The sequence below is a fragment of the Aquila chrysaetos genome, chromosome 2 (assembly GCF_900496995.4).
Source record: "Aquila chrysaetos chrysaetos chromosome 2, bAquChr1.4, whole genome shotgun sequence".
NCBI lineage: Eukaryota > Metazoa > Chordata > Aves > Accipitriformes > Accipitridae > Aquila > Aquila chrysaetos.
The window spans coordinates 62,324,227-62,468,405 of NC_044005.1; the positions used below are offsets into that span (position 1 = coordinate 62,324,227).

General features: G+C 40.4%; 1 protein-coding gene across 2 annotated transcripts; it reads left to right on the plus strand.

The window, feature by feature from the left end:
- Positions 1-4,744: 4,744 nt before the first annotated feature.
- On the plus strand, positions 4,745-121,557 carry LOC115353038 (prolyl endopeptidase). 2 transcript variants are annotated; one of them, XM_030041975.2, is made up of 15 exons: positions 4,745-4,963; positions 6,359-6,433; positions 14,166-14,299; positions 17,329-17,459; positions 20,250-20,459; positions 21,694-21,815; positions 34,243-34,348; positions 63,201-63,392; positions 71,493-71,690; positions 75,340-75,443; positions 104,243-104,379; positions 110,289-110,383; positions 113,304-113,435; positions 118,223-118,379; positions 120,748-121,557. In XM_030041975.2, exons 1-15 carry the CDS (start codon positions 4,766-4,768, stop codon positions 121,040-121,042), a joined length of 2,286 nt encoding a protein of 761 aa, XP_029897835.1. In that variant the 5' UTR covers positions 4,745-4,765; the 3' UTR covers positions 121,043-121,557. The 2 variants fall into 2 exon arrangements, with proteins under 2 accessions (XP_029897835.1, XP_040974157.1); XM_041118223.1 differs by lacking the exon at positions 4,745-4,963 and adding an exon at positions 5,295-5,511.
- Positions 121,558-144,179: the final 22,622 nt, after the last annotated feature.

Consider the following 144,179-nt stretch of genomic DNA (forward strand, 5'->3'; position numbering starts at 1 on the left):
AAAAATAAGCACTTCTCTTTCCATTTTATTAATAGACATTTGCTATCTTTCCACACAAAAGAATGAGTATCATTTCATTAGACAGAAAATGATGCTTATAAAGATAGTTCTTTTTCCAGAATGATGTTTGGTGGGAGGAGATGGAGGAAGGGTTGATTCAAAGATCAGTGAAATAGGAGGGGAAAAAAGTAGATAGAAAAACTTCCATTGACTGTGTTGGGCTTTATGTCACACCCTTCTCCCCTGTTAAATACCGTGTAGCAAAGAAAGTTCAAACCCTTTTAACTTTTCTGCAAGAGACTTCTTAAGAAGAACAGCAAAATACACAAGCCATGGAGTCCCAGCTGAACTGTATAAGATTAAGATACATTTTCAGAAATGCTGAAGGAAGTGTAATGTAGGTGTCAGGAATACATAGTGATCTGGTGCGTAAGTAGACAGTACCTAACCTTGCAAACACTGGAGGTCTCCCTAATAACTTATTAAAAGACCCAAACACACCGAATTCAGTGAAAGGTGAGTATTGACTATCTCCCCAGGCACACAAGGGCCCAGATTTTCCTATGTGATCTCTGGTATTTGGCAAATCCTTCTTTTAAGGGCCAATTGTTATCAGTTAAAAATTGAAGAATAAAAACAAAGTGTAAATTAAACAAATTTGGTCATCAGCCTCTTCTAGGATTAGAATTTTGTTCATTCTTCACAAAGAAGGTCACTGCAGAAGGAAAAGGTGAGCCTAAACCACCTTAACTTTCATCTATCTGAAAAAAATCCTTCAAAGAAAAGTTATTTTTAATTGGGTGTAGTTACACTGTGATCTGCATGTTGATACTCATATGTCAGTTTAGATACATTTATCATACCATAATCATGGTTTAGATTGCCTACCTGATGAAATAGTTTGAAATACTACTTTGTAATTGCTGTTCCTTACTAACTCCCCATGTGGACATTCCTACATCGCTTAATTGACTTCACAGCACCAGGAGTGTAAGCACACCAATGCACAACCCCAGGGCAAGCTAGAGTATGATTCTGCAGCATGCCACTGACTTCAACACACCCATCCTGTCCCACGGTGCACAGAGCAGTTTACCGCAATGAAATATTGCTTTCCTTGATTGTACTTTCAAATATCGACCAGACCTACATCATGTAGAAGTTTCTGTAACTAATAAAATCATATTTTGTTACGTAAGATACTTCATCATTCAGCTCAAAAAACAAGCAACCTTCAATTATCCATAAACAATACACAATTTTCATAATTAATATGTACAGTAGATTAATATAATGTAGGAATCAAAGATTCACTGAAAATCAACAGGACTTAGGCTCTTGAGTCACTGCTTCCAAAAGAGAAATCCAGCAGGGCAGACACTTTCAGTCACATACCTCTGAAACTCGAGGTATTTGTACACCTCAGCAACGCTCATGATAGTGAAAGACTGAGGTTCTGCTGACACCTGTCGATAAATGTCTGAACAGCAGAAGTGCTGTCATAATTAGGTAGGTGAAATAAAAAATATATGTAAGAAAACAGGAGTAAAGGTACAGATCTACCTTCTTTCTATAGCAGAAAAGTTTCCAAGTCATTGCTAAGTTCTAATGGTGGAGTAAGGTTGGAGAAAGAACAAAAAGGAAAGGTAAAAACAAAATTTGCTGCTAGATTTTTTGTCAGATCTTCTCTGACAAGGATAATGAGGTCACTTCCTACTGAGTCAATACACTACTTGCAGTGAGTCATTGTGGAGATGCTGACTAAGCTGAAAGAAATTTGCTAATGACTGGATGATCAGCAGAAGTATAATTAATATCAGCAGAGACCGGTATCTGTCTTTCAAATGATCAGATTCATGCTAACATGGGAGTGCAGCAAGATGACAAAGACTGCTGAGAGATTTTCAAACTTTTTTTTCAAATATAGGAAGATAATTTTTTGCTTACTCAGCAGCTTATCCTCAAAACTCTGCAAATACCATACCTGAACTCTGCTGGGGTTGGTTAGGCCCAAGAAAAGGTAAAATTTTAAGACAAATTTACTTGTTGCTGCAACACTGAACAATTAAGGTAAGCTTCAAATTTTCAGTTATGGTACAGTCCTAACACTAATCACTTTTAACTTTGTGTTAAGCAAACATACTGAAAAAGGCAGAAGAATGCTACACCTTTTGTAAGTATTTCTGTTAACAGACTGCACACTGCACTCCCTTTCATCTGTACAGGGGGTACACGGTCCGTGGTAAGAAAAACATGTTTTGGGCAGTATTTTAGACACCATGTAACCTGTGTTAACTGCTTCTCAGACAAGAAAAGATCAGACAATGTAGATTTATTTGCTCCTTTTGCTGTTGTTCAGCTGTGATCTTCCCCCCCCCCCAAAAAAAAAAAAAAAAAAAAACCAAAAAAAAAACACCAAAGGAGAAATTTACAGTAAGGAGAAAATTCACTTTCTGTCCCAGGTGCTCACCTTTGAAAGAAAATTACTGCTTGTACAATACAGGCCGAAAGATCTTATCTTGGACAACCATGTACTTGGGTTTCCTTGTATATTCCCGCCTTCTCTGTATCCAGGATGAATTGGAAGGTATTGTAATGGATAATTACTGTGATTACTGGATGCTTGCCAGCCCATTCAGGAATTACCGTGCCCTGGATTGAAAGGGTTGCTGAAGCCTGAAAAAATACGGGCGCTGCTCTCTGTCAGCTGCACGGTGGTGTGCAGTCAGGCTGCCCTCTCCCGGCACATCAGATCTTCTCAAGTGCATAAAGCACATCTGTCCAAAACTTCCAGTACACCTCAGCTTGGCTACTTTTACACCACGAAGCTGATCTGCGGAGACGTTGTGGAAATGCCCAGCATATTTGGATGTGCAGCCGCTCAGTCAGAGCTACTTGCAAGTCTGACCGAGCTGCTAAACATCCAGAAATTCCAGACAAATGTAAAATAGATTCATCCCACACAACACCTTCAGGCTGAAAAAGATGTTTTCTTCAGGCAAACGGCAGCTCTGAATCAGATGCTAGGCCTTTGCTGTGTATGAAGTGAATTTGCAGTCAAGACTGCTCAAAACGCTCAGACATACCGTGCACGTACAGCTTGTTGGTATAGCACACAGGCAAGCTGAATGCTTTACAGAGGTATTGAGCTAATAATTCTCCCTATGATGCAAATTTGTGTGCATATATAATTCTGTCCGGGAAGCTCTAGACAGAAACGTGGCAGCCTTTGCCTGCCAGTATTTACCCGAGCAAGTTGCTCAGACAATTAGCAAGCTTTTATCAGCATTGGGCATGTCAAGGCATTGCCATTAACCACCTTGCTGGTTGCATGTTCTCGAGCTCCAGAACAAAAGGTGCAGTCGGCAGCTGTGCTCCTGCCTTGCAAGGGGAGAAGATTAACAGAGAAACAGGGTAAGAAGGAAAAATGACCAAAAGAGAAGGGACGAGAGACAAGAAGCCATGTAGGCGTTGTTTAGGATGTAAATGAGGCTGATGAACACAGTTATGTCACTTAGTAATAGCGATCATCACGGGGCCGGCTTATTTCCTCATATGCACACAACCTTCAACCTCCCCACAGGATGCCCAATTAGAGATGATAACTCTTTTCATTAAGAGTAAGCAATCAAGACACAGTTCTGAGCTGGCAACCATAAACGTTTGATGCCATTTCTGAAATGTTTTAGATCATTGTCATTCCAGGCAGTTACTTTATTCACAACTGTGAACGCTCTTTGGGCTGATCGAACCTTTAAACACCGCCGCGTGCAAACCTCCTTGTCTGCAGCTGGTGCCACGCACCACACGTGCACACGGGTTTACCCCGGATAAGCTGCGGTGAAGTCCTCCCCAGGCTCACACGACGACTTGGTGCTGGCAGCAACTCTGAAACAACAACCGTTTGGAAGAAAAGCGGTTCAGCCGTGTTGCTATCCAAACAACAACCCGTGCTCTGCATATTTCCAGTGTACGGGGATACACTGGGTCACTATCCAGAAGGAAAAATGTTTGCAAGTTTTCTAACTCAGGAAACCCTATTGTAAAATAAACGCCTGGTGGGTGAGCCCACCCAAAACACCTTTAGTGGGTGCACTTTCATCCAGACCAGCTGTACAGGCCAGAGCCCGCTCCGGTGCGGGCCCGGAGCCCCTGACACCAGGGGTGAGCGGGACAACCACCGGCCAGCGCGCTGGGGTGGCCGGCCTCACTCGGACTCACTGGCCCACTTGGGCTTCGCTTTTAGGGTGAAGGGGAGTCTCCGGCAGCCTGCGGAGAGGCGTGTTTGATGGAAACGCGCTAAAGGTTTGGGTGGATCCGGCCTGGAGCCGCCCGAGCCCCCACCCGTGAAACGGCTGCTGTTTTCCAGGCGGCGGCACAGAGGGGAGCTCTCCGGGTCGGGGCTGAGCCTCCCCCCGACAACCTGTGTGGAGGTTGGGGAGCTGAGAGGAAGGAAAAAAGAATACTACAAGGAGGATGAAACCCGTTGGGCCGGGAGGCGAGGGGAAAACAAGCCCACCGCCGCAGCAGGCTGCGCCCGCAGGGCCGAGGAGGGAGCAAAGCCGGCCCCGAGGAGGGAGCAAGGCCGGCCCCGACGGGCGCCCGCCCGCCCGCCCGCCGCCTGCCCCGCCCCGCCCCGCCCCCTGCGGCCAGCCGGCGCCTGTGCGGCGGCTCCCTGCAGGGGGCGCTGTGCCACCCGGCGCGCCGGCGGCGGCCCTCTCTTGGCTGGGGCGGGCGGTGTCTCGTTGCCGGGAGGGCGGGTCGTATGGCGGCGCCGCTCCGCCTGGGCCGCGCTGCACGCCTGCTGCTGGCTGCCGCTGCGGCCCGAGTCCCCGCTTCAGACCCGCGGCCGCCTCCGCGCCTCCCTTCATCCTCCTCTTCCTCCTCTTCTTCTTCCCGCTTCTCTCCGCCGCCCGCCATGCAGGCCTTCCAGTACCCCGAGGTGTACCGCGACGAGACCGCCGTGAGTACGGCGCTCGCCGGGGCAGCCCGCCGGCGTGTGGCGGCCGCCGGGCCCGGCCGCGGGGGCAGCCTCTCTCGCCTCGGTGCTGCGGGGGGCCGCCTCGGTGGGGAGCGGGGGGGGGGGGGGGTGTTAGCGCTTTCTCGGCTTTCGGGGCTTTGTTGGGCTGCGGCCGTTAGCAGTCCAGCGTGCCCCGTTTCAAGGCCCCCGGGTTTTTAACGTCTGTGGGCCGTGGCGGCGGCGGGGGGCTGGCTGAAAGCGGGGTTTGTGGCCGGTGCGCCCGCGGGCACGTCCGGCGGGTGTGGGGCCCGGGCCGCCGCCCGAGGCGGGCTGCCGAGCCGGGGGGGCGGCCGGGGGGAACTGGTCTGCCGGCCGTGGCGAGTCGGGAGAGGAGATCCCGGAGCTGTGTGTTTCTGGGAAAGCCAGGCCTGCAGCTGGGCTGGAGTAGCATGCAGAGGAACAAGCGGTCTGTCTCTGTAGGGCGGCACATCTGTAAAATAGTCCGTTTCCTTGCGTTCCGGCCGTAACCTGATAACGCAAGGATAGGCTTTGTAAGTTTGTAAAAAACGGGTAAGTTTGGCTAAAACGGGTTCAGTTTTCTTCTCCTTCCACAAAGGACTGTGCTTTAGGCACCAGCCCAGGAGTTATTTACGGGACTAACATCACTTTTAAACCGAAATGTTTGCCCACATGTGCCAGCGCTGGAAAAACTTCAGTATTTGCTTTCATAGTTGAGCGAAAGGCTGAACTATGCCACTCCTAACCGCACGTATCTAGTCTTATTTTGTGTACCGGAGGAAGGAAGCAGATAAATTCAACCACGTGGGTTAGTCTTTTGTGTTGGATTTTGGGTTTTTGGTTTTTTGTTTTTTTGTTTTCATTTTTATATGTAGTTCACTCACGTGTTTGTCATCATCAATAGTAGGGAGGGCTAAACCAGAGACAGTTGTGTAACCGGAAACTACATTTTGGGTGCATCCAGTCGTTGGGTTTTGTGATTTGACTTGAACACCTGGATTTGGAGGAGGTTTTGGTGGTTTGGTTTTTTAGGGGGTTTGGGTTTTTGTTCGGGGTTTTTTTGGTTGGTTTTTTTTTTTAATATTATTATTATTTTATTGATCTATCTTGTGGAAGGAATTTGTCCTCATGTTCTGCATTTCTCTGGTGCTCTGTGTTTTTTCTGAGGACAACTTTGCTGCCTTGGTGCCATCACCAAAGAATGGTAGTATTAGCAACTCACCTGGGAGCAAGGTGTTGCTTTTCTCTTCCTTTGCTTCTTAGCACTGTATGCTTTTGTGAAATTCTAAATAACCTTCATCTTGATGAGTGTCATTCCTTGATGAAGAGAGTTTGCTTGTGTGCATGTCTTTAAAAAAGTATTGTCTTTTATAAATTTAGGTGTTGGATTACCATGGGTGTAAAATAAGCGACCCATACTGCTGGCTTGAAGATCCCGATAGTGAACAGACGAAGGTAACCTTTCTTTGCATGGGAATCGCTGTTTTGACATGGTTCTCTTTTATAGACTAGGTGCATGGGTACTCTGTTTTTGCAGGGCCTGCCAATACTTTTTGAAAACTTACATAGTGAATGCAGGTGTAGTTCATGTGGTATCAACAGCAATGCCATTATTTTGTACCTTTGTGTTAATGGGGGAAGGACTGGAACACTTGGTATAAGCTAGATCGCAGAATTTGGAAAACTAAGGCCTTGTTTATCTTGCACCCATTTTTCTTAGACAATTCAAATGCTCAAGGTGGTGGTGTCACACTGAAGAGAAACACTGTTTTTAGAGCGCTTTATCCACTGTCCTAAGTACAGTAGAAAGAAAACTCTTTTTGGCTTGCTTTCTTTGTACAGTGACTGACAAAGTGTGTGAATACTTTTTTTTTTTTGGACCCTTTTTTTTTTAAAAAAAAAAAAAAAAGAAAAACATTTTCTTCTTGAAGTTAGGCTTTGTTCGTGGCTTTTACTACAACCTGTAGGTGTTGTAGTGTTTTCAGCCTGCAGTCTGGTATAGCGAGACTGTGCTGCTGGAACTGGTCTTTTGCTGAGAGAGAATCCTGAAAAATAATAAGTATGACTATGAGCCGGTTCCTCTGATATTCATGGCATAGGGAGTTGCAGGGGTGATGGCCAGAAAGTGGTAGGTGGTATGGATGGGGTTTCCTCTGTAACAGCTAATAACTTTGTGATAACTGTAGATGCCAGTGTTTTACATCTGGAACTATCTAGTATGCACGATTGTGTCAGAAAGATAATGGAGGGCGGGATCTCCATTTAAAAATATCCTGCAGCGTGGCTTTCCATAGTGAGATTCTTTCTAGGTTCTCTCATGTGTGTGCTTGTATAATACATCTTGATGAGCTAGGGGTTGGTTGAATAGAACTTTCTGTAACTGTCAAGAGCAAGATAAAATGTGTACAGTTGGGATCCCATTTCCTACTTATAAATCTATCAGCATATATAAAGACTCATGTGGATTAAAAAGGTTCATTTGGGATCAGGTTTTAGTGAAGAACTCTGCCATGGACGTTGACACTGAAAATTAGATATTTAGTAAGGCTTTACAAATACCTATTAAAGCGGTTTTTCTGGATCCTGTGGAAGAGTTGGGATTGAGAAAATGCCAAGACCTGACCTTTTGTGTCCCTGTGTTCAATACTCTTGCCACATACTGTGAACAGATTGGGTGAGAACAGTTGGAGGAGGGTGAACCTCATTCTCCACAGGCTGTAGTTTATATAGGAGGCCAAATAAGGAATGGGGGATTATAACATCCTCATAAAAATGCAGCAGCCCAGATGCAAGATGTCACATTGGTGGAATGAAAATATTGTTAAATCTTACTTGCCTACACTCTAAAAAAACACGTGCCTTGGCAGAATTTTGCAGTGCAGTAGTACTATGATGCAAAGAGCGCAGAGAGTTCCTGTATGTATAGGTATGAAAGTACATCATCTTTTTCCAAAGTTCCAGGAGTTACTGCACAAAGGCAATTAAAGTAATTTGCTGTTCTACCTCTTTCATAGAAGAGGTCAGAAAAAAATAAACTTGAAGTGCTAAACTCCTTTCATCTGCTTTATCACTCACTTCTTTTTGCTCTGCAGATTGCTGATGGTCACTCTTTCTTGCTAGCTTTTCTTAATAGCTTTATCTCCAAGTTCTTGAGATAGTTTGCAGGACTCCTGCAGAGTAGCCATTCTGCACCTACCAGATCAAAGAATAACCAGACACTAGTATAGAGGCAATTGAATGACTGTGCAAGCTTCAGAGAGAATTTGGAGCATGCTTTGCAGACTTTTCAAGCCTTGAAGTCACTGGCTTTGAGACCTGTGTCCTTCCCATTCTTCCTCCAAGTTGCTCGCTCTCTTTATGCACTCCTTAATATCCCAAACCTCTCTTTGTTTTGGGGAAAAGTAAAAATATCCTGTGTACACCTCCAGCAATAGGATACCTTTTATTTTCTACATATTAAGTATAGAACTAGAAGAATTATTCCTTGGGCATTATCACGGTTTAACCCCAGCCAGCAACTAAGCACCATGCAGCCACTTGCTCACTTCCCCCCCACCCAGTGGGATGGGGGAGAGAATCGGGGGGGGGGGCAGGGGGGAAGTAAAACTTGTGGGTTGAGATAAGAACAGTTTAATAGGGCAGAGAGGTAGAAAATAATAGTGATAATAATAAAAAATTGTTAATAATAAAAAAATTGGAATATACAAAACAAGTGAGGCGTAATGCAATTGCTCACCACTCACCAACCGATGCCCAGATAGTTCCCCAGCAGTGATTGCCCCAGGCCAACTCCCCCCAGTTTATATACTAGGCGTGATGTCACACGGTATGAAATATTCCTTTGGCCAGTTTGGGTCAGCTACCCTGGCTGTGTCCCCTCCCAACTTCTCGTGCCCCTCCAGCCTTCTTGCTGGCTGAGCATGAGAAGCTGAAAAGTCCTTGACTTAGTCTAAACACTACTTAACAACAACCAAAACCATCAGTGTGTTACCAGAATTCTTCTCCTACTATATCCAAAACATAACACTGTATCAGCTATTAGAAGGAAAATTCTGGTTTATGCCAAGAGTGAAGACTGAATGTCATTCATTTATTAAGTTAGGAATCTTTTCTCACACGAACAGTCAAAATTACTTGGTGTGTGCTGTTGAATAGATATACAAATATGTTGGAATTCTGCTTTTCTAGACTTAGCAGAAATAGTCATGTCAAGCATTGGTGTGGTCACAGAAAATAAATGGGTAGGCCTCACTTTGTGTCTGTGTTGGTGTGAGTCAGAGGAACATCGAGTTTACTATTTCTTGAAGCATAGAGAAAGAAGCACAGGCAAGTGAGATTGGTTTTAACTCTGGAATTTTCATGGTAGTTTCACCTGATACCCACTGTAGGGTTAACAGGACTGGGACTGAAAGAAATTACCCACAACAGCTATGACTATAAAGAATCATACTAATTTTTCCTGTGGCTAGTTCAAATAATCTTGTGGGCTCTGATAGCTAGCAGCTTACAAATAAGTGAACACAGAAGGGTGGGATTTTTTTTGTAATTGGCTTAATCAGGTATCCACTGTAGTTCACAGGTTTCCATTAAGTCAGGTGGTTCTGTGGTTTCTCTCCGCCCTCCCTCCCCTTCTTGCACTGACCTGAAGGCTTCTGTCTCTCCCTTGCATGGGTATAGCCATCACAAGGTGATGTTCTGGGAGGGAAGCCATTGGTGGATTAGTCTTCTACTGGCACACGTGCTTAATCTAGGTCACCCCAAGGCCACATGATAGTTGGACCTAAGATGGTTCAAGAATGGTATCTTTCCTTTCCTAGCAGCCCACACCCTGCTTTTAATTAGGTGAAAGTCAAATAGGTCTAGAAGTTTTTCAGCCGGGTCACCAAGATGATCTTATTCCATGTGCAGTGTATATATCTGCTGTAAAAAGGAGTTTATTGAAATTTACAGGTGGCTAAGCAGGACTGTTTCTTGTCAGATGCACAGTCTTGGAGCTGATTAAGCCAATTATCGAGCCACACCCTCAATCTCTTGTGGAAAAGCTGTTGTTCAAGAAGTATGCACTTCCATGTTCGTGATCTATGTGCTTTTACTACATAACTTTTTTCCCTGTGTGTGCTTGGTTGGAGTAGTCACGCACAGCTATAAGCAAACAAAACTCCCTTCTCCAGGTACGTAAATAAAAACAGCCCCTGGTCAGATGGGGAAGTTCCTACCTCACTTTGGAGAGAGGAAGTGCAGAATGTGGGTTCATGCTCTGCTACTGTTTGGCCGTTGACCTTTAAGACAGGCTGAGGAAGCATCCCCAGCATAGTTGAAATGTTGTGCTACACCGGGAAAACGCTTCTGGTGATGACATAGGCCACAACTGCAAAAGCACACTTTTACTGTTGTCTTGGGTTTGGCTTGGTTGGACTTGCAACTTCTTGGTTTGTTTTTATGTTTTGCAGGAAATAAGCTCTTTTTTAGACTACAGCAAAGTCTTGCTACTCCAAGTATGTCAGTCATATACAGTACCTTAACTCACTGACAGTGTAGGCAGTAATGCGTAGCCTGTTTCAGACATGAGGGATGGACAAAGGATGAAAGAGCAGGGATGATGTAGCATACACAGTTGAGTTGTGGTATTATGAACAGGTGTATGTTTGGATTAAGATTAGAATTGAAACTCTCAAAACTACAATTACATGCATTTGTAGTTATAATGGACCAGTGTTTCATTCACTTGTTTGTATAAATTTCCAATTGCACTTTGAATTTTTCTTTGCTAAATACTGCAGTAAATGCGAAGAGGCAAGCCACCGGAAGTTTGCTTAGTTTTATTTTCTAATACTTAAAAAAAAGGTATGTGCCCTCTTGTAGGAGTTGCACTGAGCTACCTTTTACTGAGAAGATATATAGGAAGATTTTGGGGGTAACTATTAAACAAACTGTAAATACTTTACAGATTAATAACAGACTGGTAATGTTGAAACAATTTATATCCTAAGACTTTTCCTTGGAAAGTATACTGTGAGTAGAAATCATTATCTTGAGAGAATAGCTTAGTGGCATGTAGAAAGCTGATAGGTTGTAACAAAGCATGGTTAAAAAATTGTGGCATGTGTTTTTTAGATGAAATTTAGTTATACTTTTTTTAAAATAACAATTGGCCTGCTCAAGTAATGGCCAAACACTTCAGCAGAACATCTCTACTCTTAGTACAACACTAGAAATTCTTTTGCTTTTCAAATTACCTTTCCTTGGCCCCTTATTCTGTCCTTTCTTCTGCTAGCAAATTCTGTCCTGGTTCAAAGCTTATGATAGATTTTCAGATGCAGATTTCTACAGATAAAGTAAGAATCTTTCTCTATAGGCTCATGAAGGTGTACAGAGTTACTGTTAGCCCTGTAGCCTAGGTGGCATCTGTTTAGCTCAGCGTGGTGGATGGAGTTGTTTACTGTGAAAGTTTCTTCTGGCATCTGTTCCTGTACTTTACCTAGAGCAATATTTCAATTATGTATTGCTTTTTGAACAGGAGTGCAACCTTGTGCTCAAAAGTGTGAGGACAGAGAGTTTCCAAACTGGACTGGATTCTCCTCGGTGGAACTCTTTAAAAAACCTGTAATTCCTACCTCCTTTTTTAGATAGCAATGGTATTCCCTTTTACAAATTGTCTTGGAATCTTTGGTGCGTACTAACTGGAAACAGGGAAAAATATATTAAGTCCTGTAAAAGCAGAATTACTAGTGATTCAGTTGTGAGTGCAATAGTATGTAAGCACGCTCTTGTGCAACAAATGCTTGTAAGGAAGACTTTTTGTCTCCTCTTCGAATACCAGTAATGAAAGCAGATGTGGTAAGGTGTGACAGTGCAGGTAAAATTAAGTAACGGACAGTTCCAGTATACCCTTGCAGCAATGTTACCATTTTGCTAGTGTTATTGATAGATGAAACAAAGATGTGTGCCAGTTTCTGTCCACTAAATGCAACTGAAAAGTGCTTTTGCCCATCCAGTGAAACAGATGGTTTTATACATGTTTTTATAAGACATCCTTTCTCTGAAAATATCACAGCACTTTGAGTAGTTAGTTTATTTGTGTAGCATGCACTGTCTAGATTTTTGTGTGTGTGGTCTTTGAAATTCATGTGTTTCCATTTAGAGAAAACAAATTCAGATACACATAATTCTTGGGTAGATTTGATTTTCTTTCTATATCTGATGTGGAGAGGGGAACGGTTGTAGTGGTACAATGTGGAGGCTGCATGCAGTTTTGACTTACCACTGGGATGTGCTGTGCTGCTGTGCTGGTTGTTAAAGCTATCTAGGCCAGTGTGATTCTCGAAGGGAAAACGGAAGCAAAAATTGGCCTTCCCTTGGCAATGCATTCACCTCTTTCCTTTTTCTTAGGGGATCATTTCCTGACTCGATCCTCACTGATACATAGAGTGTAAATTTGAGTAAAGATCCAGAAGTCATCATCGTTAGCCTTCTGTATCTGTTCCTTTTCAGTGCTGTAGTGCTTGCTTTCTTGTGTCATCCTTGAGTGGTGACTTGTGTGTAACCAGCCCACGTGTTCTTAAACTAATATGTTTCAGCACTTAGCCAAGTGCTCTTAGGGCATTACTTATTCTGCACTCACATGTTTAAAGCTTATCAGTTTCTCTATGCATGAACAAATACCTCTCAAGTGGAGACTGACCATAATTAATACACTTTCTCCTTTACCTTTTGGCCTGACAAGTCTCTGAAAACACAGCTTCAAATGTAATGTAGCTCTTGGCTATGCACTGCTGTGGGAGGGAGGCAAATGGGAGGGAGATTGTCTACTTGTTCCACGTGCTCACTTCTCACCACGTGAAATGTCTGTAAAATGCTACTGAAAGAGTTTTATGTTCTGTTCTCTTCTCTTTTTCACCTGAAGAATTAATAAATGAGTAAACACTGATAGCAATTGGTAAATGTGTGCCAGGTACTCTGTACAGCAGCTGGCTTTTCTGAAGAACTTTGAAACACAAGTTGTAGAATGTGGATTGTAGCCTTGCTGTTCCTGTGGGTCATGCCCTGTGGTGAAGTGTAGCTCAGATGTTACCGTGCATTGATCTGCTTGCTGTGTGACAGATTCAGGACAGGTAGAAACAACGTCCTCTTTCAAAGCAACTGGGAAAGAGACCTGTGTAAGCAAGAGATGAGTGGACGGGGTTTCAGGCTGGGGTCTGAGAGCGATACTGCAGCCGTCATCGTGACGTCTGGCTGTGAATTACAGCTACACACACTGTCCTGTCCTTCCTGCTCCATGTTAGAGACAGAAGAGCCTGCATGTCTGCTTCTTAGCCACTGTGGTTCACCTTAAGATGCTTAGGTATTAATTTTATGTTAATGTACTGTGCTATAAGTAGGGATTGTGAAACACCAACAGAGCACCAGTTTTTCCATGCATGCCATGGGAGTGGCAGCCTCTGACAAACAGCTGGAGCGGTAATGGTTTTGGCCACTGTCACTAACTGTTTGTGACTGGGAGGTGGAGTGTTTTAAAGAAACTAGACTCCTCAAAGTTCTTTTCTCAGAGATAGGTATTCTTGCCTTTTGTAACTGAGAACTGATCTGTGGACAGTACTTCGGCCTTTGCAGGAAATAGTGGCTGGGACTAATCCTGTGTGTTATGTTAATAGGATGAACAGATGATACATGTGACGTTTTGTATCATCTTCCAGTCCTTTACAGTTTCTGAAATGATAGTGCTGTCTGTGGGCAAAAGGGACTCTGCTCTTTATCTGTTTCCTAATTTATTTATCACAGAGTATTGGAGTATTGTATATTTGTGGTGAAGTAAGGGAAGATAGTATTTCCGAGGTATATACTATAAGTTAGCTTTTCTATGCAATTTAGGCAAATAAAAGGAGAGTTTTTAAAAGCATGAGGTTTGTTTGTTTGTTTGTTTTTAAAGGGGAATGGTAGGAATCTGGCTTGTCTTTGGCCAAACCAGTGGTTACCCCCCTGGAGAGTGTTCAGGATATAAGATCAGTCTTATTATAGTATTATGGCATAATGCAAATAAGTATGTAAGACTCTTCAGGTGTGACACTACACAACCTGTATGTGGGGAAAGATGTCTGTGATGTATTGTTTCAGAAAATAGTGTTTCCTGTAGGAAATATGCATTTCTGCTTGAGTTCATGTCTTTTTTGGGGGGATTGTTTTCTTTCAGGCATTTGTGGAGGCTCAGAACAAGCTTACAGTACCCTTTCTCGAGCAATGTCCTGTCAGAGGGCTGTTCAAAGAACGAATGACTGAACTCTACGATTATCCTAAGTACAGTTGCCACTTCAAGAAAGGAAAAAGGTATGTGAAGAATGTCTTTGTAGGTGGTGATGTATATGAAGCAAGCCAATAGTAACTACTAGTTAGGAAAACAAATTATAAATTATATTTGTATTTATTCCTTTATAGTTGGGAAGCAGAAAAAGTAAGCCAATGTTAATATATATGGTTGCATGATGCAGAGCACAAGATTTGTGACCGTCTTCAGTTCCCAGTTGTATTATCATCTTCTTTTGTTGTCTTTTCTCTTTAGAGCAAGAATTGTGAGTTTATCAAAACTCAGACAACTTTGTAGAATAACTGTTCCAAAAGTAAAACTTTGAGGAGTTCCTTTCAGGGTTGGTCACTGTCAGTATAGTTAAAGGCACCTCATCCTGAAAACAGCACAAGTCTGTCATGTGCATGTTGTTCTAAATATTTACTAAAATACTGCTCTTATGTTGGTCATACTTTGAGCAGCTGGTAGGATTTTTATCTAGTTGGTAGGATTTTTGTTTAGTCATAGCCAGTGAAAAGCAGTGGGAATTTCCTTGTGAAAAATGGCTCCTGTATCTGCAGGGGATAGGGGAAAAATAATTTGGAGGACTTAAGGCAACTGATGCAAAAAGATCTGTCTTCTAAGAAATAAAGAAATCCTGCTATATTCCAATACCTAGCCTTCTTGTATCCCTGTTTTAATTCTGTGGCTAGGTAAAGAGATGGTGCTTCTGTGGCTTACCCAAGGTCTGGAGACTGCAGCTGCTGCTCAATATTATGTGACCTCTTTCAGAAACTCTAGCAATCTCCTAGAGAAAGGGAGTAAAGGGATGAAACTGCTGGTTAACTTAGTAACATCTGTAGATTGTTTTAGCAGTTGAAAAAGAGGTAGCGCAAACAACCAGCCATTTTTAATCATGGGAAACACAAATAGTCTTTTCAGTATTTTCAATTTGTTTGATCCTTCTTGAGTGGGCACCCAGGTACGCCAGGTATGTTTTCACTGTCATCCACATGAAAGAGCAGAAGGCATCTCATTGCCTTAAGATTTCTGCACAGATATTGAGGGAGATCTGCTACTCTTTATTTATCTGTCCTATGCTGTGAGGAGGGTGTGGATGCTTGTTGCTAAGGGAGGCAAAGTCTGTACTATGTGGGGTTTTGTAAAAGTATATTGTGGGGAGTGAACCCACTGATGTTGATTTAAGTTGTCACTGATGTGGCACAGCACGTCAATGTATAGAGGTGTGAGGTTTACGCCCAGAAGCAGTGCAGCTGTTTAGGACAGTGCTGCATCTGGGGAAGTAAGCCTTGTTGATTGAGTCAGGCAAAGCTTATTAGTTTGTATGTGATGCTTATGCAGATGTAGCTATGCTGAATCTGATTCTGGAGCAGGCCTGGTCAGTGACTGCTCTGGATTCTCTGACCCATTCTCCCTGTGCAGTGCAAACAGGCCTAGGTGTGGTTATCTTCCATGCTGGTGAGGTTTGATGTTGCAGAAGTGCTCATGGCAGGGATGAATGTAGTGCGCACTGGAGATAAAAAGTCTTAATTTGATGCAGCTGACTGTCCTCCAGGAAGAACATTTATGCCAGGAGCTTAACGTGCTTTAATGTATGACACTTTACTTTGATTTTAATAGATGTCTTTTTAGTTTTTCTGAGTGTTGCTCTGTTTCTTGGCACATGCTGAACTTAAATCACAGTGGTTTAAAAATCATACCAAAAACCTATATATTATGGTGTTTGAGGAGATCAAGAAGGCTCTACCAAGTTAAATAACACTTAGTAAGGGGCAGGGAGAGCAACTATTCTATTCGAAGAACTATCTAACCTTTTCATGACATTTAGAAATTCTTAAATTTGATTACTCTGGTTTTCTGCTGAAGAATAGCTGCTAAAGGACAGTATCTGAAAGGCTGTTCTGTAGAATCTGCAGAAAGGAAGAGTGCCCAGGGAGGTGCTGTGTCTGTCGTATTGTTTGACATTTGCTTCCCAGCTTATTGCCCAGCATTGTAGAGGTGAAATTGGCTAGAAGATGCATGGTCAAATGGAAAATTATGTATCTTTTTCTTGTATTCCTTTAAATCTTTCAATTTTGTCACTCGCTGAACATTATGGTTAGTATTTGAACATATTACTAGTTCAGATTGTTAGCCAGGCCTTTTAGTATAGTTCCCCCTTCTGGGTTTACCAGGTTCCCATGCTTGTATCCAAGTATTGAACAGTCTTAGGGAATATGTGAACTTATGTTTAAGTTTGAACATTACCTCATAAATTCCCCTATTCCCCCTGATGAAGCTGCTGTTTGATTTGTTAAGTCACATGTTTGTGTAGTAAAACTCGGAAGTCCTATGAAGGAAGAAAAATGTAGTACCTATGGATTGCATAGAATACAGTTATTAATTTCTTTGAGCTCTGGAGTGTCTTATGATGTGAAGAGCATCCCTCGCTAAAGAGAATTCTGTAATTCTCTGTTCCTACAACTTTTTCAAAACACATTTTTAGGGACATTGGGAAATATAGATGAAACAATTTCAGTTCTATTCCATTTGAACATCTGTCTGCCACCTGATACAGATTGAAAGCAGCTATATGAATGATGAAGCTTAGAACATAGGGGATTTGGAAGCTGTGCCTGTATTCGTAACAAACGCTAAGGCTGCCAGAGCTGTTTAACATAGGCAGTTATGTAGAGTTTATAGTATACTTTGTTTAAAATGCACTGTGGCAAATGCAGCTTTTATTTTTAAAAAATGGTTTTGATGCATCCTACAGTCTTTTCTGTACAATCTATATCACATTAGGATGAGATTACTCTCATTTTTAGAGGCTTAGAAATTGGTGTCTGGGCTTCCTCTGTATTAAGGGGGAGAGAAAGGCACCTACAGAGGATGGTTAAATCCCTGATGGTCATAGAGGAGGCCATGATTTCTACTCTGCTGTGAAGCTTGCATTTCCCTTATATTTCTGTCTTTTATTCACTTCATGACAATCTCATGCAAGTTTTTCTTGCTTGCCTAACTGAAAATCTTGAGTTCTTCCTACATATTTTTCCCTCTTGTGTTCTTTCAGGTATTTTCACTTCTACAATACAGGACTGCAGAACCAGCGAGTTTTATATGTACAAGACTCCTTGGATGCCGATGCCAAAGTTTTTCTTGATCCAAATAAGCTTTCTGATGATGGCACTGTGGCTTTACGAGGTTAGTGAGACAGCAGTTTCTGCTGAATAAGTCTGGGTCTTCAGCAGAAGTTGGAAATGGTTTCCAGCTCTTCACCTATAAAAGTATGGCTAGAGTGGCTTGTTTTAATCAAAGTAGTCACCATAGCCATATGTGGATTTGTGTAGTGTTTCAGAAGAACACTTCTAAATCTACATTGTATTCACAATTAACTTGTTTCAGTTCCTCAGTGTCTTTTTTCACAACTCTTTAACAGGTTTCCACTGAGATGTGAACAGATCTTGAGGCTGTCCATAATAAGGAAAAAAAGTTTATGTGCTTATGTTGACTAATTCTCTTGAAATTGTATTTTGCATCTTTAACACAAGCCAGCAAGTTAAAGTAAGAGACTGGAGGAACGTAGCATTAACTTTTATAAGAATCACAAAATTACTTGTGTTCACTAGGGCTTTAACTTGTGTTAGCTATGCATTTTCCCACTCCCTATTGGCTTATTGTAGAAGCAAGACTCTTGGACCCAGAAGTCCTTCTAGTGTGTTCAAGGCCAGTTAATAAAAACAGAGGACAGAATTAGTGGATGCTTCTTTAAGTGTGACCTAGTTGAAAAGAATCAATATGGCTTTTTTTAGTTAGAAGTCCTGCCTTAAACTGTGGATATAAAGAATCGGGTTCATATAATCTTTCTGTATTTCTAAAAGGTTTATGACAATGTCTCTTTCCAAATGCACTTAGAGAAACAACAACTGTGGAACAAGAGGGGAAACTCCTGCTGTTGATAAATAATTGATTTAAAGGCAGTGACACGAATAACTGATTGGCTGTCAAAGTGGGAATCATCAATAGAGTTCTGTCAGGGACTATGCTAGAACTTGGACTGTTCAGTGTGTTCATATATATTAGAAGAAGGAGTGAGCAGTGAGGTAGCAGAGTTTGGTGATGGTACAAAGTTATTCCAGGTAAAGGCTGAAGAATGACTGAAGAGCTGCAGGAAGACCTTAGCGATACTGAGTGGGCAGTAAATTAACAGGTAAAAGTCTCTGTGCAGATATATTAAGCGATGCACAGGGGACAAACAATCCTAACCTCATTTGTAGAGGAATGGCTGGAATGAACTCTGAGCTGACCATGACCACTTGGGAACAATTCTTAGGCTGTAATAGATAGTTCCATGAAAATGTCAGCCTGGTTCTTGGTAGCAGCCAAACAAGCACAACAAATACCAGAAATGATTAAGAGGGAAATAGAGAACAAAACAGAAAACACCATTACATTAGCAACCCAGGGGTTTATACAGTAGCATTGAATACTAAATATAGTTCCAGTCCCCTCAGCTCAAAAGGGGCTCTGAAATACAGTTCAGAGGAGGGCAGTAGGAACAATAAAGGGTATGGAGCAAAGGTTAGAAACAATTGAGGGTGCCCAGATCAATCAGCTTGGAAAAGGGACAGTTTAGCAGAGGTATAATAGAGGTCTACAGAATCATTTGTGGCATGCAGTAGAATGGAGAGTGTGAATAGGGGTTGGTTAGTCATCATTTTTTCTATTGCAAGAATGAGGGGATATTAAATGAAGGCAGTGGGAGTTGAGTCCAAAGCAAACAAAAGAAGGTGATAGTTCATGCCTCAAGAAGTAGATTTGTAGAACCCCTTACCAATGGATGTTGGTGGTGCAAAAAACTTACTGTGGGTTTAAAGGCAAGCTGGACAAGGTCAAGGAGGAGAGAAGCACTGAGAATCATTAACCAACTACTTCATAGAAGTCTTTTAAGCTAAAAATGGTCAGAGGTTGTAAGATTGAAGGAAATACTACATGTGCTTGCATTGTTCTTACTCTTGTAGGCATCTTGTTGTCGTTACTCCTGAGGACAGCTAGGCGGAATTTTGTTCTGAATCAGAATGGCCACTCCTATGTTCTAATGGGGGAGAATATGTTAGGGTGGCACAGTGGTGCTTCTCAAACCTATAATTTCTATGAAATGCAACTTTTTTGTGTGGTTTTTTTCAGTAGTTACTTTCAGGTACGTACAGGCCTATGATAATTTAATCTCTTCACTTGAGTTGATTTGCAAGAGTGAATTTGATCCTTATCAACTATGATGGAAGCTCTCCTGAATTTTTTTCAGAATCATGTTTACCTCACAGCTTGCATAGAACAACATGTCTTTCAGAGGTCTTAGCTGAGAATACTGGTGATTAATCCATTTGCGTGCTAGTGGCAAATATTTCCAGGTACTTCAGTTTTCATGACTTCGCAGGGTCTAGTTTTCAGTGACTCCAGTACTGAAGTGGTATTTGCTTTCTTGCAGGATGCATTGCTTGTATCTCAATTTCTGTTGACTTCTTTGGTACTGTTTCTCTCTTAAAATCTCACTTTAAGTTCTCTACCTGTGTGCATTTTCAGTCTCCATCTCTTCCCCTCAAACTCAGGGAAGTAGTTAAGAATTATTACTCAAATCATAATTCAGATGTTAGGCATAAGTGATGTTACTGAACATACTTACTGAGTATGCATGCCTAAACTCAGATCTGTGAACTACTTGAGAAGTCCACAGAGACCGGAAAAATGCTGTGAGTCCCAGATGATAGCAGATGTAGTTGCTTGCCCTGTCTTTTAGAAAATAAACCCTCTTCTCTCAGTGTTTGGTGAACACAGTTCTTTTAACTGCTTTCCCAATTTCACCTCTCTCTTGTTGGGATTTGGCTAGTGTGTAATAAATAATAAAAAGCTGTGTGGCAGAATAAACACCTTTTTGAAAACACTTGATTCCTCGTGCTGGTTCTTACTTCATCTTGTTTGGTTCCAATTTCCTAGGTTATGCATTCAGCGAAGATGGTGAATACTTTGCATATGGCCTGAGTTCTAGTGGCTCTGATTGGGTTACTATCAAGTTTATGAAAGTAGAAGGTCCTGAGGATCTTCCAGATACACTGGAGAGAGTTAAATTCAGTTGCATGGCATGGACCCATGATGGAAAAGGCATGTTCTATAACTGCTATCCACAGCAAGATGGGAAAAGTGATGGTAAGTATGGCACTACTAATTGCATGCTATGTGGAAGCAAAATGACCTTTTCAGTAAATTGGTGCAACAAACAATTAGCTGTACTTGTTTATATTGAAATAATTAGCTATACTAGTTTATACAGTTAGGTATCAGATTGTCTTGTATGACCAAAGCCTATAGTCAGTGTGAATATCCTCTTGTCTGCCTGTCCCTGTCTTTCTCTTAAAAGTTTGCTGCTCCTTTTCTTTTTCTCTGCAATGATTTACTTAGCTTTCATACAGGGCATTATTGGCTGGAATTTGATGTCTGGTGACAGCTTACTTAGATCTCTTCCCTTATGCCTTTGTGTGGGCATAGGTGAACTGGCCTGGGAGGTTGACCTGATGAATAGCAGTCCGGGGCGTAAGGTTTTTGTTACTCAACCAGATTAATTCACCTGTGGTTCACAGCACAGCAACACAAAATGTTTATGCTAGCAAAACTCAAGGAGTGGCACACAAAGTGGAGTAAATTGCTGAGGAGCATCAGTAGGGAAGGAATTTAGCAGCTCTTACTATAAGGCCGTGCTACTGAAAAGTTTCTTCTGGCGTTGTGCTCTTTCTTAAAAGTTGGAGAGAGCCTGAATTTTGCCTCTGTATTTGCTTTTGTAACCTATCATTTTGCCAGACTTGCAAGTTAGTTACCCACCTTGTGTTTTTTTCTTTTAAACACATTTGCACTTCAGAAGCTGAAGTGTTGGAAAATGTTGCAAGAACAAAATTAAAAAAAAAAATAAAAATCACATAGCACCTCATGCAGTGCCTTAAAATACTTTTTAAAATTATTTTCAGCAAATGGAGTATGAAGGTTTCTAGGAATGTTAATTAGCAATAAATCCCCATAGTTGGCCAGGATGAAATGGGAGCAAAAACATTAGAGGGTGGCAGGGATTGTTGGTTTGGTTTTTTTTTTGCTTGCTTAGCATTTCTAGAAAGCAAAGCTTGAAATGATAAATTTTCACATTTGAAGAATGTATTATCAGCAATAAAAGGAAAGGGTAAGTGAACAGGTTTGCAGTATGGTTTGAATTTTATTTTGTTTTGGAGGAGTGTGTTTGGAGGGGAATGGTTGTAGACTTGAACCATTCCTAGTTGTCTCTGCTGAATTACTCTTCTCTTTTATATGCCAAGGGATACAGAAGTTTCTAAGGGTTTTATTTGATTGTTGTTGGATTTCTGAGAACTAATTGGTTTAAATATCTGCATTTCACCAGGCACTGAGACCTCCACTAATCTGCACCAAAAGCTGCATTATCATGTGTTAGGAACTAACCAGTCAGAAGATATCCTATGTGCTGAATTTCCTGATGAACCAAAATGGATGGGTGGAGCTGAGGTATAGTAAACACCCTGAAGCTTGTCATCATTATGTTCAGTTTTTCAGATTCTAACAACTGATAGTAGGTATAAAGTGGAAAACATTTTGTTAAAAGAACGCTTTTTATTAGTGTTGCAGAGTTGACTGTTGAAGAATCATTGATTAAAGAATTGCTGAAAATAAGACTGTCTAGTTGGCTTTAAATCACTCCTCAAGCCTGTAATGACACAATCACATACCCTTTTTCTTCATTGAAGACATTCTGCCGGTACACGTTCCAGGACAGAGAAGGATCATTTGATGGACATTGTGTCACTGGTCTTGTTTCATCTTAGTGTTGAGCCCCAGCCTTCACTTCCTGCACAAAAAGCTTATTCCAATAATCAGCATGTCTGAATATTCCCTGCCATGTGTTTATTTTGTTTATATTTATTTTTGTGATGTCTTTCCTGAAAATGAACTATGTCCATTCTACTTACTTGAAGAATGGAGACATACAGGTTAAAATCTGTTAACACTGTGTGCATAGTTGGAGACTTTTAAGTTTCCCTACAACAGGTTTTATGAGCACTAATATGGTGTAGACTGTGTTATTGGAGATGGAACAAATGACTGGTGGAATTGATTTCTTAGGCTTATTTTGTTGAACTACTACTATGTTGTGCAAAGTCCCAGTGCACCAAAATGATAGGTGACCATGCTTTGTTCTTCTTACATGAATGATTCAGAAGACCTTAAGTTGTGTAATTAATGTGTGTTTTATTCTTCATATTAGATTTAACAGTGCTTGATTGAGTGCACTGTTCTAAGCGTTGTTGGAAGGTAGTGGTGGTCATTCTGATTATCAGGGAACTGGCGTTTTTCCAGTGGTTAAACACCTGTTGTAATTCGTTGTACTCTCCTAGCTATGTTTAATCAGTACATTTTGTTTCTATACAGGGTCTCTTTTGGTCTGACACTTTTGATAAATATGAAATGTTTTTACCCTGATTTGGAGTATTCAGTTCTTAGAACTATTTTTCCCTGAGAGTACCTCTTTTTAAAAATTTGATCATCAGTCTGTGTCACTTTTCAATACATCAATCCATGGAGACGTTGGGGGTTTCTTTTCTGTGGGTTGCCGGAAAAGAAAAGTTCTTTCAAAGAATTTGAACAGTGGGATTCAAAATGAGACAGTGAGTGAGAATGTGAAGTGCTCCCCAGCAAGGTGACCACACTGAGCTTTCTCTGTACAAATCAGACTTATCTGTAGGTTCTGTGAACAAACAGAACCTTTTTTACATAATCTCATCTATTCATGAAACATACCTTTAACAGCTGACCTGAATATCTGTGTAAACTTGCAAATGGGGCTTTGGAATTTTTTTTATTGTTCAAAAACTAGTCAGTTCTGTTGAGTTTAACTGGCAATAAAACGGAATTTGGAAATCATTATCCTTATTTTTCCCTAGTTCCAGAAACAAATGGGCTTTCTGTTGGTGACAGATGTCTTGTGAATCAGTGGATACATCACTACATGAGTGATGCATATTATTATTATTATTATTGCTTTGCAGTGTCGTGAGCTAAACTACACATGTTGTTGTGAAGGCAAATTCATTTTCCGTGGGGGAAGGCTGTTGTAGTCTGATTCATTAGAGCATACAGCTTTTTAGGGTAGTGAAAGTTTGCAGTCTCAGATGGTATTAAATCCTGTGGAAGTGGTATCTTCTGTATTAGGTGTAGAGGTATACTTGTCTTATAGGTAGCAAAACCTCCTTTGAGGTAATAACACACTAACAGAACCTTTTCTTGTCTAAGTTGAAGAAGCAGGGCTGGAGCATTTCAAGATCAGAATACAAAACCAAATGTGAGGAGGACCATGGAAGAGAATTCATAGTACAGTGCTTGTAGTGAGTAGCACAGAGTTTGCCTGGCCAGGGTGTAGAGAAACAGTCATCCAAAGAAAAGCCTGAGGCAACCTTAAATGTAAAAGAAGTATCTTTTTTTTTTTTTTCTTTCTCTGATATCAAATGTTTCAGGTAATTTTTGTGATTAATGAGAAGAATGTGATTAATGATTAACCCTTATATTAAATGATCAGAAGGTCTTTGGGGTGGGAAGAGGGGACTGGTAGTAGTAACTCTTGCTGTAGAATACGAAAATAATAGAATCTAGCGCAGCTACCAGTTCTGAAACCCCTGGAACTGAAACAGTCCCGTAAGTATTGGGAAAGTGGGGAGGGCAGTGAAAAGAGAAACACCTCACTACTGTGGGTTCTTGTTTTATAAATTAATATGGCTGCTTATGACTGTTTTCTTGACCTCTAGGAGGCATAAACTTCCAGAGGTGTTGGTATTTAAGAAGAAATGCTATTTTAAGGAGGAGTGGTAAAGCAGAAATCCACCTTGGTAAATAATCTTGAGCTTATCTAAGTGAAAGTACTTTAAAACAGCTGATATTCCAGGGTTGTGCTGTGAGTTCCAGCTGTAGAATGTGGCTCTGTCATCCTGATATTAATGAAAAATTATTTTTAATTGTCAGGAAAAAACATATTATGCAATTAAAAAAAAAAAAAAAAAAAACAAAACAAAAAAATGCAGTTGCAAAATGTGCTTTTATCCTTGTGCAGTAGGTCAAAAATCTTCTTTTCAGGCCATTCAAACAAGTTTTCTGGTCAATTTTTTTGAAGTATGTGTTTGAGAAAGTGGAAGACCACAAAGTAATGGGGGAAAAATTAAAATATCTTTAGTAAAAATCAAACTATATGGCTTATTGGCACTGTCCTGAATATTCTTACTTGGTGCTAATATGCTGCCACAGATTTTAAAATACAGCTTTAGACAGCTCAGCATTTTGTGTTTTGGTGGGTTTTGGGGTTTTTTTGGTCTGCTTTCATGCATTCCCATCAGATTAATAAACAAATGTTTTTATTGTACAGGGCCTTGCGGGGCCAAATAGGTAGAGACATTTGGGTTCTCTTACATTTTATGCAAGCTCCAGTGAAGACAGTTGGATTGTGGTGTGGGTGGTCTAGTCTCAATTACCAAACCTTTCTCTAGAGTGGGGGCAGAGCTTGAACTTCCAGACTCAGGTTTAGAGCAGAATTTGCATGTCTTGTAACCATTGGGTCAAAGGAGGGAAATACCTTGCTTGCGAGTGAAAAGCACCTGACAAGGAGATCCTGCAGAGACTGCGAAATAATAACATTGCCATGATACTTCAAAAAAATCAGTAATCTCAGGTGCACTGCAAGAAGTCAGTATGGTGTGTATTTTTAATGGAGAGAAGAAACTAGGTCACTGATGAGGATAAAAGAGGGTTGTGTAAAATTTTGTCAGCTTAATACATTTACAAGACAACATGCAAGAAAATAACTTCTTTTTTTTTTCCTCATTACACATTCAACACCAGCCCCAAGTATGCTTGATTTAAAATCTGTGGTGCGGAAAATTATGTTGGCATAGAAATAGATGCATTTCCAGCTCCTCACTTGAATGGATTGCTTGTGAGGAAGAAAAAAAATATGTTTATTGTTAGTCAGATATATAAGTTTTGAAAAAGAGACTATCAAATCTTTTCATTAGTCTAGAAAAAGCACATGTATTTCTAGTACAGATTCTAGGATAGTGGGGGAGTTGGGAAGAGCAGGGATGGAGTTTATCTGAATAACATCCCAGTAGAGGGCAGCCTGGTATGCAGATTTTTAAAACCTTGGCAATGTCATAGCTACTTTCTGAAAAGAGGCGCTTCCCATTCTTCTCTGTATAAGTGGCATGTTCTTGCTTCCTCTCCAGACTCACAGAGCATATCTCTCTTTCACAGCCAGACTGTTATTCTTAAAGTTAAACAATAAGTTATGTAAGAGCCTTTCACAGTTGGTAGTGTTAGAAGTTCCTATGGTACTGGCAGGAAAATAAACAGGAGAGAAAGGAGGGGGTGGGGGGAACCCTCCCATCCCAATTCTGCCAGCAGTAAAACAAGTACAATTTTTCATGTTGCTGTCTAACAAACACTGTGCACAGTCCCTGAATTGACGATTTTTAAAATTTTTTTTTTCTGTTTAGAGCTGTCAGTTAACATCAGTGGTTTTCAACCAGGGAGGCGATCTTGCAATGAAATTCAGAGCACAGAGGAGTAAGCTGTGCCAGATGTGTGCTGGCTGTGGTGTGTTTTCACTTCAGGATGTGGAAATGCAGCATCCACAGGGGAAGAGTGAGCAGCACGAAGGGGAGGGGCTTAAAACATTGTCAGTTTGCTCAAGTGAGACTTGCTGCTGGATAAAACAGGACTGTGGAAATTTTTCTAAATCCTTACACTGTCTTTGTCAAGGCTGAATCTGGAATAGAAGCCTACTGTGAATATCTTCCTACAGTCCTGGCAATAGGTCTGGAGAATTTTACCATTAAGAAACATGCAGGCAGTCTTTCTGGCTGCACGTGGGGCTATGGTAGATGGTAATCTCTTACATAGCCAGGTTGCTGGTGCTTTGGTGCTTTCATTGCACTCAAAAGCAAGCTGAAGGCCACAGGAAAAATCATGTGATGTTTGTCTGTCACCTCAGAAGGCTACTGATTTTACTCTGTGCTAGATTTAAGAAAGAGAATGCATGTAAATATGCATGTACCTATTGCTGCATTCCTCTTCTGAACAAGGCTGTCTGACGTCCTGTTGCAATTGAAACAGTCATAAGCACGATGATCCAGGGTCAGAATCCCAGTTCTCTGGCTTTGCTAGGTCTCCTTCAACCCAAAGCTTAGCAGAGGCTCAGAAGGATATGATCAGAATAGAAATGCTTTTTATACCAGCACATTGTATCTGAAATCCAAGAATAAAAACCCGCCTGGAATAATGAAACTGAATTAATGCCCAAAGCAATTTTTCTAACCTGGGGAATGGATGGATAGAACACATCAGCATGTTGTTTACATATAACCAATCCATGTCCTGCACAGAGTATGTCAGGCCTGCTCCTCAGAATGTAGTAAGTAATTTCTGTTGGACCTGATCCTGAAATTCTGCATTCCTGTGATCACCTATCATTAGGGCTTCTGAAATCTAGTTGATTAAACTAGTATGATGCAAATAGAAAACAAAACAAAGCTTTTGCAGCCTTGGAGTACCAGCTTCAGGGGCCTTGGACTGGGCAGACAGTCCCAAGAGGTCACTTATTGAAAGGGAGTTCTTGCCCCAATCCTCATCTCAAAAGATGGCTAGAACATAAAATGTGATAGGAGCTATATGCAAGCTTCAGTGACTTTCTGGTACCACTGCAAAGATAATGTCAGAACATAGCTTTATGTTCCTTTCATTACAAAAAAAAACCCCACCCCCGTAAAAAAACAACACTTCATGATCATTATATCTAATGAAAAAAACTGTTTCCTATTCTAGGAAAGGAAATAGCTTTGCTTTTTCTAATAATGAGTTAATAAAAGTGGAATTTGAAAGGCTGGCAGATTACAGTGGGGGTTCTTGACTTTGTTGAGGTGCAAGTAGAACTTTGTGGCATGGGAGCATGTGCACATCTATGATGTTAGAACACTTGAGGCTGCCTCGACAGTGTAATTGCTCTCATCTTTTACTGACCAAATGTTTCAGCAAATTTTACAAGAGTTTTTACTTTTTTCACTATGGAAGGCATGTCCTTTGTGTTTTTTGTGTTCAGTATTTTACTTTACTCGTCGGATAGGAAGCTCTAAAATATTGATAAAGGCAGGTAATTTCTTCATCAATCTGAAATGTCTCTTGCATGTAGATTCTTCTTAGTCAAGTCATATTCACGTTCAGTGGTGTTACGCAAAAATCTTTGTGCAGCATGTTTAGGAATTAACCACTGTCATCAGTCAGTTTTGTTGTGGTGACTAGGTACATTCCTAAATGAATTAAAAAATAAAATCTAGTCAGTCACTCTGGGTGGTTTTAAACTGTTACATACATAGCATATAGTGAAATGCTATGAGTTTTTAATTCCTACTTATTCATGCCATGCATTGAATGGTTGCATCTTTATTGCCACCCATCTTGCCTTCTCTGGATGGTCTGATTTTCCCATGACTGGGTACACAGAGTCCAGTTACTAATTTGACCATTTAGCTCTGTTTGAAAGCTTTGATTCTGTGATTTGTCTAAGCTTTGATTTTTTTTTTGCGTGTGTGTGTGATTCATTTGCTCTATTTCATTGGAAATGCATTAGATAGCAATGACAGTTGCCTTGTTCCATATGCAAAGGGCACTAGTGCATGAAGAGCAGTAGCTTGTAAAATAACTGCAGATGCAGATCAGGTTGTAGATTATAATAGTGTTAATGTCTGTAGTTAAAGGAGAAGTTGGTTTATCTTTTCCTCAACATAGGCATATTATCTATAACTGAATTTTACTTACTTAATTTTTTAATGTCTTATTATGCAGAAACAAATTATACAGTGATTAGGTTTTTTCCATCTTGGTAATAAAAAGGGTAAAGGTGGTAAAACTTTTAATTGGTTAGCTTAAAAAGGAATGATGTGTATATATAGTTGCCTTAATATAATACTATGTACTCAAAGGGCCCCTATTTGTGAACTAAAAATAGAGACCTCTTCCTTATCCTGAATCTTGCTGTGGTGACTACCCAGGTAGTATTCAAAGAACTAGCATTAATATTCACTGAGGTTGCTGTCATGCACTTTACTTGGAAACAAAGCACTTTAATGTCTCTCTTATTGATGTTTTAGTTGAAGAGTAATACATAAATCCAGGAAGTCTGAAAACCTGACAGCCTTCTCCTGTTCATTCTTTTTCTTTTTCTGTTTAATTATGTATGATTTTTTTGGTCTGAAATGTGCTGCTAGTAGACAAAATATTTAACTTCACTTTTGCTGTGGGTACTCATAAATGGTTACTGCTATTATAAATGCAGAACATCTAACCCTTTGGGGTTCCTTATATGGCTTGTGTGGTGAATTAACTATATTTGGTAATGAAAGAAAAACTTTAAGTAATTGGAAAGCTCCTTTTACTAATTAGGATTTAAATATTTTTTTTTGTCTTTTGATATCCATTGATTTATTGAAGTTACAGGTAAACCACTTCATCTCTTAATATTTTTCTAACCAGTGGTTACTTTTCATCAAAATGGAGAGAACAGGTAACACTGAAACAAAATTGCTAGTAAAAAACAAAAAATACTCCACTATAAACCACAACTTCTCTATAAAGATTTTACTTCAAAGAGTTTGATTCTTGAAAGACTAAATAGAATAGCACTTGGGAGCACAGCTATCGTAATGATGCTTCTGTATGTTTGTACAGTGTAAAGATGGTCACAGCAAGTATTTCAGAAATAATAGATCTAATAAATTCAAAATTGCCAAGTGACCGAATGACAGCAGTGAAACTACGAACTATATACCAACATCAGCTCTTTGAAATAATCCTTCCTTTACTAGTGCTGAGTTAGGAATTAGTGCTGTGTTATACCAATAAAATCATTGTTAATGCTGAAGGTTTTTAAAAGCTCCAGTTGAAAGGCTACAGGATTTCTTCTGTCCTATTTTGACAGGACCTAAATGTCACTTTAAGATGTTCAGTTGCTTTATAAACTCCTTACCTTTTACCAGTGTGTGTTGTTTGAAATTATAGAAATTATTTTAATGAGAGAAATGTGCACCGACTAGCTTTCCAGATCTCTCTCAGAAATTCTCGAGATGTGTTTCCTTTTCAGCTTTGATGTGGGAAACCAGGAGAATTTACTTCTGATCCAAGCTGTCAGTTCTGACAGTACAGCTGTCTCCCTTATGCTGAACCATGAATGCATTCTAAGATTTGAGTGAAATACTGGTACGAAAAATCAGTTCATAAGTTTGTGGGCCAAGAGTGAGGATTGCAGTTCAGCTCATAAAGATGATGTAGCAGTGTAAGAGTAACCCAAATGATAGTTGGGAAATCCTATTTCCTTTTGCCATTCTGAAACACAAGCTCTTGTCTGTTTACGGTATAGAAGAGTCAGCGGCATTCAGGCCGTCATTATACATTCATCAGTACTGCCATCTGAGCTGCCTTAAGCAATCTGCCGGTTATTCATGTTTCCAGCTGCTTGGTGCAGTGTGTTAGCCATTTGTGCAACTGCACAGTGAACTGAGATACTAATCTGGCAGAGGGACTACTTCTATTATTATTTTTCCTTTTTTATTGTGTTTTTCTTTTTTTCCCCCTCCTGGATTCTTCTTTGTTTTGTTTTTTTTCTGGATTATCATTCTTTTTTTCTTTTCCTTTTTTTCAATTTTTATTTTATGTTGTTTTTTTGTTTAACATGCTATTTTTTCAGCTGGATCAGCTCTCCAGTCTGGTTTACTTCACAAATGGTAAATGCTTGTACTGACATGACTAGGGGAATGAACTTGCATGGATACAAGCAACTATAGCAGTAGGAAGAGCTAGAGGTGAAGACCGCATAAGCTAGTACTGCTGCCAATGTTTGCTCATCAAACTGTATCTTGCAATGTGGATGTCTAAATCTGTGGTATAATACTAAACATTTTAGCATGCTGCAGTCAACAGTGTCTTGTCCTGTTTCTGTCAAATTCCTTTGGGTTATGGAACTCATTGATGTAAGAATAGCTTTAGTGATAGAGACAGACCTAATTGGCATCCCACCAGCAATATGCTTTGGGAATTTCTGGTTCAAATTAAACATAAACTGCTATCAACTCTTCACTAGTCCAGCTGGGAATGTGGAAGGAAAAACTCATTAGATGTAGTCAGATTTGCTGTCATCATGGGTTCTGAATTGCGCTTGTAACAACAACATCAGAAATCTGCAGATAAGTTTTTTTCCTTAGTAAAGCGAGCACTCTTTTGTTGACTGTTAACTCGCAGCATCAAAGAACAAATTTTTGTGGGTTTTGACTATGACTGAAAGAATTTTGTGTGTCATACTGTTGAATTTAACTGAAATTTATACTTGTGTATGCCACTTGCAATTATTTAACATGTTTTATGAGTTGGTGAAGAAGAGAAGGAAACTTGGTGCTTTTACGAGTATGAACAGTTACTTAAGCAGCATATTGCAGTCAGTAGTTTAATTAAAACTGACACCTGTAGTTAATATTTGTCTAAAACCACTGAAGATGCCTCTTTCAAAAAAGATCACCTAATCTTGGTTTCCGTTTCTGGATATACTCCCATCTTGGAAGGAGGAGGCAAAATGTCTCAATTTTGCAGGCTGCCCTGTTAAAGCTATCTTAGCTGTTTCCTATAACGGGGTTTTTTGGTCCAGTAGGAATCTTAGGTGTTCTTTTCTATTTTGCCATGTGAGTTTTCAGCTGTATGGACTTTTTTTAGTGGTATAATTAGTTGTTGACAAAATGCCTGTAAAGAGTACACCTTGGAAACACTCATTTTGTGGGTTTTTTGGTGGGGGGGGTGTTTTGTTTTCAGGGGTCTTTGGTTGTTGGGGTTTTTTTGTTAGCTTTCATGTACTGAGATTTGGCTCTGTATTCTACTAAGTTCCCTTCTTGTGTCTTCAAAACTGTGGATCTGTTTGAATAGCCATATAGTTAGGATCTAATTCTTCTGAAATTTGTTTTGCTTAACTAATTCTACAGATATTTTGCACAACTAATGTTATGAATATTAACTCAGGTAAATCTAAGAAGTAATTACAATATATGAATAAGAATTATTTTGTAGATGTGTTTAGGGCCGAATGGAAAGTTTCCAGAACTCAGACTTACATTTTGTGACTAGCGCTTTAAATTCCCATTAGATATTGTCATATAAGAATGTGGACAGGAAACAGCATTCTGTATAGGCTGTTAAGAAAACATCTAAATCTGGTAATTTTGGAAGATGCTTGGAACAGCTTAGTCTGGAGAGGGAAACTTTAAGTTGATGACTTCCTGTTACTTCCTGCCTTTCCTTGATGGACTTGCACTTTCAAAAGCTTTGCCAGGAAACAGAGTATGTTTGCGAAGCCTAAATAGAAAGAACGAGTCATTGATGACTTTACCAGGAGACACCATTTTGGAAACTTTGTGCGTGTACGTGCATGTGCAAAAGCAAACCAAGAAGCTTCATTGGAAAATTTATAATGTGGTGATAGTTTATAACATTCATTTAACAGCAGCATTACATTTTTGTGTGTGTAAACCTAATGAAAATGGCAAAAATGAAAACTCTGTAAGCATTACTTAGTTTGCCACGATTAGCAAAAGTACACTTAAAATTACCAGCTTGGATGGTTTCTAAGAAATTTCATACTGCTTTGTGGCAGAAAACACACCTTATTAATTCCATCACTTGAAAACTTGAGGGAAAATCTGCTGTGAATTAAGTGACTGTCGTTCAGATGGACTAAGCTGCCAGCCTTTTTCCACCTCTGAGATGGACTGCTGGCAGATACCTTAAGGCAGCCAGAAATTCAAAGCTAGCCTCTACGACTTGGGTAATTTTTTCTGTTTTATGTCGTACTGTAAATAACAGTATGAAGTAGGTGAGTATTCAGCTTTTGCTTTTAAAAAATAGATTGACAGAGCAGCTATGCAGAGCAAGCATGTTTGCCATATGCCAAGTGCCGACTCGATGGTTTTCATTGTCCTGCCATTGTGAGCAACTAAATTTTGGTTTTCCCATTCAAACAACAGGTATTGTTCTGATTAAACTCTACTGCTCTGTACATAGTACTGTGATGGCGTGTGTAGAGGTGTGCATGCATCAGCAAAATGATTTTAATGGGGCTTAATTCACCAAGAGTGTGAATCTAGAGTTGTTTCATGAACCTAGATTTTGCCATATCTAGGATATTCACAGGCTCAAACACTGACCGTGTTGGAGTTGCTAGAGAGAGGAAGCACGGTGAGGAGACCTCCTCGTGTAGAGGAGGCTGCAGTCAGTTTATGTAGACCTGTAAGATGTACTGAGCGCCTGTTCTGAGAAGTTAGTGACAAACTCTTTTCTATAGGTTCAGTTTAGCTGACAGGTTATGCAGTAAAAAAAGGAGTGCTTACACAGGGGTCAAAATAAAGACTTGACTGAGATAAATGCCTCTCTCACTTAAGTATTAGCAGTTTCAGCAGCACAGATTTTTCCTTTGATAAGCAAGTGCAGTCCTGGTACATCTCTGCATCTCTTAAAATACCTGAATTAATGTGTATATCCCAAATTACAGATTTTCAATGAGATTCATGTCACTGGTCCTTCTCATGTCACTGTTGGGCTCCATTTATTTCCATAGGATTTGGGGGAGGGGAGCTAAATTCCCTTTTGCATGGAATTGATACCTTGGTAAAGGTACTCCTTGGTAAAGGAGTTTGGAAGTTCAGAAGTTTTGACGTCATCTTCACAAGAAACTCTTTAAGTTTTGGTTTGGTGTTTTTTTTTTTTTTTTGGACCAAAGCCACTGGTCTCTCCATTGTGTCTTTACAAAGATGGCTAAGTTAGCAAATACTCTTGCACAATTTAACATTGGATTTGAATGCTGACATTATAGTCAGTGACGAGTGAGAAACTGGACACCTACATCACCAGATGTGACTGCCTCGTAGTTTGTTGAGAAGTTTCTGTTGAACTACATAAAGCTGTTTTAATTGATGTAGGAGTGTTCTTTTTGAGTACTGTAGTTCAGTAGAAGCCCAGCAATCGGGTTGATCACAGGACCAAAGAGTGCTTTATATTCAACATAGTGGATTCAATTAAACTTCTCCGCGTTGAAGGCATTGACTGAGATATTGAGTCCATTCTTAGTTACTGAAATGTCCGGTTAGTGCTGTACATTAGTTGTCGTATTGGTTTTATGTGGCAAGGTTTTCATACTGGAGGGGGCTGCAGGGGTGGCTTCTGTGAGAAGAGGCCAGGGCTGCCCCGTGTCGGACAGAGCAAATGCCGGCCGGCTCCAAGACGGACCCGCTGCTGGCCAAGGCTGAGCCCATCAGCGACGCTGGTAGCACCTCTGTGATAACATATTTAAGAAAGGGCAAAAAACACTGCACAACAGCTGTGAGAGAGGAGTGAGAATATGTGAGAGAACCAGCCCTGCAGACCCCCAGGTCGGTGCAGAAGGAGGGGAGGAGGTGCTCCAGGCGCCGGAGCAGAGATTCCCCTGCAGCCCGTGGGGAAGACCATGGTGAGGCAGGCTGTCCCCCTGCAGCCCAGGGAGGTCCACGGGGGAGCAGATATCCACCCTGACTCATTTAGACACCTTTCTAGCTGGAATACTTTTAATAATCATAAACTTTCTGTTTTTTAATTCATGGTGGAAATAAACACATTATGCTGTTCAGTTTTGACTATACTTATGTTACTTGTTGATGTAAGCGATGAGTGTGGATTCTTGGTGAGTTCTCATATTCCATACACATCTGTTCACTCAACTAACTGTAGCATCAATTTATTTTTTGCTAGGAGTTTAGGAACTTAACTCTTCAAGTCGGATTTTTTTTTTTTCCAGAGGATGAATTGTGTTTGATTTTTCTGTAACTTCTTACAGGTATCAGATGATGGTCGATATGTCTTGCTGTCTATCCGAGAAGGGTGTGATCCAGTGAACAGACTGTGGTACTGTGATCTACAGATGGAGTCTCAGGGTATATCAGGTATGTGTTTTCTTGCTTTGTAAGTTTTCCATCACTTTAAGACAATGTAAGACTTGAAATACTTGATTTATGTTTAAATATGTGTATTGCTTAACCTCCTCTCTTTTTTCTAATGCAGAGATTATGAGAAAATATGCTGCACTGCTTCTGGTAGCATTCCATTCTGTTATGCATCAGTAGATGGAAAACTCCATTCTTAGTTCTGTAGTTTGTTTAAAAGGTCACAGGGAAAAATTGAGATAATGTAAGCAGCATTACCAGTCTATGTTCCATTTCTTTCTATACCACTAGTACTTTTCTGTGTTTAATTTTTTACACTTTAAAAATCCCTGTGTCCTCCTTCAAGTGCTGATCTCCCTTTTTTGAAAAAAGTACCTGCTTTATAGGTAATATTTTTTTTCTCCATCTAGTACTAGGAAACAAACTAAAATCATCTAATATTTTGGTAAAATAACTTTGCTTTGTAGCATCATTATTATTACAGTAGAAGTATCTACTCATATTTCAAATACACGTTCATGAAACGCTCCTTCCTTGCCTTCTAACTGGGTTAGCCTTTGGCTTTTGTGGATTTGGCTTTTTAGCCTCAATGGTATGGTCTGCAAGTATGGTACTTTGCTCCATATGGCTATTGTTGATGGTTGGCATAGTTAGTTGTTTTACTGATTAGTGGTTTTGTATTTCCAGAGGGTTGGATTATTTGAAATCTCTTCCTCAATACGTGCTTTGCATAGAACACAACTTAGCTCTTTTTGATTCTTTGCGGCTTCTGTCTTCGAAAGCTTCAGAAACAATAAATACTGCAGTAGCTCCTTGTTAAATACTGGATCTCAAGAAACTTGTTCTCTTGCCCATAAACAGAATATTCGAGGCTTATGAGTGTGATTAGAACTGATAGCAGCTCTGTAATATGGGGTGTATAGTTCTGTTTCTGTCTGCCTTTATTACAGTATGTGGTTGTGTGATCTTCCCTTAGTTCATCAACAAGTCTTAGTACAGTATTTTGAATTTTGGTGAGTTAAGTGTTAGTGATGATGGTTAACAGTTTTATACTCCTTTCTGGGGAATTATTAATTTTGATTTGTGGACATGTCACTCTCTCCTTTTTATAAAGGATATTTCTTAATTACTTCTAAACTTGTCTTGGACAACTGAGTAGTTGTTTGATGTCCTCTTGAATGTAGAAAATGGCAGGTCTAATCAAAATTATTACAGATAGTTTCCATGTAATTATTACAAACATAAAACTGTAGATAAAAATGTCAGTTTATACAGTGAAGCATTTTCATAAATGATAAATTGCACTGTCATTCAAGTTGACACTTTCCAGCTAGAGTTAGAATACACAAAAATCATAGCTCTCCTTCCATATTCACCCTCCTATTTATAGATACACTGGACAACCTTGAAGAGAATACTAGCATTGAGCCTTGAAAGACCATGGCTGAGATAATGAAGCATCTGTTTTGTACTACCTGGTATAAGGTAAACCTGGAGTTTAACCTTTTCCAGGCTTGGAGATGCTGTTTTAAAGAAGTTTTTTCTCTGAATCAGTCTTTGACTTGCCGTTCTATTTGTTTGTTGTTGGGTGGGAGTTGTTCCATCCCTCCAAATTCTCCTTTTTTGCCTATAAAAGGAAAGATCTAGCTGTAACGATTTGCTTGCACAAATTCTCCGTTTTATAAACTTGGGAACTCTCCGTATCTGTCTCACTAAGTTGCCACGTGCATTTTCAGTACAAAGACTCTTAGCTTTACCCATGTCTTTCTACCTCCATGTTAGTAAGCACTGACCTAACAGTAAACATCTGGGATGTTTCCTAGAGTTGATCTTCTATGCAAATGTGAACACCCTGAACCACTGGTCCTTCAGCCTTTGGTAGCCAGAGGCAGTAAGTTGAGCAAGCAGTAATGTATGTACGCTTAATTCTTGGCTCTATCAATCTAGACCACAAGAGGTGTAATTTTAGTTCAACTTGTAATTTTCCGGGACAGCAAGAGGTTACTTGTGAAGTTACAAGAAACAAATGCCAAATTTCATTATTTAAGCTGGTTTACACAAGTAAATAAGCAGCTCTAGAATAATGGAATTCAGTGGCAAGTCTATTTCTTGATTTAAGACTTGTATTTAACTGCCAGTTTGTACAGACTGCTCGGTAATATCTCAAGGTATGTTCACGTGGGTTAAGATTAAGTGATGCTTAGAGAATTACGTATAACAAGCACATTCTGAAAAAAACTGAGCTACAAAAATACTGGCTCTTTTTATGCCATCCATAGAATGCAGTGTTCAGTACGAAAGTCTAGGTAAATATCAAACCATACCACTTGTAATGAAGTGTTAAGAGCATCAAGTGTCTTGGAAAAGTATCTGTACTTTTAAAACACACTACATTATTCTTCTGACTTTTACAACAGACTTTATTTATGAGTAGAACTCATACCTTTGGTGACATCTAAGATACTTCTTGCCATTTTCCTCCTTCAGAACTATTCAATGTTTAATCTGAGCCTTTTTATTTGACCTGTTTACAATGATCTGTTTGTTCAAAAATCCATTCTAGTGTTCAGAATATCTCAGTTTTGAAAAAAATATGAAGGAAAGAAAAGTAGGGTAGCTAGTGTTTTTCCAGTGCCATAGATGGTACTTGATATAGATAAATCATTAGACTTTCAGGCACTTTTTTTTTTTGTTTCCCTACTTGCTCTTTTAATCCAGGTTGTCCAAGAACACACTAGTTCTTTAGAAAATTTCCTTTTTATGATTTAGATCTTTTAAGTCTCAAACTTCTTTAGACTTATTCAGAGGACATCAAACACAAAAGGCAATGAGGCCTTTTTGAAAGGTACAGGCAATAATATTTTACACTGTGTCCATTATTTACAGCACGTATTTCTTTGAGAGGAAGTAAAAGCAACTGCTGAGCAAAAGTTAATGGATGAGATTCTAATTCTTAGGAAGGTTGTGGCAAAACCCTAGTTATAGAATGACACACTTCAACAGATTGTTTTTAAAGTGGCTCTGTGGCATATATTGTTTATAAAATAACGTTTCAATCATGTAATCATGAACATCTCTTTTTTAAAATAGTTTCTGTCCCAAGGTAAACATACCACTGCATAGTTTGAAATGCTACATGTAAAACTGAGTTAAGGAATTTTCTGTTACTTAGAATTGCACAAAAATGCAAAGAACTGATTCTCATCTGTGACTTATTACCAGAAACACCTATTTCAAAATGTCATGTTAACTAACTTAGGGGCACCTTTCTTGATTTTTTTGATTGCTAGTAGTGCATTCTTTTCCTTTGACAGGAGGAAATCAGATTTCTTAGTTGTTTAAACCATTTTCATTAAAAAAGAACATGTTTTCATAGTCAAGATATGCAACCACTGAAGAGTGAATTTTTTTTCCTTCTGATGTACTGAGGCCTTGTGAAGTTAACTGTAACTCTGTTGCTGTTTCTTAGAGATTGTTGCAATGCTAAAGGCTATTTATTTGGCCCCCTTGCTAACAAATGGCTGTGAAGTCATGAAGTTCAGTGTTGCAACCTCAGTACTGACTGCCAAAATGCCAGGTGGTTGTCTGTAGGAAAACTGCAGGGATGTGTATGAAAGGCAATTCCTTATGGTTATAGATCAATAGTGTATTCCCAAGATAGAGAAACTTACCTTTTTACTGGGAGATAAATATCCATATTTCATGATTTAGGAAAAGTAACATGGGGTAATTTGATTTGTAAAAAATGAGTGCAATTACTTGTTAACACCTGTGTGTATTTTCGTGGTTCAAAAGCAAAGAAAATGAGTTCTGAAAACTAAAAATAAATGCTGTTATTAACACTTTCTGCTTCTGAAGAAGCAGAAGGGATTTCTCGGGAGATGGGAGGTGTGAAAGTGTCCCTCTTTCATGATAGCAACTGTAATAACCCAAAACTAGAAGAGGAGAATGTCTCCTCTATCTGTAGATTAGATGTAAATTTGTAGAGAAAGGGGTGAAAATAGCAGGGTACATTGAAAGAGTGAGTGTGTGTGTGCACAACTTTCTCTTTTTATACCTGTGGCAAAGTTTGCATTAGAAAATTCTGCATAATGTCTTTTTCAGTGGGAAGGATATCAGGATAAGACAACAAAATACAACCAAAAAGTTGCATCAGACCTAGGTCCAGGTTTGTTCTGATCTACTATATTGAAGAACTGGTGGTTTATTTCTTACCTAAGATGCATTAGAACTTTTAATTATTGAATCTTTTTGCAGTGTTGATAGTAACTTCTATGTTAGTTTTCTTCAGACTAATGTTATTGACATCATGAATGACTAACTTCTTGCCTCTTTATTATGATGAGGTATGTTTCACAGCTTTAAAGTTGACTTCTTTAGTGTTACACTTCACCATTTAACTGTTACCGTACTGATGATGGTCTTTATTTCTAGACAGAGTTAATGTGGCTGTAATAGTTGTTTGTTTGTTTGTTTTTTAACTTTGGTTGTCTTAGGACTCGGTCCTCAAGATTAAAACTTGCTTTAGAGGTACTGAATAAATACCTCAGGGTTCACAATCCAGGGTCTGCTGAAGCCTTAAATGAGTCGATAGGAATGTGACAAATTGAAAAATGTAGTTTCTTGAAAACAATACAGCCTTACCCAAAAAGAAGCACTAAGTTGCTTTATTCAGTGAAGACTGTGCAAAGAAATTTCTCTTAGCAATGACACATCATTAACATGAAATGAGAAGTTTTCTTCCTTCTCCTAAGTCTGAATGATTATTAATTCTGTAGAACAGAATTCATTGCATAGTGTGTACAGTGGTAGAATTTATTAATATTTGTTATTTCATACTTTATCTAATAGTCTGGTTCATTAAAACAGTGAAAAAACAGTAATTATAGTCTCTTCCAAAGTTGGACCCAAATGATTGGCTTTTTCAGTATTTTAGGGTGTTTTGAAAGTTCATAATTATAATTTGATCTTGTCCAATCCCAAAGTGTCTTCGTTCTTGTTTTATAGAAAATGAAAATAGAAGCTGAAAAACACCACATGTTAGGGAGCGTGAGAGAACAGAAGAAAATATATTTGGCCTCTTCAAAGAATAATGTGGTATGTTTTCATAGTGTGTCTCTTAATCAGTAGTGATCTCCAAAACTGACAAAAATCTGATTTCTAGGGCAGTTGGGTTCCAATTTTCCTAATAACACTTCTAAATGCAATTAATAAACAGATTATCTCTATAGCAGCATAATTAATTATTGCTATTCTCACAGGTTAAACAATGAACTGAAGGCAGCAAAAAGGCAACTCCCATCTTGCATCAGTGTATAAGCTGTACCTTTTATATTGTATTTCCTGAAAAGGAGAAGATGAGTCTGAAATACTTGGCACCCCTCTGTGGAGGTCCCATCAACATACCCTCTACTCCCTTCTGCTCTTGCTGAAACAGACCTAGTACAGAATTCGCTCCTTCCCTGGTTTTGGCTGCAATGTAGCCATAGTTTGTATTAGTGTTCTTCTCAGTACCATCCTCCTGCTGGAAGTCCTGAGCCCTTCAGATCTTCTGGCTGATTGAAGCATGTGTTCAGGCTTCCTACTGCTTCATCGTAGGGATGGGGTATGCTGCCTGTGTAACTCAGAAGCTATGTCTATATAGTAGCAGGTTGGCCACAGCCTGCACTCTGACACTGAAGCCAACAGGTACATGCCAGCTCACCTCTGTGTCAGAGCTCTCTTCCTCCAAGATATCACAACTATGTCCAAGTTGCCTGTTGGGAATGATTTTGGCAAATACTGTCCCCCAAACTGTGACCGCGTACTGTCTGCCAATTGGCACACACTAAAAATGTGACAGGGGATATGCTAGCAGTTAAATAGTGCAGAAGTCATGGAGCAGTGCTTCAGGCCTGTGCCCCCCCTCTCTTTTATATATTTATGTATATATATATATATATAACACCAGGTTGATTTCACACAGCAGCCTGTTCTGTGTCAATTTCTTCTACAGCCAGGGATATGAATTACCTGGCATCGAGTACAGACTTCTTGTCATGACATGTTTCCAGCTGAACTATTCAAGAGCTGAGGATATGGCAATGTTGGGTGATGGATGGAAGTGAAGGAAGGAAGCAATACAGTTGCAATTTGCCCAAATGAAAGTTATGTTCCTTTCAGAAGCAGTGGTCACAAACCAGGAATGGTAGAAGTATTAGTATGATAGTAATGATTGTAATAATTTCTATCAAAAAGTTGTCCTAAGGAAACAGAGAGGTGAACTTAAAAGATGGTCTCCATCTCTCCTCCTTTCTCTATGTCCATGTCTGATATCTTTCACCAAGCACTAATTTGTGAGGTACAGAATTGGTTAGGTTGCAAGGGGCCTCTTGAAGTCATCTAATCCAACCCTTTGCTCAGGTAGGGTGAGCTAGAATGGGTTGCCCAGGTCCGTGTCTGATTGGGTTTTGAATATCTCTACAGATATTCTCCACAACCACTCTGAGCGACCTGGTGCCAGCGTTTGACCACCCCACATTAAAAAGTGTTTTCTTGTGTGCCAGTTGAATTTGCTATTTTTATTTGTGCCCATTGCCTCTTGTCCTGTCAGTGTGCACTACTGAGAAAAGTCTGGCTCCCTCTTCTTTGTTCCCTCCCATCAGGTTTTAATACACATTAAGATCGCCTCTGAGCCTTCTCTTGTCCAGACTGAAAAGTTGGGGCTTCCTCAGCCTCTTCTCATATATGCTCCAGTCTCTTAATCGTCTTCGTGGCCCTGTGCTGGGCGTGCTTCAATAAGTCCGTACCTTTCTTGTACTGGGGAGACTGGAACTGGATACAGCACTCAAGATGTGGCCTCATCAGTGCTGAGTAGAGAGGAGGAATTGCCTCCCTTGACCTGCTGGTAACATTCTTCTTAATGCAGCACAGGATGCTATTGGCCTTCTTTGATACAAGGGCACATTGATGGCTTATGGTCAGCTTATTGTCCAGCAGGACTCAAAGATCCTTTTCTGCAGAGCTGGTTTCCAGCCACTGAGCTCGCAGTGTGTACTTGTGCCTGGGGTTATTCTCCCCTAGATGCAGGACTTCATTCTTCCTTCTGTTGAACTGCATGAGATTCCATTCAGCCCAGTTCACTAGCCTGTCCTGATCACTCATAATGGCATCACAGCAATCTGGTTTATCAGCTGCTCCCCCCAGTTTTGTATCATCTGTAAATTTGCTGAGGGTGGACACTTTGCCAGCATTCAGGTCATTAATGAAGATCTTGAAGAGTATTGGCCCCAGTATCAACCCCTGGGTTACACCACCAGTGACTTGTCCCCAGCCAAACTTCAGCCAGGCTGCCTGAACTTCCACATGTACAACCAGTTCTTCCTTGTTTGTAAGTATTGGGTCAAGCACAGCACTTTCTTTGGCTTCTTGATCACCTTGGGAAGGATATGTATGGGTGGATGTCTTCTGTTCATGATATGCAGCCTGTTTTGTATAGAAATAAGAGATGCTTAATCCCACTTTGCTTTTTGAACCATTGGCTCCCAAATTCAATCAGTTGTGATGGAAAGGTAGGAGTCCCAATGATGCAACCCTGACAAGAATGCATGGGAGGTCAAGTGGCCAGGGTGAGAACCTGTTATGTAAGGGCTGTAGCATAAACTTGATCGTGTTGTACCTTGAAGATTCACTCAGATGAGCAACATGATGGACCTTGAGATGTGAAGAAGGCTTCAGAAGAAATTTTTCTCTTGTTAGACTTAAGACTTTCAGTCAAGGTTCTCTCTCGTGTGGATTATCAGAGACATGAAAGTCAATGGAAGTTTGTCCTTCAACTGTGACATTCATAACAGCTCTCTTCTGTGTGAATTCTCTGATAAGATGACACTCTGCTTAAGCTGAGTCTTAATATAAATTGAATTAAAATGTCAACTGACTTTAATCAAATCTGAGCACCGGCGTCCATTAGTTCCAGTGTTCAGAGACTTAAGTGTCTCTTCATTGCGTACAAGATTCTGTTTATGCTTTGTAGTCTTTTAATAGGACTTTTAAGAAGCACCCTTTGTGTGCATTTGTTTACTTGAATTGTTACAGTGTTCAGCAGGGCTTTGTCATTGTGGGGGGGATTGTGGTGACCTGAGATGGCACAGTTTCAGAACCGATCCATGGATTAGAAGGGGCAGTATTAAGCACAGCTAGGTTTCTAGAGAGTTCCTTAAACTCTTCCCAGAGATGACAACTGTTAAGTCATAGATCAATTCAGAGAGTGTTAGACAAGTGTGTTCTCAGAGTTGAAATAAAGTCTAACCACTGTAACTGGGAAAATGCACTGGAATATCATACTAAAGGAGTATTAGCTGATGTGGTGGTGTATGGTTTAAAGGACATATAGGGTAAACAAATAGGGTAGTTCTGTTTAGTTTTAAATTTGTATGCCCATTTTCTTGAACAGGCTATTAACTGAGATGTAGGTTGAATATGTAATAACAAGGCTAAGTTGCTCTAAGCCACATGTTCACAAAGCTCATCCAACAGCTAGTTGCGTCATTGACTGCTGTGAGATCCAAAGTATAGATGAGATGGTTAATGAATTTTCTTACATTATGCAGGAATTTGGTCACTGCCGAATTCTGTGTTGGAGGTAAAGTGAGAATCACTTCCAGACCCTAGATGTGTTAGAGGAGATGATGGACTGAATTTACCTCTTTAGACCATTAGCTGAGGCTCCTGCATTCCTGTTCTCCCCCTGTAGCTATTATGTGGAAACAGTCTGTGTGAAGTGAGTCCTCAGGATGATTCAGTCCATGTGGAATGCAAGTAGCCCTCTGGACAGGCCTGGACCTCCATGCTTATTGCAAAGGGTGCCCATAGCTGTTAGCTTATATGCTCCTAAAAATAAAGGGAGGGAAGGAAAAGGGAAAGCCCACAAAACTGAAAGACACTTTCAAAAATTAAAACAGGAACACTCCTCCTGTGTCATTTGAAAGAAGTACAAAGCTGAGGTGAGAGAGAAAATGATCGGGTTAAGACACAGGTATTCGTGAAAGAAGATCTCAAAAAAAGAGAACTAGCTGCAGGACTACTTAAGTGAGCATTAGTTATTTCAGAAGTTGTACTGACTGGCAAAGAGGAAATGAGGGAAATTGAAAAAGTTAAGAAAATGCTAGGATATTATAGGTAGCCTAAGATCTAGCAGATAACACATCTGATATAGATGCTTCTTGAACGTATTAAGGACAGAGTGCTTTGACAGTGAAACTCCAGTTTAGCGACCTTAAAGAAGAGGTGAAATAACATTAGAATAGAAAGAGGAGAGGCTCCGATTATTTCGGTCAAAATGCCTTTACATCTTGGAGATGCCTGCTGAGGAAAGACACATACAAATATCTGAGTTTGTAACTGAAAGCTGAGATGATGACCATTGTATTTTTATTTATTTATTTTTTAACACCATGTTAAGGTGATATTGACTAAACTAGTTACTGGATTGAAGTTGATTGACCAAAGAAAACTTCCGTCAAATATGCCAGAGACAGGACTATGGTTTTGTAATGAGGAGAGAAAAAATAACAGAGCTGGTGATTAAGGGAAGGGACCTAATATATGGAATGCACCTTGGAATTGAAGGGGCATGACTGGTTTTCTGGTATTATAAATGGTCTTGTAGTCATTCTGTACTTAGGTTGTATCCCGTCTCCCCCCCCCCCCCCCCCTTTTTTTTTCCCCCCTCCTTCTGTAATAGACCCCTGACACCCCTGTTCCCTATGACACTTGTTTGGACCTATCCTTTAAAATCTAACAGAGGCTGGTTATAGGACTGTCCTTTATCCTGTTAAATTTCTTTGAGATACATCAGAATTTAAATACTGTTTGAGCAGTGGGTAAAAACAAGCGCATGTGCATATACTTAAGGACTAAAGCCACACTACCACTGTAGAAGCTCACATGCTCAACGTCCTGAGTATGTTGCTCTATAGCAGCATCCTGGCTGTAGCAGGAGGGCTGAAAGATGAATAGGCAGATCTGACTTCTCTTGTCTAGATGGGGCAAAACAAAAGGTAGGGCTTCCCTTAGCTACAAAGGGATCAAGGTGCTAAACTACTCCTATCCCAGACATTTTATAGGTGTGTTACGTGTTGCTAGCTCTTCTCGTACTGAATAGTAGTGTTCTGGTTTCTAGGTTGAGGCCCTTGTATTAAGTGAAAGACATTTGTGTTGCTGTGAAATGATTCATAGTTTGATGGTGTACTGTACAGCTTATTTAGAAATAGTAATTGCTTTTATCATTTTTCCCATTTTAAGAAGGCCTTAAGAAAAAAATTTGGAAAATTCCATGCAATATGGCAGTATTACACTGGATATAATTAGAGGTTGGGAGGTGGCAGATTTCATATGAGCATATACAACTTTAAGTCTTCTCTGTCATGTATAGAGATTATGATACAGTTTTTCATTACTATATTCATCTTTGGGGGGTTGTTTTAGCTGAACTAGTCTAATTCAGCACACAGATGGGCATATAGGAGGGGATTATACTCTTGTGGAATATTTCAAGTCTGGTATCAACTAATTACAATATAAATTCAGAACTATGGGAAAACTCATAGTTTAGAAAGTTACATTGCAGTTTCTCATTGCAGTAGAGTAAATATGCTGTACTTAGGGAGGGTTGTTAGAATTAAGGTTGGCTAGCTCATTTGTGGATTTGTTTCTAACTTAGTGTATACTAGAAACATGGTACAATTTATTTGAAATTTTTTTTACCTGTATGTTAAGAGAGCCGCTTGCTCAGAGTAAAGTTTTTTTTGTTGGTCTGAAAGACAAAAAAAAAAAAATTTCCCTCAAACAACACAGTATCTGGTTGAATTATTTTGCTTTAATTTGCAGGATAGAGTGGAGGAGTGGGGCAGGGGGGATCCATCTTGGGAAAAGAAAGAGGAACAGGAATGCAAAATGAAACAGTATGTTTCACATGTGGAAATGAAAAACGCTTATCAAATGTCTGCCTGACAGAACTCAGAAGATGACTGAGAATTCAGGGATGAGTCAGCTCCTGTGGGAATTACTGAGCAACACAATATAGCCCGTAACAGGCTTACAGGAGTTCAGATATGCCTTTCCCCAGCAGATGGAAGGAATGTGTAGTCTTCCCTTTTTGCTTTTATTGACATGTAGCATGTTTTTATAGCAAGACAAAGATTTCCTTTTTAATTTCAAATTAAATTCATTAGTTTCTGTCTGTTTTGAAAAGATTAATGCAACAGGATAAGCATATCCAATTGAAAAAACAAAGCTGTAAAACCTTTTTTGCCTCCTTAAATCATGACCTTTTTTCATATTTATGCTCAATTACATGTCTATCCTGTTTTTATTGCATATCTAGACAATACAAATAAATAAGTAAATCTCCACCTTTTCCATCTTAGACGCTGAAAGGGAAGATCCAGATTGTCCCAAAAGAATTGGCAAGAACTGGAACAGAATGAAATAAAGATTTCACCCCTTTTTGCTAACAATCTATAAGCAGTAGGAACAATGCCTGCTTTCCAAAGCAGCAGGGTAATATTGTAACTCTTCCTCTGTGTCTCATCCCAGATGGTGGTAGGGGTTTTTGTGCCTCCTTTAAGCTTTTCTTTACTCCACTGGTCTTGTTTTCTGACTAAGAATCTGGTAGGCAGTGATGCTAAATCAAGATGCCTTGTTGTTTCAAGATGCCTGACTTAGGTTTTAGGTCACTTACCTTTAGTTATCTTGGTTGTTTTAAATAATACCCATTTTTTTCACAGAATGAGATGCTTCCATTTGCCAGAATGGAAGTCATCTTGCTAGTATAGAAGGATTAATGTACTGGGGCTTACAAATAAGGAACATAATATATATTTCCATGTTTTGTCCCATATTTGATAGATCTGTAACATGATCTGGACATTACAACACTGAAATATTTCAATATTTATCTTTCAGATTCTTTGCTAACCCATGGAACCTGCAGTCCTGAGCTACATTTCCATTCTATAGAATTCAGAGACAGGGGCCACAGAAAAGAATGCATGATAACCTGCCTACTGAGTTACTGAAATTAGGAAATAGTGTTGAGGTTAGAGAGACAAGGTTGAAACTACATGGGACATAGGCATTCCATGTTCAATAAGTACCTACCTCTCTGAGATATCACGAAATGTGCCAGGAGGTGGTGTTTTTCCTGTAACGGCATAGTGTGAAGAACACATACTGTCTTTGCTTTGACTGTGGATGTTGTCTCTTGGGATGAGACTCCATTTTCACTCCATACTTTGCCTTCAGCTGAGCTTCTTGGCTTAGATATTATTTGTATTTTAATCAAATTGGAATCTAAAAAGTGACATTTTAAGTACTTGGGGTAAACATGTCCCTTATGGAAATCATCTGCTGGTACTTCTGTCACTTCTGTGCATTTTAGTACAGTATTCTAGGTGTCAACCAAACCAAATTGCTTTGATGTAGAGGGAACCTCTGGCTTAACTTTCTCACAAGTTATCTTTTTGTGAAACCTGATTTGCCCAATATTTGCCACTTCATTATTGCTTTAGTAATCTCGAGTTAATGCATTTCATTAACTTCCTGCACAGCATGAGTTGTGGCTTCTCTTTGTCTGTACTCCCTTTAAATTATAAGCGAGGAGATAATGGTATCATTAAAGACTGTGTGCAAGCATGACATTTTATTAGTTCTGCTGTACTGAGGGCAGTTGTATCTTGTGCATTCATTGATTCTTGATATGTTTCAGTGGCTGTGGACCAGTGGAAGTTAGCTTGCCCTGTGTTGGGCAGAAAATGATCTTGACTCTGAGTTGAGATCACATCTAATAAAAGGCAGTAGACTGTTTCTAAATGTTTAAGAAATTTAAAGGATTTGACTTGCTTATTTCTACACTTGAAACTTTTAAGTGTGTCAGCCCTTCCCTCTTTTCTGTATGTGATTACTCATGCTATTTTGTCAACAGCCATAGGTTAATTGAATTTGCAGTGCAATCTTCTGTCATAAACCTTGTCAGTTTGTTTTCCCTGGAAGATAATCTACACAGCAGTGGTTTTGTTTCTTTCTACAAACATTACAGGGAGCATCTGAGTATCTTTTCTGCTTCCCAGGTTAGCTAAAATGTTCTTCATGCTTCCCTTCCCCCCTTCATAATCTTTATACTGTATACAGACTGAGTCATTTTCCTCTTCAAATATTCAGGTTGTTTGCTAGGTTTTAAAGTGGGCCATTGTGAGCTATTTGTGCCAAGAATGCTCCTTTTTAGAATAGAAAATCACTGTGATAAGTAACTTATGACAAATGTATAGCTATTTTTTATGAGAATTTTAAATTAGTCTGAAAAGATAAGAGGCTTGGGGGATATTGTTTCCCCTGCTCCCCTACTACCACATGCATCTTGTGAATTGCACCAGGTTAACCCAGTTTGTGGCTTAGTTTTTACCACAAAATTCTTTGTGTTAGAAATGACCAGATTTACCAACTGGAATTTTATGTTTACAACTAACTTAACCAAATACACTTTTAAAAAAAAGCTTTTGTTATCTCATATCAAAGTGTTTTGCAAATACTCCATACTCCATGACCCGTGGCAAGACAATACTGGGAGAAGACACCACTGGGAGAAGACAGCTGGGCTGTTCTTCAAGGTTTTGGGGGAACTCCCTTGCTATACTCTGCTTCAAGTAGCTGTGGATATGGGGGCTTTTCCCTTCGTGCTTGCCTCTTTGGTTGCTTATGGCGTAGGGTTTAGAAGGATTAGGGAAAATTAAAATGATGTGTTACTTGTCGGGATTTCACCACTCTGTCAGCCGTTGAACTGACTAATACAGTTTAATTTTGCTTTATAGAGGTGTAACAGCTGCACATTTTGTCAGGAAGGACAGTACTGTGGGCTCATGTCCAGAAGATTATCCCTCTTTCAAGACTCCAGATTTCCCTCCTTAACTTGCCAAACTGCAAGTAGGATTTTCAAGCCTTGACTCTTACGACAAACATTTAAAAGTGATCTAATGCGATGTATTTCTTTAAAAAACAAATACAGACATTTTCCCAGTAGCTGAGCATTGTAAGGCACAATTTTTTAGCAGTTATTTTATCAAACTTGCCTTTCAGAATACAGACAGCACTCAAGTTTGCTTGTATGTTGAACCAGTCAAACAAGTAAACTTCTGTCATTAATCACTTTGCTTAACTGTTATTCTTGGTATACGTGAAAATGGCTCATATTAGCCAAACAGCTCGATACACAGTAATCAACTAATTATATATTAGCAAACCTTGTTGTACACTTTAAAAAAAAAAAAAAAAAAAACCCCAAAAAAAACCAAAACCAAACAAAAAACAGCAGTGCTTTTTCTGTAGCATGTCTCTTACTGCTTCTGTGCCTGGTAATAATTTTGGTTTTCACCTTTCTTGAGAAATGAGATTGTTTCTTTTTGATTAGATTGTCAGCCTTGACTATTTATTCTTTTGAATGTATGGTTGGTGCAGGGAAGAGGGGATTTAGCACAAATCTGTTGGCATGCAACAAGAAATAAATGAAAGCTCTTTAATCAGCCTCAGCTATGAACTTAAACCAACATGGCATGGCTGATTGGTTTTGTTGAAGTTGTTCTTAATAATTACTTTTTTCTTTATTTTGTATTATGTTAGCAGCTAGGAAGCCTAGTAAAAAAATCAAGATCCTCTTGTTGTGAGCACCATAGAGCTGATTTATGAGTCACTGACTCAGAGCTCTGGGTAGAGCCCCACTCTCCTCTTCCTGGGGGAGCTGAAGCATGAGAACAGAGGGCAAAAGGAGGGATATAATGCAGCATGGGGAGCAGAAGAGGTAGCTCTTGTTATAACCTCTGGGCACATAGAAACTGTGAAGGGCTGCTGTGACTTCTGGAATGCAAAAAGTTGAGAGGGATGGCTAGTTGGAAAGCACAGCCTGAGTTGTTGGATTGGAAGGGATTGTACTGGCTAGAAGCTAAATGCAGGTTTGTGTAAGCTGGAGATATAAGAAGTTTGGGGAGAAAGGGCAGTGGTAGGGACTCTTATACTTGGCTACTGGGCTGCTTGGAGATTGGCAGTTTGTGTCTGTTGGGAACAGTGAGACATGGCGGGACGACACAGGAAGACAAGCTAGTGTAAAATATTTGAGAACTACTGGCTTGGAAAGATGCGATAAAAATTGAGCAAAAACTGAAGTTCACAGCTTGCTGGTTGCTTAGTCATTGTCAGCTGGAACTGCTTCGTACTAGACTGGCAGAGATGAGTTGCAAGAAGGCATTTCTGCAAGAAGGAGCCGGGTTATCAGCCATAAGAATTTTTATTTTGTTCCTTTGTTTAGAAGGAACATTTTTTCCCCATGCTGAAGAAAGCATGTATGTGGCTTGGAGGCAGGTAGAAAAACAAAGGTGATGTTTGTCCACTTCCTGTTGACAATAGGATTATCTGGCCTTTTGTATTTTAGTTTAGTCTTGCAATTTAGAAAGCTGTCTTTATAAATAAATAAATAAAAAGCAATGAACAGTGCTATATACAGTAACATCAAAAGGATGAGTCAGTATGTGCTGCATAGCCTGAAAAAGTGGATCAAAACCTTTGTGATGAAAATGAACAAGAGAAAAAGGATAGTGAGGAGTCAGTAGACATCAGCTAGAAAGTGGAATGTGATGGGAAGGAGAGTACTCTTCTTTTTTTTGAAAGACTTTTCTGTGATTGAAGTAACTTTTAAAAAAAAAAAAACACTTTCAAAAATCAATATTGAAACAAAGCCATTATATCCTAGTTCCCTAACAAATACAGAGAAAAAAAAAAAAAAATCAGTTGAGTCTTGGAAAGTATGTGGAAGCCTCAACAATAGAGTGTTTACTTTAAGAAAATGGTTTTGTGTCCCTTAAAAGGCAATTCCAAAGAGTTTTGCTTTCAGTGTCATTTTTTTTAATTGGAAGCAAATCATTAGCAATAAAATGAAATAGCTTGCTATCAATTTGAGCAAAGAGATCTTCATGCTGCTACTGTTTGACTGGACTTTACATTTATAAATAGTATTCACAATGAAGTTATTTTTCAGATTACGTATTTGTGCTTTTCTTCGTGTATGTTAGAGAAAGTGTAGCATGAGAGAGATCACCTTTTGTTCCTGTTTTTCTGTTCATGTGTTCTGCTGCATGATGACATAAGCCATAACTCTCTCAAAACAAAGTATATGTATTCTCTTCTCCTGTCTTTTGAGTGACCATCCAAATGGAAGTAAAGTAGAAGCCTTGAAACTGATCGAGAAGTCTCTGTTCATAAAAGTGCTTGATTTCTTTCTTCTGGGCTAATCTTTGATATAACTTGACATGTCTGAACTTTTTAACTCAAAGGAATAAATATTGCCTCCTTCCATTTATTTATTTTTTAACTTGCAAATACATTAACTTTCCATGATTGTTGAGTAGCCATCATCCATCATCTGCAGGATGAGTGGTACTGAGAGCCCTCTCCGTACAAACACAACAAAGTTGCATTCCTTTCAGGGACATCTTAATATCTCCTGTCCAGTATTCCTTCCCTTAGACATTCATAAGTGAAGTCAGGTCCCAAGAGTTTGAGATCTTATTTTCAAAGAGAGTCCAAATTGTTTGAAAAATCTCTCTTGCCATTGAAGACCAGAGTGAGACACTTAATTAAATATTTGTGGCTGTGAGGAAGAAAGAGGCAAAAAAACCCCTGAGTTCTTTTGCATAGATGCCTGGTTCAGAGCGAGAGCTTGAGAGCAAGCTGAGTATAGCATGATTCAAAAAGAAATTAGATTCTGATGTGGAAGTAGATGTCTGAGTGAAGGGCTGTGCTCTGCCATTCATTTCCCAGGATATATTATGAACATACCATTAGGGCCCTGAAACAATCTCTTCCAATTTGAAGCACACTATGTACCATGAGATTATCTATCTTCTATTGAACGTAAAAACTATTGTGGATTAGTACTGTGACAAACTCCGGAGTAAATGCCCAGTTTTCAAAATCTCCTCTCGTAGAGAATACTTGAAATTTGGAAGCCTTTGAGTGTATGGATTTTCAGGGTCTGAGGAGTCTCTTGAATAAAAGTCTGATGGATCTGACTTGCTTTAGTGAACCAGTATTCAGCAATATAAATGTGCTTCGGCATGAAAACTCAGATACTTTTTATATGGTGACTGCACCCTCAACTGTGCAACCTTGTGCAATTAAGCTGATGACTGGTATGAGTAGCACTAGTGAAAATTAAAAGATTAACCTTCATCTGCCTGTGAACATAATTGTTACTTTTGCACGTTATAAACTTCTGTCAGTGAGCATATTCACCACTACCACCTTGTTTGTTTGTTTTTGTTAGTATTTTGGAACATCAGAAAAGGATGATGGCTATATGAATTCTTATAATCCTAAACATCTTGTGATTCCTGTCCTCATAGGTCTTTTCTCTGGTGACAAATGGTGTGAAATTTTATAGTACGGATAAAACTTTTCTATTATTTAAAAAAAAAAATTAAAATTTCTTTGGTATCCACAGTAACAAGTTCAGAAATTGTGAGGTAAAAAAAAAAAAGTTTTTGACATTGGAAACATCAGAAACAGCACTGTTTTTCCTTAAAAATACTTTTTTGTGTGTGTCCAACTGTGTGGTATGTTGCTGAATTAGTTAATTGTGAGACTAACTAATTTTTCATTAGATACCAAATACAGAGAATAAAACGTAGGGAGGAATAGCTAGCTAAGCTACACACAAGCATGATCTGTCAGTCTCTTATGTTTTGTAGTTGGGTTGGGGGGGTGTTGTTTTGTTTGCTTCTTTTTTAAGAAAGCTGCTGGTGGAGCAAAGTCAGAGGTCTCAGAAAGAGTAATGTCTATAGAAATGTCTATAGAACAGGATAGCTGACTCATGATTTCATGAGTATTTCTGAAGACAAGTTTTCAGCAGTTGGAAGGTGCAAATCAAGTGAAGATGCACAGTTGATGTGGCTGCTGCCAGGAGAGGTTGGACGCAAGAGATTAACATCAGTGCAGTGGCTCGAGGTTTGCAGGTGAAGTAAAACTATTTTAGTTGGAGATGCTCTAGCTGGCAGAAATCTCCTAAGCACTGAGGTTCTTGGGTATGTTTGTGCTTTCAGGATAGAGCCACTGAGACGGACGGGAAGAATGGGCACAATGCATCAATGTATAGCCATGATCTGCTCTGCCCCGCTGTCATTTCACATAGGAAGGTGCTGTACACCACTCTTGGAAAGCTGTGTACTGTAGCTATCCTAAAGCAAATTCAAATTGTTCTAACATTGTGCTGGTTTTGGCTGGGATAGAGTTAATTTTCTTCATAGCAGCTGGTATGGGGCTATGTTTTGGATTTGTGCTGAAAACAGTGTTGACAGCACAGGGATGTTTTCGTTACTGCTGAGCAGTGCTTGCACAGAGGCAAGGCCTTTTCTGCTTCTTACCCAACCCCACCCCACCAGCGAGGAGGCTGGGGGGGCACAAGGATTTGGGAGGGGACACAGCTGGGACAGCTGACCCCAACTGACCAAAGGGGTATTCCAGACCATAGGACATCATGCTCAGCGCATAGAGCTGGGGGAAGAAGAAGGAACGGGGGATGTTCGGAGGGATGGCGTTTGTCTTCCCAAGTCACCATTAGGGGTGATGGAGCCCTGCTGTCCTGGGGACGGCTGAACACCTGCCTGCCCAGGGGAAGTGGTGAAGGAATTCCTTGTTTTGCTTTGCTTGCATGTGCGGCTTTTGCTTCACCTATTAAACTGTCTTTATCTCAGCCCATGAGTTTTCTCACTTCTACCCTTCTGATTCTCTCCCCCATCCCACTGCGAGGGAGGTGAGTGAGCGGCTGCGTGGTGCTTAGTTGCAGCCTGGGGTTAAACTATGACAAACATACTCTGAAAGATGACTGCAGCCTAATACTGGATTCTCTGTTATATCTAAATATCCAGCAGTCATCAGTGTGAGATACAGGATGCTATCTGATATCATAGGAAATACAGTGAGAATCTGTTCAATAAGTACTTGTGAATTACGGCTATGTGACATGCAGTAGTTGAATGTTGCCTGTTACAGTGTATAGGGTAAATCCAAGAAAGGAAAGGAGAAAATAAAAATGGGAAAATACTAAAAGGAGATGTGACCACTAGACAGAATTTAAATTGCACCATGAGATTTGGGTTGGGTTTTTTTCCCCTGTGATGAAAGGCTTTATGTATCATGAATAAGGTTTGCGGAGATGGAATAGAGGTTGCCAGGTACCACTAGCAAGTGAAACAAATTTTCAGTTAGTGATTGACAGTACAAGGGCAGAACATACTTCTCTGGTATAGCAAAGGTGTTCAAAACTTAACATGTATGTGTATATATATATATATATATGTACACAGATACACATATATGTGTAAATATATAAAAATATATGTATACACATGTATTATAAATTTTAAGCCATTTTAAATATACTATGGGCTATGTAGATAAGTTAATATTGGAAAATGGAATCTATAAAGGATGCAGCTGATTCTTTAAGAAAATAAAATTTGGGGAGTAAGAGCTTTCTCTTCAGTGGGAAACATAAAAAGTAGAAATTATGAGGGAATGAGTGGTTTTAATCCATTTTCCTGAGACTGAGAAAAAAATAATAATCCACAAACAGAGCCCTAAGTTGTAGAGTTTAACTATTGATTGTGCTAGTGAGGTCCTTTGGTCTGCCGTCTCAGTGGAGGTAGGGGGTAGACAGCCATGTGGCAGCAAAGACAGAAGGGTTATTGATGTGTGAGAAACCACGGAAGCGCCTGAGAATGGTCACGTAGTAATTAGGACTTCTCCCCCCGCAAAAGGTGGCAGGATCAATAGCCCAACTGAAGTGCATCTACACCAACGCACGCAGCATGGGCAACAGATAGTAGGAGCTGGAAGCCGTTGTGCAGCAGGAAAACTATGACATAGTTGCCATCACGGAAACATGGTGGGATGACTCGCACAACTGGAGTGCTGCAATGGATGGCTCTAAACTCTTCAGAAGGGATAGGCAAGGAAGGAGAGGCAGTGGGGTAGCCCTGTATGTTAGGGAGTGTTTTGATTGTCTAGAGCTTAGTGATGGTGACGATAGGGTTGTTTATGGGTGAGAATCAAGGGGAAGGCCAACAAGGCAGATATCATGGTGTTAGTCTGTTATAGACCATGCAACCAGGATGAAGAGGCAGAAGAAATATTCTATATTGAGCTGGGAGAAGTCTCACAATTGCTAGCCCTTGTTCTCATGGGGGACTTCAACTTACCAGATGTCTGCTGGAAATACAGTACAGCAGAGAGGAAACAGCCTAGGAGGTTCCTGGAGTGTGTGGAAGAGAACTTCCTGACACAGCTGGTGAGCGAACCACGAGGGAAGGTGACCCGCTGGGCCCGTTGTTTGTGAACAGAGAAGGACTTGTGGGTGATGTGATGGTTGGAGGCTGTCTTGGGCATAGCGATCATGAAATGATAGAGTTTTTGATTCTTGGAGAAGGAGGGCAGTCAGCAGAACTGCTGGCTTGGAATTCCGGAGGGCAGACTGGCCTGTTTAGGGACCTTGGGAGGCAGTCCTGAAGGGCAAAGGAGTCCAGGAAGGCTGGGCATTCTTCAGGAAGGAAATCTTAAAGGCGCAGGAGCAGGCTGTCCCCATGTGCCAAAAGACAAGCCATCGGGGAAGAAGACCAGCCTGGCTGATCAGAGAGCTTTGGCTGGAACTCAGGAAAAAAAGGAGAGTTTATGACCTTTGGAAGAAGGGGCAGGCAACTCAGGAGGACAGTACAAGGATGTTGGGAGGTTGTGCAGGGAGAAAATCAGAAGGACTGAAGCCCAGCTAGAACTTAACCTGGCTACTGCCATAAAAGACAATAAAAATTTTTTTTCTATAAATACATTGGCAACAAAAGGAGGGCTAAGGAGAATCTCCATCCTTTATTGGTTGCAGGGGGAAACACAGTGACAAAGGATGAGGAAAAGGCTGAGGTACTTAATGCCTTCTTTGCCTCAGTCTTTAATAGTAAGGCCAGTTGTTCTCTGGGTACCCAATCCCTTGAGCTGGAAGACGGAGCAGAATGAAGCCTCCATAATCCAAGGGGAAATGGTTAGCGACCTGCTACACCACTTAGACATGCACAAGTCCATGGGGCTGGATGGGATGCACCCAAGGGTTCTGAGGGAGCTGGCAGAAGTGCTCACCAAGCCACTTTCCATCATTTATCAGCAGTCCTGGCTAAGTGGGGAGGTCCCAGTTGACTGGAAGTTAGCAAATGTGACGCCCATCTACAAGAAGGGCCAGAAGGAGGATCCGGGGAGCTACAGGCCTGTCAGTCTGACCTCGGTGCCAGGGAAGGTTATGGAGCAGATCATCCTGAGTGCCATCATGGGGCACGTACAGGACAACCGGGTGATCAGTCCCAGCCAGCATGGGTTTATGAAAGGCAGGTCCTGCTTGACTAACCTGATCTCCTTCTGTGACAAGGTGATCTGCTTAGTGGATGAGGGAAGGGCTGTGGATGTTGTCTACTTAGACTTCAGTAAAGCCTTTGGCACCATTTCCCACAGCATTCTCTGGGAGAAACGCCCGTCCAAGCCATGAGCAGCCAGTACTCTTCGCTGGGTAAAAAACTGTCTGAATGGATGAGCCCAAAGAGTTGTGGTGAATGGAGTTAAATCCAGCTGGCAGCCAGTCACAAGTGGTGTTCCCCAGGGCTCAGTACTGGGGCCAGTTCTGTTTAATATCTTTATCAATGATCTGGATGAGGGGATCGAGTGCACCCTCAGTAAGTTTGCAGATGACACCAGGTTGAGCAGGAGTGTTGATCTGCTCGAGGGTAGGGAGGCTCTGCAGAGGGACCTGGACAGGCTGGATCAATGGGCCGAGGCCAATTGTATGAGGTTCAACAAGGCCAAGTGCTGGGTCCTGCACTTGGGTCACAACAACCCCACGCAGCGCTGCAGGCTTGGGGAAGAGGGGCTGGAAAGCTGCCCGGCGGAAAAGGACCTGGGGGTGCTGGTCGACAGCCGGCTGAATATGAGCCAGCGGTGTGCCCAGGTGGCCAAGGAGGCCAACAGCATCCTGGCCTGTATCAGAAATAGTGTGGCCAGCAGGACTAGAGAAGTGATTGTCTCCCTGTACTCGGCACTGGTGAGGCTGCACCTCGAATGCTGTGTTCAGTTTTGGGCCCCTCACTACAAGAAAGACATGGAGGTGCTGGAGCGTGTCCAAAGAAGAGCCACGAAGCTGGTGAAGGGTCTAGGGAACAAGTTTTATGAGTGGCTGAAGGAACTGGGGTTGTTCAGCCTGGAGAAAAGGAGGCCGAGGGGAGACCTTATCGCTCTCTACAACTACCTGCAAGGAGGTTGTAGTGAGGTGGGGGTCGGTCTCTTCTCCCAAGTAACAAGCGATAGGACAAGAGGAAATGGCCTCAAGTTGCACCAGGGGAGGTTTAGATTGGATATTAGGAAAAATTTCTTCATTGAATGGGTTGTCAAGCATTGGAACAGGCTGCCCAGGGAAGTGGTGGAGTCCCCACCCCTGGAGGTATTTAAAAGAGGTGTAGATGTGGCACTTAGGGACATGGTTTAGTAGTGGACTTGGCAATGTTAGGTTAACAGTTGGACTCGATGATCTTAAGGGTCTTTTCCAACCTAAATGATTCTATGATTCTGTTTCCTTCCAGAAATAAAGATGAGAAGAAATCCAGAGTTTAAAGAGTAGATACAGAGACTTTGTAAAATTTACCTTAGCAATACAGTGATGTAAGAAGGAAATAGTATGGCAACTTAATTAAAATCAAGATTTTTATCTTCACAGGATTTAACACCTAACATAGAGACACATTCATTTCTATTTATAAAAAATTCAGTAAAATGTGTACTTCTCTTAAAGGAATCGGGAAAACATAGAAAATTGAAGAAAGTAAATAAGTTCAAAGTGCTTAATAATGCATGTACCTATGGGACTTCTGCTTTTATAAGGCTTTTTTGCAGTGTCCAGCTCTTGGAACTGAAAGTGTTAAGGCTGTGAAGTTACTGTCCTCTCACATCCTCCTAGCACGTGCTGTTGTATAGATGGGTATGTCAATTAATTTGTCAGTAGCAAGTATTGAACTGAAACAGCATGTTTCTCTTCTGTCTCCCATGCTGGTAGTACTGAATGCATTGATCATTCACAAGTTTAGGAGGTGAATGTGTTCTAATTCTAGTGTAAAGCATACATAAAAACCATGTGCTCTCAAGTTAGTTTTACATGTAGATACTCATGGTGGATGTTACTATACATATATGGAATCGCAAAACCAAAATTACACTGGTTTTAAGGCTTTTCTGTGAGCAGATTAGATTTAAATGCATTTTTGTTTTGATTTCTATTTTCATTCTGTTTTAAAAAAATCTTCCTTATTGAAATGATTGAGCAAATTTTCATCTTTAAGATGAAAGGCAAAGCAAATTCCAAATAACTGATGAACAGCTATCACAATTCAATTTAGAAGGTCATACCTGTGCCTAAGTTGAAGGTTCAGTTGTTAAGGCTGAAGATGACTGGCTGGGTTTGTTCTTTGAGATCTTGTTAACATTCCAATTATGATTCAGAGACAAACACATTATATGCTTATCTTCCAGTACTTCCCTGAAAAATCATTTATGAATAAAATCTAGGAGTTGAAAAATCAAGATCTTTCCTTGAGTGGAAGTTTACCTGCTTAATGTGTGTACCATAATGAAATTTGGCATGGCTCTTTCAAGTATAAAGCCTGTCCCTTTGTTATGAGCCAAACATCTTGGTTCACTTTCTGAGCATTCTCAGCACTGCTCTGTTTGCAGAAAAACTGTCTTACAAAAAAATAAAACTGACAAGTTAGAATGGAATATAAATTTATGGAGATTAACATTTATATCTTCACCTGATAATTTTGACTGCTAGAGTACATGAAAAAAGCCAAATGAGGGTGTTCACCTTGTGAAACTTTTTTTCACAACATCAGATAAAAAACCTATCCTTAGTTGATCACTAAGTCCTGTCTTTCCAGCCAGCACAGTTGAGAGGTTATTTGCCACGAATGGATTGTTCGCTCTTTCCATGAAACATGAAATATGGAAGTATTGAGAACATTTTGTGAACTGATGAACATTGACTCTGAGCCACTCTATCCTTTCTGTCTGAAAGGGGGTTGATAACAGGCTTCCTGTGATCGTTCTTGCTGTTATCAGTTTGTTCAAATTAGCTCTTCCTTCTCCTGTAGTTGTCATCATTCAGCTACAAATCTGCTTCATCACACAGAGAGCTCTCAGCAGACCAATGAATGTTTTGCTATGTTCAGAGGCCAGTACAAGATTGCGGGCTTAATCTGTGATGCTTATTGATATAATATTTTTGATCTTCTATGGATCCAAAAATTTTGTTTAAAAAAATCTGTCTATATACTCTGTTGCTTTTGTCCTAAACGTTGCAGAAGGGCCAGTTCCATAGGATTATGATTTTCTGTTGTGTGGCACGGCTTTATTGTCCATTGAATAAAGGTTATAAATCCTCTAGCTGCAGGTCCTATTGTAATGCAATTATTTGATGATGGATAACTGGTTGGTATAAAGTATATAGGCAAAAGCATCTATAGCTCTTCAGCAATGTTTTTTAGTGGAAGGACTGGTAGAGGAAAGGGTTAGGTTATAGCAGTAGTATACAGTAAACTGTTGACATCTTCATGCTTTTCCCGTGTATAAGAAATCTGTCTCATTGTATGCTTATGTGGATTAACTGAAGTCTTCAGTGGCTCTGGTGTTAAGGATAAGGGAGCCTGGACTACAAATGCCACTTCTCAGTGGCTCTTCTCAAAGACAGATGCTCTCAGAGGGATGCTGGTTAAACCTGCAAATCTCTATCAAGATCCAGTTCTTCATGCCCCCTTCCCTCCTTTCTTGTAAAGAAGAATGAACTGAGTGCCCACACTTTGCCTTGTTTTTGGAGGACTTTTTAAAGTCATAACTTATAGATGTACTGTTCTTTTTGTTACTGAGAGGCTGTTTGTTCTGGGTTTGAGACTGAAGCAAGAATCCGCCTGCCTCTACATCATGGTAACCAACCTCCCATTCAGGGGTCGTGGTGCCTTTTTTGCTAGAGTGCTTCGCAGGTGAGGAGGAACTGGTTTGCATGAACTGTTTGGGGTCAACAGACCATTCCTTGTTCTTGAGACTCTGTAGTCCCTCTCGTTTTGATAACTGGATAGGTACGTGCATGCCACATGACACCGTGCACACGTTCACTTTTGGCCAGGTATGTAACCAGCAAGTGAGTATCCATCCAGTCATATGATGGGATGTGTGCATGTACCTCTGGCCATTTGGTAAGAATAGATGTGCTGATCACATGTATTTTCAGTCATGCGATGGTGAACTAGCTGTGGTCTGTGACCTGTCTAGGACCAGCATCTTTGCTCTGACAGAAGGTCTGGGCAGCACAGCTCCTAATCGTTCATTGTTTTATATACTTTATCATGCTCTTGTATATTCCTCTTTTCTCTAATGTAAGGCATAAGGTACTTTCATAGATCATTTTATAGGAAGACTGTTTTAGGCCTTTTATCGTTACTTCTGGTCTATTTTGAACCTCTGTTTCCCCTATCTTGTCTAGCTTCTGGGAAGACTGTCATCCATCCTAAATTCAGGCCAGGTGAAAGCTGCATGCAGATACCTTACCGTAGTACTCAGGAGTCACACATGTAAACAAAAGACAGACATGAAGAAACAGAAGAGTTATGCTTAATCTACTTGCAGAGTTTGAATTGGAAATGCGTGTCTGTGTCTCTAGACAGACTTGTAGATGTACTGCTGACGCTTCCAGGAAGACAGAATCTTTGACGAAGTATGCTTTACGCTTCAAATCATGTTCATTCAAGCAAACTCTCCTCTTGGTGTAATGTGCTGTCTTCAGTAAAAAATCTGCCTTGTCCCCTTGTACCCTGGGCGTTTTGGGTACTGGAGGGAACAGTTTGATGAGACAGGTAGAGCCAGACTAAGCAGTTGCTCCCATGGAAAGGAGAGATGTTCCATCTATCTTCTCATGCTCCCATATTACCTAACACTGTCCCCTCCTGTTGAGTCAGTCAGCATCTTCACTCATCTGACCCAGTGGTTAGGTGATTGCACTCACTAATCTGTCAGAGGGGAAAAACCCCTGTAAAATAGAGACTAGTTTTCTTCTAGGTTAGCTAATTTAATCAGCTTTACTAGTCACTAGGGCATATGCCAAACCAAGTATGAAGGTGGAGATACACTGATGGAGGAAGAGGAGGGAAACACAGGAGGGTGCAGTTTTGCTGCAGTCAAGCTTATCTTATGGCTCATTGCTACTGAAAAATACTGCTCCTCTTCAGCCTCTCTCTCTGCCGCTGCCTTGTGCATACTGACTGCCTTGTACCTAGCAGCACTCCTCTGCCCGAGCAGGGAGCTGGTTCAGGCAGCAAAAGAGAAAACTTTATTTTGCAGCACAATTTTTATTTATTTATTATTTAATTTTAACTTAGACTAGATATTGGCATATTTAACCACTTCAGTGAGACAATGGTTTAGACATAATTCATCTGCAATATTTGTCTTCTAAGGACCATATAATGTCTACTTTAACAAGATGAATGCTCTGGATTTTGTAATAACAACTTAGTGTATCCCTGTAGAATATCAACCCGCTCACTTTTTTACTAGCTGTTCATTTGGGAGTGGATGAGTGAGTTGCAAGCAGCAATGTCAATCCCTAATGTCACATTATTGTCCTTTTTCTTCACAGAATCCAACTTCTGTTGCAGTCATGGAGACTACAGTTATTGTGCACATTTACCATTAAAAAAAGTGGGGTTTTTTCAAAAGTCTGGGGATTGATTCTTTTTATGAAGTCTTGTTCTTCTTTAGTAGGATGGTTTCATTCTGTCAAATACTAAAATACAAATGTTCCAATATTGTTATGGTGTTACACCGCAGTTAAGTTTTTATTTACTAAAACACTTGTGCATGTGATGAGATCTTAAAACAATTTCACTGGTGTATATCAGAGTTCACTGTAGGCTGGATTTTCTTTGTTTTACTGGCCATCAAAGCAGGTTTTCTCTATAGAACTCTGAGCAACTGGAGGGACTTAGCAGGATTTTTCTTCGACATGAAATCTCTTGAGGAGGACAAAACTTTGGACCTCAGTGAACATCAAGATTTAACATGCAATTGGTTCACTCAGAGACAGGATACTAAGTTGACTGGATTGTCTGGAAAGTTTGTATTATAGCAGTATGAAAAGTATAATTTAATTGGCTAATCTATCACTTTGCATGAAGAGTCAGGGAAGTTTTCCTTAAACCAAAACAGCAATTAAGAGATACGAGCTTTATGAATGTACTAGGCCTGGCTCTACGCTCTTATTACATTTAATGGGCTTTAAATGACCTTGGCCATCTCACTGCTTCCTCAATTACTCTTTTCTTTTTTTAAACTTACAGTAATTACAGCTCAGCTATGATCTACGTCCATTATTCTGCTCAGCTTTTAATATTATAAAATAAGCCAATGTGCTGTTTTATTGATGCAAACGTATTATAGAGTTTCATGAACAGATTTATGCACAGTTTATTTGTTTATATTGCAAAGATCCAATGTTTAGTTTTAGGAAAGAGGCAGAGAGTATGCCAAATGTTATTTTAAGATATAAAAGCTTTAATTTCAGGTATCGGTAAGGATTCTGATTTTTCAGCATAGCTAATGTATGATGCTTATACTAGTAAGTGTGGTTGAAAGGTTGGGTTGTAGATATGACAAGCACATTACATGTCTGATCTAGCCTTGCTGCTTTTTCTTTCTACTAGCCTCTAAACCTATTGCAGAACAGTAAAATGTGAGTAAAAAGTAGTGGAGTCTTTCGGTCCCAGCTCCAGGTTGAGTCAATACTAAGACTGTGGTACAGAGTGAGTAAACTGAAACAATTCGCGTTTGAAAGAAGTGCATTTCTATTAGTGAGTGTGATATACTAGAAGGCTGATAGGGAAAATGCAATTTCATTTGTCACAAACCCAGACGTTAACATTTTAGCTAACTGTCTGCAGTTGTCCTTTGGTGGTGACAAGCTTCTGCAGAACAACACTTCAGGAATGTTGTTTCTGAGTTGACAGGGAAATTCCTGATATTGAAGTTTATTGTACTTATTCAAATAGCATCAGTTCTATTCTGTGGGACGTTCTGGGCTTTTAAGGAGGATGGAAAACTTTCTACTTTTAGAAAAAGTAACTTTTTTTTCCAGAAAGGAAAAAAAAAAGAGGAATTTAGTTTATAATTAAATAGTAATTTTTAAAAAAGCTATTAAAAATAAAATTGAGCTTGAAAGCTTAGTGTGGAGTCTTTTGACTCAGCTGTGACTCCTCATTCCAAGAAGTCGGTAGAATTGGGGGCTTGTGAGCTCCGTTGGCAAGAACGTGATGTGCTCGGCGGTGTTGGCTCCACAGTAGTCAGTGTGGTAGAAGCACCTCTGCAGCAAACATCTGAGCTTTCCAGCAGCCCCTTAGGAAAGCTGGTGAAATGCTAACCATTTTTCTGTCAGTATTCTGCATGTATTTTGCTAGAAATTCCTCAAAACCAGTATGTAACATGTCTGTGAACTGGCATTTTCCTACTGCAGCCTATTAATCTGGAGAATTCTTTATAACTTCTTAATACTTAGTACATATTTGGCCCTTTCCATAGCTGTACCTCTTCTGGTCACTGCTATTGTTCAAGAAAGAGCCTACAGCAATTGTCAGGAAGACCTGGTCCTCAGGTGTTTAAAAAGTTTTGTTTCAGGAGATGAAGAATTTACATTATATGTTTCATCTTGCAGGAATTCTTCAATGGGTGAAGCTGATAGATAACTTTGAGGCTGAGTATGAGTATGTCACCAATGAAGGAACAGTGTTCACTTTCAAGACAAACCGGCATTCTCCAAATTACCGGTTAATCAATATTGACTTCAATGATCCAGAGGAATCCAAGTGGAAAGTTCTCATCCCTGAACACGAAAGAGATGTTCTAGGTAAGAGTAAGTGTAAAGTCTTTTACTTGACAGTAAGTCTATTCTGCTTTTTTTGAAATTAATTCAGTTATTAGTCTATTGAGTGGTCTTGTACAGACCTTCTTACTTTTATCCTGTGTTTAAACGTTGTTTAGATGTGATCTAGGCAGCCAAAAGGAGCTTTGACCGTTGACTATATAGGTACTGGCTCTATATTCCTTCCCAGTAAGATAAAGGCCGCATCTGCTTTTCACTTCTCCATTTTGGTTTTATTCTGAATCCAAAGTCGTGCTGAGTTCATGTTTGTGTACATGCAAAAAAAAATTTAATGCATGCAACACTCCTTTAATGGCTTATACATGACAGCCTTGACTGTACAAACGTAACGAGATCTGCATTTAGAAAACTGAAGGTTCAGATAAATGGATTGGCTGAGGGCACTGGCCTTCAGACTGTAAACACAACAGGCATTCAGCTCTTAAACATTTGAAGGCAAACATAATATGTCATATAAAACCATCAGAGTGACTTTCAGGAGTCTATTGTGTGTCATTAAGCTTCTACTGTGATTGCCTCCTCTGGCTTCACATGCAAATACATGTGCACTTCTCTCTCTAGCTTTTTGGAGTGGTATGTAAAGGAATTGGATTAAATTAACAGATGAAAGTGTCTCTGTAAGAAGATGAGTTATAAGTAGATCTTAGAGCTACAGTAAATTAAGTTTGAATTGTTCAGTTGCTTCTTTGTGGCAGACACTTGCAAATTAGCGTTGTATCCTCAGCACCAAGATAAGGGAGTTTTACCATGTTCAGGAGGTTGTAGCCCTCAATAAATAAAAACCCCATTGTTTCACTTGATGAAGTCAGCAAGCAAGCCAGTCTCTATGTCATGTTGTTTTAATCATTCCAAGATTTGGTTTAGAAAGACATAATTATAGCAGAAGGCAGTTAATAATTCATTGTCTTGAAAACCTTGAAGTCAAGTGAATTTGATTTTGTGTGATCCAGAGATGACAATGTAATGAAACGCCTTCTGCAAAAGCTAGGACAGCAGTGATTCAAAGGGTAAATGAGTATTGCTGCTTGTTCAATTTTACATATGTGTGGGAGTGATTCTTTATGAAGATGTAATTAGCTGTATTAGAATTTCTTTATAAACATTGTAGTTAGTGATGCTCTAGGTCACAAATGTGTTTTACTGGGATATATAGTTACTTGGTTCAAAAGCCGCCTACTCCAGTGTGATCTGCCTGGTAGCCGTAGCCACCCCCATTTCTATGTGTTAACTTAGGTTCAGTTTCATAAAAGCTACACCATGCACATATAGAAATAGATTTATTTATGAATAATAAATTTGGGATTAAGAATTATGAAGCTCTGCCAGTGTCCATCAATGGCAAAAAGAGAAATTCCACAAAGTATAATGCATTCTTAGGAAAGATGCTGTAGATGATATTATCTAACCAAGAAATAAACACACATGCCTACAAGGTGGTGTGAATGTCATTTGGTTTCTCAACATATTCTTCAAGACAGACTTTTTTTATTGGCTTTCACCTTTTTGTTTTCAGAACTGTTTATAAATGAGCTAATTTGGGAAATACAGGGAAAAAACCAAACATATTCCTGCAATGAGGTTGTACACACACCTGACTTTACAAGTCTCAGCAGGGATTTCACACAGAGTTGAGGTAAATTTAGATCTCTACTCTGTGAGCTGAGGGGAAGAAATAAATAACACCTATTTTAAAAATTAAATTTAAGGGGGGCCTCAGAACATATTGGAGTGTGATGAGACTCATTTCCTCCCCTTTGGAGTTTGTTTATAAAGTGTTACTTTTAATTTTCAGGGAGTCTAAAATAGAACCATAGGAGAGATTCACATCTAACGTTGAACTAGTGCTTTAGATGACCACATAGCTGCAAGTAGGTGTGCTGAATTAGTTAAAAGGCAGCTGTGAAACCATAAATGCAGACTGATCATTACAGACACTGCAACCCTAGTTCTAAGGCATAGGATAAACCTGTCATCTTTAGAAGGTTATATAATCAATTTTGAGAACAGTGACACCCCCACCCCCCCACTCCCCTCAAAATGCCCAATACTGGTAGAGCAGGGCAACTTGAGAGTAGCAGTTATATCCAGCCCTGTACTTGTGACAATGAAAAGAAAAACAGAATAGATCTCGTGAGTAAGGAGGGCTGAGAAATAAGACATATTCCTGAACATGTCATAGATGAGGTGAGTGATCTTGAACAGTTCCTTGAATCTCAGTTGGCCATTTAACAAGCAGCAGCAAAGCTGCTGTACCTTGTACACATCTGCACACCTCAACTCAGTGCATGTAAAATGATTCCCTTCCCTCAGCTAGAATGTGCACACCAAGTGAAAAATAATGTTTTTCTTCTTACCTTTAACCTGCTAGCTAATTCATAAATGCTTAAGAGTTTGGGGAGGGGAGTTACTGCAACTGAAATGTACCTTCTGGTACTGTAATGAAACCAGGAGGGAAAGTCTGGAATGAGTACCACAAAATTGTTGATCCTGAATGACAAGGATGTGCATGGGTGTGAGTAATCCCTCCTGTTCATCTCAGCTGTCAGGAAGCTTGTTCACTCCCTTACCCTGTGGTGTTTTTCAGAGTACCCATAGCTTTACGCCCTTGGGAGTTTTGCTTGCAAAGTGGGAGCATGAAGGGTTGTGTGACTGTTCTGAGGAGCAGCTGTGTGACCTTCTGTGTATCGCCCAGAGGAAGCATCCTGTGGAGATGGCTAGTGCAGAAGTGTGGCAGAGAGGAGGAAATCGGCTGCAATGCAAAAGACCAGACTGATAAGCTTCTACTGTGAAATGTGGAGGAAAAAAAAAAAAAAAACAACCAAAACTGAAAACAAACCAGCTGGGATGTGGCTTACCTCCAGTGCTTCCCAGCAACAAAAAGCATCCCCTAAGATCTGGCCAAGCCAGATACAGTCCTTCAGTCACTGGGGACATGGGGAGAGGATGTGGTCCAGATGCATGTCCATGACTGAAAGTTTTATTCTGCTCCCCTGGTAGGGCTTTTGTGGCTCTGTTTAATTCTGTTTACCATGGAAAACCTGCATCAGTCACAGATGACTAAAACTGTAGGTTACTTAAGGAAGCATTACTCCTGATGTTCGCAGCTTCAGAGCTTTGTCCCCCGACTCTGTCTCTCGTTTGTGTGTCTCATACCGAGAGGATGTGGGGTATAAAATCCTTGTCTTGTTGAAATTGATTGGAGCTTTTCCATTAACTTAAACGTGGCAGGCTGTCACTGAGGATGGTGTCTCAGAGAGAAGATACATGCTTTGTGTTGTGAGAGCATATCAACATTTACTTACATTTCAGAATGATTCATGGTTTATTCTGTAAATTGCTCCTGCTTTGCTTGCAAGTCTACCCATAAGTATCCTTGAGTGGTTGTTATGGGTCGTTTTAATTCAGATCTGCATGGATGCCTGTTAATCTGCAGAGACACTGAAGTTTATGGTCGCTGTCTGTGATGACCAAAGAAACCAAAATGACCTTCCAGCTCTATTTTCCAGCTAAAGCTTTGACAGTCCGTTGAAATATATTCGTTATTTGAGTGGATACATAAGCACATTGTACAGAAAGTAACTCAGTAGTTTCTGCTGAAGACTTACGGCTGCCTAGCTCTTCTAGCTTGGCATGTTCTTCTCCATCAACATTTCAACCTGTGTCTGTCAAAGCATGTTTGTACAGTTGGACACTTCATGTGCTGTAGCTACTGCTGCAGAAGCGAAAGGTCAGAACTGTCATAAGTAATTAGGGTTAGTGGCACAGATGTTTGTGAGGATTCAACCTTTTTTTTCCTGAAACTGTTTCAAATGTTGTTCATAGCGATGTTGCAGTTGCCAAGTTAGTGGCATCCCTTTGCTCCTAATGAAAGCTGTCAAAATAAAGAGTTTTTTGGAAAGTAGCAGTATATTCATTTCTAAAAGGTTGAACTCGAACTTCTGGAGATGGTTGAGCTCAGTTTTCTATGCCTTGTTAAGAAGTATAATTCCTCTAGCCCAAATTTAGCTACTGAAGAATTGTAAACTATTGTAGTCATCAAGGTCTTCACTGTCATCTCCAGAGAGAAATGGGCTGTACCAAGGATAATTCTTCATACCTGCTTTCAGTACTTATTAGTGCCTCCAAGTGTGTCCATCTCTCTGATGCCTGAGACAAGAGGCTCAGGTTGGAAAAATGCAACCTCTACATGTTTATTGTTTAGTAAAATAAATCCTTTGCCTGATGGGTATTGTAAGTAGGTGTATTGTAAGTATGCTGGAGAACAATTGATAAATTTAGGTGTAACTCTGAGAACAACTGCTCTGTTCACTGGTATTAACTGAAAATAAGCTGACCCTATACTTTGGAGAGGCCTCGGATGGTTAGCTTTTTTAAAAAAAAACACTTCTGTGATTCAAACTGCTCAGCAAGCAATTCACAGTATCCCAGAACAGGGTATCCAAAATAATTGGGTGAACTGCATTCTAAAGGTGCTTATTTCTGCCCATTGTCTATAAAGGGAGCCTACAGCAATGCTGTCAGGCTTAGCTTTTAGACACGTGAAGTTTGCAAGCACACAATCTTAAAAGCTTCCAGGAAGTACAGAGGCATGCAGGATGCGTTCTGCAAAGCATGAGCAAAACCAAGGAGGCTGACTGCTAATGTAACAAACTAGACAGTATCTGCAGTTCTCAGTGCCGAGCACGGGAGTAACAGAGACTCAGCTTGTAGCTTGCAGTCAAAAAATAGCTCTTGTTAATAATTCAGCATTGTTTGAGCTTGCTATGTATATAAGTGTTGGTTCTTAGTGTCTTTTTTTTCTTCTGCTCTTTCAAGTCAGCTTCAACGTTCTGCTCTGTTTTGATCTTTTGCATTTCTTTGTAGCTTCCATTACTGTAAGTTTTGGAGGCAGTTAGCAATGCACTAAAACCAGTTATAACACAGGTTATTATTATACACAGAAGCTGTGTTCCTAAATCTCATGGAATGTTTTAAAAATCTTTTGTGCTGTCTTCTCATCTGTTATCTTTACCTTGCTGAGAGCATCTGATTTGTAAACCAAGAGGTGATGGAGAGTTAATATTGCTGCTTCCTAGGCAAGTTCTTCAATAGCAGGAATTGCTGCATAAGCCAGCAGCCTTATCCCTGGGCAACTAAATCCTTTTATTAAAAGAGTAGTATCTCTTTGTAATACATAAGTCAAAGTAATAATGTACTTTGACTTTTAGTGAAAACATCCATTAAACTGGAATACTTCATCAAATGATTAGTGAGGAATTAAGGGTCATCACAATTTAATTTTAGAATAAAGATTGCTTGAGTAGTATTTTTCCTGAAGCAAAACTACATATTATATACCTTTGAGGTTGATCTGAGAATGTCTATAATCCATCTTGCGAAACTTTAAGGGTCAAGAAATTTCAAGAGTAAAACTGGACATTTTAGTTATATTTTACTGAGAATACGAATGGAGTTCGTGGGATCTCATACTTATTGCAGAGTAGTTAATTCTGCAGGCAAAAATGGTGTGTTACTGTAGGGATGCTATTTTTTTAATTCATATTTTGTGTTAATAAACCAGTTATACATGTGAATGTTGGCAGATTTGTGCAGTGAGAGTGTAATAAATATTTTGAATTATTGCATTTTCTCCTTGTTCATACAGCCAAGAATGATTGTATATTTCAAAATATGTAATTAGATATAACAATTAAACTTACAAAGTTTATTCTGTTCTCCAGCCTCACTTAAGAAATTTAAGTCACTCCAGAGCTAAAATTATACATCAATTACTAATTTATAGACATTGTTATGTTGCACTATATCTTATTATTTCAGGTCATGGCTTCATGGTTGAAATTTCAGTTAGTGTTGTACTCTGGGGCTTTGGTTAGAAAATTCCCAGATTTGGGATAGAAGCTCATGAGGGACTTAAAGTCTGGGGATAAAAAAAAAAAAAAAAAATCAGTGGAGGTCTTTGGGAAGCAGGGAGTAGTAAAGTTTTATTTTGGTGTTTATGTAACTTAAATTCAATTGGCTAGAAAGTCAGACTAGTGTTAAATTTCAGTGGTCCCTCAGGCACAAGCTAAAAGGAAGGTAGACTCTATTGAGCTATTAGGATTTGAAGGTCTTTGAGCTGTAGGGGGTCTTGACAGACCTGAACTGTATATGAAAGCAGGGACTGTTAAAGAGGCTAATTGTTACAGAATAATGAGTTTTGACCTTCAGTTCAGAAAGAGCTTGTTACCCTTAATGGAAGGGGCACATGATACAACTTCGAACTTTTGTTCTGGAACCTGAATGTGCAAAGATGCATTTATAAAGCTGTCTTCAGTACAGCTCTGTGAATTCAAATTATTTGGTTTTATAGGACTTTGGGGAAACTGGAAAGAACTGTTAAAATATGAATAAAATAAGAGTGTAAAACTAAAATTCAGTCAATTTTGCCTTGCTTCTGGTTTGTTTTCAATATTTTTTCCTTCGATGCTGGTATTTTAAACTCCCCATCTCACAGTGCTACTTTGACATTACAGCGTGCCTCAGTCAGTCCTACCTGATTTTTCTTTCTCATTTGATTCCATCTTTTTGGTTTTTGCTTCCAGCAGATAAGAGAAGGCATTGTCCAGTGCTGGTACCTTGCCCACGATTTAGGTTTCTAGTCTGACTTGTCAGGGGAGAAGTTGCACATGCATAGTTGGAAGAGGACAAGAATCACCACCTCACCTAGTCCTACAAACAAAAACGAATTTCCCTCATTCCTTCCTTCCAGATATTTTTTCTTGACTTTTAACCTTGTTTGTATTTTCTCTTGTTTGTATTTGATTTGTGAATTAATGAGATGTTGAAATACTTTTGTTGCAAAGTAGGATAACTGGTTTCTTAAATGACAGAAACACTGAGACAGATTAAGAAGTTTCAGTCTTTTTCCTGTCTGCATAAATACATACATTTGTCACTAAAGATTGAAAGCCAATGACACAGGAGACAGGAGAGAATATGTTATGTGATATATTCTGGGTGAACTGGAGCCCTGAATAGTTTCTACATTTCATAGGACGTAAAGATGGGGATCAAAGTGAGATGGTCAGTAGAACTGCAGGGATTTTTGTAGAAATTGGCAGCCCAGACCTTTTTTTTTAATCAGTTTGGATTTTCCAAAGTTCAATTAAAAAAAATTAGCATTCCATTAAAAAGTTCACATATCTCTAGTAATTCCCCTGAGGAGCAAACTCAGAATGTGAAAGGTTCTGTGAACCAGAAGCTCTTGTTCCTGCACAGCTGAGGTGGGCAGCTCTGCAGCAGCCTGGGATTGCCAGGAGAGGCATAAAGGAAATGAACCTCTGCAGAGCACTTTGTTCCTGGGTCCTTTTGCCAGACTGAATTCACTGTGCTGCGTCCCGTTTCTACTACCTTACAGTCTCAAGAATGCTGTTTAACAACATTAGCTTCTTGAATAAATGTGGGGTTTTTTAAATGGTGTGTTGAGAATATCACCTCAGAATAGCCCTTTTCTTACACCTGGTAGAGCTTGCTTATGATAATAGCCTCCTGAATACTTAGGTGATAAAAGCAAGATGAATAGTAACTTCTAGGTTCTATACTTCAATGTGCAATACAGGATCACGTGTCTTTTTGTTCTTATTAGTTTAGCTTGGGTCTAAATCATAATGATTGTTTTGATTTTCATGCATTTCCATAAGTGTTGCTAGCAAAGATCAATGTTTTGCTTGGGTTTTGCATTGAAATATGTGATGTTTAAGAGCAGTATTGATCTATAAGCACCCCAAATGCATAAGCATCTTGGTTAAGCAATTCTTTATTCCTGTGTCTGCATAAATTAGTTTCAAGTGGCATGGTTAGTGCATTTCGAAAGAATGTCAGCCTTTACTTTTGGGTTTGTTTTTTTCTTTCAGAAGGCAAGTGAATTCTAAAGATTTAAGAGTTAAATTCAATGCATGTCAGAAATTTTGGTGCATGTATTTAGGTATGCTAAAGAATTCTAGAATCATATTTTGTCTGATTGTTTTCTTACAATTTTTTTTACTGTATTACTGTGGCTTTGTTTTTCTTTTGCACACTCTACAGAATGGGTTGCTTGTGTGAGGTCCAACTTCCTGGTTTTGTGCTATCTGCACGACGTGAAGAATATCCTGCAACTTCATGACCTAGCTACTGGTGTACATCTCAAGACTTTCCCCTTAGAGGTTGGCAGTATTGTGGGATATAGTGGCCAAAAGAAGGACAGTGAAATATTCTATCAGTTTACTTCCTTTTTATCTCCAGGTAAGACTGTTTTTTTTCCCTTCAGTTGTTGTTCCTTTTCCTGGGAACAATATCCTTCTCATTTTCTGTTGCTCAGTAGTTATTAGGTATGTCTAAGATGCAGGTAAAACTGCTTCCCTCCCATGTAGTAAGTAGTGGTTGTGCACTTCAAAAAGTACTAGTCCTTGGTCCATGAAGTCTAAATAACATGCCTGCTAACCTTTGGGAGACCTGCACTGAGAAATTACTCAGGACTGGCTTGTACTAGAGATGAAATTGTAGCATTCTCACAGTTCTTGCTTCATACAGCAAGATAAAAGTTTACAAATTCTGTTGAAGACAATTGTTAATGTGTTTAATGTTATTTTCATCACAATTTTGAAGGACATTAATAAAAGTCACAAAAATTCTTTCTCTGACAGCTTTGTGATTCATTTATGCATGGCCTCATTAGATTATCTTTACTGTCTATGTCTTCACAACACTTGGTGTTGTTTGATTGCTGTAGGAATCCTCTTTGTACAGTCCTGCAAAGCCAGAGCTGTCCAAAGCATTACGTAATACGTGTGCGGCACACCCATGAGTATTCCAGGATTTCGAAAAGGAAGGGAGTTTCTACGCAATTGTCAAGCTAATATATAGCAAGAAAATACATTTGCTGTTTGCTCTTTCTCTTTCATTCTTTCTTTCTTTATGGGCCAAACAATCAATAGCTAATACAGGACAGGATTCAAATATGGAGAGGGAACATAGGCTTCAGAATCTTTATCTTCTTCCAGGGTTGTGAGTGATCTTGAATGATAAGATGATCAAAAATGTTCTTATAGCATCTAACGTATATTTTTGCTCTGTTTCATTTAGAGCACAGCCACATTGCAAAATGGCTGTATAATAGTTTTGATAGGTTTGCTGGTTTTGCTAGAAATGATTGTGTCAAATTATCAAAATCATGTTTCAAGGTTAGCAGATGTGTGATGAATTTCCTATTATTATTTTACTGTTTACATAACTAGAAATAAGATATGTTTCCAGTTCCTCCTTTTAAACAAACTTTTAAACAACATTTAGATCATTGCAGCCATTGCAACCGGAGAGGAGCTTGAGGACACTCTGGCATTTACCTCTAACTTCATCTCAACTTGATGGTTCAGATAGTTCACTTCCTCACATCGCACCTCACGGGCCAGAAGTTGCCAGTCTTACAAGCCAGCACAGTTCACCTCAGCTGAGCCAGTACAGTCTCTGCAGCTGCTAAACATGTGGAGGTCCGAAGCCACGGAGATCTGTTTTAGCCCATGGCTTGCCAGCCAGCAATGGCTGCTCTCACTGTCTGCCGGTTACTTAGGCATATTTTTTTTTTCCTTTTCATCTATGTGCTTAGCATCTACAGAGAATTCGCCATGGTGTAGCTCTGTTGAGTTGGGCAGAGTGACCTGGAATCTAGAAGAAAGAGGAAGGGAAGAAATGGAGGTAGACTGTATGGGAATAAGGAAGGGGTGAGGAAAGCAGAGCAGAGAGGTAATTTTTAGGTAGGTGTGTGGATATTTTTTAATTTGCATGCAACCTCCATTCACCCTATCAGTGGAATAACCAGACAAAAGGCATGGGGCTGGTCCATAATTAACCTAGATCTTCCTACTTTACTATTAGAAATCAATATAATTTGCCCTTGTATTAAATTGCACTATTACTTTTTTCTAATAAGAAACAAATTAACACATTGGTGTTTAATATCTACAACAAAAGTAATAGTAAACATATATATGAAATAATGAATAAAGCAGTTCTAAAACCATAGATGCTGACACCATTAAAATAATTTTTGCTGTTCCCTGAAAAATATGGTTATCCCTGCTGTCCACTCCAGTGAGACACTTAGGTGAGCACTCTAGTGTTTTGCATATGTTTAGCATACAGCAAAGAGTGCAGGCTGCAACATTACTGTGGTGTTTGATATTAACTGCCATGCCACTAAAAATATAACAGAACAAGAGATGCAGTACCAGGGGTTCAATTGCATGTTACTGTAATATTGGGTTGATTAACTCCTGAAGAGCAGTCTATGACTGTGCTTATACTTTATCATGTGGTTTCCTAATGTGCAGCTATTCTGCCTGCTCTGTGTGTAATGTTTGCCAATACATTATCCAGCTTGGGCAGCTGTGTATCTGTCAAATGACTACTCTGCCTGTTACTGCCTGGTGTGCTTTCCTTTGTGCTTTTGCATCACTTTCTGGATCCTAATCTTTAAGGGAAATGCTGCTTTAATGCTTGTTTGTATCTGTCACCCTGCATTAGGCTTGCTAGTCACTTTGTGACAAATGAAGAAAAAAAATTCCCAGCAGATTGGAGTAGTCCTACTTTTATTCCCCTATTAATTCACCATTACGGAAAGAGGCTTTATTAGTTATTAGAAATGTTGGGTTTTATCTGTGTTCCTTTGCCAATCTGTATCTTTTTTATTTTCCACAGTCTATAAAAGTGATTTAATGAGGCAATTTCCTTGTATCAGATATTTTTCCTCATTATTTCATGTTTCAATATAATTTTTTATAGCTATAACCTCCGTAATAATTACTTCTGGTTTCCTGAAAGTATCTAAAATACACATAATACAGCAGTATTTCAATCAAGTCCTGTCCACCTTGGTTAATTTTATTACATTGAGGATCCCTGTAGAGGGTTTGTTGCTTTAACTTTTGGTGTTCTTTTCCCTAATATACATTTAAAATTTTACAGAGGCCAGCTTGTCGTAAAGTAGAGAAACAAAAAATAATTAATGCTGAGGTTAGTTTTATGTATCATATGTATCTGTAGTATATCCATGAATATTAGGATTTTATAGTATGTTAACCAGTGTGCAAACACAACGATAGTCACACTGTATGACAGGAAATATGATTTATAGTCTAAATGCAAAATTCTTCTTGGCTAATTAGACATCTGTGTAGTGTCTAGATTGCTACAGTCTCTGTGATTCTACCTCTGCTGCAACCTGGAAGTTATACTGCTTATAGACATAAATTTTCTCATGTGCACAATCCTTTGGAAATCATAGGTGCAACTCAAGCAAGTGAAGTTGCCTTCCAACCTGCAGGATCAGGATGTAAAATAAATTATATGACACCAAATGGTGTTCAGTTACATAAGTAACCTGTGCTAGTCTGCCACAATTTCAAGTGGATGCTCAGCTCTTTCCATTGTCTAGGTGTCCATTTGAATTGTAATTTCAAAATATTTTATCATAAAGAGAAAAATGTTGACTTGGGTGAAATTCTTGATATATTTATTGTCAGTCTGGTGGCTCTAGAGGAGATGTTTTAAAAGTGACTTGATACTTCTTTCTTCCAACATTATCGTTCTCATTAAGTGCTATGTAACTTTATGAAAACAAATCTTTTTTCCATTTTGCTTAACCTCCCTTCAGATACCTGGCTGTGTATGGGCGGTGAGAACTATTCTTTCTGTACAGAAAGCCTTTGCACCCTTCCTAGATAAAGTGCATATATGTATGTGTTAAATTATATATTAACTAAAAGAATGCACCTGGAGCTACTGTTTTCACCCTGCTGAGTTACCTTTGCCATTCATTACTCCATCACAGTGCCTAAACTGGCATCGTTTTAATGATGGACGTACCCTAAACTGACAAACTTGCACTCTATTTTAGGTATTATATATCACTGTGATCTGACCAAAGAGGAACTGGAGCCAAGAGTTTTCCGGGAGGTGACAGTGAAAGGATTTGATCCTTCGGTTTACCAGACAATTCAGGTAGTAAACATGAATCCTGCTGTCTTGCTGTAATGACTTATACAAGAGTTTAACAAAATTGCACTTGGCTAAGGGTGAGAGTACTTTGATTAGCTCCTGGGGTGCAGATCTGTGTGCACTCTGAAGGAATTCCAACAAGTCTTGTTAGAAAGATTGGAAGATGCCGCTGCAAGTAACTGGAGCAGACTCAATCCTCAGTCATCTTATGTTATGAGGCAATCTGTTCTCTAATTTTTTGCCATGTTACGGTATTCTGTGATATTTGTGTTAACATCAAACTGCTGCTTTTCCATGTTTTTGTATTTCTTCCACCACGGCAACCTGACATGGCTCCCATAGGCAAGTGTGTGATAGGGCAAGGCTTAAGAGGCAGTGGAGAAACAGGAGAAATTGGAATAGCCAGTCATCTCCCCAGCACTTCCACAGTATTCCGGGGTCCACCGTGGGAATTGACAACAATAGATAAAACACATCTGACCCCACCACTCTTGTATAAGAATAGTGATGATTTTTACCACAAGTTCATACTGTGGATCTCTAGTAAGACCTCAAGAAGAAATTGAGAGGAAAGAAGGAAATGCATTGATTCATTTGTAGCTGGCATCTAATACAAAATTTGCTATAGAACTATGAAAGCTCTTAACCATGATTATTTGGAAGGAAAGCAGGAAAATATCTAGTGATGTGAACAGGAAAATCATGTTCATTCATGCTGTGTAAGAATTTCCCATTCTGTCCACCCTTCCACGAAGTGCCGTAGTATGTTGTGTTCATTAATCCATCAGTACAGTTACACTTGGAACAACTCACTTTGATTTTCTAAGAGCAGGATTAAACCCTTTTGCTTGCAGTGCTGGAACAACTAGATCAAGGAGCAAAAGTTAAAAGCAATTTAAAATACATATATATATGTAATTAACATTTCTAATGTAAAACCCCATGAAGCAATTATTGATTGTACAGGTCTAACAGCCTTTAGTATTAGATGTTTAAATGGTTTGGGATAGAGACCCCTGCATTCTATATGTGTACTACTACCTAGTACCATAGGATCTGGGTCCATGGGATATTGCTTCAGTACTTAATAAGCAGTAGGTTAGCACTGCATTAATACTCTGTTTTAATTGTTTCCCAAGGTTCTAATAATTCATTGGGATTCCATGAATAAAGAATTAAAAGAGAAACATATGTCCTATGTAGCATGGTTTCATAAAAACAGGTTTTGTCAAATATGCCTGCTGCCTCTTGGGAGGGCAAGACTGCATGGATGGTTTATAAAGCCATGAAAGGCTCAAATTTCCTAAGAGGCTTTTTGCCTTGATGAAACAAAGGCCCCTGGATTTAAAAGTTTGCACAAGTGGAGTTAAAATTACAGACATGGATGATCTACAAACTGGCTCTGTGAGACATGAACATGGAGAGAAATGACTGAGGTCTTTCCTACCAAGGTCTAATGCCATTCGGTAAATTCCATAGGAATCTAGAGAATAAAATCTTTGCTGATAAAGTATTTGGAGTCAACAAAGACTGGCAGATAACAAAGTAAGAAGGACAGCAGGTTGCTGATTTATAAGGATGTGAACTGCTTGTTAAATGGTCCCATTATGACAATCTACATTTCAGTATAGCCAAGCGAGGGTAGGACATCTGGGAACCAGGGAGAGATTTATACCACTTCAGAATCTGAAATCAGGTAGGTTGTGTCAGCTGGTCTCCCAGAGCTCCCTTTGCATCCCTGGAAGGTCATAAGCTGCATCTACAGTAACAAGCAGTGTGGCATAATAATTGCAGGAGTGAAATGGCTTGTGCTGAGGATCCAATGTCCGTTTTGAGAGTTTTACTTTGGACTAGCTGTAGTCCTGTCCTGTGAACTGAATTTCCATTATTGGTTGAAATACTTTTGGTGCACTCCTGGAGTGTATCTGCTGCTTGAGTTTCATCCAGAAGGAATCCAGTTTGCATATACTGAAACCTCTCTGCTGTGGGAAGTGAGAGTGGTGAGGAGACTTGCTTTAGAACCACACTTTTGTTTTGAACTGAAATGCTATTGTAGGTGCACTAGACACGTATCTCAGTTTAGTAGCATGGAGACTCCTTTGGAGGTGCCTGTTCCTCACACATAAGTGAAGGCATATAAGAATTAGCTAAGTTTAAGGCTTACAGAGTTAAGAGAAATTACTCCTATGGAACACAGTGTAAGATACAGTTGATATGGAACAGATTCAGGAAATACAGGTCTCTTCGTAGACAACTGCTTTGACCTCATAACAAGTACTGTGACTAAAAGGATTATGCAAAATATATATTTTTAGTAAGTGATATTCCCACTAAACACAGCTTTGGTAAGCCCCTGATAAAATGCTATGACCTGGTCAGGACTTTAAGAAAGATATGGAACTTCTAGAAAGAGTTCATAGAAATTTGTTGAAATCATAGAATCATTTAAGTTGGAAAAGACCCTTAAGATCATTGAGTCCAACTGTTAACCTAACACTGCCAAGTCCACCACTAAACCCTGTCCCTAAGTGCCACATCTACATGTCTTTTAAATGCCTCCAGGGATGGTGACTGAACCAAAATAATTAGGGGTCTAGAAAAACAGTCATTATATCATGATGCTTAGCATATTTAATACCTGCAATTCATAGAAGAAATTTATATTAAGAAATATGGGAGGGTAGATTAATTATCTTATACATAGGATTTTGCATCTGTAGAGCAAGAGTGGAACAGAGGATTTTTCTTTCTATAGACAAAAGTATAAGAAGATCCAGTGCTTGAAGTGGAACTTAAATAAGCTTAGCCTGGAAAAAGGTGAAATGACCTAGGAGATAAAGTTAAGCAATAGTGTGACAGCATGGCTTGGAGCCTTTAAAAGGAGATGAGATATTTTTCTTAATCTCTTATTTTTGATTTTGCCTCTGGCACATACACGGGGCAGATTCTCTAAAAGCATAAAGACAGTAGTGTGTGTGCATGAGGTGGTTGTAAACAGCCACATCTGTTTGTCTCTGCATCTCCAGACAGAAGCAAGAGTGTTGTAGAGGACAGTTTGCTGGAAGTATTCTCACAGAGAATGTTTTTACTGCTTCACTCAAATTCATTAAGGGACTTCTGCAGGATAACTTCAGGGTATAGTAAGCTAAAAAAGAGAAAGAAAACAGCATTCTTTTTAGGAAAGAACTTGGTACAATTGTAATACTGCCATCAAACTCAGAAGGATAATAATGGAACACAAATACCCAGGTAATTAAAAAGGATTTAGAAGGGGTTGCCATAAATTAGAAATAATGTATTTTTCTAGTAAATCAAATTTTATGATATAAATGTCTGGAAAAACAAAATCTCATTTTACATTTAAATCAATTACATGCTAAATTAAGGTAAAGTATAACAGTAATACAAATAATTTCAAGGAGGAAGTGTGCTGTTGCAATGTCCTTGGAAACCTTCACTTTGTAAATCACTGGCAGAGCTTCACCACCAGGCTGTAATGGGGTGCAAGTCAGTATCACTGTTTCTGGTTTTCTCCTTACCCACTCCTGCGCAGTACCAGCTCTAGGGAAATATGACCTGTGTAGTTACACTGGGATCAGTGCTTATAAAGAGCACTCATGGCTCACCACTCATCCAGTTTTGCCTTTTATCAACAAATGATCTCAGTGTGGCAACATCTTGGAAATTAGTTTCCCATGTCATTCAGATCCATGGAGAAATCTCAGCTGAGCTGTGAAAGAGGCTGTGTGTCAGGGCCAGGGCTGGGACTGCCTGGTCACCTTTGTAGTAGCTCAGCCTGCCAGTGCTACACACTTCTGGCAGACTCCAGTCCTCATTTCCATTTGTGGGGTTCCACCTGGACCCTGGATGATGCTTCTGCTTGGGGGAGGGAAAGGGAGATAGCAGCTTATCAAAGCAGTTTATAAATGGCTGTCAACCTAGATGAAAGTCTTGCATAGCCATTGCAAAACTCAGGCAACATTGCAGGGAATTGTGAAAGAAACTCAAAATTAAGAATGCAAGAAATATACTGATATTAGGCAAAGATTGCTGATTATGGGAGAAGGAACAACATTATGGAATTTATTTCATAATTTTAATTTCCACCAGAATTACTAAGTAGTAAAGAAGAATGTTGCTGGCTATGTCCTTGTCGTGGTTTAACCCCAGCCAGCAACTAAGCACCACGCAGCCACTCACTCACTCCCCCCCTCACCCAGTGGGATGGGGGAGAAAATCAGGAAAAGAAGCAAATCCACGGGTTGAGATAAGAACAGTTTAATAGAACAGAAAAGAAGAAACGAATAATGATAATGATAACACTAATAAAATGACAACAGCAATAATGAAAGGATTGGAATGTACAAATGATGCACAGTCCAATTGCTCACCACCCACCGACCGGCACCCAGCTAGTCCCCGAGCGGCGATTCCCCGCCCCCACTTCCCAGTTCCTATACTAGATGGGACGTCATATGGTATGGAATACCCTGTTGGCCAGTTTGGGTCAGGTGCCCTGGCTGTGTCCTGTGCCAACTTCTTGTGCCCCTCCAGCTTTCTCGCTGGCTGGGCATGAGAAGCTGAAAAATCCTTGACATTAGTCTAAACACTACTAGCAACAACTGAAAACATCGGTGTTATCAACATTCTTCACATACTGAACTCAAAACATAGCACCGTACCAGCTACTAGGAAGACAGTTAACTCTATTCCAGCTGAAACTAGGACAGTATCCACCCCTTATTCTATACCATTGACGTCATGCTCAGTTCCCATACCTTTAGTTACATCCTGGTCAATCATTTTCAGCTTTTCCATCCCTTTGAGACATATGAACAATGATATATATATATATATATATATATGTATACATACACAGAGATATCATTCCTTTAGTTTATGGGTTATGTTCATTAAATGTTCATTGAGTTTATTTAGTTCCTGACTCTGGGCTCCATCTGTCATACCAGTCTTTCTGGGCAGGAGGGATGGTGCAAAGTCCTCTCAGTCGGTAGAGCAGAGTTGGGCTTCAGTGCAGTGTGACGAGCAGTTGACATTGGACGCAGCAGGAGGATGGTGTGCACCGTTGGATTGTTGCATGCTGGAGTCAGTTCTGGCTCCATCACTACTTCGCTTCACTCAGTTTTATCACAGTTTTTTCTTGTTTGATCTAAGTGATTCTTACTATAGTACTATGGATATAGCATATAACAATTATAGTAATGATAACATACAGTAGCAGGGTTATATAGCAACTAATATCATACAGGTTAATTCTGGCTATTCTCACCTAAAATTAAATCCCCTTGAGGCACACATCGAACTTCCCCATCTTTTCGCATCACCCACCAAGTGCACCCAGGCCCTTGAGCAAAAGCAATCCCACGAATGGGTTTACCTTTGCCTGAGGCAGGAGTAACCCAGACTGTCTTCCCTAACATATTTTTTGTGTGCACTACAGGGACTTTATCCCCTTCTACAGTACATAAAAATTCTGACTGGGCAGGGCCACCCCGATTGGCAGATCCTCTGGTGTTGACTAACCAGGTGGGTTTTGCTAAATGTGTATCCCAATGTTTGAAAGTTCCACCCCCCATTGCTCTCAATGTAGTCTTTAACAGTCCATTGTATTGCTCAACTTTCCCAGAGGCTGGTGCATGATAGGGGATGTGATACACCCACTCAATGCCATGCTCTTTGGCCCAGGTGTCTATGAGGTTGTTTCGGAAATGAGTCCCGTTGTCTGACTCAATTCTCTCTGGGGTACCATGTCGCCACAAGACCTGCTTTTCAAGGCCCAAGATAGTGTTCCGGGCGGTGGCATGGGGTACAGAATATGTTTCCAGCCATCCGGTGGTTGTTTCCACCATTGTGAGCACATAGCGCTTGCCTTGGCGAGTTTGTGGGAGTGTGATATAGTCAATCTGCCAGGCTTCCCCAAATTTATATTTCAGCCATCGTCCTCCATACCACAGGGGCTTTAACCGTTTGGCTTGCTTAATTGCAGCACATGTTTCACATTCATGGATAACCTGTGCAATAGTGTCCATGGTCAAGTCCACCCCTCGGTCACGAGCCCATCTATATGTTGCATCTCTTCCCTGATGGCCTGAAGCATCATGGGCCCATCGAGCCATAAATAGCTCACCCTTATGTTGCCAGTCCAGGTCCACCTGAGCCACTTCAATCTTGGCAGCCTGATCCACCTGTTGGTTATTTTGATGTTCTTCAGTGGCCCGACTCTTGGGTACGTGAGCATCTACATGACGTACTTTTACAACCAGATTCTCTAGCCGGGACGCAATATCTCGCCACAGTGCGGCAGCCCAAATGGGTTTACCTCTGCGCTGCCAGTTGCTCTGCTTCCATTGCTGTAACCACCCCCACAGGGCATTTGCCACCATCCATGAGTCAGTATAGAGATAGAGCACTGGCCACTTTTCTCTTTCAGCAATGTCTAACGCTAGCTGGATGGCTTTCACCTCTGCAAACTGACTCGATTCACCTTCTCCTTCAGCAGTTTCTGCAACTTGTCGTGTAGGACTCCATACAGCAGCCTTCCACCTCCGATGCTTTCCCACAGTGCGACAGGACCCATCAGTGAACAGAGCATATTGCCTCTCATTTTCTGGCAGTTTATTATACAGCGGGGCTTCTTCAGCACGCGTTACCTCCTCCTCTGGCGACATTCCAAAATCTTTGCCTTCTGGCCAGTCCGTGATCACTTCTAAAATTCCTGGGTGACTGGGGTTTCCTATGCGAGCCCGTTGTGTGATCAGTGCAATCCACTTACTCCACGTGGCATCAGTCGCGTGATGTGTAGAGGAGACCCTCCCTTTGAACATCCAGCCCAGCACTGGCAGTCGGGGTGCTAAAAGGAGCTGTGTTTCAGTACCAACCACTTCTGAGGCGGCTCGAACTCCTTCATATGCTGCCAATATCTCTTTTTCAGTTGGAGTATAGCGAGCCTCGGATCCTCTGTATCCTCGACTCCAAAACCCCAGGGGTCGACCTCGGGTCTCCCCGGGTGCTTTCTGCCAGAGGCTCCAGCTAGGTCCATTCTCCCCGGCTGCAGTATAGAGCACATTTTTAACATCTTGTCCTGCCCGGACTGGTCCAAGGGCTACTGCATGAACAATCTCCCGTTTAATTTGTTCAAAGGCTTGCTGTTGCTCAGGGCCCCATTTAAAATCATTCTTCTTCCGGGTCACTTGATAGAGAGGGCTTACAATCAGACTGTAATTTGGAATATGCATTCTCCAAAAACCCACAACACCTAAGAAAGCCTGTGTTTCCTTTTTATTAGTGGGTGGAGACATAGCTGCTATTTTGTTGATCACATCCATTGGGATCTGACGACGTCCATCTTGCCATTTTATTCCTAAAAACTGGATCTCCTGTGCGGGTCCCTTGACCTTACTTTCTTTTATGGCAAAACCGGCTTTCAGAAGGATTTGGATTATTTTCTTTCCTTTCTCAAAGACTTCTTCTGCCGTGTTGCCCCATACAATGATGTCATCAATGTATTGCAGGTGTTCCGGAGCTTCACCTTTTTCCAGTGCAGTCTGGATTAGTCCATGGCAAATGGTGGGGCTGTGTTTCCACCCCTGGGGCAATCGATTCCAAGTGTACTGGACACCCCTCCAAGTAAAGGCAAACTGTGGACGACACTCTGCTGCCAGAGGGATTGAGAAAAACGCATTAGCAATGTCAATTGTGGCATACCACTTGGCTGCCTTTGACTCTAGTTCGTATTGAAGTTCTAGCATATCTGGAACGGCAGCACTCAGCGGTGGCGTAACTTCATTCAGGCCACGATAGTCAACTGTTAGTCTCCACTCCCCGTTAGACTTTCGCACTGGCCATATGGGACTATTAAAGGGTGAGCGAGTTTTGCTGATCACTCCTTGGCTCTCCAGTTGGCGAATCAACTTGTGGATGGGAATCAGAGAGTCTCGGTTGGTGCGATATTGCCGCCAGTGCACCGTCGTGGTAGCAATTGGCACTTGTTGTTCTTCAACCCTCAGCAACCCCACAATCGAAGGGTCTTGAGAGAGACCAGGCAGGGTAGACAGCTGTTCAGTGCCCTCCATCTCCAAGGCAGCTATACCAAAAGCCCATCGATACCCCTTCGGGTCCTTAAAATACCCTCTCCTGAGATAGTCTATGCCAAGGATACACGGAGCCTCCGGACCAGTCACACTGGGGTGTCTCTGCCATTCATTCCCAGTTAGGCTTACTTCAACTTCCAATACAGTTAACTCTTGGGATCCCCCTGTCACACCAGAAATACAGATGGGTTCTGCCCCTTTATAACTTGATGGCATTAGAGTACACTGTGCGCCGGTGTCTACTAGAGCCTTGTACTCCTGTGGGTCTAACGTGCCAGGCCATCGAATCCACACAGTCCAATAGACCCGGTTATCCCTTTCCTCCACCTGGCTGGAGGCAGGGCCCCTCTAATTCTGGCCAGAGTATCCGGTATTCACTTCTCATAAAATTGGCTCAGAAGTCCCTTCAAGAGGATCAGAAATGAGATCAGCCCTTCTACTCTGTTTGGAAACTGGAGCAGCATTTTTCCTAGTAGAATCCCCTTTTGTGGTGGTTTTTCCTCGCAGCTCACGTACCCGTGCATTTAGGACTGAGGTAGGTTTTCCATCCCATTTCCTCATGTCCTCTCCATGATCACATAGGTAAAACCACAGGGCACCTCGCGGTGTGTACCTTCTATATTCTCTCTCTTGGGCAGAGGAGCGCTCACTCCTAATAGCTGAGACATTGGTCCTTACAGGTGTGCAATAGGACATATCCTCTTTGAATTGTTGGAAATCCTCGGACAGCTTCTCCACAGCCGAAATGCAGGCTTGTAGGGAGGAGGAGAGATTTTCTTCGTATTGACGGAGTTGGCGAGCCACTTCATCCACTGTCAGTGCCTCTTCGTCTTTCCAGGTCATTATTGCCAGTGAGTTGGCATAGGACGATGGTGCGCTCCGTACAAATTTCCGCCACATGGGTCGTGTGCATTGGACTTCGTCTGGATCTTTGAGTAATTGTGGGTTGTCCGGGTCATGATGAATCGTCTCTAGCACAGCTAATTCCCTCAGATATTGGATACCTTTTTCCATGGTGGTCCACTTGCTTGATTGACATATAACATCTTCCTTAAAGGGGTACCTTTCCTTCACACTTGACAAGAGTCGCCTCCAGAGGCTGATGGCTTGTGTTCCTCTTCCAATTGCCTTGTCAATGCCACCTTCCCTGGCAAGTGATCCCAGCTGCTTGGCTTCCCTACCTTCTAATTCCAAGCTATTAGCCCCATTCTCCCAGCATCGGAGTAGCCAGGTGATAATATGCTCACCTATACGGCGGCCAAAATCTTTTCGCATATCCCGCAGCTCACTCAAGGATAGGGACCGGGTTATTACCTCTGGTTCTGCCTCTTCCTCCTGTTCCCATGATGACCCTGGTTCACCTTCATCCTTTGCTGAGCGAGCTGATTTTTTTGTATATTTCTTTTTCTGTACGGGGGCAACCAATACTGGTGCAGGTTGATCCGCTGGTTCAGTTGCAGTATCGCTCGCCGGGTTTTGGATAACCGCAGCATCTGTCGCCAAGGTTTGGGCAGCAGCAGTGCTCGTTGCCGCGGCTGGAGGGGCTGCAGTGCCTGTTGCTGATGTTTGGGTAGCCACAGTTCTCGTTGCCAGGGCTGGAGGGGTCACGGTGCCTGTCACCAAGGTCTGGGTGGCCGCAACGCTCGTCGCCGGGGCTGGAGGGGCCGCAGCGCCCATTGCCGGGGTTTGGGTGACCGCAGTGCTCATCGTTTTGTTGTTAGGTCCAGAGACCTTCTCTTCCCCTTGAGAGTGCTGAGTTGTGTCGAACAGGGCTCGATAGGCATGGGCCAGGCCCCAGCACGTTGCAGTGATTTGTATCTCTCTGGAGCTGCCGGGGTGACAGCATACCTTTTCCAAATATTTTACTAGTTCTTCTGGATTCTGCACTTGTTCAGGGGTGAATTTCCAAAACATTGGAGGTGCCCACTTTTCTAGGTACTTGCCCATACTACCCCACACACCCTGCCACTCATAATTATCCAGCGTCGGGGCAGACCTCTGGGTGATCTTCTTAAATAGTTGTTTAACCTTAAACAAGAGCTGAACCACATTCAGGAGCATGCTAATTCCCAGCAATAGGGCTAGGACCGTGCTGGTATCAACATCCCAAGAGTATTCAAATTTTTCAAAATTCCCAAACACCATTGTAACTGGACTGAAGGAGAAAGGAGAGGGGAAGAAAGGTATCCCACTCATAGACTGGTTTTCCAAGGAGGAAAGGTAAATGGTATAATTATTAATAGTTTCCCACAGATGGCTCCCGCCGTATAAAGGTGACAATGCTGAGTGCAAATACCGGATTAATTCCACAACTGATGACTTTATCATACCATAAACCAGTGTTATACAACACATCAAAGCGAAAACCTTAATCCACCTCCCACGGATGATAAGCAGCAGAAGAGGGACTACATACAGCAAGCGAGGTGATACATAACAGAACTTTAAAAACCAGAGCAATAACTCTAACACATAAATCAACATAATGACCAGCGACTATTAGACCAATATAATGAATGCTTATAACAATTTTGTTTTAACGAGCTCTGGTCAGGTTTGTCGTTATCTCAACCCTTCGTGCCCCACGTTGGGCGCCAAAATGGACTGTCGTGGTTTAACCCCAGCCAGCAACTAAGCACCACGCAGCCGCTCACTCACTCCCCCCCCCCACCCAGTGGGATGGGGGAGAAAATCGGGAAAAGAAGCAAATCCACGGGTTGAGATAAGAACAGTTTAATAGAACAGAAAAGAAGAAACGAATAATGATAACACTAATAAAATGACAACAGCAATAATGAAAGGATTGGAATGTACAAATGATGCACAGTCCAATTGCTCACCACCCACCGACCGGCACCCAGCTAGTCCCCGAGCGGCGATTCCCCGCCCCCACTTCCCAGTTCCTATACTGGATGGGACGTCCCATGGTATGGAATACCCTGTTGGCCAGTTTGGGTCAGGTGCCCTGGCTGTGTCCTGTGCCAACTTCTTGTGCCCCTCCAGCTTTCTCGCTGGCTGGGCATGAGAAGCTGAAAAATCCTTGACATTAGTCTAAACACTGCTAGCAGCAACTGAAAACATCGGTGTTATCAACATTCTTCTCATACTGAACTCAAAACATAGCACCGTACCAGCTACTAGGAAGACAGTTAACTCTATTCCAGCTGAAACTAGGACAGTCCTGATCCATGTCCTTAATGAAAGGCAGGTCTCCTGCCAAGGTTCTTCCTTTATTCTCATACACCTGAAGAAATACCTGCTAAGACTAGCAATCTTCCTAGCTTTGTCTGTGTAGCATATATGAAACTTTAATGAGTTGTTCTTTAGCAGTCTTTGAACATAACTGAGTTAAGAAGGTTTGAACTGAAGTGTAAGGTATCACATGTATATGAAACCTGAATTAATGGCAATTGGAAAATGCCACAGTGCCTGTTTTTTGTTCTTTTGGATCCACTTTACAGTGTTTCATAGGTGCTGTGCAGTGCAAGTGTCAAGCAGTGATAAAAGTTTACTACATGAAGTAAATTTATGGTAGAGCAGCTGCTTTGTAGTACCTGTGGTGAAGTTCTTACCCTTTGGTAGCCCAAAGTAAAAACAAATTAGCCAGCTTACCTTGCACTGAAAGGAAAGCTGTTTCCATGTACCTGACATTTACACCAGGGTAAGAGCACGCCTGTAGCTTGTTGGCTCTATGTGACACCCTGCAAGTACATAGTCTAACTTACTGTGCAGTAGCTTGTGCATATGCCCTTTACCTTGAAAGACTCTGTGACCTTCATGAAAAAGTCAGACTGTTTAAAATGCTTGCCACACATCAAAAATTTATCCTGACTACTTTTGTTAAATGATATACTAAGTTGTGTTTGTAACTTTTCCTCTGCCAAATGCTTCTTGAAATTTGTCTTTGCTTTCCTGCACGCTTGTATTCGTCACAATGACGGACTTTTTCAGGAAATAACCTAGGGTGGGTTTTACAGGAGGAAAAAACGTTTCTGCAGAAACTTACAAATGGCACTTGCCATAAGCTGTTTACTGCATAAATAACTCAAGTGCTGCTTTAAATAAAAAGCCCTTATTTTATCTTTACAAAATTGCCAACTAAGTTCTTATACACCTCTCCTTATTAACACCTCACAGTGACAACTTAATCATGGATAAACAGTCTTCTGGCCTGGCTCACAACTCACCTACTTTTAGGCTGATATGCAGGCTTATAAGTGTTGAAATTGCAACAGTAAAAATATTGTTTGGCTCCTTTTGCCATTCTTTTAATACCTTCCAGTACTGTCCTTAAAATAGTCTGAGATGAACCAAAAATAGATGTTGCTATTGACAGATGCACTTTGGATTAGCTCTCGCAGAAGAACGGTGAAATTCATAACAAAACTTAGTTTTACAACTTAGTTTGATTTAAAAGCAGCTGCTGTTTAGATATTGTTGCAGAGATGAAAGGACAAATCTTAAAAAGGATATTTCTTTTCTTGGGGCTGGGACGAATTTCCTCCCCTTTCTTTTGCAGGTATTATTTTCATAGGTGAAATAATTTTCATGAGAAGTTCATTGTTTTATTGTTTGGTCTTTTACCCCCATCTTCAAGCCCTGATTTCAGCCCTGATTTCAAGTTACGAGTCACTGATAGGGAAAATTTGTCTACGGTCGTTCTAATTTCTAGTGGAACTTTACACTGTACAGTTTGGCACAGCAGTTAATCTCTGTTTCAGGAAAATACAGCACTGAGAGAAGATGAGTCAGGCTTGAGGTTGATTGGCAGAGTTGTGGGAGAAACTTGTGCACAGCACCTGCCCACGCTATTCCTGGATCTAGCTGTTGCTGGTGGTGTCATTCCATGAGTGTTAGATTCCCTCATGAAAATAAAAAGTAACAGAGGGCAGCAGAGGAAAGCATTGTCCTGTGAAAGCTGTAGTAAGCTTAACCTGCTTAGCAATGCAAGAGCTGATATTGTCATTGTTTATTCAGTGTAGTTACGGACATGGTCTTAATGTTGTTTCTTTCCCTTATCTACGTATATATGCATAGATCACTGGAGTTTGGAAAGAAATTCAGTGGCTTTGAACCTATCTCTGTTAAGAAAAAGCACTCTCATGCCAGAGAAGGCATGTACTTTTTACATTGGTTCTGAGCAGAGACAAAGAATTTTCTCCTTTTCTTCATGGGAGTAAGTCGTTTTGGCATCATTTTCTTCCCCCTTCTGAGAATCCAGCACAGCCAAAAGGGGATTGATTTTTGAGGAGTTGGACTTTCTTGCTTCTAACAGTATTTGGGGTTTGAATCCTGCCTTGATCTCACGGGATGGGAGGGTAGAATTATACTTGGGGGAAACAAGTTGCTTATTGTTGTTTGTTTCTATTTTATTCCTTTTATTTCCTTGTGGTTCCATATTGCAGTAAGGAAGAAAATGAAGAAATGTTGGGGGGAGGAGGGAACATGAACAAATGCACCAGTTTTAGTGCTTGCTGCAGTGTGGCAGACAACTGCCCTCTTGTAGGGGGAAAATGAGCTTTGAGCTGCTTGCATCAGAGCTCCCAGGAAGACGACTGAAGTCTTCAGCTCTGATCTCTGCCAGTGTTTTGGCAATGGCTGTGGTTTTGGCACCAAGACAACAGTCTCGCTCTGGAGGACATCGACAAAATCACAGTGACAACTGTGGCAGTATTAGCTGTTTGCCTATGTGAATTTAGCATCTTACACCCTTGGCATGTGGTTGTTACAACTTTAATCTGCCATTACCTCTTTGAATTGCAGGTCAGTGAAGAAACATTAACTGAAAATGTGGTCCTCTAGTTCTAAGGCCCTGTATTTCTTGAAAGGCAAGAGGTTGTATATTAAATACATTACATATTTGCAGCCACAGTACACTCCATTTTAAGGGGGGAAATTGTCAGTATGAAGGACTTTATGTCTAGAAAAGTATCAAGTGAAGGATTTTCTGTAATGACCTTACATGCTCTCGAACTTTGAAATCCTTATGCCTGAGCAGAGTAGCAGCAGTTGGCTCTACACCCATTATATTTAAGCAGCCCCATCCAATGCACTTCAGATAATTCACACCAGTAATTCTCACAGACCATGATATTCCTTAAGTGTCTGGAGTAGGAACCAGATCTCTCTATTCCAGTTAAGAGGATGAAGTGATAGGGCTTTGCATTGCTTTCTTCACCAATCCAGTTTAAATCCTGTTTTAAGGCCTAAATGTCTGGGATTTTTTTATCCCCTTCTTACATACCACAGGGGATTGCTGCACAGTTTAGGATGTTGGGAGCTTTTGTTCAGCAGAACAATGGAAATGTGGTTTGGGATGGAGGAGTACAGAACTGCTCTTAGGAAGAATTAGCACAATACCAGACCACACAGTGTGGGGGATAATACTAAAATATGAGTCTCTGTGGTTATTTGGATTGTTATATAGGCTTTGTGATTCACTAGTTCCAACGTTTAATATTAGATTGTTTATTTTTCTGCTAAGCGTGGAGGGAATTGAAGACCTTCTTAAAATGTTTGAGTCTGTAGAAACTTCCTGCTCAAGATGTTATAAAAACATTTAAACATTCATTTGTTTTAAGCCTATGAGAGAAGCGATTGCTTAGTAGTTTAACTAAAACTTATTGTGAAATATTCTTATGCCTTACTCAGTAGAACTTTTGTTTGAACTCGCAGTGGTTTGTTTTCCACTTTTCTAGTGAATGGAGATGTTAGTTGGCATACTTGATCCCAAGTTGCATTCCTTGCTCCATTTCTTACTCAGAATTCCTTAAAACACAAGGTGAAATAACAGAGCTATAACCATTGAACATAGTGTAGAGAATCCCTTTTTACACACAGCAGTTTTAAATGAGCTTAAGCAATTGTAATGGAGCTTAAAGGATTGTTTTACAGTCTCCCATGTCTTAAATGATTGCATTGTTAATGGTGAATAAAAAATAGTTTTGATTTTTACAATAAATGGTGAAATACATTTTGCGATCAGGAAGAAGATTTAAAAAGTCATTCACTCAGACACCTTAAATGAACATGGGTGTTAAAGCCTTCAGGAATCTCAGTAGGTAGATTCTTTGCTGATACAGAGAGATTAAAATGAGAATGTTGTTGTAGTGAAAATGCTTGTTTCTTGTCCTCTTTCTAAACAAATCACTGAAGATTTCTTCCCTTCTCTTTTTTCTTCAGCTTTCATATTTATTTCTGTGATTGATCTCACCTCCAGTAATTAACCATGAACATATTACTGTTTTAATTAACTCCCTTACTTGCAAGATAAGTAAGAATTCTATTTAATGATTCTCAGTGGGAATCTTTTTTCAACTTTTCTTCTCCCTTTTGTATAAGCATATCAGTGTTATTTCTCAAAGGTGGTGAGTATTATTAGCTTCGTTCTACAGGAGCAGAAACACTCAGAATGAAATTTGTTTGTGCTTGCATGTTGATGAGGTGTTGCACTGGGGCTATGTTTTGATGGTTTGCTGTTCTAATGGCAATGGTTTGCTACTCTGCTTTTTGCTGATCCTCAGAGTTGAGTCTTCAGATGTGTTTTGAAAACTTAATCAAGCCAGTTATTAAAGTCTTACACAAGTAGCAGCAGTTCATAGAACTTCAGCATCAACAAAAAGCCCCCACTCTTGATATCTCTAATAGTATTAAGTGCTGACAAAACACTGTCTTTTGGTCGGTGTGGTGTTTGTGTGGCTGTATAGTGTTGATTGATTGAACGGCGAGCTCCTTCAGTGGTGGAGGATCAAACGCACAGGACGCTTCCACAAAAAAACTGCTCCAAAGCTTCTTTGTGGCTGTTTAATTCCTGCTTAGACCAAGCAGTCATAAATGGAAAATTTCAGCACACTAAGGACTGCATGTATAGTCCTCTACTGAAAGAAAGAAGTGGTAGCTACCACTTTTCTTTTCTCTGTCCCTTTTTGAGGCTAAAATGTCAAACTTTGGTGTGCCAGCATTGTTCAGATTGAGAGCGCTCCTCTGCAAGTGTGGGAATTTTTCTATCCATCTGCCCACCCATTACTTTGCCTCATGGAGCCTACCCGGGAGGGTCTTAAATTGTGATGATAATGCTGCATTGAGGATGGATCGCTCTGGGACCACAGTCATTGGTTTTATTCACACAGCTGCCAGCAAAAGATCATCAGATGATTGCAGTTGTCAGTCATCACTGGTGTGGGCCAGCATTTGAGCCATTGATCTAGCAGGGCAACACACTGAATTCCTTTACCAGGCCACCAGATAACCAGACTTTTCTGGTTGTCTTTTTCAGTACTGTGCTAGTAGTGTCGTGTAAGTCTGTTGAATAGTCATTAGGTTTCCAAGGAAGGGGATTTATATTCAGTAAGAGTTATATACGCAGATATATATCTCTCTCTGCCACAGGATGGTTTATAAATTCAAGCAAATTTGCAGAACAATAGTGATTATAGTTGTTTACTTGTCAGCAAAGCCCATACTACTTGAGAATAAAATATTGTGCTCTCTGTTTATAGGTGTTTTACACATCTGTAATATGTATATGGGCAAATTTTAAAAGATTTTCTTCTTGTTTTTAATTTTGACATTTGAATTTTTAATATTTAAATATTTAAACCATTTTCTGAAATTTAACTAATACAAATTCTCAATGCAAGTGGTGAATTTTTTAATGTATCTCTGTTCTAACCAGATGTTCCTGTAGATTTTATTATATATGTAAACCCTCTGGATGGCCTTCACATCTCTCAAACAATCATGGTTTTGTGAAAGGTAAAAGGCAGCAAGAAGCAAGGCACTTGTTCTCTTTCAGAGTTTTGTTTTCTCCGCTTCTGCTTTTGAAGCCTCTCTTCCTGAAACCGTGTAAAATATAGATAAAAACAATCTCAAAAGCTCATCTAATCTATTGCAGTCCAAGAGGCAGGATACTGGCTTTTCCTGCAAGAAGAGAGGAACCAGCTGTTACTGCACAGCGGGTTGCAGCTGTGAACAGAAAAACCTGCAGCAGAGCTGCTGTAATAACCAAGGGGTGGAAGAACTGGGAAAGAGAAGAAACTACAGTGCCTGAATGTGATTGGCAGTGGTGATGACATGGGCATGTTCCCATGTCCCAAAGCTGGCCATTGTGGCTACCAAGGCTAGAACATGCTGATCTGTCCTGGGCTCTGTGGCAGGTTGCTTCTGCCTGTACCATTCCTGACTGGCTTTTGTCTGCCTTGTGCTTAAAAGCCTTCAGTCTCCCTAGGCAATCTGTCCCTGTGTCTCACTGTATTCACTGTTAAAAAGCTTTTGCAGGGAGCAGGGTGTCCGCCACAAGATCTCGCCTAAATTCCCTTGCCACAGTTGAAATGCATTGCTTTGTGTCCCTGACAGACATGGAAGACAGGTAATTCTCTTCTAGTTACAGCAAACTTCTGGATATTTAGAGACTGTCACCATGTGTCCCTGCAATTTTTTCCCCTTTAGACTAAAAATAAACAAAACAAAAACCTGCATTCTGTTCGGTTTTTCTAGTGGATTGTATTTTCTGGGCCTCCTATCGCTCTTCTTTCTCTCCCTGGAATCTCTTTTAGATGTTCAGCATACGGTGTGCCATGGTTTAAACTGAACACAGCACTCTAGCTGAGGCTTTGCAAATATTGTATACAGCAGGAAGGGTTACTTCATATGTCTTGCAGGTGAGACTTTGGCTTATATGTCCCAGTATAGGGTTTGCCTTTTCCCTAACAATTCACTGTTTGTTTAAGTTCAGTTTGGCATGTACTATAACTCCGAGATGCTTTTCTGAATTATTTCTTAGTTAGTTGTTCCCTATCCTGTATGTGATTGCACCTGTCAGAGTATAGTATGTTGCATTTCTGGCTTTATTGGATTGCATTTTACTTTTCCAGGTAGTTTTGCCTTCTGCTTGTTACTCTTTCCAAAAAGCACTCCCTTGTCCCCCCTTTTCTGCAGCATCTCAGTGTTTCCTGTTAGCAATTAAGCTTCCCTGCAGCTCCAAATACCATTTAAATAGTTTACAGTGGATGCATCTCTCATTCTGAATGGTGTCCCTGTAGGCTACCAGGGAACTGGGGTGTTTTCAGAATAGAAACAGCTCTGACAGAGCTGGGAGGTTTGTGTTTCAGAGCTGCAGGCCTCCAAGCACACACAAGTTGGTAACTAGTTTATGCAGTCATTTAGTAGGTTTGGCATGTAACTGATACAAAGAGGTTTAAGGTAGTAGAGCAGCCTGCAGAGAACAAAATAGAAGGTTGTTGCTCCTTTATTTACTTGCGTTATCGCAGCACTTCGGAGTCTTAGTCATGGACCACAGTCACCAGTGTGCTGGATAGCATAGAAATGCAGGCCATCGCAGGGCCCTTACCAACCACAGCTTGAAAACAGGACAGAGAAATAAATTGGGTTTGGAAGATTAATAATAACTATGCATTAACTACATACAGGAGACGAAAACAAAATAAAATTGATAATACTTGAAACTAATGAAAAATGTACATAAACTTCTGAGATCGATAGATATATCTATCTCACTGCAGCCCAATAAAATTATACTTGCTGTCTTCACCCAGGGCCGGAACTGCTTGGTGGGTTAGGATCTTGTTGTTGTTGTTAATTAACATTCATCAGCCTGGTGAAAAACAGATTAATAGAGTTGAGAGTAGAAAACAGCGTTTTCAAATGTTAGTGAGATCTTACATAGACTTGATTCAGACTTAGTGTAACTAAGTTGTTCATAACCCAGGAGCCTCTGCAGAGTAAATGAGGCTATATGGCCGCTCCTTGGAGCAGACTCTGCCATTTAAAGGGAAAAAGGGAAGCAAATGATAGCATATGTTGTAAACTAAAGCTACAACTCTTGCTTTCACTGTGAAAATGATTACCTTAGAAAAGGATGCATGTTAACCAAGACGATCATACAGTAGTTATGAGAAGGTCAGTTTGTACTGAGAAAATTGTTTTTACTAAATAGAAATGAGGAGGTTTTGGAGAACCTCTCTTATCAGTGTTCTGTGGTACAATCACACCTCCTAATAATATGTTGGTGTTGCGGGACGCTTTCAATGGCATAGTCTCCACTTATACCAAACAGAAAAAAAATTGTACTAATAACAGGTAAGGCAGAGCTAAAAAGGCTTCTTAGCCAATAGCTTTTTATCTAGACAGATTTGGTGGGTTGTTTTTTCTTAAATTGTCATTCACTGGTGAAGATGGAGGACAAACTAAACACAAAGTGCGTCAATAAGTATGCAGAGATGCAGTTGTGAACTTGTGTAAGTGGAACACATGTGAGTGGGATCGTTCAGGAGATTACTTTCTTGTCAGCCCTCAGTATAAGATCAGAAATAGTAAAAATTTTAAAATTACAAAATCTTGGGGCATTCTGAAACAATGGTTTTTTCCAAGGAAAAGGAAGGAAGATAGCAGTTCACTTTCTACCCAGAAAGAGTTCAGTCACTAATTATGTGAGGTTTTTTCTGTGGGCTTTTGTCTGTTTATGATCCAGTACAAATTCATCAGTGCATGATTTTATTAAGGGTAATCTAGTTTGCATCTTCATTTAGCAGATGATTTGATTTTATCAACACTGCCCAGAGGTACTGATAGAATATCATCTTTCCTTAGATTAATTATTTCTGCTCTGTCCTTGAGACATCTCCCAGGAAACTTATGGGACAAGGGAAGCCTCTTAGAAATACCATTATTATTCATAGTAACTAGTTTTTCAACTGTGTAGATGAATGATATAAAGAAACAGATGATTTCCTTAGTTCTGGCTTGCTATTCTCACAGACAGGGAAAAATTGATAGATAAATTATCTCTGACAGCTCCCTGAACTGCTTGCTTTTCAGCCAATTTGTCAATTATTTCTGAAAGTAATAGTGCACAGTGATCACTGCTAACAGCTAAAAATAGAGAAAATGCAGAAAAGCTTTAAAGCATAATGGTAGAATGCCTAAAATCAGGGAATCTTTTACCAGTGGGAACATCCCTGACTTTTTCCTTCTACTTACTAGTGGTTTTTGAACTGTTAGCACTCACTGAAGTTGACTTGACATCATTATACATTTGATGTGCTGATCTATTAGTAGTTGAATTCCTTATGGCTGATACAAGTTTGTTGAATTTTGCTGTCTTGATCACATTTTGCCCAAGAAAGAAGACTGCTGCAAGCTGTCCGTAGACTTATGGCTTTAAAAAACAAAGGCATTCCTCTTCTGTTGTTCATTTTTCTCCTCCTTGTTCCAACAGCATTACAGGCATGCATCAGCACACTTCTTGGTGTTCCTGTTATGAAGTACCTTAAAGTCTTGGTTATGACGTCTGTCTGGAAATCACACTGTAAAGTGAAATTTTTGCTGGGTTGCTTTATACCAGTTTTGGTTTAATTTTTTCCCTAAGTATTGTTACAACAGTGTCATGAAAACTCATTCTCATAATACTCTTCTATGTCTTGCTACTCGCTGGGTGATTTTTCTTCATTGTACAATGAGTACTGCAAATCTGAAAACAATAGATGACCCTGAAGTACTGTCTCCACAGCAAGGAGGTGGTCACCAAGACACAATTGTTGAAATCAATAGCATCTGGTTCTTAGAATTATTTTCTTCTGAGCTAGCACCCCAAATATTTTCTAGGACCTTAGTTTATCCTTGACTATTCTCAAGGTATTTTTTAGTTTCTCTTCTGCTGCCGTTTCCTTTTTTTAATCATGTAGGGGCACAATGTGTTACTTTGAATCCAAGCTTAAATCTCAGAAATTAAATTATTTGTAGCTATAATTTGAGTGAGAAAGCACACATGGAAAAGCTTCACAATACTTTTAAGTGACCTGTTTATTCCAGTAAGTTCTTCAGAATAAATATTCACAGCATAAGTGATCTGGGACTGATTTTGAAACATGCATTGTCCAGTATAGATGATCTCTTGTTTCCTTTCAAACCAGAAAATAGTAATGAAGAGTATCAGCTGTTTTTTCAATATTGTACTAGGCACATGCAGAATTTTTGTAGGTGTTTAGTGATATATAGCGCCTCTGGTTTTGGGTAGCCAACTTGACACCTATAAACATGGTATGATTCTCCAAGGAAGAGAGAGCAGACCGCTCTGAAATTGTCCAGCTATTGAAAGTCATAAAGCAAGCTGCTTGGCAGTGTAAATGGAATATGTGGGTGGTCTTCAGTCTTTGACACAAGCTGGGCACTTGACATCACCAGTGTCGAGACTGAATTTGTTCTGTGCAAGAATTTTTGGATACAGGTTTACAGGTGAGATTTGAGCATCCTGAACCGTGTACATGCCCCTGTATTGGGGAGAAAAACCAACAGTGGTTGGTCATCTTTTTGAAGCTCGTAAAAGCTCAACAACAGGGCTGTGTTGAGATAACCAAGCAAGTTTTGAGCAAGATGGAGTCAGAAACAGAAAAGCTGAATTAGCCAGTTACTGAGTGATTATATCTCCTTCTCAGCATGTTGAATTAGATGTGTGCACCTACCACAGTATAAAACCTTAAAGAAGAATAGTTATTGTGGTGTAGCTTGCATAAAGTAAGTTCTCCCGCTTGCTTACCCCATGGTAAGTTACCTCTGTGTTTTTATTCTTAGAGTGTTTCTCGTTACAATTTGAACTGATTTTCAGCATGGTAGAGATGAGTAGTATTTACTTTCTAATGCCTACACACTATTACAGTGAGTTGTCTCCTGTCAGAGCAGTTTTTTCAATGAAGTAAAGCTTGATTTAATGAAACAAATTGCAGTAGCCAGCAGACGTTACTTATGTTTTTATTTTTAACGGTGTGCTACTTTCATTGAGACAGCCCTTTGCTTATCTCATGCTATACTACTTCATAGTAAATACATTTCTTGAATGCATAAGCACAGAGGTAATTCAAGGAAGAGACTGTAACTTACAAAGGCCCCTGGGACATCTTTCTGTTTAACATGACTGCAATGTATATTTAACTCAAAAGGTAAATGTTATCTATCTGATATCTGTCTGTCTCTACACTGTACACTAAGTTTTCTTTAAGGCAAATTAATGAAAGAAAAGGAATAACCCTAAGTGGCAGATGCTAATTATTCTGCTGCAGGAAGTTCTGCAAGTGGCAGAGGATAAACATTTAGAGAAGAGGCAAGAAGTCTTCCAGGTTGCAGAAGTGGAGTAGAGGGGATGTCTCATTGGATCCCATTTACCGCTAAGGCTTTATGTAAAGGGAATGCTGCCTTTTAACTAATCTAGAACAGTGCGATTTAAAAGCAATTTCTGCCATCCTGGTCTTGCAGGTTTTCTGAACTTTCAGCTGTATTTTTCTCTTGCCTTCCCCTCCTTCCTCCCACCACCCTGTGAGATACCTCCCTGTAGTCATTTGCAGCTAGGCAGCTGAACTTAGTAAGGAGGAATTTCTTCTAAAAGATCATCTCCTGGCACTTTGCCTCTGTCAGCATGAGACTGCTTTTTGGCCCGGTGGGTGGGTGGTGAAACAATTTCTTCTGAGAGGTTTCTTGATTATTTTCATAGTGCTTTTGCAAATGTCTGTAGTGGGTGTTCTTCTTTCTGAGTTTTACCTGCATGAATTTTTACTGTACCGAGTTACTTTGGCCCCTGTCCAGTTCTGTATTAAGCAAGCTTTGCAACCCACATAGAATTTCTTTGAAGCTAATTTAAGAGGCTTAAAGAAGATTGATGAGGATTCCCCTCTGAAGAAAGGAAACCTCGGATCCTGTGGATTTGCTGTGTAGTGGTAATAGTTCTCTATTACCTCTCCTGGTTCATCCTGTATATAGGAATACAAAAACTGGTGGTTAGTAAGCTGCTCTTACAGGTGGCCATTGGCTGGCTGCCAGAGCTGCCCATGGGGCCACTGGTGGTCTTATACTTGGGTCCATGCCACTGCTGCAATAAATAAGGTGTTTTGCTTGTGATGTGCTATATAGTCTTTAGCCCCAGACTAGTATCAGGTTTTTTGTAAGGTCAGAGGCAATGAGGGATTGAAAGGGCTTTGGGGAGGTGGTGTGGAAGGCAGCGCGTGATTCCGTTTGAATCAATGAGATTTCTGCCCTGGCATCTCAAGGAGACGATTTCTCCCTGGCTGCCACTGCTGAGGTGTTCAGACTTGCTGGTGTGTAGGCAGGGTCTTTGTGACTTGCTTCCTGAAGCACTGAGTAGCAGCTATTTGGACTTGTCAGTGGGAAGTGTTGCTATGTAGCATTGTTTGGCCTCAGGTGCCATTACCTCTGTACCTAAATACAGGTCTGAACACCCTGATGCCACCGTCTGTGTAGGAAAACTTTCTCCAGGGACTACTCCCTTAAGTTTACTCTTCCCATCATCTTTCAAAGATAGTCGTGTGGGATTTTTCAAATGGTGAGCCTTTAACAAAGTGTTTGTGATGTTTGGGAAAACGTGTGCGACGGTGCGTAATCTACTACGAATTCTCTATGCTTTTCTACCCCAAATGTTGGTTTAAGTGTGATGAGAAATCTTCATCTCACACTTAATGAAGGAAATACTTCATGTGAAACTGGATGCTTGAAACACAGTTCCAGGAAATAAAAACTGAAGCAGTCGTTGCCTTTGATCGGCTGCTCAACACAGCCATGCCTGCTTCACTCGTGCCTGTGGGTGCTGGGGCTGAACGGGGCGTTGTGCTTCTCTAGCACTGCCTGTAACTTTGTGGTGGACCCTAGTGGAATCACAGCAGCCGTGTGCGAGGGCAGCCGCTCTCCTCTAGAGGTAGAAAACAATTGCTAAATTTCACAAGACCACTACGTCCTGTATTTGTTTCAAATGAAAAGGAATTATCTCAATAAAACTATATAGAAGACATTGGAACAAAACTTGTTTTAAATGCATTGTCCGTGTTATTAAACCTAAATTATTGAACATGCATTTTTAATAAGAAGTATTCCAGTGTGATTTATATGCCTTTTTAGTTGCTCTTTGTAAAATTCTTTGGCATTTCGCACAATGGATGTCAATCTAATGACAAGTGAAACTCTTACCTGGCTTTGATCAAGCACACAAAGGCATGGAAAGAATTGATATCTCTGGTATGTAGTACCTAATCTTGAAAGAGAGGTTGAGAGAGACAGTTTTAGAATCACTGCTGGCTTTCTAAGAATAATTAGCCTGCTGTGACTTAGGGGGTGTTTTCAAGTCCCAGAAGTCAACATTTCTTTTCGTATGTAAAATTCATGTATTATCTGCAGGAAATAATTCTTTCTGAAAAGCCAAACTAATCACTTTTTAATTGGATTTTAATTGTCTTTGCCATTAATGAGCGAGTCAGAAAAATTATAAAAGGTTACTAGACATTCAAATATTGTTCACAGCTTAAAAATATATGCATTAGACCTGTTTGGATAAAATTATTTTTTATTTGTGTTTTACAGCAGTATTTAAAACCCTGTGTTGAATCTTACCTTTATAAGGTTAATTTTAAATCTGTACAAGTTTGGGGTTGATTTTTGCTTAGAAGGATTTTTGATTTTGTAAAAGGAAGATGATCTCAGGTGTACATGCAGTTTTTCCCAGAACAATTGTAATTACCTAGATCTTTTACTCTCTGTATTACATAAACAGAGAAAACATTTCTGAAATGGAGAAAAAGTGAAACTGAATACTCACAAATTGCTGAATTTTCTGATTTTTAAAAATGGAAGTTTCTATTCAATTTCAGTAGCTTTAAGTATTTTTAATTATGTGGCACAATGTGAGTATTCAGGCAGATTAGTTTTATTTCTTTTTTTGTTGTGATGATTGTATCACTTCCTTTAATATTCAAAGATATGATTTCATTTTACTTACAAGGGAAGCGTGTAGTGGATGATTGCCAAAATTATTTTTATTTCCGTGTGTAAATCTTAATGTCTGGCTATATTATCTCCATAGAAAAATGAAAGAAAAACTTTGTCTTCAACATTTCTCTTTCAAATCCTCTTATCTTTTCAAAAGCTAAAATACTTAGTTTTGCCTCCTGGTGACTTGAGATGGAGAGGATGCTTCTTGTCACTGCAGAGGCAGAAGTGGATAAACTTTCTGAATTTAGGTCTGTGTCTACAGTGCTGGCTGATGGTTCCCCTCTTCCCTAAGTGAAGATTCACCTAACATAAATACTGCACATTTAAAGCAAATAATAATTAGGAGGACAAAGACCTCCCCAGGAATGAATGTACAGAACTTTTTTATCCTACTTAATTACTAAGTAAATTTACAAATCCTATCACACAGCCATTAACTGTATTTACTTGTAAAACTTGCTCTGTAAACTGTCTTGGAAGTAAACTTCAGTTGTCTTTTTTAGGTGAAGATGGAATGTAAATTGCTTTCAAATGCTAAGTTTAAAAAAAACAAACCGAAAACCACAAAACATCACTCTCTAAATATATATGTATGCACTAAAGCAGAATGACTAAGATTGTTGTTTGTGTAGCTTATATAGCTTAATCTTCATGTAGTTTATAGTAATTGTGCAAACAGTGTTGCTTTCTCCTTGGGTCATAATAATAAGAATAGGGGCTATAAATTTATGGCTCAGGTTCAGGCATCTGAATTGAAAGTGATTCTTTCTGGCACTGAGACCCCTTTGCCGTGTGACAGATAGGGACATTAGTGTGAGACGAAGTGAGCTACAACTATTTCAGCGCTGCTATACTGCTCCAGTGGTATGCTCCTAGAATAGAACGGAGGGTCGCATGCAGCAGGAGTGCCCTGTCATGCAACAGCATTGCTGTTGCATTCCTAGAGGCTGAAAATATTTATTTTTAGCATGTCCCTCCCTGAATGGTGAGTTTCAGTATTCATAATAATATGTCTGAAGCATTGTTCTCCATCCTTTTCCCTCCAAAATCCTTTTGCTAATTTGTCCTCTTCTTATATGTGCTAATGGCTGTAGTGACATGAGTCTTTATTTGAAAATATATGAGCAATGAGTAATGTAATGCGACCAGTACAAGAGGATCACTCCTATCTGTGATAAAGCAGAAAACGGTAGTACCCTTTTATGAGCATTTACTGCTGTAAAAGCTGACAGCTTCTAAAATTAGGCATGAAATACCATCTTGGGAAATTCTTCTTTTTAGGGCTTGCCCTTTCCAGTTTACCTTAATCTTTGAGATAGAAGCGTGTCCCTTTATTGGTTACATGAATAAACCATTGGACTTGCTTCAGAGATAACACCTAATTTAAAGGTGAGATTGAATCAGTTGTTGAAAATAGTCTATTTGGAGAAGCTTAAATAGCTTCACATATCTCGGTGTTTCACTGAATTGATTTCCAGCCTGCTCCCATTTGTTCATCTTGGAGGGAGAGGTAATCATTATTTTAGCAAAGATAGGAGTGAAAACTCTTAAATTGCAAATGTCACCTTGACATGCATATTTTTTTTCCGTTGAGTTCTCATTTAATGATATGTTACTTAATCTTAACTGATGATGATAAAAGCCCTATTGAAGTCAGGTTTTGGAGAGTTGTTTTAAAAAAAATAAAAAGCCCCTTGTTCAGAAAGAAGCGGTAAGATTAGTGGCATCCTTTCATCATCAGGAAAGGACTGGCCAACAGCAGTATGTTGCTGGAAACGTAGGAGGGCCAGGTGCTCACTTCACGTGGATTGCCAGCAACAACTGGAGTTGATGGGTGGCATTTTAGAGAGGAGTCTCTCTAGAACTCCTCATCACCAGCCTTAGCAGTTCTCCTGCCCATCAGATATTTTATTTGTTTATAGTATTCGGCTAAATACTTAAAATGAAAATCCTTTGTATTCTACTGCAGTGAGTTCTGATGAGTGCTTTTCAGTAAAGATATAGTTATGGCAGTAGTTGGAAACAGTGATTTCCTCTGTGTAAAAAAGCCTTTAGGCTTTTGTTCTGAATGTTTCCATCTGCTGGGAACTGTGAAATACTGAATTTTATCTGGAATACGTCTACAGGTTTTGGTGAAGCCTTCAGAGGTAGATGTGGTTTCATTTGAAATGTCTTACATTTCCTTAGCAATGACTAAACTAAAATGAAATGTGATTATTTTGTTTTCAACATGCCATGTGTATTTACATGTTTCACATTACAGGCAATGCTCAGAATAAATGTGTTGCACAGGTTCATATTACTGTTGAGGTTCATGTGTTATAAAAATAGATTCTGTTGATCGTGTGCTTTATAAAGTGTGGTAGGTCTACTTCCTTCAAAAGCACAGAGGTTGTAAACATGCAACAAATTATAAGAATGTCATTCTTCATTTACTACTTCTTTGTTCTAATTAGTCTAGAAGCTGCAAATAATGATGCTAAAACCAAAGCAATGAAAAGTAGTCAACCAGAACTTTGACAAGCAGCAAACTGCATTCATACCCATGTGTTTTGCTTGACTGGCAAAATAAGACACGCCGGATACTAAGTTAGAGCATGCAGGCAGATACATGCACCAAAACAAGATATGGGAACTGTGTTAAGCAATTGCAGTCTATGTTTGTGTACATGGAATTTAGCTTTGAAGTTCACACAGGCTGTGGCAGTAATAGAAAGACATATGAAAGCATGTGCTGTGTGGATACTTGGTGTTTTGGGAGCTGATTTCGTGAAAGCCAGCAGGTAGTTCAGTCGTCTTGCTGGGTGGGTTTGGGGGTTCTGCAGCATTAGGGCTCCTGGTTCTAGCTGCTAGGTAATGCCTGAAAATGCGCCGAGTGCTGCTAAAGTTTCTGTCATGGCTTATGTTACCCCCCTGATGAGGTGAAGGGGTTGTTGAGACAGCCTGGAAAGACTGGCCAATGCTTAGTCCACTTTTGCTGCATACAAACTTGCTTTGGTGAATTCATGCTGCATGTACAAGTGTGGAGTGGTTAGCTTTTTGCTGTTTTCACAAGGCTTAGTAAGAAACAGTGTCTTCAGCGATTCAAAGTTTACTCTTTTGACTCCAATGCCGTGCGTGGAGTGACTCCATTGAGAAATGTTGTTAATGCCAATGTATTAATACTAAAACCAAAATACTGTGACTTACAGTATCTTTGGTTGTCTGGTTGTGATTAAATTTATGTTTTTACAACCAAAGACTGCTGCATCAACTGATATAAAGGAATTCTCTGTGATTTCGCGGTACAAGACCAGATCTTCAGAGAGTTTTACATATTTAGTTGTTAGCAACGTAGCTCTCTGTTATTCGAAACAATGTCATGTTTAGTGGGGTCTCGCTAAGTCACCACTCTACCATGAGTTTGTTTCTCCTCTGTCCACTGTTCTTTAGTGTCTGAAATTTTGAATTTTTTTAAAAGGAAAGATTTCTAGAAATTATAATTTTAGATTGGAAATGTGGTTTTAGTTCTGTTCATTCTCCTTGCCAGCTCAGTCTTTGCTGCTTTCATATATGATGGACTGTGCAGTTCTTGTGTTTTTACAATGCCAGTCTTCCCTTGCAGAGAATTGTATTGGTTTTGTAGCATTTTCTTAAACCCCGTTTTATGTAGAATTGATGGATAAGATATGTAAAAATGGTACTGTCGTGCCCTTTGTATTGTCTCATTTTGACACATTTTCCAGAGCTAGTAAGCAACCAAGTGGGTGATGGTCGTTACTGAACCTGACCTGGGCAATTGGTGCAGATTGCTCAGAAAGTTTTACCCATTGGACACCATGGAAGTGATCGCCTCAGATTCTTGTTAACGGCAGTTGTGGAGAGTTACGACAACAGCAGCATTTCAGATTTCTTTTTCTCTTGTCTTAGGTTTTCTACCCTAGCAAAGATGGTACTAAGATCCCAATGTTTATTATTCACAAGAAAGGAATTAAGTTGGATGGTTCTCATCCTGCGTTTTTGTATGGATATGGAGGCTTCAACATATCAATTACACCAAGCTACAGGTAAGCAGGGTAATTTATACCTTCTTCTGAAGTATCTGGTATTAAGAATTGTCACAGACTGAGGGCAGGGTGGACTATGGATCTGACAGAGTAATACATTTCAGATCTCTGAGAAGCAAGATGGGGCCCATAAGGACTGCACATCAGTGTCCAGGCATGATTTGTGTGCTTTGTTAGTTCTGAGTTCAAGGGGTTTGCCCAGGGTCACAGAAGAAATCTATGTCAGAGCAGAGAAGGGCTGTGCTCTTCTGAGGTTTACAGCAGGCACCCTGCCCTTTGGATTACACCTGAACCTCTTCCTGGTCTGTCACTGAGCTCAAGAGAAAAGCATATGGACATATATTAAGCAAGCATTTGAGCCCTTTGCTGAACTGACAACATAGGAAATTTTCTTTTTTCCATGTTGAACAATTACCTATGTCAAAATATTATAGAAAATCAAATATCTGTTTAAATGAATGTAAATAATTAAAATTTGGCTGTATTTCCATATTATACTTTTGAGGAGTTTCCATCAGAAGCAAAATTCTACTGTGTTCCCATAAGATGAGGAAAGACAAAAGATGATTCTGTCCTGAGATGCACAGGATATGGCCTCTGCATATGCAAAGCAATGCATTGTAAACCAAAAATGCTGTGTGCAAAACAGGATTTGTAGCCCTCAAAAGCCATAAGCTTTATTGAATAGGTGATCTCCTTAAAGAAAAGGCTTATTTCTTCATCAAGGGAATTTGAATAGACTCACCAAGAGGCAGTGATTTTCTGTAATACATAAGAAATGCTCCTAAGCAAGGCAGGGGAAAACAGAAATGCAGAGGACTGAATGGAGAGCAGTTTTTCAGATGGTAGAAGAGCAGCTCACCAATACAAAAATAATCTATTATGAAACCATCCTATTAAGTTTGGGTGCTACCAGTCTTGCTTTAGAGTCAGCACATTTCAAGAAATCCTTTGTAGTGCTTGCTTCTCCAGGCCACTGTGATTGTATTTCCAGATAGCATTTACAGTTTCTCATCCTTTCGAGCAAATACCTTGTATAACAATGGACCTCCCATCTTTGTGTTCTATGATTATTTGAAAGCTTTTTATCTGCCTTGTAAAGTTACATTTTTAATTTCCTGTGGTTTTTGAGACATACAATTACATAACCAGAATAGTTTTTAAATTCCTTTTTAGATTAGACTCAAGCACTGATTTATTACAGTTTATTGTAGATGCTGAAAACTGTGATAAAACTTATCATGTTTTCTTTTTTAAAGTAAATATTACATATCTATTGATTTAAGATAAGATTTAATGTACTGCAGAGCTAGCATGAGCTGGCTGTTGGCAAAAGGAGAAGGTATCTCACAGTGCCACCTTCCACCTCCCATCCATTGGCCCTCGTGCTTGCTAGAAGCTTTGCTAAGCTGATTACCGTGCAAGAATGGCAGAAAAACTATCCCAACAAAACGGAGTGGGTGGTTTTCTGCCATTTTGGCAAGTTAAAAATTGACTCTTATAGGAGTCCAGCAAACAGCAGCGAGAGGGTGCAGCTGGCAGTCAGAAGAGAGGAAGATAGGAGGTGAGAGCAGTGACATGTCTTCTGAACCCTATGAAACCTTTATTATACAGTTCATAAAATAAGAATATGAATTTGTAACAGTTCCTTAAAAGTAAATGCACAGAGAACTATCAGTCACCTCCAGATCAAAATACATCATCCCACTGACAACGTCAATAAAACACAATTGGCCACACCTCTCTCCTCATTCTCTCCCTGTAATATCAACATATCCCTTCTCAGCCTTTCTCTTTCTTAAAAAAAAAAAATAAGAAAAGCCAAAACCTTCAAATGCATCTTTATGTTTAATAACCTTAGAATTGAGTACTTGGTGAGGAAGTGTGTTCCAGGAGCAGGCAGGCAAGATCAGGGAAGGAAATTGTAATAGAGGATTTATGTCAGAAAGGCAGGATACCCAGTTCCCTCTTTACCTGGCAGATCTGAGTTAATGTTTGATTATATCCCCGTTACTATATACTGCAATATTCCACAAGGAGTTCCCAGGTCCAAGTGCTGTTCCAGCTGCAGCCCAACACCACAATTCGGTCTTTTTTTTTTCTTGTAGATGCATGAGTGCTAGAAAGCAGCCACAGGACGGTCAGGGCTGAGGCTTGCCACATTGTTCACCTGATCCTGAGCCGAGACATAGCTATGGAAATGCAACCGAGTAGTAGCCTGCTTACTTTTAAAACAAACAGGTTCCTGGATAAATATTCCTGATTTTTTCTTTGAACTTAAGGCTTTTAGAACTTTTCACAAAGCACTCCTTCTTCTCTTTTCCAGTGGTTCATGTCTGTCCTGTATTTCTTCAAGCCAGTACAATGTTTTCTCACTGGTATTTTGCAACCATTAATGTGAACCAGCTCTCTGGCTTCGGGAGCTTATTTCTGCTTAATTCACAAACCGATGTTGCTTTTCGTATTTTCTTCAACACAAAAAATGAAAATAAAATCTTTTTCACTGAAAGCAGTAGAAACAAACCAACAGGTTAGAGGATCCAGAAATAACTATGAGAATGATAGGTCAAAGTCATTAAGTCAGTTACAGTAGTGGTTTATTTTTGAATACAAGCATGCATCTTTTATATGCTCCTCTGGACTGAAGAGCTGCATTTGGTAGCATTTCGAGTATGGTGCCTGCTAGAGCACTGTCATTAATTATACAGCCTGCATAGCGAGTGCAAGCGAAAGCTGATGGAACCGACACCAGTGGCTTGGCAGAGCTGCTGGGGAAATGCCATCACAAACCCACCTCTAATGCCTCAGATTCGGCTAATTACCCTGCAGGAACCAGCGTGTTTCCCTTCACTGTTCTGTATGTGCCTGTGTGGGTACAGGAGAAACAATTTCTAATGCATCCTGGAATACAGCTGATTGTGAACCAGACTGTGAAATTGCATTTCACTGGTACAGGGCCAGCTTGTACCAAGACTTTAAGCAAAGAGGTGGTGCAGGGAGAGACTAAGCCCAGAGAAAGGTCAGGCAACACAGCAACCTGGGGTGCAGAGTGCAAGATTACTCTTTTCAGTTACGTTTTTACCACTCCCTCCTGCTCCACAAAAGCCAAGAAAGCAGCCAAGTCCAGTGACTGAAGTTTTTTTCCCTGTCACCAGTGCACTAGCCTGCATTTCCCTGTCAGCTGTAATACCTGACAGCAGATCAGTAATTCTGGGAAAGCATTCTTGCTCCTTGAATCACAGCTCCTCACATTGTTCTATACTGTAAAAAACAATACCTGTTTTCTTATTTTTGTCTTGCTCCTTAAGAGAGAGAGGTCTGGAAGGAGTTCTCCAGGGAATGAACTATCTTCCGGTCCCTCCACTGGCTCCTTTCTGACCTTGTTGCCCTTTCCTTTACTCTTTTTCTTTAGCCTGCTCCCAGGAGAGAAGGAAAAACAAGGGTAATGAGCAAAAGGCTAGCAAGACTGTTGGGAAGAGCAGGGAGCCAGACTTTCCTCTGCAGAACGAGACATTTTGTAGGCATCCAGGGCAACTGGCCAGTTTGCTGTGACTCAGACACCAAGATGACTTGAAATCAAATGTGGAAGCAAGAACCCACCTGGAAGAACACAGGAGTCAGTAGCAGGGTTGTGTATGAAACTTAAATCTTGTGCTGTCTGATCACTTGGAATTTTCACTTTTTAAAAAAGTTAATGGGTCCTGATTATATACTTATAAAACCTGGTTCCCTGAACTTAAAAGTCACTTTGAAAAAGCTTGTTACAAGCTCTAGGCACATCTACCTCAAAGTATTGGTCAAGTTAGGGTTCTGACTCACTTTACTACTGACCATACCGGACTGGGTGTTAATTAATAGTCATTGGTAGTGACATTACTAGATGTATATGCTGGGATATATGGGGTAATGTTTTCTGAAGTGCCTAAATCCCAGTAGTATTGCTGAGAGTGAGTGCAGATACACTAAACCTTACTTATAATTTGGCCAGTACAATGATTGTTACCAAACTCTGGACTTTATCCCATTGAGGTTCTATGTGAAAGAAAAATTGTTTGCTTGTGGAAATGTGGACTAGCTTCCTATAATGAGAGTACTGCATATCCTATGAGATCCTAAGTCACTTAGACCCCTCCAAAAATTATCATCAAGGTACCATCTCTGTTAGAGGAGTCCACAGACAACATAGGATGCACTCAATACTTTGTTTTTGTGTCGTTCACATATTCTTTGCTGGTTAAATATGCTGATCCTTCAAATGGGCATAGTTTCTTTCAGCAGATGGAAGACGGTGGACTTTGTTCTGGAATTTTTTATTTTTTAAATATTCTCAGGCAATATATTTGGGTAGCAAGCTCTTACCTTACCTGCAATTCCTCTACTTGCTACGTTTGATCAAGTAAGTTTGGACTAAAAATTTTCTATTGATTTTGTTTGCAACCGAGACAGGGAAAAGAAGTGCAGAATGTTCTGGGAGGTTTTGTGGTTCTAACATACCAAAAACTAAGCAGCCACAATCTCATGAGGCAACCTACTGTCAGGCTACTCCACGTTAGCTGTGTAGCAACCTGTCGAAATTAGGCATCCTGGATTTTGACAGAATAATGCTCTCTGACCTTTGCACAGTGTGCTTATAGAATATCAATCTTGCATCTGATCAGCATGTCACAGCAATCTAAGGAAAATACAATTCACAGTGAGGGACTTCAGAATTGATTTTACAGAAGCAGAGATAATTCATGCCTCCTGAGCCATCTGATGTCTGGAGATAACCAGGCTAGGTGGAAAGTTTTTCCTTTGATGGATTATGAAAATACAGAAATCTCTTATCAGTTATCCTTCTGCTTTTCTTTTTGTTTCCGTAATCCTTAGTATATATTCTCAGGAACAAGTGCCAGTACATAGATAATTGCTTTGGGAGGTACATAAAATTTACCTGTTTTCATACTACATCCACATGAGACACACTGTAGGACTACCGTCTTTCAAGGCATTTCTGATAAGCAGTAGAGGGACTTAAAGGTAAAAAGGCCCAATCCTTGCTCTTGTGGTTGAATAGGATTCATTTCTGCAGGCAGTGGTTTCTTACATGAGCAAAGATTCTAAGTAAATAAGAAATTTCAACCTGCTAGAGGAAAAAAAAGACTTGTTGGGATTAAATTTTAATATTTTACTTGTCTCCTTGGCATATGTGTGGTTTGCCATCTGCAGCTTCTGCTATGTTAAGCTACTGCCTCAACATATCAGAGATCTATTTCTCTTCTTAATTGTTAAATATAATTTAAATTACTTCAGTCCCTTTTAAAAAGATAGCAATAGCTTTGATACTTTTGCAATTTGCCATTTAAAAAAATTTATGCTACATTTAGCATTTTAGTCCAGAGAAAAGTCCATTAAGCAGAAGTTGAAAATACCTGCTCAAAACCAAAGATCAAGTACTGATCTTAAGTCTTACTTTGCTTTCTTCATTTGGGCTAAGCCTTCCTTTCCTTTGAAAAAGTGGAGGACCCATGGTAGAGGACCAGTTCAGAAAGCTATGGGGGTTCAGTGGTACTGCATAGCTCTAGTCCCCATGCTGAAGGTTTTGAAGATAATAAAAATAATGGTGATGTGTCCTGGGGGGGTCTTCTGTTAGGCAGAACCACTGGCCACTCTCCTCTGAAGTGCAGAACGAAAGGAGGAAGAATGAACCAGCACTGGTTCCTTCCTCTTCTGAGGCTGCAGAGGGTTTCTTTTCCATGGATAACCATTGAAAAAAGCCTGGCTACTTAGGTTTGCCATCAAGGGGGACTTCATTCACAATTTCGTCGTTGATTTTGGGAGAGATATTTCCCTCAAAGTATTTTTGTAAAAGTGGTAGGGATATAAAAATTGGAAATTAAAAATATTCCTCTATCTGTTTGCTTTTTCAGTGTGTCAAGACTTATTTTTGTGCAACACCTAGGGGGTGTTCTAGCAGTGGCGAACATCAGGGGCGGTGGTGAATATGGAGAGACGTGGCATAAAGGTAAATCAGTCCAAGTAGAGGAACAAAACTGCAGGCTTAATAAAAATTACAACATTTTTCTCTTCACTCCCTCTTCCATACTCACATCTCCTTTTGCCTTTTGCTTATTCTGTAGAAAAGTAAATTTTTTCCTTACTCATACGTTAGAGCTGTACGTTGTCTAGTGTTATCTGATGGCTTTTGTTAGATTGTTTTAATTTTTGCAACTTCCTTAAAAATAGCTTTGTACAAACACAATATTTTCCAAGAAAATGACTGCATTTCTTTTAAGCAAGATCAAGTTCCCTAGACTTCAGGACTTGAAAATGCAGCTGTTGATCTTGAACTGATTTTCAAAAAAATGTCTGTCTATATTGCAGGAGAGCTGGCTTGCTTTCACGTACCTCTTTCATTATTTGCAGGTGCACATGACCCCACAACTCTAGATCCCCAAGACAACAGCACTGACTATTTAGATTCTACTGGTATCACACAAAAAAAACCCCAAACCATTCGCAGAACCTTACAGAAGGTGTGAACTTTTGAATTCAGAATTTAAGTCTTCTAGATTGTTTTTGCACAATTAATGAATAGACCCTTCTTTACATTTCATGAATGTGATTGAAGTTCATATGAAAACAATCAGCTCCAGAAGTGCAGTGATGTGTCTTCCCCTCCACATTCTCTTAGGGGGTCCTACTTCTTGGAGGCAGGCATTTGACCTTTTGGGTTTTTTTAAGCTGACTTTTATGCTGCAGGGAAACCAAATCACTCGCTACAAAACCCTGTCAATCTCTTTTCCCCTTTTCTTACTATGTATTTCTCTCCACATTTTTCCCATCCAATCCTCATCTTAATCCTTTGATTGTCCAGTTACCTTATTGTTGACAATTTTCTGCATCCATTCACCAGAGGAAAAAGCTGGAAAAAGTCCTACTCATCTCTGTAACTTACCCATCATTATTTAATGGTGACGCCTTATTCATATCCCAAGAATCTGGTGGATGAGTTGCTGGAGATGATGTGAGCAAGGCAAATGCATCAAAACAGTGGTGTTTATGATGCAGCAATTTGCCATGGGAGTAATCCATAATAACTTTTTATCAAACAAAACGGTATTCCCAGATCATTACATCTTGATTTTACTATTTCATCTGCGGTAACTTTTTGTCTGGGTCATTTCCTCACAATTGAGTTAAATATGTAATAGTTTCATAAATAGAAGCGATATATGCTTGCGGATACAGGATATTATTGCTAAAGATGAAGTATCCTTCATTAATTTTAATTTGTCAATTGGTTTGTAATAAGTTTTAATAAAATTTATCTTAATATGGTAATGCTTCTTTGGTCCACCTATTTCCTGCTTAATTTTTACCCAGGTCTTTTATTGCAGATGCATAATAAGATATGTATCTGTTCTTTGTTAATTCCAGAAGCAATTACAGAAGTCTGTTTACTTAGGTTTGATTGTATAGATAAGATTCTGACCTTACACCAGACCAGAGCCTTGAGCAAAGAGCAAGATTTATTTCTCCTTTATTGCCACACGTTTGAAGACTTTTTTGTTGTCCCAGTATCTCTCTTCAATTGTCTTGTTAATGTGAGAATGATGTGTATTTGTTAAAAAATAAAAAATTTTAAAAGGTACTGGTCCCAGTTCTACAAGATCTGTGTGGCTAAATGTCAGAGTTATCTTACCAAACTTTTGCAACATAGAAATGAAGCATTCAGTGTAAACTGGATGGACAATGGAGATAGAGACACCCCTCCAGGTTATAGCTCCTCTCAACTTATTTTAGGGTAGAATTAATTGTCCTGGAGGTTCCTGGACCATAGTGGGAAGCTTAGGCAATTAGCTTAAAATAAACATCCAGCTTTTAAACAAAGTCAAAGGAACTGGAGTTCCACTTCTGCATCCACTGAGCTCCTCTTACCTGGCTGGATCACAGCCTTTGCTACATGAATATGAGAATTTTCTTCCTAGTTCCCATTTCTTACTAGCATTTAATTGCCTGAGAAAGAACATACCAGGTCTTAAGGTAGAATAACCTTCAAGGAGAAGCCAGTTTTAGTCTCTTGCCAAACAAGCATTTAAAGCAGGAAGATTATGAGATTTGGTCAACTGTGAGTTCTCTAGGCTGATATTCTTCTGCTCAAATAGTTGAAAGATTGTAGGGCAAAACCATCCTTTTATCTTCCTTATCCTTCCTTTTTATCCCTGCAAAATTTTTTGTTTTGAGAACTGGAAGTCTTACCAATGATGGCATCTGGACCTATATCTTCAGTCATGATTTATTCCTCATACATCTGACCATATTTGGAATTTTGTTCAACAGGATGGCAGCATCTTAAGCATTTCCATATTGATAGTTAATTAATAAAATTTCAAACCAAGATGCAACCCTGAAGTCCCTTTTTGACTGTAGGTATATGTCATCTGATTTGAAAACAACTAATAGAAAAAAATTACCAGCCACATATTCTAAGTCCAGGAAATTAGAAGTGCTTATTTTATATAGCTTGTTTTGTAAGCTGAAGCTTTATTGCCTTAAGAAACTGTCACTGAGTTTAATGCTGTTAAAGTCCCATTAGATCTAACCTCAAGTGGATTGTACGTGGTCATTTTATATATATTTTGCAATGCAAAGCTTTTAGCTTTAATTTTACTGGTTAGGAACATTACCTGGCACTCACTCTACAGTATAGGTATGTATTATTCAGAGTTTCTGAAAGCATTAGAATTATCGACAGAACCATCTTATACCCTCTCTGTGTTGAAAGAATCTTTCATTTTTGCTGTCTTTCTGAGCTGCATCAATTATTAAAATGTTCATGAAACTGGAATTGTTCCCAGGTATTTTTGCACACATGTTTTTCTGAAGAGATGGTATCAAATGGATTTTATGGCATCAACTGATTTGTTTTATTTGTGTGCTAGGTGGTATCTTGGCCAACAAACAAAATTGCTTTGATGACTTTCAGTGTGCTGCCAAATACCTCATCAAGGAAGGCTACACATCTCCAAAGAAGTTGACTATTAATGGAGGCTCAAATGGGGGCCTCTTAGTTGGTAAGAACTGCTCATATTATCTCCTGGGTTTGGTGCTGGGTTTATCAAAGTAACCAAACAAAAATTTATGAGATCCTTTTTTTCAGAAGTTGCCAGAATGTCAATGCATTATTATATACCAGTTGTTAAATATATACAATTGTTCTTCATTTGCTATTTGCATAGGACATTGGGATTCTGCAGTCTCTGGCAAAGGCTGACTGTTAAAAGCCATACTTAAAATTACTGTCTTGTGTGGTAGAGCTAACCCTGTGGTAGAATCACACAGTAAGTAAGAATGCTTTAAAAAACATTCGTGGTTTGATTTTTCTTTCTTAAGGCTAACCATTACAAATAATCACTGAATAACCAGAAATCTGTTATGTAGCATTGGGAAACTTTGTGTGGTCTGTAGCGTAAGCCAGAATCCCATGTCCTGCAATCCTTCCATCAGAGTTTCTTGATCACTCTTTCTGTAGTCATGCATTCTTGTTCTTAGAGGACAAATGAAAACATGACAATTCTGCGTTTAAAGTGTTTGTACAGGGACACATAACAATTTGACTCTACTTTCACTGTGTAGTTAAAGCATGACCACAAATAAAATCATGAATTTCTCTGGTGAGAAACGTAAAATACACAAGTACAGCTACTTGAAAAAGTCATGAGCTTTTGAGGGACTGTGTACATGTAGTACTTTTTTACAAATGCATCTTGTTCACATATAATTCACTTCTGTGTTCTTAAATTCAAGAAAATTAATAGCCTCCTTTCAAACAGAAAAGCTTGTCACAAAAATGTCTCGTAGTCGAAGCAGTATTTAAAGAGCTACAAAATTTATTCCTGATTAAATCCCTGTATCTGACAGCAGTAGAAGAAAAATGAAGGTGATTTTGTTCAATTTTGAAAGGAGAAGGAAATGCAAATGAATAATATTGGGGTTGGTTTGGTTTTTTTTTAAACAGCACAAAAGGCATGTGACAGTATGACAGAGTTGAGCTACTCATTTGAGAAGAAAAAAAAAGGCATTTCAAGTTCATAAACCACTGATTTGCAGAAAATAAGCAGATTTACTAGGCCCACTCTTTGCTTGCTCTTCTTTTTATACTCTTCCCTATTTATCTGCTGCTGAATACTGGCTCTATTGATTTTTTTATTTTTCAGTGAGCTAGCATCCAGCATAAGAAACAGGATTTGGAGTTATACAGATCTTTGGTCTAAGCCATCTTGGCTACTCCTGCATTCTTATATTTAAAAAGCAATTGTTTTAAAGATAAATAACAAGTACCCGTAAAGTTGTATTTTTGCTTTCTGTTTATATGCTTCTCGGTTACAGGTGGCAGGAGGTATTTGTGCATTGTAAATAAGAGCAGCAGTAGAAATGGATAAATATGGTAAAGGATTAAAGGGTTTGCACACCATTCGGAGTGCAAGCATTGCACAGGTCAATTTTATGTGAGTGTAAATGTGTATTTGGAAATGCAGTTAAACTTTCAGCATGTTACATAGCTTCTGAAAATACTATTTTATGGTTACATGGACTTCAGTCTCAGGATGAGATTCATACTACCCAGCTTTAGTCATAAAAAACCTGTGTTTCTGGCTGAACAAGTCAACTGGGCTCCTTGTTTAGGTAAGGGGAAGCAAGTGACATCTGCAGAGCGTACATCATTCCTGTAGGAGGCAGGTGTTAGGAATCTAGACCTTCCTGCTCTGAAATATTTGTTGTTAGAAACCTTCCCTTGCACTTGCAGATGGATTACAATCCAGCTGGATTTCCATGCTCTTGATGAGCCAGATAGGGATTTTCCTTGACTGGGTAGAATTAGGTATATTTAGGAAATTCTTGTAAGTGCTGTTTCATCAAAGCAGAACTAAATTTTGCAGTAGTTGTTCATGCAACACTAGAGAGCATAACTCATACTTTAGGTGCAAGGACCCACTGCCAGATTTCCTCAGTTCTCATTTATTGAAGAAAAAACTGACAAGGAAGAGTATTGTCACCCTTCCAAAATACTATTTCCTTTTAGTCTGACTAACAGGAGGTGTCTCTGAGGAGTGCCTCATTCAACTGAAAAACAAGACTTCCTTGTCCTGCAGTGTGATCCCAAAGCTAAGTAGAACAGCACAGCTGTGAGCTTGAAAACCTCCTTCATGCAAATGCAGTGTTTGACCTCTCATGTTTGCTTAGGCAAACAGTTCTGAGGTTTTGAAATCTCGCTTTTGTACTGAATTTTAAAGCTCAAAGTATGTGTAAAGGAGTAGAATTCACAAATAAATTGTTGTTCCAGGTTACAGTTTATTAATGCATATAATTAAGTATTATGGCTAATTAAAGGGGTGCAGTGGGAATGGATGAATGTCTTCATAAGTGGTTTCTTACTGAAGTAACTATTTGGGGAACTAAGAGCAGCAATTTTTTATAAAATCCTGAGCAACAAACAGTGCTTCAAGAGACACTCTGCAATAAAGAGTATTAAAATTAATGTTAATGATAGTTGTTTTGACTTTCTTTCCTACCAGAATATAATTTATGTTCATAAAAGGAAATGACATGAAGGGGAGGGATCTGATCAAAAGCTTCAGTTAAAAGGATAAAGAGTTTGTACGTGGCAGCTATTTAAGGCACTGTATATACCTTATGAAAATGGCTCAGAAAGGACCCAGGAAGCGTTAGCATAGCCACATATCAGAGATGACCAGAAGTAAAATCGCATGCTTCAGAAAGTAGAAGTCATGTTCAAATGAAGAAAATAGGGTAGAGCGTAAACTCTGACAGGGACTGACGGACCACAGGAGACTGATGAGCAAATTGCTTCCAATATAAAGATTAGCAGTGAAAGCTTTCTACGCACATCAGAAGCAGGAAGCTGGCCAGAGGATCTGTGGGACTTACAGGTTAGTGAGGTGTAAAAGCATCACTAAAGAAAGATAATGGCAAAGCAGAACAACTAAATGGTCTGTTTGTATTGATGTTCCCTCCCGAGGAGCATGGGGAGTTCCCTTGCGCCAGAGTCTCTCTCCATGGGGAATACTCTGAGGAGCTGACTCAAGCTGAAGCATCAGCAGAAGAGTTTTGGAATAAATCAATCAAATGAAAAGTAGTGTGTTGCCAGGACCAGATGGTGCACATGCAAGATCTTAAGTGAGCTCCAATATGAAATTGCAGGCTACTAAGCCTGAATATCTGAGGAACAGAAGGGGGCAAGTGTAATGCCAATTTTTAAATGGTTCATGGTGATCCACAAGCTGCAGATGAGTAAATCTCACTTCTCTAATGGGCAAACCTATTGAAACCAATAAATAATAGCTGACATATAAGGAAGAGTTTTGCAGGCTGAAGTTACATCTTGCACATCTATTAGAGCTATTTGAAGGAGTCAGGCAGCATATGGTGCTTGTGACAGTGATCTGGGTGAGGAGTTATTCTTGGATTTTCAAAAGCTTTTCACAAGGTCCATTGCATAAGGCTATGCAAGAAAGTTCTTGCTGAGCTGGCAGCAAGGTTGTGTCATAGCAATATCCTGGTTAGCAGGAGGCAGAGAATGGGAATAAATGATCCATTTTTGCAATGGACAAAAATGAGGAGATAAAAGAATTTGGGAAAGAGTATACCTACGTCTGGATGCACAGTGATTAGTTCTGAATTAAGAAAGGCATTCTGGGATCCATTGTAGTACTTATGTGAAAATCTCAGTGCTCTTATTTCTTAAAATTAAAAAAAAAGCAGGGGAATTTGTAAAATCACCAGGCAACAGATTTAAATCAAGCAACAGAAATTGGAATTGGAGAACTTACTGCTACAGGGTATGATGAACACTAGATGAATAAACATTAAGAAAGGAAATAGATGTATTTACGGAGAATATGTGTTTTGATGGCTGTTCAACAGAATGGCTGGAGATAACTCCAGCTTAGGGAAAACCTAAACAACTAGTTCAAAAGCTGATAATGTACAGCAAATATCTCCCAGTATTTGCTTAATGCCTTTTCCCAGAGCATTTGTCAATTGCCACTCTTATAAATTGAACTCTGAGCTAGATGGGCCTACTGTGGTTATTTTTAAAATATGAGGCAAGCATTATACTTAAAGGAATTGTCCCTTCCAGTAGTAGGAAGGTGGAAATCATAAAAAAAAGAAAATACAACAGTAATTTGCTTTATTAAGATGAGGTTATTCCTCTAATTTTGTAGTAGTCTGCTTTGATCAAAACTATTTTCATAGGGGTTTACATAGTAATTATGGAAGAAAACTTTTATCAATAAATGGAGGGCTTTTGCTCCTCAATGCCTTTTTCTTTGTTGATACTAATATTAAAAGTTTAGACAGTGAATATTTTAGGAAACTTCAATTCAGTAGTCCAAAAGCCTATGTATTTTAAAAGTGCATTTCTCCTCTAAACCCAATTTGCTAGTTTGGAAGGCAGTTTTCAAAGAACAGCATGTTTCCCTGAAGAACAGGGAAATAGCTCTTAAGTTCTTTCGAACATACCATCTTTGGGAGTTATAATTTTTATCCATTTGTTTATTTGCTTTCAGTTTTGCTTAAAAGCCTATTTGACTTCATACTCACTGGCAGTCTTCTCCCAGTGCAATTAGGTTTATATCAGATATTTTATACTGAAGTTTTTTGGTATTATATGGTAATCTGTATTTCTTCTCACATTGTTTTAACTTAACAGTTTTACCTTGTTTATAAAAGACAGCTTTTTGGAAGTTGGTCTTTCATGAACTGGGCAGTGGACCTTTCACTGCTGAGCTGAATTCCTTAAAATATGAATACTAACAGAGTTGTTTTCCTGTTGAAGCTGCCTGTGCAAACCAGCGCCCTGACCTATTTGGTTGTGCTATTGCCCAAGTGGGAGTGATGGACATGCTCAAGTTCCACAAGTACACCATTGGCCATGCGTGGACCACTGACTACGGTTGCTCTGACTGTAAAGAGCAGTTTGAATGGCTGTGCAAGTAAGTGCCTTTAAATACTTCTGTGGTTGTTAAAATGCATAATCTGCTCAATGGTTCCAGGTTGTCATGATCAATAGCTATTCTAAGAATTATTTCATCCTTTCCCACACTGGATTTGGGGAGTTCAGCATTTCCTTACAAGTCAGTTTTGCTTGAAAGACTTATCTTCAAAGCCCTGTTGAGTCAACTGGTCATATTTTCTAAGACCTTGTTCTACTAGCAGCTTTAACAACTCATAAGGTTTTCTTTCTGAATAATGACTCCTTTAGACTGTCACAGCAGAATATTCTCAAGTGAACCACTACATAAATTGTATTTTTTATCATGGGGGAGAGACAATCAGCATTGAATTATATTATACAATGTGGATGGGATTTATCTGTAGGAATTGAATGGCAGTAGACCATAACAGGATATTAATTCATTTCTTAACTCCTTGCTGAAATGTCTGGAAAGATTATTTAAAAAAAAAAAAAAAAGAGAGGGAGAGACAGCAGTGCAAGAACAGAAATTATCTGCACATTGGATATGGCTAATAATGAGTGTGTTAGAGTAAGTGCCATCATTTAAAAACATTTTTCTGGAACCTCATTTTCTGTTATTGCATTTGTATTCCTTTAATAATGAAGATTGACATTCTAGGAGAATGCTTCAGACACACTAAACAATTTGGCTGGTCTGAAATTTAATAGAGTGTTTAGATATTAAAAAGTACATGTGCTACAAGTACACTGAGATCTAACTTGATCTAAAGCTTTATTAAAAAAAAAAAAAATCAATGTCAAGTCCAAATACTAGATGATCAGTTGGGCCCGTTGTAATTAGATTGTTTCAAAACCTCCAGTTGTCCAATTTATGCTTTCAGTGGCAAACACATTTTTGTAAATATAGTGCACAAAACAATTAACAAATTTCATAATTCATCTTTTATCAATAGATAACTTAGATAAAAGATTAACTGTTATAAAAATGATCCAAATAATCTCCATGATTTTGGACACTGAAACTTGCCTGCACATCTGTGAATTGAGGTATTCTGAAGAGGTAAAGTAGAAGCAAAGGTTTAAATTCATTCTGTGATTAGGAGAAATGCATCTGTGGGAAGTAGTCACTCCATACCTACTTACACACATGCTTACTCACAAAATCTCAATGCATAATTTTAGAAACATCTTATTTGGCAATACCTGAAGTATTTCTGTGCCTCCTTTTCAACAGCTGGCAATTGCTTATCCAATGTAGGAAGATACATATGTAATGTTGCTTAGATGTTGCCTTTAGAGATACCAAAAAATGCATAAGGCAAATGGTAGCGTGTAGTGACTATCATTTAACTTCTTTTCAAAACGAGTCATAGTCTGCAAATTCACTTACATTGTTCCTTAGATGAAAATGAGGAAGCCAGGAATCTGTTAGGCTAGACGTTCAAATATTGTCATGTGTTCTTAAAAATAATTTTGGACTTACTTAATGAGTACCTCTCCAAGTGGGGAAGTTCATTCAAAAATAAAGCAAAATTTTCTTCTGTATTTTCTGTCATGAAATAGGGGGAAAAAATAGTATCCTATTCTTGATTTAAGGAATGTAACGTTCTTCCTAGGTGTAGCTTTTCTAAATGAAGTATGAAACGGTTAGATGGAATTCTGTGTGACTTACTATTATGGTTAATTTCTAATGCTAGAGAGTATTTTGTGTTGAGATATGTAGATACACCTTTTGTGTTACAGCAGCTAAAAGATGTAAATTCTCCTGCAAAGAAAGCAAATTTTGAAAGTTAGATTATTCATTGCTCAAAAAATAGGAATCAAGGTCATCTATTGAAAGCAGGAAAACTTACAGTTCTCCTTTCAGTTTCCTGCATGTTGTTCCCTCAGAGTTATGTTCGTGTTCAAAGGTGGCCTAAATATTGGAGGGAGCAAATTTAATAACTGTACAGCACTTCTGGCTTACCATCAGAGACTGTTTCCAAATTTACATGAAGAAGCCATCCATGTGCAGACCTGGACTATATACATACGCTGGGAAAAAGTCTCAATTTCGCTGTTTCCCAGCAGGATGGATCCTGCTGTGGATTTGACAGCTTTTGCTGCAGTTTCCCTATTGCCCATTCCTGGTATTTTTGGCATTTCTGTGAGATGTATGCATATGCTTCTGTGAAATTAAAGAAATGTACTTGCTTCACATTTGAGAGCCAGAGATCTGTGGCCGCTACCACGTATCAGTTGCCAGTAGTGCAATTCTGATTTATGCAACTGAGAACTGAGTATTCTGAGTGCTATCAAATGCCACTGTGACGATTTCTCTATGAGAGAACCTTCTTGTTGAGTCTTGAGGAAAAAATATGTAAACACTTGCATGCTCTTCTCAGGTACTCTCCGCTTCACAATATCAAACTACCAGAAGAAGATGGCATCCAGTACCCCTCTACGCTGCTTCTCACAGCAGACCATGATGATCGTGTGGTCCCTCTACATTCACTGAAGTTTATCGCTACTCTGCAATATGTTGTGGGCCGAAGCCGTAAACAAACCAATCCACTTCTCATCCATGTTGACACCAAGGCTGGGCACGGAGCAGGAAAGCCAACTGCTAAAGTTATAGAAGAAGTGTCAGATATGTTTGCTTTTATAGCACGATGCCTAAATCTTGATTGGATTGAATAGGCAAAATGCTTATTTCTGTCTCCTTTAGAAAACAAGGGCTTTAACACCATTTAAGACCAACCAGACTACTACTTGGTGTAGTACTTACATTTAAGAACTGCAGTTTAATATTTTATTGATCCAGCCTGCTATGGAGTTTTGATCTTCCGTGCTTCCCTCTTTTTGGCATTTCTTTGAATTTCATTTCTACTGCGTTCCAAAGTACATTTTGAAAAGCATGTTCAAATAAATAGCTGAGCTCCTGTTGGTGCTGTTGTGAACATTTAGATTCCAGAGTTAGTGCTAGTTAAGCTTATTTCCTGTAAACAATTTGAATGTATTTTGCACCTATAAACATATCCAGATCATCTGTAATTAAATGTAAGTACTGTGCACATACAGAACTCTGAGCATACTTTATTTACACAGTAACTTATTTAAGAATGTAAATTGAAGGTGTTCAGTGATAACCATGAAATACTGAAGAGACAGTAATCTGGGTAATTAAGTCAAATATTATTAAAAAGCTTATATTACATGCTGTTCATAAGTGTGTTACAGTCTATAATAATAATGTTGCTAAATTGTTCTTTCTTTCCAAAGAGACTTCAAAATGTCACCAGTTTTCTCTTCTGTCATTTATTTCCACACAGAAGAGAAAATTGGAGGCCAAAAAACTTGAAAAATTCTTAGATTCTGACTGTAATCTCAGTCAGGCTACACAGATATTCTTCAACAACCCGTCTGCTGTTAGCTCTGTAACTATTTCTGAAGAGTAGACCAGACACTGGTTTAAAAAAAAAAAAAAAAGAAAAGAAAAGAAAAAAAACCACCACAACCCAAAACCACAGCTTTGTCCGGATTGTTCCAAGTTCAGTTTTTCCTGATGCGTTTGACAGAACATTCTCTAACAAGCCAAAATCTGAACATACATATATAACCTAGTTCTGGCTGCAGAACAACAAGAGCTCATAGTCAGACTCCCTAATGATTTGACGCAGACACATTGTTTGAACTGCCGTTTCGTATCTTTTCCATGTAGGCTGTAGAGCTATAAAGTAGATGTGAGTATTTGCCTACTAGCTATCTAAACTCTGATGCACTGCAGCAATTAGGGTTTGATTTTGCAGCGCAAAGAAGTGTTCTACGAATTATTATTAGTCTTGTTGCCCCTCCAGAAAACACTGCTGCTTCTCAGTTTTGGATAAACTGATACATTTTTCCAGAGTCACGCTCGTCATTTCTTTCATACTTAGACCCTAAGGCCTGTATTTTAACTCTGGGCTCAAGAGTTTCATCTCTAAGCAAATGTGTCTCAGCCCAGGAAGAGGAGGGAGTGGTAGAAAAGGGAGGAGTACAGCAGCAAAATTAAAAATAAATTTGCACCATATTCACTCAGTGTTCCTCTCATGCTCTGGGGCTTCTGCTGATTCCCTCTGCAATCCAGGAAGGATCATGCATCCCAGGCCCTTATTATGCATAATTTGATTTTAGGAGGGGGAAAAAAAAAAATTCTGCTTTCCTATGAAATACCACACCTAAAACCTGTATGTGAGCTGGGGTTTATTTGTGATCCACGGGTATTACAGTTTTACCAGATACTTTATAGACTGATGCATTCTGATCACAGCATTGAATTTAACAATCAGAATAGGGAGTTGAGGGTCGATTGGGTTTTTTCCCCTCCACACTGTGAAAACAGGGTTCAGGTTCAGCACCCCCTTTTTCCCAGAGGTATGTGAACTGCTCTCCATGATCATCTGGGAATTTTCAGCAGCCTCCCTGTGTGGCAGAAACAAAGCACACAAAGCAATGTCATCTCCACTTGTAACACCTTAGAGTTGCAGCATCTGGCCTTTTACTGAATGTTACAGGTTTCATCAGGAGGACAGAGCTTCACTTCTGAGACGAGAGCTTTGCAGGACAGCGTGTGTGGAAAACATGGCCCTCAGGCGTTCGTGAAACAGAGCTGAACTGTGTCGGCGCATTGAATTGCAAAGGCTTGGGCACAGCCACCTCAGTGATCTCTTCAGGTCTTTGTTCCTAAAAATGCTTTTCCTTGTTCTCCAGCTGCTCAAACACAAAACTTCTGGCACAGGTTAAAAATCACTTACTTTCCTCCTGAAGCTTTCTGCTGAAGCTGAGTTCTCCGGCTCAGTATCAGGGCAGATGACCTGTAATGTGGGGAGTTTGGAAACAAACATTTCCCTTTGAGTGGCAATCAAAATAGTATTGAAGGTGGAGCTGGCTTGCTGGAGACACCACTCACAAAATAAGTGTTCGAGAGTAGAACTGTAGAATGCTGCTACCTCTGTTGGGAAGGCATTGTGTTTCTGTAATAGGGTCTTACTGTCAACATTTTAATCCTGGCCAAGTCCAGGATTCAGGTGCCAAAAAAAGTGATGATGCAGAGCTGTCCTATGAGCTGAGTTGCTCCTTTTGGTGCAGAAAGGGTCATGCTCCAACTGGAATCTGTAATTAACTCTGAGCGAGTAATGCTTTTGTAATATAGTGGGATTTAAACCTTCAGGGTTTGGATTAAATAGAGCCAAACCATTCCTGCTGTATAAAACCTAATGAAATCTCTGTTAGTCTGGTTTCAAGGTTAACTTCTTTTCTCTACAGTGGAAATGCTATTTTATGAAGAAGCTCTGTATATTGTGCCTTTATTTCCAGTACATGAAGCAAAATTCACTAGCTGGGCAAAGTAACCTCCTCACAACTATCTGATTTTTCAAAATCATGTTTCTTAGAAAAATAGATAACAATGTTTTGTGCCAAAATCAAAACCAGAAAAATCTTTAAAGTCCTGTAAGAGGCTTATGCTACATGAACCAAAATCTGTTTTTAAGTGGAAATAAATGAACTTTTTACATATTGCTCCTTCTGATACTCTTCACAACTAATGTAAAGATATCTTAGTTGTCTTTGCTCCCATGAGAATACATTTGCATCAGAGCTGATTTATGTGAAAAAGGTCAGAAGTATTTTTAAAAGCTAAGAGTCTTCATATTCTTCACAGAAAGAGATATTTGAATTCCTTTGCATCAGAGTTAATTTACATTTCAGTAGCTGGAAAAAAAAAAAAAGATGCTGACTTTAGATAGGTGCTGCACCTTCCCCAGCAATGTAACCACCAAGATCTAAGGGTGGAAGAAGGGCAGCTGGCCTGTGGATATGTAAGAATAAAGGATGCTCAAGACAGAGTTTGGAGACACCTGTTCCTGGCACCTAGGACTTCTCCTGTTTCACCAGGATTTTCTTGACTTGACTCTACTTTGCCATCTGTCTGTAGGAAGGCAGAAACATGAGCAGCAGTACTTTTGGGTTTGATATGGCAAGAAACAGCTTTCAAACATCTATGTTGTCAGGTCATTTATTTATTTTTAGCCTGAGGTAGCCCCTCAGGATTGCCTAAAGATCTGCTTATAGACTCTTCCTGACAGCCTCTCCTATGAAAGGGGTTTTCCAAGCTGAGTAGGATTTAGGGGGGAGGGCCAAGGGAGGGACTTGGAAGCCAAGCTAATAAGCAACCACCCAATTTTCTGCCAAGCTCTTCTACTTTGAAAATCTTTAGTAGACAGCTTTTATGCAATTGTCTCTCTCTGCAGGCCTCTCAGGATTTGGATAGTCCATGCTGTTTGAACAGCCAGGTTTGGCAACTTTGTTCATTTCTCCGTATGTTCTTTTAATTACTTCTGCCTTACTGTACTGCATGCCAGGAAAAGAAAAAGCATTCCTCTGGCTTTTTTTTCCTTGCCCTTGCAGGAGGGGAAGGTGGGGTAGACTTCCAGTTCTCAAGTCTGAAGATAAACAAGGTGTGTCCTCAAGATAACATTATTCCAGAATAGCCATTTCTGAATAAGCTCATGTCTTCGGTTTATTCATGGCAGAGAAATCCCAATGATGGAGTCCCTCAGTGGAAGCTGGACTAGCTACTGGCATCTGCAGAAATGAACTGAAATTTGGGACTAGGAGAAGGACTGTGATTTGGCTATTTATCCTAATTTACCATAGGAAGATTAAGTGAAAATTCAGTATTTAAAATGAAAGCTGAGCAATAACATGTCTCTGTTCTGTAGACATCCCTCTGCCTTGCTAGCAGGAGTAAGAGGCAAGGAACAAACTTGGTGCTCATGCCCTTACCCATAGCAGGGTAAGTTTAATGCTGAAAGTCTTGACTGGCAGAGTTGATCTGTGATTTTCAGTAGAGGTTTCTAGCTTCCACAGCAGATGCAGCACAAGAGCTGGAGTCAATGGATGAATGACGTCTGCAAGTGTGACGTTACTAGCCTGCCGTGTGCTGTTCAGAAGAGCACAATTTGTGCGTGTGCACTACTTTCAATGCCTCTCAGGCCTTCTGTCTGCAAAAAAGGAAGGAGACATTATCCTTGAACCCCTTAAAGTGGGGGGGTGCATGCTGTTTTAACTAACATGCCTATTAGGTAAGTATCTGACAGTGCTAACTGAAGCATTAAATTAGATCTGTGTCTATAACCTAAACAGGACCATATTAGGCCCAACATATTATCTACAATTTTCATCTTAGCATCACTGTCAAAATACTGGGGAAATACTCAGAAGAAAAGAATAGAAGGGGCTTGATTTTGTAGTATTCATATTTATTTGACCCTTTCAGTACTTCAGGAGACTGGATGAACATTCACTGAGTGGATTCCAAAAAAAGCATTCCCCCAGACATGGAGGGGGGAGGAATTTCCTGGTTTTAGGAAGCAAGGTTGTATTACAAATGTAAGATTGCACAAAATGAAGCTACAGACGAGCTGTAGGTTGAGCTGCATGAAATACCTTAATTCAGCAGGAGCACCTGGACTCATAGGTGGTAATTCCATTTAGTTCTTAGCACCATCATTTTCATGGTACTTTTCTTTCCCTGCAAAGAGCTGTACTTAACCTCTGACATCTCCTCAATAGAGGAACAGGTGAACATTAAGATATATTGCATTTCAGTGATGCCGTCAAATATATTCTCTTCTCCCGTGGGACTTTGAAAGTGTCAGAAGACGAGAGCAACAGCGAAAACACTGATGTTTCCTTTGCCACCTAGCAGTCATTGAACAACCGTGAGCATACTAAATAACAGAGAAATTTATTCATTAGTTATATACCAGTTAATGCAATTTTTTAGAAGTTTGGATGAGAATGCTTAGCTGGTGAAAAACTGCTTTCTGTGCTGCTTTATGCTTTTAGGTCATTTCCTGTTGTACAACAACAGCATGTCATTTTGACAGCAAATGACAAAGTGCTGTAATGTGGACTGTTGGTTGCTTCCTGGGGAAAAAAAAATTAATAAAAGGTTCAGGCATTTCACTATTCAGAATCCTTTGAAGCTGTAAGAGGAGCAAGATAAACAATACTTAGTGTCTTCTAATTATTTCAAATGAAACATTGTCATTTCTCAACAGAATATAAGGTTTTCTGGTAATGTTATATTACAGAGGAAGCTCTGCTGTAGTAGAACAAGCTTTGAAACATAGGTATGTGCAGGTATCTTTCAGTAGCTTAGCCAAGCTGTTAAGCACTTCCAGTTTCATATATTCAGTGTTAATAAATAACATTCTGCTGCTGAAATTGCATTTCAGTTTTAATTTAAAGCTTTTCAGTAAGAAAAATGTGTTTTCATCATGAATGGCATAAAACTGTAGACCTGAGACCATTCGTAGGGACCCAAGCTTCACCTCTTGTATGGTTTACCTTTCATCTTGCATTTCACTAGGTAGGCACAGGTATTAGGAAAACTGCATTACTGTAAAAAAGTGAAATAAACATTCATGATCTCTGCCCATAAATTGCAAATCTTGGGAAACCTCTGTTGCTGACTGTACATAAACAAACCTCTAGCTGTATTTTGAAATTAAAGGGATTACTTTTCCTGATTAGAGATGCTCAGACCTCCTTGAGCTTTGAGGAAGTGCAGATCCAAATCTCATCTTTGCAAGAGCAGCCATCACTCAAAATGCCTAAAAGCAAAAGTTCTTGAAATTCCCTGTATTGGCAATGTGTTTATCCTCCAGCAAAGCTTCGACTGCCAAGGACAAACTGGAAAACATCCTCCTCTCACAGATGACAGTCACTCGCACAACAACCCAGTCATTAAACAGTTTGCTGCCGTGGGCCAGCTGCCTATTCTTCCTGCTCGGTGGAGCCTTCCAGGGCCTTTGCGCTTGCCAGAGGAAGTCGATTGAGGGGGAGGGCTATCAGAGTTACAAAATCGCTTCCAGCTAATGAATTGGAGAGCTTATTGAGACCATTTCATTAGAGGTTTTGGACAGCTTTCATTATTCCCGATGCTTGTTCCCTTTGGTGAGAATTAGGCAGCCTGGTCTGCCAACTGGGGACAGCAATGCTGGGTCAGAGAAAGAACCACCCTGACGGCGGACATCACCTGGAGAGGCATTCCGGAAAACACGCTTTCTCTTCATTGGGGTTTAACACCAACATGCGGTGATTTCTGCTTTACTGATCTAATTAATCCCTAATTAGGATAGGGAATATCCATCAGAGCATTAACTGCAGAGGGGTATCGTGGCCTCTTCAGTCCCGCAGAGTGGCTGTGGGGGGCAAGACGCCCATGGTAGCAGGGCCTGTCAGAAACACAGGAGCAATCACCAGCCAAATACAGACATGGCTTGTCTCTCCGTGGATGACAGGGTAAGAACTGTGTATCTTTGTTTTCGGATGCACAGGCCTACGGAGCTCCTGCTTATGGAGCTGAAGGAAGAGCCGTTCCCGCCAGCTGCCAGAGGCTGGTTTTGAGACGTGTTGGCTGTAGCTCATCCCAAGGTCCTACACCAGCCATCAGGCTGGTGCTTAGCTCCAGTCACCAAACCATGAAAGTTCTCTATTTGGCTGTTATTTTGGGAGCCGAGGATGACGTACCAGTGACTTGGAGGGATGTGATAGATTGAACCATTTAAGCACTCGGCCACGTCACCCTGCTCTGCAGGCCTTGGTGCGGATAGGCTTTACTGGCTTGCCTACGGGCCAGAGTGCCACAGGGTGGCCTCCACTGGTGGCTGAGGGCAGCGGAGTTGAAATGGAGGGCAGATTTTGGTCAGGGGAGTGGGCCCTTTCTAGCCAACTGAAAAGGCATGGCAGCCTCTAGCTGAGCCTCCCTTTTGGCCACCACCAAACGGCTGAGAGGGATCTAAACCCCTGCAATGGGGCAATCCTTCCAGACTGGGACAGTGCCCAGATGCCACCCCATCTCAGTGTCCCCTGAGGGTCCTCTGCTCAGCGGCTCCCTCGTCCTACCCCCGGCTGCAGCCGGTGCCAGGTGATGTGGTCGCCAAGGCCAAGTCCCTCCGGACAGCCCGGTTTCCCTGCGCGGCAGCTCGCGGCGGCCTCAGCTGTTCGCTGAGGGAGCTGGGAGCAGGGGGGACGCCAGCACAGACCGTGCCCTCACCAGTGGGTGCAGTCCCACAGGGTCGGACCGTGGTGGGCGAATCTGGGGGCTCGTAATGGGGCCCATCGGCAGCCCCTGACACGGCGAGCAAGGTACCAGGTCCAGGGTCCAGCCGTGGGCTCCAGACAGGAGCAAAAGGCGAGGGGGCCGGAGACAGGGCTGGAGAGAAGCTACAGTGCCCATCCAAGGGGTCCCTGCGGGAGGCAGGCTGACCACAGCGCAGATACGGTAACGGGGGCTACCCAGCAGTTGAGATGAACACTTGCAGGGTTAGTTTTAGAAATAAAACTGAGATTTATCTCCTAGTCACTGGATAAGTAGAGGCCCCTCCTTTCCAGGAGCAGGCATCGGACCCTCTCCCAGGGAGAGAACGTGCCCACAGATGGTGGTCAGCGCCCTGGGTTCTGCAGGACTTCAGACCCCCAGGTGCCTCGCATGCCCTGTTCATACCTGCTGTGACTTAATACTTAACCTGACAGCTACTCTGAATCCTGTTTTGAGATCTAGGGTTACTTTCCCCCGCTTTTGTAGAGGTCTGGCAGACACTTTGCTGAATTTTGACATCTCTTTTGGAAAGCCTAGCTCCTAAAATTAGGTATTGATACACCCAACTTAACTGGCATTTAAATCCCACACCACAGTTAGCCTGAGGCATCTCCACTTGACTGCATAATCCTCTGGGGGCTTTTAGTAAAGCCTCTGTCTGGGCTCAGTTTACTCAATTCAGATAACTCAGCACCTCGCTTCGGGCCAGGTACTAGCTGTTTGCTCTGATTTAGTATTTTGGGGGATGTGATTCAACAGGCATTTTCAGAGCGTGTTTAACGCACAATCTGCCAGGACAAAGCTCCCAGTGAATCACAGCTTTCCCCTCTTTCCCTTTTCAAACCCAGCAGCAGCCTCATGGCTGGGACCCTCCCCAGGGAGAGGAGTTTGGGGTTGAGTGACCCTGAAGCCCGCCCTGGCTGGGCAGCACCAAGCTGCAATGATAAATGCAAGAGTCGCGCCCCAGGCAGTGCACAACAGCAGCTTACCCTCCATAGGGATGTCCTGGGCTCTGGCACCGGCATCCAAAACTGTTGCACTGTTTTATCCAATGATGTGAATATAAAATGCCAATATGGGCTAAGGCAAATTCCAAGGATCTCCCATTTTCTGGTAAATATACAGAGTTAGGGTCATTCTTTTTTTTTTTTTTTTTTTTTTTTTAATCCTTCTGTGTCCTGAAATCCTTCACTTTTCTCAGACCAGAGGCAAGTGCTTCTTTGAGTAACAGGGAAGAAGGGGGGATCTGCTCAGGCTGCACACACATGTAGGCGAGCGCTCAGCCTGGCAGCTAAAGGTTGTGCCTTGCAGCTCCTGATTTGGCCCTGTCTTTAGCAAATGTGGCCCACTGTGTAAAGTTTTGTACCTCTTTAAATAAATAAATCGCTCTTCCTCAAGACAGCTTCTAGCATTGCAGACATCTGGGCAGACTCAAACAGCTGGTGATAAATCATTCTGGAGAAAAAAAAAAATTCTTTTCTTCTTCTCCTTTGTCCCCAAGTGTGATATTCTTCCAGCTGACACCAGCCCCAAGGCAGAAGTCTGGCGTTAATCATTTTTGCCTGGCTGCCATGGTAAAATTCAGAGGGTTTCACGGGGCTGGGAGCACACAGCCCCACACAAGCATGACGCATGCCCCCCTGCCACAGGCAAGCCTGGTGACACCACGCCGGCAAACCTCTGAACAGGTGAAAACACTGTGTGAGGTGGAAGTGGTAGGAGGCTCGTGCCTGCCTCCACAACACAGAACCTGAGGAAGGCTCCTCGGAGAAGGGCTGCCGGCACCGCGGCCCCATCTGCCAAGGCTGGAAGGACAGCTGCTGCTGCTGCTGGTGTATTTAATACCTCTGTCGTCATCCAGACTAATGCCCCGGCTCGCAGAAAGACTGTGCTGTCTGTACGTGTGCCAGAGCAATGCCGTCGCTTGACGTGGGTCTTGGCTGCGGAGGAAAATGGGCTTACGTGGGAACTCGGGAAATATATTTGGAGTATGAGGTCTGTAGGGCCACCTGCCCTGCCTCAGCAGAGAGCCTGAATGCTGTCAAATTACAGGGGCGACCTTTCTCTTCGTTTAAGTGTAAATATCTCCTGCACTCAAAGCTTTTTTTTTTCAAGTTTATTAGCATACTCATCTCATTTGTGGGTTTTCTCCACTATTCAGGATGACAACAGATGTCTAGGGAAGCTAATAACTCTTACGTTCAACCCCTAGAAGGCTGTGCGAGCCTTTTGGGAGAGCACTTCATCCTTATCTCCAGCACAAATTTTGTTGAAAATGCCAGTTTAGCCTAGAAGCCAGCTTCCCAGGAGTCTTCCTTTTTACAACCAAAACATGGAGTTGATCTCCTTGGCTTGCCAACCCAAGACCCACCCAGACCTATAGATAACTGAAGGGAGATGCAGCGAGCAAGAAGACCCCTCGAACCAGCAACGGCAGCCAAGGCAAGGGAGCTGGGGATCCCCAACCTCTCCAGGACTTAGCAAAATCCTACCACTGGCTCGTTTGTTTGAGCTGTCCTGCTGTACTGTAAAGCATGAGGCAGGAGAAAAGGCACACAGGAGCCTAACCCTGCCATTGAATAACCAAGGCCTGTCATTCAGTGCAAAGGAGAAGTCCGGCTCAGGTCAGGGCTTGGGCGCAACGGAGACCTCTAGCTATCAAGGGAGCTTTCTGGCCCGCACGAGAGACATTTCTGGAGGGAAGCAATGAATTGGCAGGGTTTTCTGAATCACAGTTTCAGACTTAAACACCTAGAGCCTGTCTGACATAGATCTTCCTATTGACTCTGAGCCCATATCTTACAGCAGCAGCTTCATCCTTCTCGTTCTCCCATCCCATTCTCTCTACACTGTATTACATGTTGCAGGAATATCTTATTTTCTTTACCTGCTTTGAGCTCCACAAGGTGCTCTCATCTTTCCTACTCACACTATGCCTGCTCATTTTTCATTCTTTGACCTTCTTGCTGTTTTAACCTTGTCTACTCCTTGAATTACCTAGAGCTTCAGCATGCAGAAATCACTACAAAGCTTATGGCAAAAACAAACAAGCTGCAGGCTCACACACACACATGCAGAGAGAGACCTTTCTTTGGGGCTTTGCTTAATTTTCTCTCTGCTTTGTTCCAGATCACTTATTAGAAATTCAGAAATCCCTCGAGCCAGTTTCCAAAGACGAGCTGTTCTCCTTGGGTGACATATGTTCCCACATACGTGGCCCTCCAAAGGACTATGCTTCACTCAAATCTTATTTCTGGGATGCAACGGGGACTTGAGACAGTGTGCTTGTTTTCCATGGACGACTGAATCTCACCCATTGAGAATGTTTGGTACCAGCGTTACAATTCCCATTCTGCCCTCTGGTTTTAATCCCTACTTTCACTGTGCTTTCACCATCTGCTGCTAACTCCAGCTGTCGGCTTTTAAAGAAACACTTTTAGAACATTAGTTGTGGCTCTGACAAACCTCTCCAGGTGCTTCTGTGAGAATTGGATGTCTCTGGTTAACAGTCAGCACTACCAAATGCTGGAGACATAATGCTGCTCTGAACTTCTCCCTGGTCTGTTTAATTAGCTCCTCTAGCTGGAACTAGCTGTGGTTTAGCTTCTGTTGTTTTTTCCTTTCCTTTGTGATTTCACCAGGGCAAGCTGTCCCTACAGACTGCTGCCACCTCTTGTGCATGTCCTTCATCTTGTTCCTTGAAGTTGCCAACAAAAGCACTTTGTATAAATTTTGCTTTCCACACTGGAAGACGGGCAGCTCACAGAGCTTTCTGCCCTGATGGTGGTTTCGCCTCTACAGCGGCCACTTGTCCCAGTAATTGTCTCAGAGGCATAGGCCCCCTGAGATGATGTGGTCTTCTCCTCCTGCAAACTCCGTGCCATTTGCATTACTGCATCTTTTGTGGAGACACAAATAATGTATCTGGTGCTACATTTCCCTATTCTCATTTCAGCTAAACACAGCCAGCAAGGTCTAAATCAAACAAAATCCAACAGAACGGAGGAGTTCGGGGATCCCTCAAAGTGAACCACCATCCCCCCACCCCAAGGTTTTCAGTGCCGGAAGCTGAAAACTGACTGGCAGCAGAAGTCAGTCTTCATCCAAAACACAACAATCGGTGCGAATCTTCCCGTTTTGGCAGTGAACTTTCAGATCAGACCCAAAAATAGCAGGGAAATTTTCATACTAACGTAATTTTGAATTTGCAGCATAGGTGGTGCAAAAAGACCCTCAAATACCTTTTGAGATACTTCAATATAACTTACTAGGGCAGTTCTGCCACTGCTAATTGCGTGCCTATATTTAACCAAGTCCTTGAACAATCCTGGGAACTGCAGGTCATTAATTATCACGGCCAACCTCAGTGACGGGGCGGGCAAGAGCGTGCATTAGCGGATGGCCGGAGGAGGGTCTGTGCCATGGGGAGGAGGCCGGGGAGCCGTGACCCGTCCCCAGGATGCTCCCCGGCTGGCCCCAAGCCCGCAGCTCACCCTGGGGAGTCCCGCAGGCTTTTCTAAAATAGCAGTTCCCTCTCAGCCCTGCCCCTGGGGGAGGCTCGGCATTAGAAAAATGGCAGCCTGACACCCTGCTGTGCCTCCTCACTTCAAGCCCTGGCAAGTCCTAACCTAAACTATGCGCTGTCCAGTAAAAACATATCTGCAAATACATTTAGAATTAAGCAAAGAAATAAACAACCCCAAACCCCGCAAACCCCAGCACTGATAAGGAAGAGGAGAGACACGGAAGATAATAGGCCTCCTCTAAAATTTAGCGTTGAACTGTGTTAGGTCTACATTGAAAAGATGGAGCAAAAGTAGGAAAGCGCATATGAAAACCAGTCAGTCAGATGCCTGTTAGGAGATACGGAAAAATCAGGAATTTTTCATTCAAAGAAAAGTGAATGGGGAGGCATTGACAACAAACACTGTCGAGATGGTAAACTGGATACTGAAATCTGCACTTTCTCTAGAAACAAAAAGACATTAGAAGGAAATAAAGAGGCAGAGATTTTACAAACAGTGAAGGGGAACAGTTTCACACAATGCATGATTAATCTGCAGCACTGCCCGCCAGAAGATGTTATTGGGATTGAGTGCTTAGCAGAATTTGAAGGAAAAAAAAGGCGCATTACATGCTAATAAAAACACACAATCATCTGTGATAGCTGAAAATTAGGGAAAAAACCTGCAGAATTTGTAGAAGAAAGCACAGAAAGTAGATGACAGCGCATGGGTCCATGGAGGTAGCTCTTACCACAAAAGTGTGGGCAATCCCCTCTGAACTGGAGCCAATCAGTTTTACATACAATTTACTGTTGAAAAAGGAAAAAAAATAAAAGCATGAGCATTCTCAAGTCTCCATGACGCATCCTGAGGATTATTCAGGATAGAGAGATGGTGGGACAAAAGCAAGGAAGAGGTTGTAAAAAGGAAACACTTTGCTTCATTCTTAAAACCCCTTTCAGCCCTTGCGATCTCTGCTGGATAAAAGGGCCGTAGCAGAAAATGACTGAAGCCATTTAATATTTAAAAAGGAATAAGATTAAAAGTAGTAAGCTCAAGTTTTCTTTCAGTGGGTGGCCCCACCACTGATTTTTTTTTTTTTTTCAACCAAAGGAATTCACTTCTATGCTCAGTCCTTGTGTTTCTTCATCCCCTGGGATGATCTGAGGTAGCTTTGCTGGCCTGTGGAAGGTTAAGCAGCACAGTGTTTTGAGAGAGAGAAACAGGTAAAATGCTCAGAGATGGTTTTATGCAAAGGCCTATGTAAATACCTATGCATTACTGCTACCTTACCACTTGGACTCATGCAAGGGTCTATGAAGGAGTTTCCTGTGCTCTTTGCTTTCTGAACAAGACAGAACTAAGCTTTTGATGCCAGCTCTTATTACCAGAAATGCGTTTAAACACCTACACATCTTTTGCTCCACTCGCACTTAATTATGAGCTCATTTGACAACTGACACTTAATTAACCTGATTTTCTTTCATTCTTTTTCCTTCTCTCTTCTAACTTAACTGACTGTGCTATAGATGCTAACATTGATGCCAGCGCAGTCTTGGTTTCTGCCTTTTCACTTCCATTTTCCATCCCTGCTACTTGTGCAAAACATGGTTTTCAGTTTCTGGCCAAACTTAGAAATAATGGGTTCAATGTCTTTTTTTTTTTTTTTTCCCCTCACTGAAAGGCATGTCTCAAAATTCATTTTTAATTGAAGAAAATGTGCCATTTGTCCAGGAAAAAAAAAATTAAGCACATCTACCCCAAAAGAGAAGCAATTTGAAAATGAAATGACTTGACTTTGCCAACATTTTGTGACTCTTTTCCAACAATTCACTGAGTTTGTCATGAACACATCACTGTGTGGTCCTAAAATAAGGGGTCCTGTTCGCTCATAGTGTTGCCCTTCACAGTCCTTCATGCACTAAACAATCCCACATTACCATAAGACTCCTAAGTTTTTTCTAAAGCATTTGTAAGCTTGTGAGAGATTTTTGGTGTGGTTCCACCTTTACTTTTAAAAAGCTTTCTCAAAGAACAGGTCTGCTTCTGGTCCTCTGTTTTTTCCTGCCAGGTTGCTGCTAAAAACATATAAGCTCTCAACAGGAGCTAGTGCACAATATCATTAATCAGTGCCACCTGCCAAATTCTTGCCTGTATCTCAGAGTAGCATGTGGGGGAATATTTCTTAGCCTCCGTTCGTAATCAGTGACCTCTTGCTTATTATTTTTACTGCAGCGACAATTTTGCTGGATCAAGAGACTTCCCCATGTGTCCTCTGTTGGATTTGCAGCACTTACATTTTAGTCTTCCTAAATTCATATTTGGTTGCAAGTTTCTTCCCTGTTGTAAGTCTCATCTTCAAATGCTTCTGCCCAGTGGATGAAAACTGGCTTTCACCCCTCTCCAGCTACTTTGTGCAATGGGTCTGCATCACAGGAGCAGCAGGCTTTCTTCTTTTCTCCCTTCTGCATGCTTTTGTTTCCCTTACCCTTATGGTCTCAGAGAGAGGCAGCAGGGAAAACTCTGATCTTCAAGGAGGAGTCTGAAACAGTAGTGAGAAATTGTGCGTTTCAGCCTCCTTCATCATTTTCATTTTTCAGAAAACAAAACCTGACTCACAGCTATGCAGCAGCAGCAGCGCGGGACCCACCAGCCTCCCAGGGCTCTGCCGTCCCACCACGGCGGCTGAGCCCAGCTGTGCTTAGGCATTGTGTCCAGAGCCCGCGGACGTCACCTCCCACGGGTGACACTTTCCACCAGTGGCCACCCGACCTCGTCAAGGAAGGGCCACCTTTCCTGTCAGAAAGCGCGGTGATGCTGCAGGTGCTGTGAACACGCGGGGAAAGGCAGGAATAATTCCAGCAGTAAAATGGGCAATGCGATGCTGTTACCGCCACACTGCATTTCCCAGTAACGTTACTGGAAGCCATGTGTGCAGCAAGCTCAGTTTAAAGAGGCTCAGGACAAAGTTATGAGGAGCTTACAGGAAGATTTCTCTTAAGCCTTTCAGACAATTCGGGTTATACCATCCCCTTTTTAGCTCACTCTTGCCCGCTTACCATAGTACGACAATGAATCTCATAGACACATCTTCAGAGGGAAGTGGAAAATATCTTTTAGTTTGCCAGCAGCAATAAAGAAAAGTTAAGATTAACTGCTGTTGTCAGCTCTGTTAACAATGTCTTTTGCAGATTTGTCCAATCTTAGTGTTATTTTCACGCATAGTGAAGTATTAGCTATTGTCTCTGTCATAAGCAAAAAATTCCATTTCTTTACCAATGTGCTAAAACCTGAAAAAGAAAAATTGTCCTTCATAATTCCTGACAAGATTCCATTATACTGAAAGGGAAAAGTGATCTTGTATTTTACGTACCCAAAAAATTATGTCTTAAAGGCTGTGATGCCTCTGTTACACGAAGAATATTTTTCCACATCAGTGCAGTTACTCTTAGACAACACATCCATTACTCCCCTCCAAGACTTTATTTCATATAATATGGGAGTGTGTTCTGTGGAAGACACACAACCACTTTCATGTTACATCAGAATTAATCAAAATATCACAAAGAAAATACCTTTTTTCCCCTCAAAATCTTTAAACCTAATAAATTCTCAACAGAAATCTGTTAATAATAAACAGATAATTCTTAACTGTCTGAATAAACTACACAATACTGTTTCAGCATATAGTTTTGCACCTCTGGGGTATTACAGCAAAGAGAGCTGGAGGAATCCATGACAGCTGAAGATGAAAAGACAAAATCCTTCCCTAATATAAATTCTCCTAACTTCATCAAATTCAAGAAAGCTACAATGAATTACGCTTCTCTGGAGTGTTTTCAGCACAGTTTGTTTCATAAATATAAGGGTGAAAGTGGGAAAAAGTAAACATAGAATTATGGATAAATAAAACAGACAATGGAGACTGCATGAAGTCTGTTAGTGACCGCTGTTCAAATGTAATTCAGCTGGGAAGTGCGTGTGCTTTATAGCTCTGTGTTGTACAGAAAAAATAAAGATATATTTTTAAAAGATCTTTAGAAAAGTAACCTATTATGTCCCACACAGCTCCTGTGTCAGATGTGCTCATCCGTGATTGCTAAGAAATACCAGCTCAATGGAATGTCATTAGGGGAGCAGTGCAGTCGCCCACACATGGATGTCTAGTGACATTTGAGATGCTCTCAAGCATCCCCTCAGCCTCCAGATGCTCTCCCAAAGGGTGCAGCTTTCCCAGGTCTTGCGTGGTATGTGCCAGCCCTGTACAGGCATGGCAGACACCCTTGGGCATCTCAAACTGAACAGCCTTCTTACATCTCAGCACCTGAAACCTGCCCCTGGCAGGGACCCAGCTCTAGATTAAGACACCTAAATTTAGATGCCTACACGTAAGCCGTCTGAGATGCCCGGGGGTGTCTGAGGGTCCACATGGGGCTGGTGGATACAACCAAGGCTCCACAGGAGACCCACAGCCCACTGGAGAGGTAGCTGGAGCTGGCCAGGATACTCCTGGACACCTCAGATGGCCACAGGTGCCCACGTTTGGGCACCTGGATGCAGCTCTAGGTCTCCGCTGACCATAACGGGAGCCTGACCTCAGCTCATACAAGTGCACTACATGTATGCCCACAACATGGACAGTAAGGCTGAAAGACTTCTGCAAGGAAAGCCTTGAGTTGCCCGAGTATTAGCCACCCCCAAAAAAGCTTAGTTATTTTTACCTCCTTGGCCTGAGCAGGGCTTGAAAGTGGATGCCCAGTCACATCTCTGCCACCCATTATCCCTGTTCTGAGGAGATTACTCATAACTTTACAATCCAAGTTTTTTAATATGTTTTAATACTACCCTGCTGCCACAAATACAGAATTTATACTCTACTCACTCCCTTGACTTCAAAAATAGAAACTGTCCAGCAACTACAAATATAAATATAGCCTTTATCAGATAGCATTTTGTTATTTTCAAATGTTTTTTTGTCCTGAGATGACAGTGAATTAAACTTGGATACCAAGTTAACTTTTTTCAAGGGTGAGGTCTCAGCAGCTGCAGCTTTGTAGTGCAAAGCTTTCTGATTACTCATGTGTGTATGGACTTCAGGGTGGTTTCGGAGTTACTTCAAAGTTTGCAACTTAGTTCATCCATTCAGATGCTGACTCTTTGCTGTTGCAGTTTATTTCACACGCCCATTTTTCAGTACAAACCATTTATGGATGCTCTCAAGACCTGAAAAGTGAAGTTGTCCTACATGGCTTCCAAGTGATACTGGCTTGGTTTTTTTGAACTCATGTTTTCTGCATTCATCTATTCAATCAAGAAAATATTTTCCACTGGTTCAGAAGAAGTGGAGATCTCATCCTACGTCTCGTTAAAAGTCTCCTGCACTCACTCCACACCTGCTCTGATGTACCCCAAACAGAGAGAGCTTCAAAAAGGATTTGGGCACCAAGCTATCACTGCCTTGTCTCTGCAGACCCCTAAGTCTAATGCTTAGACATAGACTCTGGAAGTTTTTATTTGGATAATTTCCAATTCTATCATACAAGCATCTATACGTAAGTGTCTACATTTCTTAAATGCCATCTTTTGGACATGCAAACGCATGTTCTGACTGAGTTTAGCAATAAGGTATCCAGCCACCCATACTTAAACTTCATTGGGTCCTACAAGCCAGACGCTCAATAACTTGCATATAAAACCTGTCTGGGACATGCTACCAGAGCGCACACCCACCCCGTCCCAGGCGTAACGTGGGTGAAGGCAGCAATGCTTTCCTTCCAGGTACTGCCTGAGAAGGGCTGGGGTGGTGTCCCTGCCCCGCTGACTGATACCAGAGTAAGCAATAGACTAAAAAGTCGTGGTCACTCGCTCAGTACTCCAATAAATAACAGCATTGTGTTCAGCTGGAGAAAGGGTGGGCCACACCTTCCTACAGGCTACCCCAAAATCTGTGAGTGAAATAAGGATTGAATTCATGTCCAGCCATATCTCACAAGCGCAGGCAGACAAGGGCCAGTGGGTAAGAAGAGGACCGATGCCACCTCCTCACTCGGCTGCGAGGCAAATGCCCCTGTTGTGAGAAGGGGCAAGCTCTGGTGCTTATCGCAGCCTCATGGCCAGGTAACCCAGCCACAGTCAGTTGCTTTTTTGGAGCCCTAAATCCACCTAGGTCCCAGGGAAGAACGTGGCATTTCTGTTAGCATTTCTCAAACGGCAGCGTGCTGGGCTTCGCCAGTGGCTTTCCCTGGTGTCTGTACAGACAGTGGGGACCCGCAGAGGCAATTCCAGTCCCAGAAAGTGCTGAAAAGTCATGAGCCTGAGTGGTTTGCTATTTGGGATTGCTGCCCTGTATAGTTATTCTTCTACTGGTATATGCAGCAGTGATCTAAAAGAAGGCTTTTTCTCTCTTTTCTAAGAGATTATTTCACAGAGGAATGACTGGTCTATTTAACAAACAGTGCAAAGAGCATCTGGTCTATACAGAAAAAATCAACAAGCTAATTATAAACAATTCTGTCTATACCTCTTATTTCATATTTTTTTATTTCCTTCTCTGATTTAATTTCATTTTAGTATTGTTTCAGGGAAATAAGATCTTTTGCTTTAAGACTTCATCTGCTCTCGCTTGTCATAATTTAGGAGCTAATAATCCTCCTCATGACATCACACACACTCACTGAAACCCATTATGCCAAGGACAAAGTATGACAGTCTCAGGCGTGGGGAATAAGAACAACAGATGAGAGACAGCAACAGATGCAAATTAACTGTTAAAGACAAAGAATTATATTGTACCCTTCCACAAGAAAACTCTGGGAGGAAGGCAAACAGCCCAGCAGTGCTGTCTGTACTCCGGGGATGCTTTCTAAAATCCCTTGCCCATCATTAGCAGCGATGGAATTGATCAGACCAAAGCTTCTCTTCTTTGCAAAGGAAATGTAGCAGACTAAAAAGTGGCAGCTAAAACACGGTGTTAAACACAGCCTAGCACTTAGAGTAACCAACTTACGGTTAGCCTTAAGTTGCTTTTAGTACTAAGTAAAAGCATGGCTTTACTCCAAATCACAGTGTTATCTGTTTTCCCACGCAGTTTGAAATTATGTTTGGTATTTTTTAAACAATTGTATTTTCTTTGATTATTTGTAAAGGATAGACAGCGCCGTGAGCTGAGCTGGGTAGGAGTGATAAAAATGATTGGGACGTTTGGATAGCCCCCAAGCCTATTCAGTCACACATTTAATGTGGTTTTGGCCAAAGGAGTCCCATGTTTACTGAAAAACCTAATGCTGTTCATAACATTGCATTGTACTACAGTAGAATGGTGGAAACATGTTCAGAGACCGTGGTGGTCACAAACATGGCTTTTACTCAAACAAGGGGTTCCCTGTGAGTGCTCCCAGCTGGGACAGAGAAGGAAGGAAGGAAGGTGGGTTGGAAGGGTGCAACACCAGGCTCAAATGTAAAGGGTCAAATAGCATGTCTGTCTTTTCACTGTAGGTTTCTGTTTCCAAATTGCAGATCAGGAAACACTTATCCTTGGCCAAAAAAAGTTCTGCTTTTTTTTCTTTTTTTAGGTTTAAAACTACTTTTTAAAACATAAGACCAGAAAAGTTCTTTAAGGTGGTCACTTGCAGCAATGACTGCAAGTGGGTGTACTCTGGAGGGGAAGAGTACAAGAACATGGCAAACACACATGGTCCTGCTACCAAGTACATTCACAGCATCCTGTAATCCTCAGCAAAGCTCTTTTCCATGAGCTTGTCCTGTGCCCCTTGAGCCCCTGCAATCTTTGAGCATCCATGAAGTCTGCCAGCAGGAGTTCACAGCCCAAAGATACACTGAGGGTGGAACAACCTCCTGTGCTGTCAGCTCAACCTCCCACCTACTACTTTCATCTGCCAGTGCCCCATTCCTCTGCCAGAAGGACTGTGCTGTTGATCCCTTCCTTCAATGCCTTTCACGATTTTGTAAACTTCTGTGAAGCCCCCCTGCCATTTAGTTGTCTCTTTTTCAGACTATTTTATTCCTTCTCTCATTCCTCATGATACAGCAGCAGTTTCATACTTTTAGTCATCCTTGTTGCCCTTTTCTGAAACTTTTTCAGCCTTTCTACACCTTTTTGAGAAAGAAAGACCAGAACTGCATCCAGAATTGAAGGGATGAACAAATCATGGACCTATATAGTGGCATGATGATGATGTCCAGTTTTCTCTTTCTTTCTTTCCTGGCAATTGTTAATGCTTGCTTTGCCACAGACTGCATACTGATAGCAAGCACGAATAGTTTTCATGGAGCTATCTATCATAACCCAGAGCTTTTGCTGCTGAGGGAAGCAATCAGCCCACCTTTTTATATATGAAATTAGGATTGTTTTCCCCCACCTTCATATTTGTCTACATCAAATTTCATCTGTCATTTTATTGCCCACTCAATCTAGCAATCTCCTTCTGCAACTCTGCACAATCATCTTCGCTATCCTGAATAAATGATTAACTTCATATCATCAGCAAACCTCATTCCTCACCCCCCTCCCATGTCATATATGATGGTGTTGAACAGCACAAGTCCCAGTACAGATTTTTCTTGCAGGATTCCCCTTACAATCTAGCTTCCTCATGAAGAATGACCATTTGCTCCCACCATCTGGTTCCGTTCTTTTAATAAATTATTTATCCACACACAAACCTTCCCTTTTGCCACATGGCTGCCTTGCTTTCTTAAAAGCTTTGGTGAAGGCCCTTGCTGAAAGCCTTTTGGAAATTCAAGTAGACAGCATAGCCAGCTTTTTCTTACTCAATTGCTGTTGATATTTTCAAAGAACTGAAGGTCTGAGAAGGTGATGTGCATCTACAAAAGCCATAATGATTATTCCCTGGCAAAAGGGATTACTGTTATTCCAGCCAGGAAAATTTCTTCAGTGAAATGACAATGCAGGGAATCCAGCACTGACAAAATGGATAATCTTCCATATGACATATTACCCAGCACTCATTTCCAGAGGAAATCACCCAGGTCAAGAAGTCGGCAGGATTCAAAAGAAGGTTGGGGAACCACAATCAGAGTTCTCCTGGCCTGTTTTCCACTCGTGTAAGACGGGATTTTGAAACTCATGAATCAGGGCTTAAATGATTGTCTCAATATAAAAGATCAGGATGAAATCTAATGAAGCTTAGTAGATGATCCTCTTATTTTCTGAATACTCCCTCATTTGAACCTGATCTGACAAAAAGAGGCATAAAAATTAAAGGGTACATTAGCAGGAAAATCAGCCGCTCATCAGACACGGAGCTGCAGGCTACAGAGCTGGTCAGAGGAACTGCCTTGCTGCTGATCCCCAGGCTGCAGCACCACTTGCCTGGCCTGCACGTGAGGACAGAGACCAAGTCTAAAGTATCTGCAAAGCTTTTCAACGACTTATTGATCTTCATTTTAATGCTGATACTTGGGCTACAATATAAGCTATCTGAGCTCTCAAAATCTTAATGTAAATGACAAAATATCCCATTTATAATTCTCATCAAATAACTTGTGGCGCTCTAAACCCAGTCTAATGTTTGTACTTGCTATGTTTCTCATGTTGGTTTCCCCCTCCCTTCCCTTCCCAGCAATTTGCAGCAGGATGAGATTCTCACACTCTTCAAGCTGGATCTTGTGATATTCAGTGTATTACAGCCAGGGCTACAGCATTTCTTAATGATAAACATAAGAGCTGTTCAGCACATTGGGAAATATATTGGAGCTCTGCAGACATAACATTCTTTGGTTTTTTTTTCTTTGTTGTTCCTTTACTTCACAGACCATATGGTAAAATGTAGTATGGTAAATGATGTTTCCATTTTTTTTCTGTGTAATACTTTGTATCCAGTGCAAATAATAACCAAAAGTAAAATATTAATCCTCTAGGTTCCACCTTGCTTCTCAAAAACTTGTGGTCATGACTTCTAGTGCATCTTTGTGCCTCCGGGACCGAGCTAGCACACACAGCTCTGAGTTAGCTTCGCGCTAACTAGATATGTCCGCTTTACAACTGTTGCATAGACATACCCTAGCACAGTAAATTAGTATGCTCAGAGGGCTCCGATTTTAAAATTAGCTTGGATAGCTCTCTGATATGCATCTGTCCACACACATTTACTTCAGAAAGGTATCTACTCCTTAGCACAGAAATTAGGGAAAAGAAATTAGCACAAGGTATTTTTTATTTACTCCCATTTGATGTCCATATGCAGCTGATCACTGTAGTATCTGAGCATGTCATCCATGTTCAGATACTCTAGACATAATTTTCTGTGTGTGTAATAAATGCAAAAGCAGTGCAATTTTTAGTAGCATTTATTCATTATTTTTGTGCAGTGATATATACTCTATTGGCATTATGGCAGGCAATCTACACGAATAAGCAGAATGACCGTCCCAAATTTCCAGTCTTCAAGAACACAATTCAATTGCCATTTTCATAAATACTTCCTAACAGCTTCATTTGTGAGAGCAATCCCATTGACGCTGCATTTTAGCCTATGTGTCTGCAATTAGATCTGTGTTACTCTCTTGGCTGAATGTGTTTAGCCAAAACATACACTGCAAATTGTAAAGATAATGCCAGAAAAGACTAAAGAAAAAAAATATTCTCAGTTGCTATAAATAAGTGCAGGCAAACATGCCCAAAAACAGATTATGAAAAGAGTAATTGAGATACTCTGTTAAAGTAATTAAGCAACTAAAAGAGTTAACTCAATTGAAAGACAATATCCTTATTAAGGGAGAACAAGATAAAGCAATATGTTGAAGTGGATGACACTTTCCAGAAAGAATAAGCTATTTCTGAAGTCCCTAAATTGAATTTTGATTGTTATCCATTTTCTTATCTAAGCTTGTATATGTGCGCCTGGTAGGAGTACAGGTACTCTGAACTCCATCCTCCCTTAATGTATTGATTTTCCCTCCCACCGGGCTGGCTCGGTAATATATTTGCACTGCTAATATACAGCAAAGGTGCCTCATGTACATGTTGTTCAGCGAGAACAGCATTGTGCTCCCATTTGGGGAGAAGAAGTCCCCAAGCCCTGACGTACCAATACTCACTGATCTTTCATATTCTGTTGCATGTACATCCCCCTGTTGATTTCCATGGCATAGAAGTACGCTTTCACAGTCACAGTGGAGCTCACGAACCCAGTAATTGCTT

Excerpts from the sequence above, each read along its gene's own strand:
- LOC115353038 (XM_030041975.2), top strand. The coding sequence starts at position 4,766 with ATGGCGGCGCCGCTCCGCCTGGGCCGCGCTGCACGCCTGCTGCTGGCT. Across the intron at positions 6,434-14,165 it reads CCGATAGTGAACAGACGAAG|GCATTTGTGGAGGCTCAGAA; the intron begins GTAACCTTTCTT and ends GTTTTCTTTCAG. Across the intron at positions 63,393-71,492 it reads ACACGAAAGAGATGTTCTAG|AATGGGTTGCTTGTGTGAGG; the intron begins GTAAGAGTAAGT and ends CACACTCTACAG.